The 121,896-nt window shown below is 42.3% G+C and overlaps 6 protein-coding genes and 2 long non-coding RNA genes across 11 annotated transcripts; 7 read left to right on the top strand and 1 right to left on the bottom strand.

The window, feature by feature from the left end:
- Positions 1–1,647: 1,647 nt before the first annotated feature.
- Positions 1,648–3,026, top strand: LOC121184442 (immediate early response gene 5-like protein). The gene has a single exon (XM_041042095.1). It carries the CDS (start codon positions 2,078–2,080, stop codon positions 2,954–2,956), a length of 879 nt encoding a protein of 292 aa, XP_040898029.1. The 5' UTR covers positions 1,648–2,077; the 3' UTR covers positions 2,957–3,026.
- Positions 3,027–3,830: 804 nt separating this feature from the next.
- zgc:154046 (uncharacterized protein LOC562075 homolog) lies at positions 3,831–9,436 on the top strand. The gene is made up of 14 exons (XM_041042749.1): positions 3,831–3,995; positions 5,169–5,438; positions 5,825–5,943; positions 6,508–6,561; positions 6,646–6,811; positions 6,968–7,142; positions 7,277–7,455; positions 7,549–7,649; positions 7,741–7,860; positions 7,940–8,062; positions 8,160–8,295; positions 8,382–8,444; positions 8,552–8,689; positions 8,828–9,436. Exons 1-14 carry the CDS (start codon positions 3,969–3,971, stop codon positions 9,041–9,043), a joined length of 1,887 nt encoding a protein of 628 aa, XP_040898683.1. The 5' UTR covers positions 3,831–3,968; the 3' UTR covers positions 9,044–9,436.
- A 12-nt stretch (positions 9,437–9,448) lies between these two features.
- Positions 9,449–19,768, bottom strand: adamts13 (ADAM metallopeptidase with thrombospondin type 1 motif, 13). Its single transcript, XM_041042748.1, has 29 exons — positions 19,608–19,768; positions 19,247–19,301; positions 18,925–19,058; positions 18,492–18,575; positions 18,045–18,169; positions 17,799–17,945; positions 17,530–17,664; positions 17,255–17,405; positions 17,037–17,141; positions 16,774–16,925; positions 16,595–16,658; positions 16,093–16,219; positions 15,850–15,998; positions 15,593–15,713; positions 15,119–15,199; positions 14,842–15,023; positions 14,546–14,702; positions 13,800–13,929; positions 13,521–13,700; positions 13,136–13,334; positions 12,956–13,058; positions 12,741–12,870; positions 12,438–12,614; positions 12,146–12,350; positions 10,779–11,130; positions 10,549–10,692; positions 10,280–10,459; positions 9,911–10,086; positions 9,449–9,793 (listed from the first exon to the last, which is right to left on the bottom strand). The coding sequence occupies exons 1-29, from the start codon at positions 19,683–19,685 to the stop codon at positions 9,638–9,640; spliced, it is 4,179 nt and encodes a 1,392-aa protein (XP_040898682.1). The 5' UTR covers positions 19,686–19,768; the 3' UTR covers positions 9,449–9,637.
- Positions 9,963–10,773, top strand: LOC121184849. Its single transcript, XR_005894319.1, has 3 exons — positions 9,963–10,104; positions 10,321–10,386; positions 10,560–10,773. It is a non-coding gene; the product is annotated as an uncharacterized LOC121184849 (long non-coding RNA).
- Positions 12,152–16,102, top strand: LOC121184850. The gene is made up of 3 exons (XR_005894320.1): positions 12,152–12,367; positions 14,866–14,958; positions 15,868–16,102. It is a non-coding gene; the product is annotated as an uncharacterized LOC121184850 (long non-coding RNA).
- Positions 19,769–24,588: 4,820 nt separating the features above from the next.
- On the top strand, positions 24,589–40,286 carry ncs1b (neuronal calcium sensor 1b). The gene is made up of 10 exons (XM_041042198.1): positions 24,589–24,699; positions 25,416–25,536; positions 26,602–26,744; positions 30,092–30,116; positions 34,675–34,813; positions 36,933–37,011; positions 37,509–37,597; positions 37,673–37,750; positions 38,347–38,454; positions 38,928–40,286. The coding sequence occupies exons 3-9, from the start codon at positions 26,681–26,683 to the stop codon at positions 38,443–38,445; spliced, it is 573 nt and encodes a 190-aa protein (XP_040898132.1). The 5' UTR covers positions 24,589–24,699; positions 25,416–25,536; positions 26,602–26,680; the 3' UTR covers positions 38,446–38,454; positions 38,928–40,286.
- Positions 40,287–41,734: 1,448 nt separating this feature from the next.
- On the top strand, positions 41,735–84,620 carry hmcn2 (hemicentin 2). Its single transcript, XM_041042002.1, has 81 exons — positions 41,735–41,993; positions 43,743–43,813; positions 44,143–44,301; positions 44,771–44,893; positions 48,484–48,655; positions 48,776–48,882; positions 48,996–49,116; positions 49,209–49,472; positions 49,594–49,738; positions 50,171–50,292; positions 50,521–50,793; positions 51,240–51,381; positions 51,709–51,836; positions 52,607–52,720; positions 52,801–52,959; positions 53,054–53,248; positions 54,196–54,291; positions 54,461–54,588; positions 54,689–54,833; positions 55,776–55,888; positions 57,393–57,552; positions 57,665–57,824; positions 60,338–60,465; positions 60,658–60,909; positions 62,486–62,569; positions 64,435–64,626; positions 64,712–64,842; positions 64,984–65,128; positions 65,470–65,596; positions 65,701–65,858; positions 66,350–66,628; positions 66,707–66,849; positions 67,446–67,596; positions 67,773–67,991; positions 68,100–68,213; positions 68,299–68,486; positions 68,589–68,685; positions 68,851–69,012; positions 69,139–69,252; positions 69,451–69,647; positions 70,158–70,239; positions 70,330–70,461; positions 70,551–70,694; positions 70,798–70,957; positions 71,521–71,645; positions 71,746–71,929; positions 72,035–72,132; positions 72,242–72,520; positions 72,612–72,802; positions 73,146–73,227; positions 73,671–73,807; positions 73,908–74,049; positions 74,142–74,286; positions 74,430–74,554; positions 74,740–74,896; positions 74,989–75,110; positions 75,199–75,363; positions 75,502–75,609; positions 75,720–75,854; positions 75,971–76,105; positions 76,308–76,577; positions 76,657–76,847; positions 76,941–77,154; positions 77,308–77,442; positions 77,555–77,745; positions 78,441–78,522; positions 78,664–78,834; positions 79,003–79,155; positions 79,251–79,388; positions 79,559–79,680; positions 79,785–80,025; positions 80,139–80,198; positions 80,307–80,426; positions 80,570–80,704; positions 80,878–80,997; positions 81,193–81,318; positions 82,007–82,135; positions 82,228–82,515; positions 82,624–82,743; positions 82,839–82,965; positions 83,102–84,620. Exons 1-81 carry the CDS (start codon positions 41,735–41,737, stop codon positions 83,478–83,480), a joined length of 12,597 nt encoding a protein of 4,198 aa, XP_040897936.1. The 3' UTR covers positions 83,481–84,620.
- A 23,169-nt stretch (positions 84,621–107,789) lies between these two features.
- angptl2b (angiopoietin-like 2b) lies at positions 107,790–118,584 on the top strand. 4 transcript variants are annotated; one of them, XM_041043146.1, is made up of 6 exons: positions 107,790–108,256; positions 112,806–113,710; positions 115,838–116,031; positions 117,000–117,270; positions 117,388–117,607; positions 117,710–118,584. In XM_041043146.1, exons 2-5 carry the CDS (start codon positions 112,831–112,833, stop codon positions 117,585–117,587), a joined length of 1,545 nt encoding a protein of 514 aa, XP_040899080.1. In that variant the 5' UTR covers positions 107,790–108,256; positions 112,806–112,830; the 3' UTR covers positions 117,588–117,607; positions 117,710–118,584. The 4 variants fall into 4 exon arrangements, with proteins under 4 accessions (XP_040899080.1, XP_040899077.1, XP_040899079.1 ...); XM_041043143.1 differs by having other exon boundaries at positions 117,388–118,584; XM_041043145.1 differs by lacking the exon at positions 107,790–108,256 and adding an exon at positions 109,033–109,128 and having other exon boundaries at positions 117,388–118,584.
- The last annotated feature ends 3,312 nt before the right edge of the window (positions 118,585–121,896 follow it).

Raw genomic sequence — 121,896 nt, 5'->3', positions numbered from 1 at the left:
CATCTGAGTGCAGTGACAATATTTCTATTATCAGAGGCAGTTCTTATGAAATCATTGTCAGGTTCAGACAGTGCATTCATAATTTACTGTATCTGTATATATGGGCATTAAACCTAGATGTGTGTGTGTGGGTATATTTAAGTTGGCTTTAAGGAAAATATCTAGTTAGTGAGTATAGCGTACAGTTACAGTATATTTAAAGTAATGTATTACATGAGTACAGTATAGTATAGTATAGTGTATAGTATAGTGGACTATACTACAAAACAGAGTGTTGAAATAATCCTACATGCTGTGTGTATTACTACATTATATAGAATGAACAGGTATTGAATAGCACTGAATAACACTGCATGTCTCTTCTCTTCTCTTTATTCTATTCTGTGCCGTTCTGTTCTGTTTTATTTGGGGGATTAGGTTCAGGGTTTTTGCCTCTTGAAGAGGCTGCATTCAGAAGCAATGGCCCTGCTTCATGGAACAGTCATCCAGAAGATCTGAGGAAAGTGGAAAATGTTAGCATTTTCAAATGTACAATCCAGATTTTCCTTTTTGGTGTGCCTTTACCCTGCTTTCTTGAGTCTCCATTATTTATATTCTACGTTTTCCTCTTAGGTTTACACTCTTTTTACACTCTCAATTACCAGTTTATTAGGGACAACTAATATGCAAAAACTAATGGAGTTATGGTATATAATACAACAGCCCTGCATACAGTACATCCAACCCTCGTGAAGGTTATAATGTTCTGCTTTTCGTTGAAACTGTCGTAGAGAGCTGTTGATTAAATTGTATTTTCATTTTGGAGGTTTGTGTGGCTGTTGAGTTGCATTGCGCCATGCTGGCAGGTGTTTCTAATTTTTTTTGTCAATCTCATGCATGTCAACAGAAACATCTGTATATAACAGAAACACCTCTGTATAATGCAGTACAGCAGGACTGTTGTATTAGAATGCATTAGTTTTAGCTCGGTGTACCTAATAAACTGGTGCATTGTGATGTTGACATATTTCATTTCTTATTTCTGTCGTTTATGGCTCCAGTAATCTGCTTGAATTTCTTTTTTACTTGTACCAACAATAGTAATTCTATTCTATTCTATTCTGTTCTATTCTATTCTATTCTATTCTATTCTATTCTATTCTATTCTATTCAAGTGTATTCTATTCTAATACTTTGATACTCTGTTCTGTTCTATGATACTAATCTACAACTTTTGATTCTTTTCTATTACTCTCTGGTCTATTCTATTCTATTCTGTTACTCTATGTTCTGTTATATTCTGCACTATATTCTACTTTCTCTTTTCATCTTTACATCTATTCTATTCTATTCCATTACTCTCTGTTCTATTCTGTTCTATTCTATATAATCTACGACATTCAATTCTTTTCTATTTCTCTCTGTTCTGTTCTATTCTGCACTATATTCTACTTTATTACCATCTACTCTTTTCTGTTACTCAATATTCTGTTCTTTTCTGCTGTATTACTCTATTCTACTCTTAGTCTTTACTATATTGTATTGATTCTCTCTATTAGTTTCCATTCTATTATTATTTTTATTCTTCTCTATTCTAATACTCTCTACTATCTACTACTCTTATTATATATTATCTTCCCCTGCTGTACTATATTCCGTTCTATTGTTATAACTGTTGACTATATTCTGTTGTTTTCTACTCATCTCTTTCTTTCTGTTCCTCTGCACTTTATTCTGTTCTGTTCTACATGGACAGTAAAGTCTAATGATTTTTGTCCGCACTGAGATTTAAAAAGCTCAGAACACATTTAGTGAAATGCAGCATGCCCGCTCCTACGTGCATTCTGAATGAGGCTAGTAGTGATATTTGCGTATAACAGAAGCACCGCCTCCCTCCCATTGGACAATGTCTACGTGAGGGCGTGGCAAGGAAAGATGAGAGTTGCAAATCCATGCCCTTACTGGGAAGACATGGAGCGCTATGGACACAGTCTACACGAATCAAGTAGGAATCTCAACTAAAGGCATAAATATTTCTCCAGTTAGGAAACAAACGATTTGAGAGACTGAAAGGAAAGAAAGGGTGGCCCGGTTGAGGATGGAGTGTGCATTTGACGCACAGAATCTGATTTCCATTTCTTTGAGGAAAATCCAAAGCTCCAGGACGCAGAGAGGAGGCATCAAGCTCCACAAGAACTTGCTGGTAACGTACGTACTGAGAAACGCCAGGCAGTTTTATATGAGCAAAAACTTGTCGCAAACACAGAGGACGCATCAGTATGAGGATGTAGCTGCGGTCCGTGAAAGGCAAGAATACCTTGAACTGACTGGGAGCTTTACGGAGTTGGCCGATGACTTCTACTGCAACTTTAGTGGGGTTGAGTCGGACACTTGGCACTGCGGAGCGCACCAGTCCAACGGCCAGCCTGCAGAGGTGGCGCACCAAGACGCATCTGCCTGCGCAATGGTTTCAGCAAATGACTCCGACCTCATGGTTTCTGAAGCCTGTTGGAGTTGTGTAGACAAATCCTCCTGGGAGTTACCTATCCCAAACACACAAGCCAACCAAAAGACTGTCCTGGACTTGGACACGCATGTGGTGACTACTGTCACGAATGGATACTTCCACTCAGACTGTTGCGCGCAGCCAAAACAGCCGCAGGGCGCGCAGTGCTACGCTAAAAAGCGAAAGATGGACACAAGTTATCATATTGTTGACCCAGAGTTTTATTTGCCAGACTTTGGGCCGGTGCCGTGTAAAAGAATGAGGACTGATGATGATTCATATTCAGACTCGGACCAGTTGGACAGCTCAAACATCTCTAACCTGATCTCAGTGTTGGGTTCAGGTGGACTATCTGAGTTTGTGAGTTGGCAGCAGACGGACCTTGAGCAAATATTCGCCGCTCAAACAATTTGTTTAAAACATACACTGTTGACAGGCAGCGGCTGGACCAGAGCAATCGAAGCATTTTGATTTGTATGATTGTTTTTTCTTTGTATCGCTTTATTTTATTGCTTTCAAATAAACCATGACACGACTGCAATTCTCTCTCTCCTCTGTTATTGAAAAATGTTGATGAAATGTGATGATATAGAGCAATCATGTCCATTAAGGATTACTTTTGCACATTAACGTTTCAAGTGTCGATTAATATCATTTCTCCACCCGATATAAAATTAATTGTACCTTTCATTTAAACCTTATTTTCTGGTGATTCGTTTTAGGGTACTGGAGTCTGTCTTTGGTTTGTATTTCCTGAAGAAATGAGTTAACGCTGTTCCTCTGGAAAGATGTTTGACGAGCTCCATCATGTGGCAAGTAAAGACCTGTACAGCCTCATGCACCAGACCAACGCAGAATATCATTCTGTAAATGTATTATTTATATCAGGGCCTGCTTTTATTAATCAATAAAACTAACATAAGATTAAAAAGAACACTGATGTGTTGGCTTTAAATTGGAACGTCTGCTCCTGATGCAATATATCGCTATACTCTTATTAAGAGTGCGCAAGAGTGGCTTTATCATTGATAGGCTATACACATATGGGGTTTATAGTGACCTTGTATTGTTTTTCAGTTGCTACCATTCTTTTATAATATAACATGTAATTTATGACTGCTGTGACAAAAACTAACGAATAATTATGTTTATTGTTATAAATGGTTTAATACTTTCTATATATCACTGGAGTTCATTATTTATTTTAGTAAAAATAAATAGAATCATGAAATGGATCACTTTAAACTGCTGACAGATTTTGAGTTAAATGGTTTCAAACGGCAGTCAGGGCATGTACCAAACATGTACCAAACTCCACTTGGAAAAACAGGACTTTTAGTGGGGAGCTGCTTTGCTCCGTGGGTCCGAGGGGGGGCGGACAGCTGAGAATAGACAGTGTGCTTGTCCTTGAGACATGACTGCCCGAGGGTTTCCCATCTATATTCCGGGACAGTGAAAGGCTTTAGCGCGTCCATCTGACAAGATGTTGGGTGTTTTTGTCAGAGCCGTGGTGAGTCTGTCGTTTTTTATATTTTGCATTTTAAATGCGTGATAACGGCTGCAGGGACGTTACTTACTTTGTACGGCATCAGACAGATGGAAGGGGGTGGGGCGCTGTACGGGACAACAACAATGTGACAGTATTAGGTTAAAATGTAACTTAAGTTTCACCACTGTAGGCTGTCAAAATGTTCGGTACGCTATTTCTAGTGGCAGATTATTGTTTTAGAGCGTTTTTCGGAGTCGCTCATTGTGACATTTTGCATAACGTTGGCCTAGCATAGCCGATAGCATGACGCTAGCTTAATGCGCATGCTGCAGAAAGGACATCGGAAACAGTACTGTAGTGCTAGTTTTATTCACCACAGAGTCCCCCGTCGGTGCTATATTTCTTGTTATATTCTTTATTGTGACATGTTTTTTTTTAAACATTATAATAACGCTGCAAAACACAGAGGGCACAACGTTTTTATTTTGAAAACCGGTACCGGAAGGGCTTTATTGTATTCCCAGACACTTGACACAAATGAAAATTACGCCCATTAACGTAAATGATGTTTATCAACACTTCGAAATTAATCCGTATTCCCACTGCTGTTTTATTTATAAACACGCAAGTTAAATTCGGTGGTATTCCCTCTAAATTTTTTTCCAAAATCCTATTATCATCATATCAGATAATGACTATTGATAATTAGCAGTGAGCATGAGGGCAGAGATAGATTTCTTGTTTTCATGTGTGTTTGTTTTAGCTGCCATTCCAAAGGTTCATCTGTGTCAAACTGCTATTTATAAGCTGGCAGAGCCTGTAGCAGCAGGTCCAAGCAACTAGTGTGACTGCTTCGCTCAGTTGTTTTGGTGTCAGGTTTCACAGGTGAAATCATCTTACTGTAAAGCATATGCATTTGTAAATCATTAGGTATTGACACTTGTACAGAGTCCACAACTATTTCAGGCTTTGACTTCATATGCTTAACATTTAACAACATGTTGACACCTGGATTTGTGAGGCAGCATCAGTCACCCCTGAGAGATTATCAATAAGATTAAATGTCAGCAGTTACACTTTTATATCAGTGCAATAAGCCACGTAATAGCCCATGTAGTCAGTTACAGTATTTCGTTGTCTCATATATTTTCAAAGTATAGTATAGTTTGTGCTCATCATGTTCATGTCTTCTAGCTCCGGCCAGGCGTGGTGAAGCCATGTCGCCTGGTCAGATCAGTAATACAGATCCCAGAAAGGTCTCTGGTGCACCAGGAGGGTTTACCTAAGCTGCCTGTGCCGCCCTTGAAGCAGACGTGTGAGCGTTACCTGGCCACTCTGGAGCCCATCGTCAGCACGGAGGAGCTGGAACACACCAGGCAGCTGGTGGAGGAGTTCCTGAAGGGTGGTGTCGGGGAAAGGCTGCAGAAGAGCCTGGAGCGACGGGCACGCAAGACAGAAAACTGGGTAGATACTTTGTATTTAGCATTTTTATGCAGCAGGGTGGACATGCCAAGGGTAAAGGTCATCTTTGATGTTGTCAGTGTCTTGTCTAATTAAACTAAAGCTGAAGCCTGAAATAAGCTCCTTTGTAATTAAATGCACCGACTTTTCATTTTGCAGTGAGGCCTGTGTAGCTGGCCACTGGGTGGAGATGTGTGTTTGTGATACTATTAGTCTGACTCTGCAAACTTATGCTTATTTCACAGTTTGAAACTGTTCTAAGATGTCTAAGAAGTCTTTTTAAGGAAATCATCTCAATCAGTTGCTGTATCAAACATTTATATGTTTGTATGGAGTAATATATGCAAATGTATTTTATCCTGTTATCTGACTACTTTTTTTTTATGTAGCTTTCAGAATGGTGGATGCAGTCAGCCTATCTGGACTGCCGCATGCCGGTGGCGGTCTACACCAGTCCTGGTGTTGTCCTGCCGCGCATGCACTTCCACGATCGCCAAGGACAGATGAGGTGAGAAAGCAGGATCCATATCTAGGACCAGCCACAGTTGCTAAGTTCTTGGTAAACAAATCTCTGTAATCACAAAAAAAGTTAAATGTGTGGTGTCTTTTTTGTGGCCTCACACAGTGTCAGTTATAATCTTTAAATATCTAATTATAAGCATGCTCATGAAGTTGTGTTCAAAAGTGATTTACTTTGTGTTGAAGTACAGTATAAACAAGCTCATATAAAGCAGGAATTTCAGGCCGACCTTCACATGCTGGCTTCTCTTCACATGCTGGCTATTTAAAGAGCTCTGGCTGCTCGTAGCATTGCTCAGCTGTTTTTGCCCACTGTGACCCATGGGATATGCAGTCAACATGGTGGCCCCATAGAGAAATGCTCCTGTGAAACTGGTGCTGGAGTTTTAGGTATGCAGGGTACAACAGGCTCATTGTTTGTTAGCTGACAATTGAATTTTGTGTTGTCTGTGCATACAGTAAATATCCAGTAGCTCGTGGATATTTACTGTATGCAAAATAACCAAGAGAACAACATATGGTTGACAATAACACAGTTATATGTATTGTGCAGATTTGCTGCCAAGCTGATTGCAGGAGTTTTGGACTTTAAAAAAAAGGTTGACAGGTGAGTTAGCCTGAAACTTAAACAGATATACTGATGTTCTGTTATATCAACTGCAAATGGATAACGTGAGGTGCTGTGTCACAGTGAGACCCTGCCTGTAGAGTACCTGAGCGGGAAGCCTCTGTGTATGGATCAGTATTACCAGATCTTGTCCTCCTGTCGTATCCCCGGCCCAAAGAGAGATACTGTCGTAAATTACACCATCGGAAAAACTCCTCCCACTCACATCACCGTGGTCCACAACTTCCAGGTACTCTAGATGGCGCTGCAGTTCTTCTTTAATCTTCAACATTTCAGCAAGACATTTCATCACAAACTAATTTTATATTGTCATTATTATCGGTGCAGTGGCTTAAGAATCACAGGTTCTGTGGCTAAATGATCCTGACCTGGCTTTTCCCCCCAGTTCTTCGTCTTAGATGTGTACAACAGCGATGGCACCCCGCTGACAGTAGACCAGATTTACATGCAGCTGGAGAAGATCTGGAACTCCTCTTTGCAGACTAACAAGGAGCCAATTGGCATCCTCACATCACAGCACCGCAACACCTGGGGAAAAGCCTACAACAACCTGATTAAGGGTGAGCAGAGGAGGAGAGGAGGGATAATCACTTAATAAAAACCCTCAGCATCAGCGAGATGCATTCTCTAATTAAAAAGCGTATTTGAGAGAAAATATGTTTTAGACCATTAAGGCCATTTTATTCATCCTCAGATAAGACGAATAAGGAGTCGGTCCGTGCCATCCAGAAAAGTATCTTCACAGTTTGCTTGGATGCTCCAATGCCACGCGTGTCAGATGAACTGTACCAGAGCCGCGTGGCTGCCCAGATGCTACACGGAGGAGGAGCTCGCTGGAACAGCGGCAACCGCTGGTTCGATAAGACATTACAGGTCAGTTTGAGACAGTTGACTTTACATGTTAAGCTAATAAACAGGTCGGTGGCAGCGGTTTAGAGTTTGAATGCACTTATAAATCGTCCTCAGTTCATCGTTGGTGAAGACGGTACATGTGGCCTGGTGTACGAACATGCTCCTGCTGAGGGTCCACCCATCGTGTTTCTCATTGATTACGTTGTTAAATACATGTGAGTTTCATTCCATATTTTAATTAGCGCCTTGTCTGTTTTCAGATGAACTCGAATTGACTTTTCATTTCACGTTCTCTCCCCTCATCAGGCAGAAAACTGAAGTCATCCGCTCCCCCATGGTTCCCCTGTCGATGCCTCAGAAACTGCGCTTTAACATTACACCCGAGGTCAAGAGAGACATTGAGAAAGCCAAACAAAATATGAACATGTATGTGAAGTGCAGTCGTGATTACTATTATGTTTCAGCTTTGATTTTGTGTAACTTACTCTTTTCTTTCTTTCACTAGAATGGTGCACGACTTAGATGTGAAGGTGCTCATGTTTTCTCATTTTGGGAAAAATGTGCCAAAGCAACATAAGCTGAGTCCAGATGGTTTTGTGCAAATGGCTCTTCAGCTCGCCTACTTCAGGTGAGAAATCCCTTTTCGTAGTTGAAAACTATCGTGAACATAGACATTAATTGTACTTGCATCATATTTCATGTGTGTGTGTTTTTTTTAACTCCAGGATGTATAATTTATGCTGCTCCACGTATGAGAGTGCATCTTTACGAATGTTTAAATATGGACGAACAGATGCAATCAATGCAACTACTGCAGACTCGTTGAAATTTGTCCTGGCAATGCAAGACCCAGCTAAGCAGGTACTGTTCAGCTGCTGGAGTTTCACAATAAAAGTACAATTTAAGGCATATAAGCTGTCTGACTGAACGGTAAATACTGCCGACAGAACACAGAGAGGCTGGCGCTGCTACAAAGGGCCATTCAGACACATAAGGACAACACGTACAACGTGAGAGCTGGACGTCATCAATATAAAAGTCATTGTGTTTTTTTTTTTTTTTTTCCTGAAACCATCTGATTAATCTGAGCTCTACACATCCAACTTTTCTTTTTTAGGCAATTCATGGACAAGGCATAGACAGACATCTCCTCGGGCTGAAGTTGCAGAGTATTGAAGACCTGACCTCCATGCCTGAGATATTCATGGATACTTCTTTTGCTGTGGGTCAGCATTATAATCTCTCCACCAGCCAGGTATATGAGCAGCTAAGAAAACCAACAGTTTATTATTATTATTATTATTATTATTATTATTACTGAGCAAATGATTATTTGTCATCATATTTGTTTGTTTGAGTATTTGCCCTCATCTCTCTTCGTCTCCGTGTCCAGGTTGGCTCCAAGACGGACTGTGTGATGTGCTTTGGCCCAATGGTGCCAGATGGCTATGGAGTGTGTTACAATCCCATGGATGAGCACATCAACATCGCCATCACGGCCTTCAACAGCTGTGAGGAGACCAACGCTGCCAAGTTTGCCCAGGCGGTAGAGGATGCTCTGTTGGACATGAGAGCTCTCCTGGAAGACACAGCTACAGCCAAGCAGTGATCCCACACAGGAGCCTGGCATGGTGTTTCGGTCCCAGTGGGCCGTATGGGAGCCGGAACTGAACCGGTGCAGGAGTCGCTGGCGGAGTGCCACGCTGGCAAAGACGCACAATGTATCGAGTGTGTTGGTGCTGAGGGGAAACCTCTTATCAAGGGATTGTGGGAAATGGAATGTGTAATGACTAATGCACTGCCTTTGAGATGAGAAGCAATTCTCTATGATGGAAATTCTATATTTTAATATATTGTGTTGTATATGTATGAACTTTAAATGAACATTATTTGCTAATTGTAATAGTAGAAATGTTTTTTTCTTTGTTTATAACTAACCAGCACTTGGTGCAGACCTCAGAATGACACTGTTCTGGCTTGACTTAAAGATTTTGAGTGCTTTGGTTTGTCTATTATTTATTCCAGGTCAAAATAATTTGCACATAAGTGTGAAAATCAGGGTTTAAAGCATCTTTGCTTTCTACTCAGTCTTTCTGCTCAACTGAATAGAATTTAATGGCTGTTACATAAACCTAAGATTTGTAAACCAAAGAAATGTTAGGTGTATAAACCGAAACCTCCTCAAGATAGATAACATTTAGTATCAAAGATTCATAAATGAATATTCAGCTCTGAAGCTTCCTTTGGAATGCAGGTAGTCTCCATGAAATTCAACTTCAGCCATATTTCCAGAGGAGTGCCACAGAAACAGCTGCTGGCCTTTAAATACATTGGTCTTTAAGATGTCCATGTCCCGGATCTGAACAGGAAACACAAGACAAAATATCGCAGTGGTTATTACACTGGCACCTTTTTTTTTTCCCCTATCGACCATGCAGCATACTGAAACAACACAAATTAGAAAGCTTGTCTGCACCATAATGTAGGTGGACTGGGAGTTGGTGGCGTTGAATACTAATCCTATGTGCTGGGCTTGGATTCTGATCTTCACAGAGGGAGGGGCGTTGATGAGCACTCGACAGGTGTGATTAGTGTTGGACGTTGTTGGGTTCTCAAAGTCACCGCTGGAGGAAAACAGCTGAATGTCACAATCTGTAGGGCAAAGACGAGGTATGTTTCATCTTTGGTAAATGCATGGGGTGAACAAAATACATACGAACACCTGTACAGTCAAATACAGTTCCATGCAATGTCTCATTTTTGAAGGTGAAAATGTTGAACATATGTTGAAGCTGCGTTTTTGATTTTGAGACAATATACAGAATATCTCTACAGCTCTTTATACCCTGATGGTGGCTCCTCTTCATGTTTTTCTGTGACTTGTAGGTGAAGACGATCCCGTTCCCAGGAGTGAGCAGATTTTGACGAACCAGCAGGACATTGGTTCTCGTGGTCAGTTCACTATTGGCTAACTGCGCGCACTTCCTCACAAATGCCAGCCGGTCAAAAAATGCCACATACTCTTCTGCAGGAACACATGCACACAGTTACAGACATTTAGCCATGGTAAAGGAACTAGCATCCTTTTCATTTTTTTTAATTAAAAAAACATACTTTTTCTGCAGTTCAAGGAGCTAGATTCCACTCTAATGTGAATGACCTCATCGAGGGGTCGACCTATGGACACTGTGCAGCGGCTGGTTACGTCTTTCAAGTCCACCGTGCCTGATTCCTCCAGGAGTAGCTGACCACATGCACCTGGAAGAGAGCACACACTGTTATGATAATCCTGCATCTGTTTTCAGCTCTTACTGAGAATGGGTAAGGAGTTTAAGTGTTTATGCCTTTAGGGGTTGGGGTGGTTGTTGTGGTGGTCTGTGGGATGATGACGGCCTCTGTTGGACTTGGAGGAAGATGGCCCATATGGTGCTGCAGCGTGTCTTTGTGGCTCAGACTGGGAGACAAGATGGGTCCCTCTGTGAGGTTAACCATCATGGCCCTCTGTGTTGCGGCAGTGGTTTCAGAGGCCACATCTGATGTGGGTGGCACATCTCTGCAGCTGTCCATGTAGCAGCCCTGGATCGTGATGGGTTTGGGCATGTGCATGCAAAGCAGAGGGCTGAGGGGCTCAGGCTTAGAGGGGCCCAGACACGACACAGCTCTGGACTGGATCCCGTATCCACAGGATACTGAACACTGGAGGGGAACACAACACAGGTAAGCTCAGGTCAGCCATCAATATTACACACAATAAACAGTATCCAGGCAGATTGTGAATAGGCTGACAATACCACAGTATAGGGGTGTATGTCTGGGGAGAAGTTCAGAGTAAAAACTTCTTAAAAGGCCACGCCAGTGTATCTGTATTTTCCGTAGCTTTAAAGCTTTGTCTAGTTTTACCTTTTGTCAGTGTTACATTATCATTGTGTGGTAATGGCAACTTAAATGCAGACTAGTTTAAAAAGTCTGCACTGCACAACTTCACAGCAATAATGGCAAAAAATGAACTTTAAGAGTCTGATAAATGGTTTTTGTGAAATTGTGAAAAGAAAAATCCTCCGTCTCAAATAGCACAGTAGCACATTTTACAAAATGACTGACAATGATGTAAAGCGGAAGAAAATAAGCTAAAGCACGGGTACGACTGGTATGTATTTAACACGTACTAAAGTACAGAAATTGAATAATAAGATTGTTACCTCTACCATGACTCTACCATGACTACAAATTTGAATAAATACTCTCATTTCACCTTTTCTTCTGATTTGTCCTCCAGCCTAAGTGCTCGTGTTAATTCTATATCTGATCTAGGTCAATGATTATTTTCATTGTTGATTAATCTGACCATCATTTTCTTGAGGAAATGATTAATCGTGTGGACAGTGAGATGTCTGAAAATAGTGAAGAACATCCAACACAATTTCCTGCAGCCCACTGTGCAGCCTGTCTTTTCTTGTTTTGTACGACCAATGGCCCAAAACTCAGACATATTCAATTTAGAGTGATATAAAAAGCAGTGAGTCCTCATATTTGAGAAGCTGGAACCAGAGGATGATTGGCAAGCGATTTAAATGATTAATACAAAATTTTCTGTCAATCCACTTATTAATAAATCAACTAATCGCTTCATCTTTTATCAGAACTATTTTAATCTAATCTAATCCAATATGATCTTCATATTCCAGTCCATTCTTTCCTCTGTGAAATGTACCTGGCTCCATGGCTTCACCTCCCACCTGAAGGTGCAGACTTGCACCAAGCAGGGCACCGTGGTGGCTGGTTTGACAGCTGCATGGCAGTTTTCCTCTGGCACCATGGTCTCCTTGCCATGGACAAACTGGACACAAGACACAATCCTCTGAGCTACACCCAAGTCACACGACACAGAGCAGGGTGACGTCTTGAATACCTTCCACCTGGACAAGTCACAGTGGTAAGTGAGATCATTTTTGTCTCTGCAAAAGGAGATTTCAGACATGTGTGTGTTATTGTGTGTTATTTACCTTGCTGGGCAACTGTGCGTGTTACATGAAACCACTGCTGTAGGTTTGAGAAAGTCACTGCACTCTGAATCCTCCACAACCTCCTCCTTCCCTTCTGCTTCTTGAGCACAGTACAGCACCCTGTTGGCCACCCCTCCTCCACACGTTACACTGCAGACTCCTTGCTTAGAGCGCCACCTGGTTGTTAAAAATATCTCACTGCTGTCATTTGATTTGCTCCATATTTTTAAAAACACAGCTACAAATCTCTAAGCTCACATTATACTACACTGTATAGGAAAATACAAGACTTTGGTATCTCACATGGGAGGGCAGGGAGATGTGCTGCAGATCTCAGACTGAGGAGAGGGTTTGGTGGAAGCATCGCAGTGGTAGTCAGGCACCCCCAGTCTGGTCTGGTGGTCCACACAGGAAAACCACACCTGCAGGGTTCCTACATAAGCATCAGGCTTTGGTTGACCTTATCTGATGAGAACATGTTTGTGTTTATGTGAAGGTGAGCATATTTTTTCTCTTACCATTGCCACAGGTCTTCGAGCACTGGCTGATAACAGGGCTCCACACATACACAGGGGCTTGTCTAGAGCGTGGCAACAAACCAGACTTTAGCATGGGCTGGTCCTGGTCAAGAAAAACAGTGCTTAGACCTGCTTCACATTTCAAATTAAGAGTGGGATTTTAGTCATTTTCCACTTTACCTCTCCCTTAGATTCCCATCCAATGGGACAAACATCCACTACACAGGGTACAGAATCAGGTGGTTTGATCTGCTTTGAACAAAAGTTTTGATCCACTTCAACATCCTGACCAGCTTCTGGCCGAACACATGACACGACACGTTTCGCTTCTCCTGGCCCGCACACTGCTGAACATTCCCCTGGCTCTGACACACGCCATCTGTGAACACACGTGTGTGGGTTTACACAGAAAAACTAATTTCACAAATGCTAACAGTGTTCAAACTGATTGCAAGATAACACCTGAAATAATTCATATTCTGTGGTCATAGGAAGTTATGTCACCCATGCATTTGGTATTTAGAAAATAAACCTAATGATCAACAGTATAATGTTGACGGTGTACCTTGCAGGACAGTGTTGCACGTTACATCTTTCAACAGCATTCGGAGCTGTATCAGGTGGGCATTCAAAATCTGGAACCCTCACCACATCAGCTCCATGTTTCTCAACGCAGCTTACAGGGCGTACCCTCTCTCCTCCACCACAGGAGACACTACAGGGCCCAAACTTCCCTATATCCCACCTGTAAATTACAGTAAATTACTCATGTGTACCCATTTGTTCTGACCTGTGAGTGTATGTCAGTCCAAAATGAAAAAAAAAACATGAGTATGAACCTAACCTGGGGGGACAGGGTGAGAGCTGACAGGGTGTTTGAAGTGGTTCAGGTGGTGGAGGTGTTTCACAATGATGTTCTTCCAAATGACTGTTGGTATCTTCATCTGCACAGACATATACATGCTTCTGTACACCTGCAAAAAAAAATAAATATGTGTAGTCCTGGGGCAGTTTATATATATATATATTTCAGATGTTACACAGTGTTGCATGGCTTTATTTTTTAACATTTACAGCATGGAGAAGACTTAACTAAAATGTTTTAAAAAATTCTGAAGTAGTTTTAAGTTGCGGTTAAGGAGATTTTCTAGGGAACAGCATGTATGGACAGGGGGGAAAAAATCAATACATATGTTAAACAACTGGTTTATATTATGGCATTTGCAGTGTATGTGATCCGTTCAGTTAAATTTCATGGACATTTGGTGGCATTTTCCTACTGAAAACATCTGAGATGAGAAAAATGACAAAGTTGAGTTGGCATATTCAACACTTACAACAGACGGACACTAAGCATGGGATAAAAGCTTGCTCAAAAAGGTCATTATTGTTCCACATTATTATACAAATGCCTCCTTTGTGGAAACTTTAGTGAAAACCACTAGCTCCTAAAACAAGAAAGCTTAGACTTTAATGTGCAGTCAGTCTGTGAATTTATAAGGGCATCAACCACAGAGAACATTATATTAAGCTGGGTAATTTTTTTTTTTTCATGCTTTTCAGTATGAGTCATAGATCACAGTTACGTACCTGATCCACAGGAGACAGAGCAGGGTGCTGTAAAGACAACCCATTTGCCTTTAGATGTGACGCCTGTCAGGTCACTCTTTCTGGCAGGTACATACAACTGGTAACTAATGTTTGGATTTGTTTTCTCGCCATATTCTTTTCCATATTTACGATAGACCTGCAAAGAAAAAAATCTGTGTAAAAGCTGTGCTCATGGGATTTCCCATTGTTTTAATACATGTGCATATGAAAGCTGCTGTATAACAAGTTAACGTTTCAAAAATTGTTTGTCAGTCACTCTGATCGTCTCTCCTGACCTGTATGTGTATTTCCTGTTGCAGCGGTCCAGGCAGCAGCAGCTCCTCCATCGTGGGCAGAAGGTCAGGGGTCAGGTGAAGGCGGTATTCCAGGCGGTTATCATCCAGTGGGGAGGGGTGAGTCATATTCAGTGCCATGCTGCCAGTTCCAGACACAATGTACTGACCCCCAACCATTACGGCTGCGAACACAAATACCACAAACAACTCCAAGTTTTAGTCTCGTGACATCTATTGTAGAATAAATATAAATATCTTGTAAAGGGATGACACCCACCCATGTGAGTGAAGAGAGGTGCCCTGTTTACAATATGAACCTGTGTGGCATTCACTGGCAGAGAGAGGAAGGTGGTGTACTCTGAAACAGAAAAAACTGAATGGTAACTCAGGGAAGACAATACAGGAAGTACAGCTGTAACTATCATTATTAATTAATCTATTGATTATTTTTGCCATTAACTGATTAAGGATTTTGTCTAAAAAGTGTCAGAAAATAGTGAAAAGAAGAAGAAGAAATATTAAAATTGATTGTTTTGCCTGGCAAACAGTCTAAACCCCAAAGGTATTCAATTTACAATCACATAAAACTGAGCAGAGCAGTAAATCACCACATTTGACGAGCAGGAATCAGAGAGTGTGAGATATGTTTACTTAATAAATTACTTAAATGATTAATTGATAGTCAAAATCTTTGTCAATTCATTTTCTGTCACTGAATGTTGTTCAATAATTGTATGCTGTTGTTTGCTACCTTTGGCCTGACCACCAGAGTAGGAGTCAGAGGTCAAACTGCAGGACGATCCATCTCCACCACACACCCCACACACATCCTTAATTTTCGCAGAGTGTAGCACACCATCACAGCCAAACAGCTGATCAGAGACAAACAGTAAATAAAAAAAAAAAAAAAAAAGGTGTAAGACTGAGTGTTAAAAAAAAAAAAAAAGTATGGAGGAGTAAGATTTCATCTGCTCTCTGGCATGTTTAGTCTGGGTTAGTCATCTCTACCTGGCATTTCCCTCTTAGACAAGCAGCTGTGGAGCCAAAGGGAGGCGGACTGTCTGACTCACAGCGAGTCCCGTCCACAAACTGAGAGCCACGGCTCACTATGAAGTTTTCTCCATCTGACTGGCACATATATCTGCACTGCTCATCCCCTGGTTTCGACAAGGACAGTTTACAGAAGAAAATGTTGGCAATATGTTTTCTTGTCATTTAAAAAAAAATAAAATGAGTTTTTTTTGAGCCCACCTTGTGCAAAGCCCACAGCAGGGATCCATGTGTAGAAAGAGGCACTGTTTGGTAGCAGGTAGAGGGGATGGAGGTTGGTTTGGGAGCACTGCTCGGCCATGAAATCTAGCTGGGTACGCTCACATGGCTACAGCAACACCGGTGGTAAGAAAAACAAGTTTTAACTTTTCCAGCCTGATGATCTCCAGTGTTTAACCACCCAAAATCAATGCAGATGCATTTGTAACAGTACATTTCTCTTCATCTAAAATTGATTGGAAGAACAGCTCACTTTGCCCTCAGCTCATGGTCTCATTTTTAAATGACTTCTTTGGCTCCAATTATCTGAGTCATCCCATCCATGCTTTTACTTTTGGAGGGTTCTTATGGGAGCACAGGCTGCGAACTACCAACAAAAAATAAATAAAAAAGTTGGACGATTCTTGGTACAATGATCTGCTAAGCAAACTGTGTTGACCTACTGTATGGAGGCCCACTGTAAACATAACCAGTCAGAACTTACCTTCTGGTTACAAAGTTCAGCCTTAATATCTAGGCCTTGACAGTCATTCCCTCCAAAAGCAGGTCTGAAAATGATACAATTGGTATTTTACCAAATAACAAGATGTGTTGTCCAGAATGAGGACACTTCTGAGCATCTTCAGCACTATGCGCGGCTTATGCCTGCTACACATTTGTTACCTTGGGTTGTTGCATTGCCGTGTGCGGTGAGTGACTCCCCCACCACATGTCCGTGAACAGGGGGAGAACTCAGACCAGCTAGACCAGGAGCCATGCACCACCACCGAGGAACCAAGCTCATCTGGGGACACACAACGCCCCTTCAGACACCACTGCAAGAGAGGATTGCACCTCATAAAAAAATACTTGTGCCTACTTTTGGTAAATAATTATACAAGAGAAAATGACTGCACCAAAATTACTCACTGATCACAGAGCAGTACCTGATTTGGTGCACACTCTGTCCCATCCAGTAATGGAACAAGCAGGCGTTTGCAGGAGCTGTCATCATCAAGGTTAATTTGACAGGACAGAACACGACAAGCTGGCTGATGGAATAGAAAAACAATGTTAGAAACATGAGTAGAAATGTGGTAATAATGTAAATTTTTGGTGTGAAATGCCACCTGGTGGTGCCCAGCTGCTATTACAGGTGACTTACCAGGTCAGGATTGGTGAAAGAGCAGGCTCTTGCAGTGCTACCAAACGCTATACGACACTGGTCATCAACTCCATAGTACAGACCAGGCTTCCAATCTTGTAGGGAACCTTCCATCGCAGGCAGGTCCTTTACACATTCAGCCGTCCCCTCACTGGGGAACAACAATGTGATAGCTAGGTATTACTTATAGATGAAATGCCTTTTCAACAGTGCCAGGTCTGCATGATGAATGAGCGACATTTTCATGCACAGCTGCTCTGAACAGGTTAGCCCACCTGAAGAATGTGAGCAGCTGCTGCCTGCTGCAGGGGGACCAGGTCAGATCCACACTGTTGTAGCCTCCGTCAGAGGCCATCATGAACCCGCTCCTGCTGCACATGTTTCCCACTCCATCATGGTTGATTCCAAAACTGGGTGAAATGAAATATGGAAGTACAGATGCTTAGAAGAAAGCTCAACAAGTTTTATAAGTTGTGGCATAAATTTAAAAACATACATTGGTACAGTGTGATGTATTTTGGTCACTTTTTTGAATCTGTTTTACCTGTGGCCAATCTCGTGAGCGATGGTGATCCCCAGGTCAAAGCCTGTGTCTTCTGTGATCACACAGCTCCATTCACTGGAGCAAGCCCCACCCAGCTGTGCCACTCCTCTGACCTGGTTGTTCCCATCAGGCAAAACCAGGTCATACCTGATTGTGATGGAAGATATATAGTAAAACATTGTTTGTTCGTCCATGACGTACGAAACATCTACTTATAATACAGCCAGATGCATGCAGCTAACGTACCTTGTAATGTACAACAACAGGTCAGCATGCAGAGGGTCTGTATCATTGGAGGGGTTTATCCTTCTGCCCCAGTCACACACACTTCTGAGAGATGAGGTTATGTTGGTAGACATTTGGATTTCTGGCTAGAGACAGAAAAAAAAGACGCTGGTAAGAAAACCAACAGAAGGCCCAAAGGTCTTCTCTCCCTCCATCTTGGCTCTCTAATCTTCTATTCACCACTTCCACAAAATAACTTTATATTCCATAGGATCAAGAATGTAAGCTTATTCTACTGTTGCACACATTCAAAGTCACTCTGGATAAAAGAATTAGATTAACATCAAAATTACATGTGCAGCTATTGAACTTTTGGATTACGGCACAAACATACCGCGATTAAAATCTTCTTATTTGTGAACTTCACTCCCACCTCTTTAACTTGAGCTGTAACAGGGAGCCGCTTACCTCTGGCTCCGACAGGATGATCATGCGGACCAGGTGCACCCGCATGTTGGCGCCCAGGGTCATGTCTCTCAACAGCTCTGAGGCCTGGGTGGAAATTTGTATACATGACAGTTTAATACATTTCAGCATGTCCAGAGTGCAATGGGACTATTGTATTGCAGTGCACGCTATAGAGCTGGGTATGGAAACATTTCAACACACAGCATGTGAACTTACTTATCTCTCTAACTTGAGCTGCTTTTTATTTGTCTTCATTATTTATTGCTAACGCCTTCTTTCAGCCTTACAGTGCTATACATAGTGTTCGTTTAAGTTTGTTCCCATTAGCTATTTTCATACATTAGTTTTATGTTTAGTGTATAAACAGCAATCAACAGAACATAGGCTGCTTTGGAAAAAAGTCATTCTATTTTATGTTTCAGCTCAGACTCACAATATTGAGGTTAGTGAGGATGTATCTTTCTGTATCCTGCTTGTGGACCTGCTGGACATCAGGTCCTACCACCACCAGCAGTTCAAGATGTGTGATATCAGGCATCAGGGCTGACCGACGCAGCCGCACGCTCTCTGTGAAAACATTAGAAGACACAGTAGAAACATACACAAGTAATTTGCTTATCTATATAGTTAGTTTTATTTAGTTAAACAGGTATAGGAAGACTTTTTACAAATCAGCTGACCTTACAACAGAGTGAGCATAAGATACTTATGATTGTGTAACATGTGAGCCTTCATTCTGTCATAGGAACACATACCAGAGGCATCAGGAGAGGAAACTATGTCTCTTTGACTGGAGGAGTGATGAAATAGCTTTTGGAGGGAACAGAAAATAACACCATTTTTAGCTCCTTTAAAAACAGATGCTTTCAACCTGTAACTAAATTTAGATATGTGGAACAAGCTACTGAATGAAAATATAAAAATATTGTAAGGTTTTTCTTTTCTTGTGGTCATCATGTGAATCCAGTAAAACATGGTTATGACTCTCTGCAGGTCGCAGGTTTTCACAAGATGATAAACAGTTTGGAGTTGAAGAGTTCAATGTACTTTGCAGAAGTCCCGAGCAGTGGAATCACTAACCGCTGTGCTCCTGTTCACCCACAGCTTTCCACCTACCTCGTCCAATGGAGATCTCATTAGAGCGCTGAAGCCAGGCCGCAGTAACAGAAGACAGAGCAGAGTCGTAAAAAACATGTTTCCCTTCTTCCTGTGCGTCTACCTGCTCTGCTTTAGCACTAGGACAATATGTGATCCTCCTACTCAGACAGGACAGAGCCCAGGCAGGAGGGTATGAGTAACGTGTTTGTGTAAACAGTAGGGACAAAGTTGATGAGTGACACACGTCACTTGCTGGGATTTTTTTTTCAACTGTGGAACCAAGGGGACAGCTCTCATTGGTTTGTTTGTTTTTTTTCTTTTCTTCTTTTTTTTTAATGCTATGACTAACTTCCGTGATTGCCTGTCTTTCGTCACTGAGAAATTAAGACTTCTTTAATGATGAGAGAGAATCAGTGATGGCAGCCACATGCTTTATTTGGTAACCAAAATCCACCTTTTGGATTGTACCCATATTTTTATTTAGGCCTTTTCGCAGCTGCAAACTTTGCTGAATTAATCCTTATTATCTTAAATAATCTTAAATGTTGTTGCTTGATATAGCCATTAGAGGGCAGACACAACCCTGGAAGAAACAGGGTGGGTGACACATTCATGCAAAAGACATAACATCCTCTGTAACAGACATAAAATATTATCTAATTCTAAATTGCTTATTTGGAAGACAGGAGATTCACACTGGTAATAATACAACAACAATGGTAAAGCTAGAAATGACAAGCTTATTCCTGTGGGTATTTTCCTTTACTACTAAAACTGGGTCAGATGAAAGCCTCTTCCCTCTGGTTTCACCTAATAGTAGTGATTTTTTTTTTTTTAAATATATGATTTAGTGGCAAGGAAGTAATTTGAAATATATCCCTATGCTGATAGTATAAATGCAGTAAAACGAGGGCCTACGGATTGTGTCCCACTTCTGACATTGTGCAGGTTTGCTCTGTTGATTCCCCCTTATTGCTTGATGGGGGACCCTTTCCTCCTGCTATGATAATGACACAAATGTCCAGCAGTAACAAGAATGTGTCCTGCCCTTCCGATAAACTCTAAAATGCTTCATCATACTGCAGAAAGAAAGTGTTTAACCCCACCGCCCACCCACCCTCCATCCCCTTCCCTCCTGAGGGGGTATAGTTTATCTCCATAAAGCTAGGATTCAAGCCCATCTGCCATTAGTCTGCCAGATATCTGCCCGTTGTCAGTCTGAATTAACAGCTGGGTGTCACAGGCATTACACCAGCATCGCTACTCCTCTAAAACCTCAATGCCCTGCTGGATTTACCGAGCACAACAGACTGTGATAAGTGTTGTTGGATCCCTCATACCCATGTCTGTTCAGAAGAGGGTAGGGATTGTATATTTATGATGTCCTAAATTATATATATCTAGCCATATGGGATACTCAAGTGGGCACAACAGATGATGCCTCGGGAAAATGTTGTTTGGTTGCAGTTACTGAAGAAAGAGGATGTTGTTCATGGACCAAAGTTAAACACAGAAAACTCACAATCTCTGTTATTCTGTTTGATAGATGCAGTCACATTTTTGTCGTTCTGTTTCTTCTAATTTTATTGTTAAAATCTATAATTAATACCCTACAGAACCCTCCGAGTGGTGTGTTACTTGTCACATTAATGTGACATTTGGTTAACTAGACTTTGTATTAAGAAGCCCAACCTCTCAGCGTTTCATTTTGAGATGCATTTATGTAGAGCGGCTCTGGCTTGTACATAAAAGGATTCGCGTTCATCTGCTTGTCATTCCCTCCATCTGTCACGCTACTGTAAAAGATTCATGTGTGCAAAAACTATAAACGTTCGCCTGCCTGTTTATGACAGCCAATCACCTAAAAGTCTTTATGTTTGGATACTGTATAGAGGATAAGCATCAATACAATAATGTTGTTCTATTTGTTTGACAGGATTAAGCATATTAGTTTCCGGAGCTAGCATGGGAACCTTGTTTTCTAAGCACATGCTTGACAGGCTGAGCAGTAAAATAATTTAATTTCTTGCCTTGACCATGACTTTTTTTTTTTTTATTGTGCAGCCTATCAATTGTTATTATAACCAGAGGGCCTTGGTTAAATCTAGCACACCTTTCCTGTCTGACTCATTGAAGCTGCTTTCTGTTCAAAGTTTGGTGTGTGACTATTTATAAAACTGCCAGAGTGATGGATCAGATGTTGAATCAAAGTTACAGCCAAACATAAAAATATCCCCACCAAATGGCCTCATAACATCCGATTTTCAAATATATGGATGTTTGTCTCATTCGTTATGTGCTTTGTTTACGAGCGACTCTGTCTTCAAGTTGTAATGTAAGAAAATCTGTAAACTGAAGGATAATTCCTCCTGCTGATGGAGTCTTTCTGCTAATTAAGACAAATATTTTGCTGATGGAATATTGTCAGCCCCGAGATGATGGCTTTCCAGCATGTAATGCGATACTGGTGGTGCTGAAATTCAGTGGCACTACAAAAATATACAGATATTTTCCAAGCAGTGGTTTCCTTCCAGTAGTCCCCCAGCTGTTTTAACATATGTCAGCATATCAGAGTGATGTGAAGACGCTGCAGGGGCATTTAATGATGCCCCTGCACTAATGATGATGATTTAATGATCATGGTGTATGGTTTCTGATAAATGGACAAATATCTGCAAGTAATTACACAGGATTGTTTTCAGGGTAAGTGCTTTTGTAGTGTGCGTTTGTGTGATAAGGAGGAAAAGGAGAAATGACTGTGAGCATTTTAGGCTCTGCATTACTCTGAAATGGAAATCATATACTTTTTAATGTGAATGACTATCACATGCTAAGCAAAGAAGAATGGGAGTGAGATGCAGTATGACATACTTCAGTCTAGATGTCTCTAGAAACACTGCTTTGTTATTCATAAGAGAGGGATAACCTAAAACCTATTTCCCCTGTGGCTTGTATCAGCGATGCAGCGGTAAACAAAAAGAAATAGAAATTGTGTCCAATTTAAAAAAAACACTAATGTAAAAGGAAATTGTATCAGAGAACACCTTTAATCAATGCACACTCCATTCAAAACACCCCCTTTCTTTTGTAGCACACAGTTTATTTGTTTGATGACACTGAACTAATCAGAATTTGTTGAATTACAATTTATGTTGGACTAAATGAGTGGTTGTAAACTGTGCTCTGCAAATAAAGTGTGTAGTCTGAGCTCAGGTCAGTTCACCCTCTGTCTCTGACTACAACCCACAATGCTGACGACAAATTATGTTTCTAAAAAGAATCAAGCCTTTAATCAAGATCCACCTGCTCTCAGGTCTACAGCGTACAAAGATGAGAAATCTTCCACTGATTTACCCCGTTTTACTTTGGCCATTGTGCTCTGTGCCTTGTTCCATCAATTCCTATGAGACTACTGTAACTGTAGTTGACTGCAATAAGGGACTGCAGGGAAGGGCACTGAATACTAAGCTGGCCAAGTCAGACAGCTTACATTTAGGTCCAACCCTCCTATGAATGAGCAGAAAGCTCCTATTGGACTATAGAATGATGGTGTTAGCAGTTGTTAATGGACAAATCCTATAACTGAACATCTGTTGGCGTGCTAAAGGATGGGAGCTGAATTTCAATAAGCCACACATGGAAAGCTCTGACTGAACCCAAGCTTAAGTAACATGAGTAAGATGCATGAGCAATGAATGATAAATTGAGGCTTGTGGAAAAAATGACTCGTCCTTGCATCTTTCATGTAGCTTAATAAGCAATCAATACATGTGAAGACTGCAGAACATTAATCTTTTGCTTCAGACCTCTTTGAATTTCTGTCCCTCTCCTTTAGCAAATATGGCAGTATATATATATATGAAATTATTTTTCCTCACTCCAATATTGCACAGTTTCTCAGCTGGCCTTCCTGCTCTCCAAATCAGTAATTCTAGCAGGCTATGTTTGGACAGACTTAACCTGAGTTTTGCTGGTATGCTCTCTCGGTTTGACATCCCACTCTCAAGCTTTTAGTCATATTTTCTAGTCTCAAACTTACAATATACCTGGCAATTTTTTTAATATAGCAAAACTCTGAAATAACTTTAGACTACTTGGAGGGTCACTCCAAGTAGTTTACTTGTTATGCAGAGTTCTACAAAGCCTTTGAAGACAGTTGTATAATGTCCATTGTGGTTCTGAATGAAGCTCTGAACACAAAATAACCCTAAAGGCTTGAAACTTCAAGTTCTTAACAGAAACTCTGTGTTAAGACCTTGGGGAAAGACATGAGCATCTACCAGACAGAGCCAATTGGAAAAAAAAAATGGCATTAAGTTGCATTATGGGAGTGGTAGTCTTTTTGGAGTTATGCACATTTACTAAGGACTAAAAGTCAGAATATCTCAGCTTCTGTTGCATGAATTTTAATTTTTAATTATAGATTAAACACCATGTAAACTCATTAAATATATATATATACCGTCCAATCAGGAAAGCAAAAACAGGCAAGTTTGACATTAGGCCCCTTAATACTGCCCTTGCCACATAGCCTAATAAGGATAGCCTGTTTGGAAATCAAGATAGGCTTGACATTGATAAAAACAATTAATTACACATACTGTTTCAGCTATTAGCCTATAAAAGCTAAAGTACATGATCTAAAACAGAAAGTAGCTATTTATGAGCAATTTAAACCACCCAGCACCGCCCAAGTCATTCGCTTCCTCAGTGTTGACTTAGAGCAGAAGTGGGCATACGAGCTTCCTAAAAGTGCCATATCTGCCTTTATACTCTTTCCCGAAAATGTCAGTGTGGGTCAGAAAGTGAGCCCGTGCAGACTAATCCTTCAGTTTACTCGAATTGACACGTGTAAATTCTCTTAAAGCACACAAAGAGTTAGTGTGCGGCCAATGGTGCCGCGACGTCAGTGTGTCTGGCACTGAGCGGAGTTGGTCGGGGCCAGCAGCAACGTCACTCCCTGACGGCGGCATCAGAGCAGCACAGACGGCCATCCACGCAGCAGCGAGTCGCTCGCTCCGGAACTCGGCAGAGGAAGACAACAGTGGACAGCGCCTGTCTGCGTTGGGACCGTTCGTCTGGACGGCGACTTAACGCTCCCGGAGCTCAGGTAAACACCCCCCCCCCCGAAGTCGCTTTACATGGCAAAGCTTTTATGTGTTTTTTCCTCCCTGTTTTTGTTTTTTAATTTATTTTTTCTTTTGTCAAGTAGTTACAAGAAACAGCGTGGGTACCAAGGGGTGCGAACACAATGACTAGCAAGCTTCCCGCACTGTAGCTGTTGTACTGTAGCCATAACTGTGTGTTGCTATGGTACTGCCAGGCAACATCCCACCTGCTGCTGCCGCCACTAAATGCGTTTCTCACTCCTGTCAACCAAAAATATACATATATAGATATGAGTGTATGGAAACAAAGTGCAATCCCATGTGTGTTAATTCAGCCACTCGTTTGTTATGAATTTGTGTGTGTCTGTATTAGTTGTGTTGTTATATCCCAGCCACCTGTTTTCACAATAGACTTAACGCCACAGTTGATTTGCTTGTCATTTAATTGCGCTAATTTAAAGCATGATACTTACATAAACTAGCCGCTGCACTTCCATTAGCGACACTCTGCTCGCTCCACATCGTGCCTCTCTGCCTGCTGGCTGCATTCAGCAGCTTCTGGCAGACAGCAGAAAGGTCGTTTTCTGTTTTGAGTGTTTTTCCAGTCAAGTGCTCATGCGTCTGTGGCTCTAGGTGACAACACAGTCCATCTCCGCTGAAACATAGCAAATGCCTTTCGTTCCCTTTGTAACTGCTCTCCCTCTGTTTGTTTTCATAGAGTCTAAGAAACACCCAGGACCACAAGGCTTGAGCAAACACAACATGGTGATTACCAGCGTGGCATCCCTCAGAAGGACATCACCGGCCATGGACACGAAGAACAGATGTTTGCAGTGAAGGTGCCTGGTGCATACAGCAGTTTTCTGTTTTGTGGTTCAGACAGCTTCTGTGGTTAGGCATCAATGCATGCCAACGCCAGGCCTGTGATACAAAGAAATTCCATTATTCCTCATCTCCTGTCTGCTGTGACAGAGAGGAGGAAATCACCATACCATGCTGTCGTGAGGACAGGAAGGAGGGAGCATTATGAGTCAGAATGGAGGAGAAAAGAAAACTGTCACTCTTCAAATCCGCCTATAAGCTTGGTAGACAGCGCACATGCTTATTTTAAGAGCAAGACCAGATCCCTTTTTTGCTCTTCAGCTGGCATCTAGAACTGTAGAACTATGTAGAGACCTGGCTTCCCTCTTGCTTTCCGTAAATTATTACTGAGGACTTTTTACTTTTTCTTAAACTGTTGTGTCTGTATACATACCACGGATTAGAGTTGATACTTTGAGTGAGTGCAAAGTGCAGTGAGGTGCATCCAAGGCAAGCTCTGTTCGCTGTATTTTAGTTTACACACCTCCTTATCTCAGCTGTCAAGAGGGAGGATTCTTTTCTACAGTAACTTACCCAGAGCAATAGAGATAGTGGTGGGAAAAGGAGGGGTGGGGAGGAGTGAAAAGAACGGAGAATGACTGTGAGGGAGTGAGCGTGCTTAACCCAGCCACTGAGTGACTCTTGTATCCAAGGACGAAGGTAGCAACGCATCCAAACGCCACTCCTCGCCCACGGACTGCTGTGAAGAAATGAGGTGGACACATAGGCACTCAGCAGCACTCGAACAGATCAACAACCTGCCGGCCCCTCTTCACAGGGCCCCTGGGGTTTGACTTGTCTCTCTGGAGTGCCAGGGCTGATGACTGAGCAGATCATGACCACAGCTAGAGTGAACCACACAGAGGGATAGACTCATTTAGCTTGAATGGGAGTTACTTTCTTTCTTTCTTTCTTTCTTTCTTTTTTTTTTTTTTTTTTTTTTTTTTTTAATCCAAACCAAAACAAAACACAGGCGTGTTTCTCTTACTTCACCGGTGTTATTGCACCTAAACTGGCCCATGTCTGTTGTATGTTTTTGGCAGAGGAGCAGACTGGAGAGGAGGTAGTAACAGGTGCTGCGTGCCAAGGTGGATTTGGAGGTGTGGAGGAGAGCTGAAGATCATGGGTAAATCAAACAGTAAGCTCAAGCCAGAGGTGGTGGAGGAGCTGACAAGGAAAACCTACTGTGAGTACCTATTTTTGGATTGTCATTACAAAAGGAACCCTGCACAAACTGTTTTCATCTGGTCTGTATATGAATTCAGGAATACTCTGGCCATAGGTAAAATAATATACAGTATGTGATAGGAATACCTTATATTATATTTGATAGCTGCAGTTTTAAAATCATATTTTCCACCCACTGTGTTCTATACAGGCTGTACAGTAAATCAGCCCTGCCTGTTTTGATGCATTGGGATTCTAGACCAGTTTCTCATTATTGACAGAACACAGCTACAACTAAATGATAACTGGGAATAAGCTCCCCGTTTGATTTAAATTTGCATTTAAATGTTGTGTAGCAAATTGTGATTGGTTAAGGTCTGGCAAAAGTTGTAATCAGCATCTTTAAGTCACGCTGAAGGGATTTATGAATATGGAGATGCTGAGTTTGTATCAGCTATCTAGTTGGGGGTTTTAGAGATGCGGATGTGGTTTTATATGCAGTTCACGGACGCTCTGCATGTGTAAACATTTTACAAATTTATACACAGACAGATAAATTGATAAAGTATAAAGAGATTCTACATTAATTCATTCGTTGCCGTACATGCCACAACTATAACTGGAATTCCTGCAGAGGAGACTCACAGAAATGGTGAGATCACAGGAGGGAATGACCCAAACCTGAAGCCTGTCCACACCATTGCAAGTACATGGATACTTGTTGTTTCTCTCGACTTACCAGGACATTGCAGATTGACAGCACTCTCTTTTCTCACCTTGCTCGAGTTAACTCATCTATTGATGATGTCCTGCTGAACGAAAAAAAAAAATGATTTTTTTTCCCCTCCATATTCTTCAATCAAATTTGGAGAGCGGAGATCACATTTATAATTATCACAGTGATGTTTGCTCGGAAGACTCTATTATTAATCGTGTGTGTTATTTCTGGAGCACAGTGTTATTATTATTATTGTTATTATCTGAGCAGTACAGTGTGCAGGTGTGGGTGGGAGTTGACATCCATTGGCTGCTTAATGACAGTGTTATTTGTGTGGTGAGACTCTCCACAGCAGAACCAAGGAAGGCTGTTGTGGCAGGAAATTGCTGTGGAGGAAGATTGGGCTTCTTGCTGGGCTGGGTTGCTTGCCGCTGTCCTTTACTCACTCCCCTCTCTCTCTCTCCCTCTCTCTCTCTCTCTCTCTCTCTCTCTCTCTCTCTCGCTCTCTCTGTCTTTCTCCCTCTCTCTCTTTCTCTCTTACCCTTTCACCCTGTCTCTCTTGCTTTATCCCCTAATTGCCCTCTTTGAGCAGGGAATGGAATAGTATAATTAGGATCTTATCTGGTTAGCATCGCTGAGAGGGGCATCATGCTTGCTCTCCCAGTGTGATCATTCTCCCTTGTTCTGTTGTTGCTTGACTTGAGACTCTATCATTTCTGCTTTCCTTCATCCTGTCGCCTCTTTCTCCTGCTCTCCCGTGAGAAGCTGTGTCTGCCATTTTAGTCAATGCTTTCCTTTGGTTCTTGACAGATTGGGGACTTAGTAAATTTCACTGCGCTTATGTGTCTTTTTGTTTCAGTGGTAGAAGAAGCGGGATGTTTTTTTCACTGCAAATAATGCCCTGTGTGTTGACAAGCAACCACCAAGGCCAGGCCATAAATAAAGCCTGTTTAAATTCAAAGGAATATCTGTTGATGTCTGTCTTCTGCTTTGTTGTACGTTTGTAAATGCAGGCATCTCCATAAGAAAATCATCACCTTATATTTTCAATAAAACACTTTCATGGCCAAAGACAACATTAACCTGTGTTAAGGCCCTGGCTAGCCAGTGTTTTTCCCGTTCTCAGTGAAAACTGTGGCAAATGGTTGCAAACTCACCTGTACTTTAGTGATCTTAATTTAACCCAGAAATGATTTTCCTAATGTCTGTTCCTACATTACATAGAAAGACCAGCAGTCCTATTAAAATGTCTGCAGGATGTAGGCTAGGCCCTTGTAATAACATGATGATTTTGTAAGTTGTCAAAGCCATGAAGAGGCTCACAGTGACAGACTGCAAGCTGGGTGTGTTCTAGCATACCCTGCAGGGCCAACTGGCTGAATGGGCCCTGCACTCTCCTGCAATTGGCTGATTGCATTAATGCCCACTGCCTCTGACTGAGTTATGTAATAAAAATTTTATTAAATCATAGCCATGGTAAATTGCCTCAATTTTTGACTACATTGACTTTTGAGGCCAATTTAATGGTAGCTTGGCTTGGCTGAAAGTCGTGAGATTGACCCTGACATTTATTGCCCAGGAAAGGGTCACATGATGGGTTTCTTGGTGAAACGCTGAGCAGAACAAATTGAGGCTGAGATACATTCAGACGAGGGCTACCTTTCCTGGCCTCCTTATTGATAGCCTCCGTATAATTCTGCCCCAGCACTGCACTAGTCTCATTATGGAGTAAATCTCTTGGTAAAGTGTTAACAAAAATCCCTTTTTAACCCTGTCATAACTATATTTTTTGTTAGTTGATCAGTCTCTAGTAACATGAGGCTGTTGGATAATGATAATTTGATTCTCCCAAAAACATCTTAACTGTAGCAAGTGTATGCCCAAGCTTGAAGCTCATTGCTTAATTTGTTTTCCTGGTACCTCTGTAGTAACCGTGACTATGAGTTGCTCAAGGTTAAACATTACTGTAGATGAAATTATCAATTAACTAACTAGCTATTTGTAGTCTTGCTTTGCCTCTGGCCCAACACCAGTGGTGGTAGATGGCATATACTCTCAGACTTACAGTAACATGAATTCAGAAAGTTTCTCTCAGAGGACCACCTGGTTAAAGTAATGCTATTGATTTTCAGCCCTTGTTTTCATTTGAAACCTCAGAGGCCAAGAGGCTGAAAATTGTTTAGGCTACTTGAGAGAAAGTAAAGAGACAAGAGAGAGCCATGAGGGATTGGTTGATTAGATACTGGCAGATAATGGTGCTCGTGTGGGCATGATAACACATCCCGCCTCCTAAACTGTTCTCTTTCTTAAATCTGTGGCCGACCCTCGTTCCCTCAGCCTTGTTTGTCTTTTTGTGGCTCCCTGGGGCTTACTCCCACTTGTCCTCTATGATGCTGGACAGGAGAAATGATTATTCATCTCCTCTGATAGCATGCTAGAACTGATGAGTTCTACACTCAACTAAACTTGGCTGTTTCCCAATTATTGCCTGTTGACACTTGAATATTTTTGGTCAAGCCAGAAGATGTGTGTAAGAAAGGATGGGGCCAAGATGATTAATGATGTTACGACTTGGCTCCTGTGTTGTTTTTTTCTAGGACAACCAAAGTTTTTCTCTAAACTAACACAACTCTGTGCTTCTCTTACAGTTACGGAGAAAGAGGTGCAGCAGTGGTAAGTATATGCATTCATTTTTTAATGGGAGTTTTATTATATATATATTTATTATATATATATATATATTTGCGAATGTGTCTTTACTTGCACATTTCACAGGAATCGGGGGTCCTCTCTTGACTCACTTGCAAAAGCCGCATTGATATATGTTGCCCAGTGTATTTACATTGGTTTAAAAGTTGATTTGAAGGCATCTTCCTCACGCTACCCTGAAGACAGATGCATTCTGAAAATAGAACGACTTTGAAGCTTTACTGATACTGAGTGACTTTGGAGGCTGATAACACTGATACTGACATTTCCATGATGCATTCCTGGACAACCTTTTTGCTCTATTGGCAAAAAGGGATGTCTGATAACAGAAGAATGGCGGGGGCACAAGGTTGTTTCACTCTCAGGCACTTAATGACTACATAGCCACAGAGCCTCGGCGAGGCTGCAGATTAGTAATCCTTTCTGTCAGATTCTGTACCTATTAATCAGCGTGACCCACACCAGCATCATCTTGCAGAGGTCTAGCCTTTGTCTGTTCCCAGCATGTACTCACCGTGTCGCAACATGTACTTACACACATCAAAGTGAAACATATTCCTGAAACAGAGACTCCTTGGGCCAGGATAAGTCACAGTGCTGTGGTGAGAGTGATCATTGTTTTTTCTGGAGGCACAATTTGGTAGCCGCTGGCGAACGGATAAGAGACAATGCATCTTTATTACAGAGATGATTCGAGCATGAGCGTAGTCACCGCTTTTGTTTGCTGCATCCTGCTGTTGGCCTATTGTTTGTTTGGAAATGAAAAACAAAGAGTAGTGTATGTCAGAGGAGGTAGCCCTGTAATAAAGTGATCACTCTTCCATGTTCACACTTCAGTTATCCTGCATTGGTTTTACATTTCACGATTTAATTCCGCATGCATGAAAAGAGCCCTGCCTCAAGAGCTAGCCGCTGTTCATGTCCTCTGTTAAGGAGTTTTCGAGGGGAAGGGGCCAGGGCACGTTCACAGCCACACAGCAGCAGCGGGAGCAGCAGCAGCATTAGGTATCACTGGGCACTGGCAGGTCCAGAGTCTCCAAGCCGGCCTGTCTCTGGGGCTGCCTGAGTGCACTGGGGCGGAATACCCCCCACCCCTCTTAAACCTCCACCCCCACGGCTGTGCAGCCAGCTAGCTCACCATCACTCTCACTGTCTTTCACGGGAAACTTTGCATGAGTCCTCACTTGAAGATCAGCAGCAATCAACACGGCTGAGTGTGAGGGATGAGAGGGAATTTTACCAGGGGAAATGCCAGATGGCGTGTAATTAGAGCACAGGCACAGACACAGAAGAATTAGCAGGGTTAGATAAATGCCTGTGTTGTGCATTAAATTTGTTCCCCTTTCTAATTCTCCTCTAAGGGAACATCATTAGTATGCCTGAGGCTCACCTGAAATCAATAACAAAATGCCATAGCGCAGTGATGTTCCTGCCAGCTAGGAAGGAGCAAGAGAAACATCCTGCACAACTCTTTCGCGAGCCACCGTGGTAGATGCCAAGGAGTGGGAGCCAGTGCCAGTAATAAATACTTTATCTTCATGCTGGCTCCCTAGTGGGGTCTGATGCACAATGTCACGTCTGCTATGTCCCTGCAAGTGCAGTGTGTAGTTACATTATTACACTACTTCAAGTACAGTCAGACTGTGTATGTGTCTTAGCACCAGTGTCACTAAGTCAGACCTCTGGTACATGATGTGTTCTTAGCAAATGAAGCTGATTCAGATTGTGACTGATGAATAGCTGACACTGGGCAAACATACACACACCGGTACTTTGCTTACTGCATCTACTTTACCATTGTACTGTATGTGTGTGTCCTGCTTATGTAACTGCACTGGTAATATGGTAAATGCAGTAGTCAGCCTTATACAGGCAATCCATGCCTCGTAAAGCAAATTCATGTGACTATCGACTGGCTGAAGAGGGAAAATAACATTTATACATACATAATAACATTATTATTATTTTATTATACTATGACATCATTTATCATAGGCAGGCCTGTGATAAATTCACTCAAAGTGCATAGGTAAGATTTTCACTAAAGTCTGATCAGTTTTTGAAGTCGATATTTCAGAGTTTCAGCTAATATTTGTTTTTTAACTTAAACACGTAACATTACTACATTTTTTTTTTATTAGATTCCCTTAAATTTGGTTAATAAAGAGTTGTGACTAAGAGACATTTTACATCTGAAAGATAACAAAAATACAACACTAAGAGTAAATCTAACATTAAGTTTTAAACTTCATTGGAAATTAAATTAAAGTATGCTGAACTATAGTGAATATCAGATGATACACATCAGTGTATGATGTGGTTAAGTTTTTATAATGGATATGAATTTATTTTTTAAATTAAAAAGTGTTCTTTAGAATAGCCCATCACCAATCACTAAGGGAAACTGAACTGCCCCTTACAAATCACACTCTGTTTACAGGTCTGCATACATGTGTGAAAAAAAGTTCTACAAATCCTTTTGTGGCAGGAAGCTGTGTGAAATCTGATAAACTGCCTTGAGTAATGCCAGTTGAGTCAGTGTCACTTGGTGATTGTCACAAGTTAGAAAATCTGAAAAAAAAAATCTGGGGGCTTTGAGTTAGAAAGTAGTGAGCTTACCAGATCTGTTTAACCCACTCCCAATCTCTGCTTGAAGCTTGAGGCTATATCAGCTGTTATTAACATAACACACCTGTGCCTCCAACAGAACAGTTGGTGGTTGAGTTGCATTGTGATTGAGGTAGGTAAAAGGTTTTTCACATGCCATAAGTCCAGATGTAAAAACAGAAAAAAAAAAACTGGTCAAAATCGAAACAGCGGCCGCCGAGATATCCGTTTAACCTTTTAGCACCTACATTATCCATAAGTACCCACCTCTTTCAAACTTGACATCAGTTTGATATCTTCCTCAGAGTGGCAGAAGACATGTTTCCACAGTACAGAGTATTAGTTTAAAATACATCTCAGTTACAGCCTCACAGGGTCTTCATCAGGGTGTCTGGACCACATTTTAATCCCAGCTGGTTTTGGGGCGGGAGGTGAGCTATACGCAGACAAAGGCCCCGGCCAGCCAGCAGGTTCTCTCAGAACTCAGAATCTTCTTTGCGATAAATTAAAATTGGCAGATTTTTGACTCCCATGAAATTATTGAATAAGAACATTTTATAAACTACCTAAGCATCAGATAAAGGTATTTCTTTTGGAAGGTGAGAGATTTTTTTTTTCATTTCATCACAGCTTTTTGTTGACTGTGGCTGCACCTGTGACACCAAGAATATGTGTCTACTGCCAAAACAAATCAAACTGTGGGAATGTGTGAGTGCAAATACGCTGTGTTAGGACAGATATATTCTGTCCTGTTTTTTGTAATAAATATTCCCTTAAGCTTATACTGTCATGCAACATATATAAGCTATAGAGTATGTTACAGTATCATTCAGCCTTTTATACTGTTTTCCAGATATAATATTCCATTGTAATGGATGTAATATTCCATTCCAAAAATGACTAAAGAATTCAGGTGAAATGGGTCAGCTTTGGATTATGATATGCATTGTGTGTTCTGCACTTTGAATACCAATTAGGTTGTATTCTGCATTATAGAGAGCTAGGCTTTCATTTTCCTGCATATCTCTAGATAATTCAAATGTGAGAATTACATGGTTCTGCTCTTTTCTCGCTTCTCTTCTTGCTGAACTTTTTCCCAGCTGCTCCTCAAAGCGTCTCTCCCTTTGACTATATGGCGCTGGCTTCATTATCTCCCAGGCAGATTAAAAGTAAAGAGTTTAAGAAGAGTGAGGAGCCAGAGTGTCAGTGGAAAAGATCTTTCCTGACCTTCATTCTTCATCAGAACACACTCTCTCTCTCTCTCTGGCCTTAATTACAGCCTTGCCTTATTTTGAACAGCCTTAACTGAATCAGAGGCGAACATGCAGTGCTCCCTTGTGTGAACTTGCGTCATTTTTGTTGTTGATCAAGAGCAAAAGCTTTTTGCAATGCTTTTTATAACTACAGAGGGTTATTATTTCCCTACCATTTCCTCCTTCTCCTGCTTTTCATCTAGCATTTATTTTTGTAGAGGCTAAGACTTTCTTTCTTACTCCCTGACCAGTTACAGTCTAGTTAGACGCTGCGGCTGCCGTGTTCCTTTATGAAGACATACAAGGAAACTACCTACCTTTGACTGACTGCGCTTGAAATTGCTTATGAAATGCTTCTATATTTAGGCTAATAGAGATGTTAAGTCCCTCTCCAGATATGTCATTTCCAGGGGCGAGAGGAAGCTCTCAGACTTATCTATCAGCTACGCATATTATCAAAAGAGGACTAGAGTAATTTGATTAGAGTTAACCACTCTGGGCTTGCTATTGGATTAAGGCGATCATCTTATCTGTGAATGAGACAAATAGCTTTGCTCTTTACCTTTTTGATCTGGCACAGTCTGTCAAACTGAGTCAGTAATGCCTGCTGTGGAAGTGGGGATGTGTCTTCATTTAGTCATCATCTGTTTTTTGTTTTTCAGGTACAAAGGCTTCATTAAAGATTGTCCGAGTGGTCAGCTTGATGCTGTGGGCTTTCAGAAGATATACAAGCAGTTCTTTCCTTTCGGAGATCCCACAAAGTTTGCCTCCTTCGTCTTCAATGTTTTTGATGAAAATAAGGTTTGTATTCAGATTTACGCGCCTTGTTTGTCCCATTGCAAGGCAGAACAAATATTCAGCTACCTTTGTTACCTCACAATGACAGAGAAATAGTTTTGGACCGCCTGTTTGTCCGGGGTTGCTGCAAGATAAGGGAAGTTATGTTAAAAGCAACAGCGTTTGAGGGTAGAGCTAATCTGAGGGTATTTGTTCAGGTCAAGTCAGTTTGTGAGAACAGCAGTTCCTTCTCACTGGCCTGCCAGAGGCTGCACAGGGGGCAACATGGTGTAGAAAACCTATCCATTTTACTGCTGTTATTATTCTAGAGCCCTATTTACTTTTTTATGAGAACTGCCGGCTCTCAGGTTTGGTATACAGAAGGTTATTTATCCAAACCCCTTTTGTTTGTTTTGGACAGTGAAATGTAATAAAATTCTAGGCCAAAGTGTAATCAAAGTAAAGAGTAATAAGGACGTTATTTACTCTGCAAATTATTTGATGTAAAACATGTAATGAGTGCCCTCTTTCTGTTCCTTGAATTTTTTGAGCTCTTTAATGTCGCTACAAATAGAATTCTGATGCGTTTTTGCACATATCACAGGACCTTGATAACAAAACACTACAGGCACTTTTTGAACTCATTCTGAACATTATCAGTCAATATTTCAACAGCACAAATGATTCATTCCTCAAAAATGGGTCCTTGGTAAAGGACTGAAGAGGAGTTGTAGCATCAATAGTAGCATATAATTGTAACCCGTAGCTTTGTCCCAGAAATCACTTTTTAAGCCTGAGTGCCAATTTCCATTTTCAAAAGGATACATATTTTTACTTTTGACATATTTATTTGTTTATTTTTTTGAAAGAAGTTCTTGCCCCTGTTATGTGGAGGCATCCTCTAAGGATTTGAGGACAGGATGATAAAGCAAGTTTTAATGAGGCTAAACTGTAATGAGCTACAGTTGTCTGAAGTAATCCACATCACTGCAGCTGTACAAGATTATTCAGTTTGTGTTTAGAAAGACTAACTGTGGATGAGCAGCTCCTGGGATGTTGGTGAGCCCCTGGAGGTTTATTGACTTCAGTTAAGAGGCTTTGTGTCAGGAAGATCAGAAAACCCCTGTGTCTGATGTTTATCTATGACCTTCATTAGCGTAAGGCACCCCATAGTTAGAGAATGCATTGATCTTAACAGTTTTTATGACTTATGTAATCAGCAATGCATGACTTCAGCATTGTTTGTCTGGTCAGATGTCTGGTACAGATAAAGTTAGCTGACCCCAGGGCCATGAAGAGTGCTTGGCTCTTCCTCTGAAACAAGAGCTGTGGCTGGACTCATAGCGGTTACAGGTAGGCAGCTGTTGTAGCAGGATGTGATGTAACACAAACCTTTAGTAGCTTGTGAGAATATGAATTGACCAAAGCCAGTTTATATGCATTGCCCGTTGTCCACAAGCTGTTGTTTTCGTTTAGAATGTGAATAACATTTCTTTTATGCAGCGCCACAGTTTGATTTGAGTAAGTCTCGTGCAGTTGCTCGCGGCCGGAGGTAATAACTTGATGAGCTGGTCTGAATCATTGCCATTTGAGCCACTTTGAGCTTTCGTTTTACATTTGATGACTTTCCATGTTAGCAGACGTTTCTCTCTCTGCTGCACAGTGTGTGGCCTCACAGCCGAGCGCTGAAGGCCACAGTTTTGGGAGGTTAATTGGAAATTTTGAGCTTCAGTGATAAGATTCAGTACATGGGATTCTAACAAAGCTAAGAGGAAGTGTCACAGTGGAACATTTTCTACCTTGTCGGACAGATTTATCTGCCAAGCGCATTCATGATGTGGAATCATTGGAAAAATGTGAAACATCTTCATCCCAAATATACGTTTGTGTGTCTGTGCACTGTAACTTTTAGACTGTGAGCCAGTCGCATCCATCTTACTAATGACCAGAGGTGACATATTTCTGCCTCAGGAGAGAGCCAGGTGCAGGGCAAAAAATAGCAGCTGACTTGGAGCAAACGTCTGGCCCCGTTTTCAGCAATACAGCAAGGACATCATGAAAGAACAGCAAGGAGTTCATGAAAGTACAGCTACAGCAAGTGTGAAGAAAAATCTCTGTCCCTCTCCCTTTTGTCACTCTGTAGGATGGACGCATCGAGTTCTCTGAGTTCATTCAGGCCTTGTCAGTGACTTCTCGGGGAACTCTGGATGAGAAGTTGAGATGTAAGATGATGTACCTTTCTCTTCTTTTTTTAAATTTAAATAGCAGGATTTAGGATTGACTATGAAAGAAAACTGGTGGGTTGTTTGAGAACAGCAAATAAAAGATTAGCAAGATACAGCAGGCTTCTGCAAGTTGGGGGTCATGACCAAACCTTGTCTTGAAAATAGAGCTCTTCAGAAAAACTTAGACTTTACCTTTAACCATAGTTTTTCAAATCTATAACAAAGTATCATCATTATGTATATCTGGTTACCAGTTTGGCCTTTTGAACTGAATGAAAGGCTGCTGTCTGTCTCCATTTCACCATTATCAAAGACATGAAACAATATGTGCTTTGTAATCCATGAAAATATATATTTTACTATAATCTTCTGTTTTACATTTTGAGATGAAAGTAGCTTTCTGATCTCAGTATGAGTTCATGTACCAGAAATAGCTGTGAATCTCTCCCTTGCTGCAGTAAAACCCACATATTTTAACATCTTTCTCCACACAGGGGCTTTTAAATTATATGACCTTGATAACGATGGCTACATTACCCGCGATGAGATGCTGAACATCGTAGATGCTATATATCAGATGGTGGTAAGTTTTATGAATCTTTAGAAGTTTATACCTCGATTTTTTAATTGTACAAAGTGTAATGATTGCATATCTTAGGGGAACACTGTGGAGCTGCCAGAGGAAGAAAACACACCAGAAAAACGAGTGGACCGTATTTTTGCGATGATGGACAAGGTTAGAAGTTTCATATTGAAATAACATTGTATAGTACACTACTTGTTGTACCATTTGATGCCACTTTCTACAGTTTAACATCAAACTTTGCCTGACACTGATACAAGAGCAGTAATGATTATTAGTTAACCATCAAGAGGACTGAATCTGCCCACCCTCAGGGCTTTGACATGGACACTGTTAAGTTTAGAGCTGTAAGCTGCAGCCATCACAGCGTCACTAACGCGGCCTGCAGTCTATAAACATCATATACTGTGTCCTCCACCACTAACCCTCGGTGCTATGCCCACTCCCTCAGTCCCAAGACTCTCTCATCTTCAATGTGAAAGATGAGACGCAGCCTGCATGGGCGTGTTTGTCAGCCCACTACTGCCAAGATCAGCCCATTGGCTTAGCTTTGCAGCACAGCAGCACTTAGTGATTTGTATTGGCAGAGAGTGGCTACCATCCAAGTGCACTGAACCAAAGATCAGTCCAGCAGCATAAAACGGGAGTCGCATGATTTAGCTTGAGAACCTCTTTTGCCCCCTTCTGGTAACTTTGTGATAAAGCATTAACAGGCTTCAGTTTCATTTTGTGTCATATTCTTCTTTCAGAATGCAGATGGGAAGCTGACGCTGCAGGAGTTTCAGGAGGGCTCAAAGGCAGACCCCTCTATTGTTCAGGCGCTGTCCCTCTACGATGGACTCGTGTAGGACTGTAAGGTCAGTGGGTTATTAATGAGCTAGTACGTGCATGCCTCTCAATCCCAGGTCACATTTCAGCTCCAAGATAATACTGTGTAATTCTTAATTCATCAGAGCAAAAAATAAAACAGAGGAAATTCCGTCAGTAGCCTGAAACCAAAATAAAGAAGCTGCTTTCTGCTCTCAGTTTGTTCTTATGAATTATTCAAATAGCCCACTTGTTTGCTGGCAATCAAATAGTCTTGCAGTGCTGAGTGAAGAGCGAGACAGCCGTCTCCACTCGCTGCCTATTGTAATGCACCAGCCGCTGCCAATTGTTGCTGACATCCTGCTCAGCGTTTTGTCAACTGTGAAGCGAGCTTGTGAAGACATATTTTAGTAATGCAGACGCTCTGTACAGTGGTTGTCTTGCATGCTCTGAGCACAGCCAGGTATCATGACGTCACTTCATGTCCTCTATTCAAATGGTGTTCACTCTTACAACTTCTCAGATGGACACAACTCAGCATCCTCCTGCGCGTGACACGCCAATCCAACACCATCACACCTGTAAACAGGAGGAGGCCACATTTAACTTGCTCACCCAGAAACGGACCGCAAACTTTTGTCGCACGGCCGTACGGCATCTGTGTCAAGTAGCTGTTCGTCTACATTTCCACTAAGGATTGTGAAGAAATATATCCTCTGATGTGACAGAGAATTCAAACATGTCAGCAAATCCCTCAGTCATTTATCTGTGCTTCTACAGCTATGTGGCGCCGCGTGCGCCCTTGAGTGTTGTGGACTGTGTACGAGCATTTCTGCAAGCGCAGTGTTGTGGTGTCCCCACGGACAGTCCAAGAAACTGAATTCACTCTGAGATATTAGTGTGCGTCTTGTTCACATGCTGTAAACCAGGGGATACACAAGAAGAGCTCAGAGGAACTGTGCTGCTGCTTCATCACCACACAGAGAGACTGTAAACCCGGGAAAAAATCTGGAAAAATGTATTAGAAGGTGATAACGTGAACACTAGCTTAAAGTTACAAAGCAGTATAGTGTATATTGAATATTGAATAATGTAAATATAATGGTAATTTATTTTCTGCTTTGCTGCGTTTATGGGAATTTACTCATAAATATGGAATGGAGTTTTATTTTTTATCAAAGGTGTTGAAATGTATTGCACTGTATTTTTCATTATTATTGTGGGAATGGCTTTTCTTTTCTCACATTTTGAAGTTTCCTTTTTCCTCAGAGAACAGGGTTTGTATTTGAAGAAGAGTGTTGAAGGAGCGGGGGCTTTTCTATGGGTTATTTTACTATGTTTGCAGTCTGTGCATCCTATTGTGTTCTCACTTCCCCGTTAGCAGGAGCGTCTAGTGTCTGCAGTGTTGCACTGCCACATCCTGAACGACATGACCAAGCAACACAGTGACTTCTCACAGCTTACATCTGAATTGAGGCTCATTATTTCTTTTTAGAGCATCGTTCCCCACCCTCAGCACACACAAAGACCTGGTCATTGAGAGGCACAAACAGACATCAATTCTGGTTGTAAAGCTTTTGCGAGCTCTGTGGTTGCAATTGTCCACTTTGTATTTGTCCTGTGTGAGGCCAGAGCATGTGACGATGCTGTTTTTTTTTTTTTTTTCATTCTTGGATTATTTTAGTTAGAGCATTAAGATGTTTTATCAGCTTCACTGATTTTATGCCTTATGCAAATGATAATTTACTAAATGATAAATGTCATTTACCTGTTGATTAACAGTATAAGAGCACAGAATAAAATGCATTTAAGTGGCAAACTTTTCTGTTACTGTATTCTTAGTCTGGAATGGATAGAAAATGTGTTTAATTTTGTATTTAACTGTTTTGGGGTTTGTTTTTTTTGATAATTTAAAGAGCTGCTTTGTGGAATGACTGTTGCTCAAATGTCTATTTGTAAAATGTTAAACTAAACTAAAATTATTCAAAAACGCACACTTCCTGTTGCATGGTATTTAAACTTCCAAACACTATCAATCCAATATTTCACTGAGCCACTACACTAATACAGAACAGTTTTATGTCAAGCTTTAATGCCTGTTATTGCTTAGAAACACAGAGTCGTACATGCCATCTTGCTCTGCGGTATAAGCCTGCACTGTATGGTTGTACAAGGAACAAATGAACTACATCAAACTGTGAAGTCTTGGAATTGATGGGTGGATTAATGAGGCTCAGTGGCTTTTGTGTTGAAGCTGCTGGGTCTGTCTGCTCACTGGGCCTGCTCAGACCTGTTCTCTGTTTCCTCTTTTCTTCTCATCAAGGACAGATGGAAGCGATATCAAGAGGAGGAGGTCAGAAGGGTCCGGAGTCTGCTCTGTCCTTTGGGTACAACTTTGATTCACCTAAGTATTTTACACAAGCGTCTGTAACTAAGTGCAAAAAAGGACAAGAGGATCACAATATTCAGGGTCCCAGACACTTGCTTTGGAAGAAGACACTGAATTATTTACATTCACAAGATCTGGGCTGGATTTCTTTGTGGGGTCTGATCTACTTAGACAAGACATTAAATTTGTAATAATAGTGTCTAATGATCAATAACAGATTTCTATCCACATCAGCGACCAAGTAAAAAAGGGACAGTGACATTTCTGTGTGGCACGTCAAGCTATTCTATCCATTCATATGCCAAGGGGATGTTTCTCAGGGTGGGCTACATATAAAATTAGATTGGTGTCAGCTGAATATAAACGAGCTATTTATAAAAACGAGGCTGTTACTGAGACAATGTTCTCGCCATGTCCAAAATACAGACTCCAGCCTCCGCTGGTAATGTGCGTAATGTTGCTAAAAGCCGTGTCTCTTGGGGCCCACCTCGACAGCGGAAAAAAAAAATCAAATTCATGGGGGAATGTAGGATAGGGTTAAAGCCTGGAAGTCACAGTGGGGTCGTGTTACACACACTCTGTCTCTCTCTTACACACACACACACAATCAGGTTGGGTCTCGGGAACCTTTTAATACCCATCTCCGCCCCGTTTGAAGCGTCAGAGCACCAGCTCTCCAGGGGCTCTCCAACACAGAGCCAGTCCACACGCTCCTCCAAACTTTACGCACGGATGTACTGCTGTGGAAGTATTTTACACTGGATTTTGATGTGTTTCCGCTGAGGCATATTGTTTAAAATATCTCTCATACCGACTAAAAGCAGTCCTAGACTTGTTTGAGTTTCTTTGAAAGCTAAACTTTTAAAAACTTTCTTCTACTTACTTTTTTTTTATCTGATTCGTCTCATTCCAACAGACAGATGCAGTAAATCTAACAAACAATGACCGGTGTCTTATTAAAGTGCCTAGTCTTGGCGCTCTGTATCAGCGCGCACAGGCTCTTGGCAGTACCCCGGGTTGAGGAGCATGATGGATCTGGTGACAGCGCCTCGACCCTGGCCTTTGTGTTCGATGTTACCGGCTCCATGTACGACGATCTCAAACAGGTGATAGAGGGCGCCTCACGGATCCTGGAGAAGACCCTGAGCCGGAGGACGAGACCCATCAAAAACTTCGTCCTGGTCCCCTTCCATGACCCAGGTACTGTTTTACTGAATACACTTAAAATACCAGCCACTCACCAAACACGCGTCCATGTTTGTGACAGTGGTGGTCCTGAATTCTGAACATTTTTTACGCGAATTATTGCACTTCATTACAGTTTATTGCAGCGTTTAACAATTACAAAGCCAAAGTTGGCTCTGAAAGTCCTGCCAGATCTGTGCAAAGCAGCAGACTACAACCTTAGTTTTTGCATCGTTAAAAACTCAACAGGATACTTTTCTTTTTAGGTTAAATCGCTCTCATTTGATTTGAGTTTTCTGTAGCTGTCATTTCTATATTTTAACTTGAACATATCACAGAAACAACAACTTGCAACACATTTCAGCACTTTGTAACTCATAGCTGCTTCAGTGGAAGTCCACTTACATGGAGCAACACCTTGAGCTCAAACTGATACAAGACATGAAGCAGGAATAGGTGAGCTTATAGAATGAGGAGGAGTCAGTGGGACAGGTAAGGGCTTCACCCCCTGCATCTCTTCTCCTATATGGGAAAGCTGCAGCCTGAAAATAAGAGTGCCCTAATGGGGGAGGGTGTTTGAGCACTGATGAGAAGCATATGCTGTCTGCTTGTGTGTAATTACCCCAATCACCCCCCCCCCCCCGCCAAACCCCCCCACACTCACCCCACCTCACTCCTCCCTCTCCTCCATCCAAACCTCCGGAAAAACCCTCACAGACCCCAGTTTAGCCAGCCAGGGGGGATGGTGGGCTGCACTAACACCACACATTTTGTCTTGTGTTTAATGTGCCCTGCCCTTGGGGACCTTGTAAACTTCCAAGATTGCAAAGAAGCCGTGGTGGCTGACAAAGAGGCGTGACAGTGTTGTCAGTGTTTTACAGGCGCACATGAGGAGGAGACGGGGACTTGAAAGCCTCCACTATTGGGAAATAGATTTAGGACGAGTTAGAAATGTCATCAGCTGACACATGTCTGCGAGCTGTGTCATTAGTCTCACAGAGATACTTCAAAATGATATTTGACAGTTGGAATAACAAGCACAGACACAGAAATTATGAGGCTCCACCCCACCTGATGAGGGTCTTCTCTGTAATAACTATAATGAAAAGCTTGTGTTTATGGACAGTAGGGTTCTATAGCAAAAACTCTGTGGATTGGGTAATGTTTACTGTTCCATCGATTGGAACCCAGAAGGTGTCCAAGTAAGTGTCTCTGACAGGCTCTTATCCATCATGCTGGGGTCCGCTGCTGCTTGAGACCCGAGGAAATCGCCCAGTAGAAAATGCTGACTGCAGCTGCAAGAAATGATTATTCTGTCATCATCCAAACTCTGGCCAAGTTTCAGCGATTTGTGTTAAACAAAACCATAACATTGTAATTTTGTCAGCACACCAGTCTAGCGTCTCTTGTGCTGTGTGGTGTGTATGATTGATATTCATGTCTTGCACAAAAGCTGCGGGACATCACTCTGGTCCTGATAAATTAGGCAGCGGCTTATTAGGGATTCTGATGCTATGCTGTAGATGCTTTTCTCTTTGTTCACAGAGGCTGAACTGCTGAGAGGAAACAACTAAATCTTTTGTTCTGACATAGTTGTTTTGTTGAGTTTGAAGACAGGTTGGACCTAAGCCCTCATTCGGTTTCAATGTATATTTTTAGGTATATGCAATTATATATTCTATAGCAACCAGAACACGTCTTATTAAACTGATTTGATTTGTCTCTGTTTGCGAGCTTTGATGATGTACATGTCTAAACTCGCAGATATCGGCCCTGTGTCCATCACCACTGACCCGAAGAAGTTCCAGCAGGACCTGCAAGAGCTGTTTGTCCAGGTGGGGACCAGGACACATAGGATGATTATTCTATAGGACAGGAACCACTGTATTGTTCCACATTAATTCATATTAAACAAACTGACTCAGGAATGTTAGTTACGCTGTAATATCTATAATAACTGCTGGTTGTACCAAAGCCTTGAGTGGACTTTTATTTTGTTCTTTTAAAGGTTACATAGTGAGACTTTAATCAGTATTGTTTTTCAAATGTGTCCTAAATGGGAAGCTTGTTCCAGCGTAAAATCAGCCTGAATGAAGTTTAAAATCAGATATTTAAAGTTAATTTCATCCAGCAGTATTTGAGCATGTGTGATTCTGTCACCCAGGGTGGGGGCGACTGCCCTGAGATGAGTATAGGAGCCATAAAGAAAGCCTTGGAGGTTTCCCTGCCTGGATCCTTCATCTACGTCTTCACTGACGCCAGAGCCAAAGACTACCGCCTGAAAAGAGATGTTCTGCAGCTGGTGCAGCTCCGTCAATCCCAGGTAGAGTCCTGGAAAACATACAGGGTTGTGAGAACCTCACAGATCAGGGCTAGAGACATACGATGGTCTCAATACCAAATGTCAGTATCACTCATCAGATATAAGCATAGCTAGGTTTCATTAGTCCCGTTTAACTCTGTCTTATCTGATGTTAACTGGAAAATAGTTAGATCTAAAGCTTTTAAATACGAGTCTAGGCCCGCAGAGTTTTGAGTATCTTTGCATTTATCACATGCTGTAGTTAAAGGAATACAATGGCATGCTGTGAAAGATCTACATTCCAATGAAGTTCCCCGACGCTCAGCTGAGCAGGGGAAAGTTTCTTCAAAGTTACTCAGTCTCAGCCCCTATGGTGAAGCATGACAATGAGCATTAGCGTCACTTTGGAGCCAACTGAAAGCGAGTCCGTGAAAAGCAAACACTGAACAGTAGTAATCCTCTTAACTCTCCTGCCCCCTTCTTTTCCCAGGTGGTATTTGTGTTGACCGGGGACTGTGGGGACCGCTCTCAGCCTGGTTACAGGGCCTACGAGGAGATCGCTGCCACCTCCTCTGGACAAATCTTTCACCTGGACAAGCAACAGGTCAACGAGGTGAGAGCATAACCAAGTACATTGGAATGCAACTAAGATCACACCAATGACAAAAAGTAATGTAGAATTCAGCGGTGTGCATGAATATGAAAAGGGTTATATCGCCTAATAATGGAGAACAGCAGGAGCAGGAAAGGAACAAACCCCATTTGACCGACTGATGTAATAATAGCGATTTCATTTAGTGTAATCAAATGATTCCACAGCTGATATTAAACTTCCTGGTCATATGATACGGGTGAGTGACTCTTTTATAACGGAAACAGCACGTAACAGGAGCCCTGTCTAAGAAGCCAAAGACAGCGGGGCTCACTTCCCAGGCAGACGTAAAAGAAACCAGAGTTTCCTCTGGAAGAGACACTGGTATCCTGCATGTCAACACAGGAGATGGCTGGGCAGTGCTGAGCTGGAGCCAACAGCTCTGTACACTGGTGGCCCACTGAACCTCTGAACTCAGATATGTTTGTGTGTGTGTGTGTGTGTGTCGGGGGGGTCTGTTTCCTGTCAAGTCATGCTTGCATGTAGCTAAACATACAATGCCTGTGTGTGGGGCAGCTCCTTTCATCATCACTCCATAATCCTGCCAGCTGTTTGAATGTCATTTTTGTGCTGCAATACTAAAGAAATAGGAGACTCATTTTAGCCCTCACACCTCAACCCCAGATGGCTTTCTGCTAAAGTAGCCTAAAGTATTTTGACATGTTCTTAGTGTACTGTTACATGTGCAACGTGTGCATACTTATAATTTTCTTGGATCCACACTGAATTACTGTACGTCAGTCGTTTCTAGACCAGTGTGATTATAGCTCTTGGGTGGCGTGCTTTTACCAAATTAATGCAAATCCTTTAATCCTTAAAAAACCTCAGAAGTACTACAAATCTAACCAAAATATTCCCCCTTAATAGCAGTTTAATAAAGTGCGGCCAAATCAAATATACAAAGTCTTTTTGTGGTCTCCAGGGGGAGAGTGGAGAGAAAACAGACTGCTTATTTTACTCTCTAATCCCAGGATATGATCTGTCATGGCTTCCCTTCTTCCAACACAGCTGCCCAGTGGAGCTGGCTCCGAGGCCTCACACAACAGCTCATTGTCAGCTCCACGTATCGCACTCTTTACACTCCGTAAATTTGACTGGTTATGATTGACCAGAGAGTCTGCTAACAAGAGTGTGAACAAGAAAACCACGCTGATGTGCTGTCAAACTTGGACCCCGTTCCTTGCTCGTCACGGTGATGATGCCGTCCTTAGTCATCAGTAGCCTGAAGCGCTGATCAAAAATAAGAGCTGTGGTGTTTTAGCCTCCAGATAATGTGTGCTGTGATGTCTGTTTTCCCACTGCAACATGTTTTTAAGGAAGCATGTAGAAACAGTTTTTACATTGTAGACTCTGGCCAGTTGTGTGTTTCTACCAAGCAAGCTGCACATACACTCAACTCAAGTGCCTTGAAGAGTCATTTATAACATCGGCCTTATGGTTTCCTCATTACGTGGATACAGTAGTGACTTAAGAGGCTGGTAATGGTTGTCATACATAAAATGAAACGCAGGTAACATTTATCTTCGCTCGCCTTCCTGAGCACGTTAAACAAAGGCACCATGCACCGTGCAGCTGCCTCTTTCAAACACAGGCTAAATGTGACAGGTAAAGCTTCGTCAGGTGCGTCCAAACTCCCACTGAGAAGGCGCAGGGGGTCCATCTGTGACTGATTTGCTCTAACAACCTTGATTTTTAGTGGGACATCTTCCTGCAAATGCCAGCGGTTGCAGTGTTTAAATCCGGGCAAGGACCAAGCTGACCCCTGCCCACCGGGTGGTCTGGAGTCAAGCTGTTCTGCTTAACCACAGCACGGCCACGTATTTCACGTCCAGGTAATCTACCTGGACGAGTGAGGGGAATGCAGCATCACCCCAGCCTCAGATAACCCTTTTTTTCTGGTCCATCTGTCATGCTTCTATGAATAGCAGAGGGGGGGTCCTTCCTGTAACAGCCCTGTAAGCCTGTTCAACTGCGACACGCCGGATGAGGTTTCATAGGGCTTAAGATCCTCTGCATTCCCTGTGGTTGAGACAGGGAGTGGCTGCAGAACTCAGTTTGCTTCTTGAGGCCTTCTTGAGGCCGGGACAGCTAGTCGTCCCATCTCTGCGCCCCACTTCCTTTTATCTGAGGTCTGAGTGCAGGGCAATGCCTACTCCTTTCTGCTCGCTTGCATAAGAAGTAGACTCTATCCTGGGGCAGATGTAGGTCACTTCTTAGCAGTTCCCTGCTCTGCTGGTGATGGCTGCACATGTGGCAGACATTACAGCTGTTTCCAGTTGTAAAATGGCGAGAGGAACCAGCTGCTGTCAGCACCCAGCAGACCTGATAGATACAAAAAAAAAGCAGAGGCCTGATAATTAAATTATCAAAGGCTTTCCTTGTTTCATTTTTTCGTAAATGTCTTAAATGTGTTGCCTTTGGTTACATCTCCAAGGGTCTGCCGAAGAAATGTTTTCAGTTTGTTTCATGGCAGACGCAGCTCAGCCATGATGCCTCTCCATACGAGGTCAAAACAAATACTAGACATCAGTTGCTTGTTAAGCATTTGGAGGTGGAACACATTTGGTCCATTGTGGCCACTGAAATGAGACAGTGAAATGTCAATGGTTTTTGCTGCTTCTGTTTTCATTTTAGAGAAAACAAAAGGAAAACTGTACTCTCAGTCAATACCATGATAATGATAATACCCAGAGGGTCAAGTACCTGTCAAAAATGAAATTAGCATCAGACTAGCATCTATAACTAGCATCAGATATTTCTCTGAAGAGCCACCAAGGTACACTACAGTCAAAGTTTGGATTGTTTTTGCTATTATACATAATCAGACTGTCTACCGTTATGTCAGACTTTGGGTAATCTTCTCTCTGAGTGGTGAAATGACTCATTTAAAAGTACCGTAAGCTTCCTGCAGTCCTAATGTGTCACTATTTGACCTCATCTGGCTTCTTAAGCTTAACCGATTGTGCAGAAAAGTGGGAAACATTCAGCTGTTTCTGTCCATAACTGATCCTGCGATTAGTCATGTTGATGCTGTGGAATATAAAGTTTAAGTGTATTTCTAAAACAAAGGCGCATTCCCCCACATTCACCCCTGCTTTCTGTTCTGAGGAATAAAACTTATGATTCATGAAAGCTGCGTGGCAGGAGGGGGACTGCTGCCTGACAGACTTTTACTGTGAGAGACACTCTTCTGGGAATACATGCTTGAGAGTGCAGAAAACTGTATGTTATCAGTTTGACAGTCGAGCTGTTTCACTTTTCCTTTGTTTAAGCAAAATCCCTCTGAGGAATACGTTTGCGATGAAAGGATAGTCCAAAGACAAAGAGCAGCCTGATGTTGAGGCAGGGAAAGGGGTGGCGGAGGCTTTCAGGGAAAGGCCACAACTGTGTCCTTCCTGTCCTCGTCCTATTCTCGTCCTGTCTTCCAAAGTTGAGAGGGGACCCCTAAAAGTTTGCTTTTGACAGGTCCCAGCCTCATCCACAGACAAATGTGTTTCCGCCGGCACGGCAGGGCACTCTGTCACGGTTCTGTATTTTTTTCTTCCTGCCAGGTTTTAAAGTGGGTTGAGGAGACAGTCCAGGCCATGAAGGTCCACCTGCTGTCCTCCAACCACGACAGTGCCCAGGAGAACAAGTGGGAAGTGCCCTTTGACCCCAGCCTCAGAGAGGTCACGGTGTCACTAAGTGGACCAGCACCACAAATTGAGCTCAGCGATCCTTTTGGTACGTTTACATGCTTTTCTTTTTTCCACACTAACTTACAGTATTATCAGTGCCTTCAAACCAGTGAGGACACATTATATTTCACACTGAAATGTCCCTGTTCTTGTGTTCTTTTCTTAGGTCGTGTAGTTGGTGTGGAGCAAGGCCTTAAAGAGCTGTTGAACATTCCCAACTCTGCTCGTGTTGTCAACCTGAAGTTTCCCAGACCTGGAGCTTGGAAACTGAAGGTATTGTTCTGGTGAATAATTCATGTCTTTCTATGATTATTTTAGACAGTTGACTAATTGACTGCTATTGTTATTTTATTTTATTTTATTTTATTTTTTTTTTTTTTCTTAAGGTGAGCTGCAGTGGACGCCATACTCTGAGAGTCACAGGAGTCAGCAATCTTGACTTCCGGGCTGGTTTTTCCAGTGTACCTGTTTCTGAATTCAACCACACCAGGGAAAGGCCAATAAAAGGTGACACACGTGTTTCTGTTTGCTCTGTCTTATTTGACTGAGAACATGCGCAGAACATGACTTAACAGCAATCTTTCTTTGTCTTCCTCCAGGACTTCCAGCCCATGTTTTGCTGAAATGTACAGGCCTGAAGCCTCCAGGTCAGCTGAGCCACGTGGAGCTGATGTCAGGCTCAGGTCGCTCCTTGCGCACGATCCCTGTACCTCTGCCCGCCGACCTCGGCCAGCAAGGACTGTGGAGTCTCCCGGAGTTCCGCACCCCCTCCCAGAGCTTCTTCATCAAGGTGACGGGCAAAGATGAGGAGGGCTACCGCTTCCAGAGGCTGTCCAGTGTCTCCTACACCAACATCGTTCCAGGCAAGACAAGCCCCCCACCCCCCCGCTTGCATACACATCTCACCAAAGCCACTCCACAGCGTCTCTCACACCTCATCAATCTCTCAGATGACCTTTAACCTTTGTTTCCTCCCTTGTGTAGATCCCCCAGCTGTGAGCATGCCTGATGTGGTGAAAGGCTTCTACATGCAGCCCGCTGTGATTGGCTGCTCTGTGGAGAGTGACATTCCCTACAGGCTAAGATTTAGCAGAAGCGGGATTACACTGGGAGAGGAGAAGTTCTTTCAGTGAGTCTGTCGTCTGTTTGCTCAGCACTCTGTAACATTTGGCTTGTCTTCCTTTGGATTCCTTCAGATGCTGCAGCTTCATGCCCATTACCTGCTGTAAAAAAATGCTAATTAGGTCACTCGTGAGCACGTCTGCAGAGCATTAGTGCTGCTTGACTCTTAAGCTTTATTAGCTCATCTGTCAAGAAACCGGTATACACAGACCATTATGGGGTCATTACATGTTTCATCCTGAAAAATTAACAAAGCACCTATTCTTTCTTGGTGTTGATGCTCTGCTTTGAATTACATTCATAAAATGAAACTGACTTGTGGAGAAAACAATCCCTTGTGTGTGTGTGTACCAGAGATCCTAATTGAATGTGACGTAAAATGGGATTTCATTGCCATTGTCAAACTTCAGCCAACGAACCAAGCATGTCTTTGTATCAGGAATTCTGCCATAGCATCATGGGAGATTGCCCATGCGTCAGCTGAGGACGAAGGCCTGTATGAGTGCATAGCGCAGAGCAGTGCAGGACAGGGACGTGCCTTAACGCAGTTGACTGTTAGAGGTATGTCACACACGTATTCAATAATACAAACACACACGTGCGCGCGCACACACACACACACTTCCTCACAAATGCATCACAGTCACAGCAAGGCTTTGAAATATGTTCCAGCTATGATACAAAGCATGCCAGCGTAAACATTTGTATTAAAAGTAAATGATCTCTGGATTGTTTGTTCACCGCTGATAACGCCAGTTTGATGTCTTGCTTGTGTTTCCATTAAAACAGAGCCTCCTCCGCTCCTGAAGCCGGCAGTGAATGTAACATCCGCTGTGGGAGGCGTTGCTGTGCTGTCCTGCCAGGTAGAAGGCTCTATGCGCCACAACTTGACCTGGCATCAAGCGGGCCGTACCATCCGGGCTCGCGTGGGGAGAGTGAAACTGCTGTCCGACTCGTCCCTGCAGATCAGTGGGGTGCGGACTCAGGATGCTGGGGAGTACCACTGTGTGGCCACCAATGCCCACGGAGACAGCAGAATCACAGTGTGGCTTCTCGTCCCAGGTACGGTAGGACGATACCCTGTAGGCCATCTGCTTAAACACTTAACACACAGGGGCCTCATGGCTGCTCTCAGGCCCCTGTCATCTGTTTTCCATTATTGGCTTAACCTCCTCGCAGCCAGATTGAGCCACTTCCTTGTCAGAAAATGTTTCTCATCATCCAGAAGTGATGCATGTTGGAAAGTGTGGCTTCTATTGTGGACATGTCCTCAGATGTTTGTAACAAACTTCAAAACCAGCCATATAAATGCAAAACTTGTCCTCACTAAGATCCACCGGTCATGATGTCACACATGGAGTGCTTGGTAATTGCACTGTAGCACACATTATTAGGATTTTACTGCTGTTAAATGCTTGACGGGGAAGTTATAAATGACATCATTCAGCAGTGACGAGGCCCTGAGTCATCGTCGGCTTTTTTTTCCCTGTGTTTGACTCCAATTGCAGAGGCTCCTTCTGTGGTAGTTCACCCACAGAGCCAAGCTTTCACCCGAGGGGACGAGATCCGCCTCGTCTGCTCAGCGTCCGGCTCCCCCCCTCCCCAGCTCTTCTGGAGCCATGGAAACATGTTCCTCACTAATCGGCCAAGGTAGGGGAACTCTCAGCCCACTCAACACCTCCGGCACAGAGGACTCAGAGAGTCATTACGTTCCACTTCAACTACATGTGCGATTGCCACATCTTGTTTGCATCACTTTGGAGATTTACATCCACTGATCTGAAATCCTTTTTCTTTTTTTTTTTTTTACAAACCACAAATCTGTTGAATGCCTGTTTAAAATACATATTCGAAGAAAAATGTCTCTCATGATACCCAAGAATAGCAGGAAGGTTTAGAGATGAATTTCTGTTTTATGTCTGCACATGTAATCACGAAGAGTCAACAAACATGAATTCTGTCAATGGTTTGATGCAGGTTGAGTCTAAACCAGAATGGAGCTCTGACCATTAGAGGGGCCCTGCCAGAGGATGCTGGGAACTACACCTGTCTGGCAACCAATGAGGCTGGGACTGCCTCTCAATCTGTGTCACTTACTTTTGCAGGCAAGTCAACATATCACTGAGGAAGTTAGGGTGAGGATGCCAGTGTGAAGACAAGCTTTTTCTGGAGTGATCCTTTTTACCAGTTGGAGTCTCGTTCATTCTGTTCCGAATAATAATTTGTGTTGGCATTCATTTTCAAACTTCAAATAAGGCAAGAGATTTATGTCTGTGTTGGTGACTGTTCCTCAGCATCATTTGATTTGAATTAATCTGTAATAATAATAATATCCAGTGTCAGTTGTGCACTGTCTTTGAATAGAGCACAACCGAGCGTGGCCACATGCCACCCTGTCACACACAATAGGATATTTCCCTCCTTGTCTTGTGAGCGCTGGCAGTTGTAGGTTTGAAGTTTCAGTCATGGCTGTCAGTTAGTGGTTGACAAAAACTTAAATGCTGATGGACTGTGGCAGCCACCTTCCTGGGGCATGCTGGTATTATACACATTTTGTCTCTGAATGTCATTTTTAACAACATTGATCTGTCACGGCTGTGAGAGACTTGTGAGATAGATCATCTCCTCCTTACAGCTCAGCTGTCTGCCTGTTCCGAAAGCCTCTATCCCTGTTCTGTTGACACATAATGTGTGTGTAATGTAAGCGTAGTTTTTATATTTTTCTTTTTTTTTGCAGCCTTTACTGGTTTAAGCCAAAATGACATTACTATTATTTCTATATACAGTAGCACTGCATAAACACTGGTACATTGCTATAGAATAAGAACTCTTACTGAGTTGAACTGCATATTAAGCTTCCCATTTTTCCCTCCAGAGGTGCCCAGGATAACAGTGGCACAGACGGTTGTACTTGTGTCTGTTGGTGGTGATGCAACTCTTGAGTGTCAAGTCACAGGCGTTCCCTCTCCCCTGGTCCACTGGTTCAAAGGTAAGTTAAGGTCAAAGACAGTGTGTACATTAAAAATGTCCATTTTAGAGACCAACAGGTTATTCTGTTTTTGTTTCCAGGTGAACTTGAGGTGGGCTCTGCTCCTTTCGTCGAGCAGGACGTCCACCGCGGGACCCTGCACATTCGAGGGGTGCAGGAGGTCGACGCTGGTCAGTACAGCTGTGTGGCCAGCAACTCTGCTGGAACCTCTGCTGGCACTGTCACTCTGGAGGTTGGAGGTAAGACCACACTTTAGTGTTCCTCATAAAGCTTATTTTTCCTCTCAAATTTACACAAAGGAAAATTCATCTTCTACCACTCTTCCCTCCACAGCGGGACCATTGTTCTCTGAGGCACCGGTTGACGTAGCAGCTAACGTAGGGGAGAATATCACCCTCCCCTGCGTTGCCCGAGGTTTCCCGCAACCGACAGTGACCTGGCACAGGCAGGACGGCAGACAGATTCTTACAAGAACAGACAGCCACAGTAGAACAGTGCAGCTGGATAACGGACATCTTCTAATCCAGAGTGAGTTATCCTTGTAAAACTGACACAGCAAAGATCTTTGGTCTGCAGTGCAGCCTTTTCAGCTAACATTTTCTTAATCTTAAAGGGGTGGGGGGGTGGGGGGGGTAGCAGGATGTCATTGCCACTGGTAAAGTTACAGTGTACACTGTAGACGGCTCTGTACACTGAATATCCATCCTACTGAAAGGACTACTTCTGCTCTGTGCTATGTGCCTAAAAACTGTCACATCACTCTAATGATATTATCATTCTGCAAGAGTGAGTATGTGTCCCTTTGTCCATTCATTTGTCCTTCATTGTGAGACTGTAATCTCATCAGGGCAATATGACTAATCTTGGTCACTGAAGGTGATCCTTTGTGCTCCCGAGACTAAATGTTTATAGTGTGTGTTATATTGAAGAGGAACGGACATATTTGCATGGGCTGCTTCTGTCACTGTTTCCATTTCTGGCTGCCGTCTGACCTAATTAGCTAAATCTGTTGCAGATGGCTTTATTTTTTTTACCTGTCATTGTTTTAGAAAACGTCTCTATCCATCTCTTATCATGCCGCTCCTCCCTTTTTGCTTTCATGCTTTCTGTTCTTGTCATCACCGATTTAAACATCAGCCTATCTAAACACAAGAACTGGATCATGTGTAGCTCTTCCAACATGTGATCTCCAGGGAATTTACTGAGTGGGACATGTGTGTCAGCAGCCTGGCAGCTGAGCCAAACCCATTAATCCCGTTATTTTCTATTTTTAACTCTTAATTACAGTTCAGTCAAACCAATAATACCACTTATTATTGAGTACAGGACTTAGCTGCTATTAGAATGGATTTTTCAAGATAAACAGTTTTCTTTCTCAGTGAGTGTAGAGATGCTGCCTGTTTCAGATGTGTGGAGTGTGATGTGTGTCTAAAGATGTGGAAATAAGGGCTGTTTCACTGTGCGTTTGACCACAGGTGTCTGGCTGGATGATGAAGGGCTGTACATCTGTGAGGTCAAGAACCAGTTTGGAACCAGCAAAGCTGAAGCCAGAGTTAGTGTCACTGGACTGGGTACGCTTGTCTAGGCTTTCTTATGTTTATTTTTTTTTTTTGCTTCCATAAATATCATGTATTTTAGAAACAATGGCAGCAGCAACCAAGCCAGTGGTCGCCTTAAAATACTTTCACAGTTTCCTGCTCTTGTTCACTATTTATATCTTTACACTTCCTTTTCCTGCAGAGCCCCCTCTCCTGGCCCAAGGTGCCCCAGTCATCACCACTGGCATTGGTCAGTCCCTGGGTATTCCTTGCATGTTGTTGGATGGAATACCTCTTCCAGAAAGACACTGGTCCCAGAATGGGAAACCTGTAAGACTTGGCTAGTGTTTAACTTTCAAATGCACACAGCACATCACACAGATAGTCTCCTATGTTCCTGTATGGCAACAGTCCTTCTCCCTCTACACAGGTTCAGTTGAATGGGAGAATGTTTTTGAGGAGTGATGGCAGTTTGTACATTGATAGAGCCATCCCAGAGGATTCTGGGACATATGTCTGCACTGCGGTGAACGTGGCAGGATCCATGAACATCACAGTCAGCCTGGAGGTCCAAGGTAAGACAGTATGTTAAAGGAATAGTCAGACATTTTGAAAGCTTATTTGTTTTCTTCCTGAGACAGTTAGCTGACAAGAACAGTATCTCACCGATTCTAACTATGAAGCTGGAGGCAGCAGACTGTTACCTTAGCTTAGGTCTTAAGTCTCCTCAGTATTTACTGCTCCAGAACTACTGAGCTATAATGCTAATGCTGCTGGAAGTAGATTGGTATATTTCAGAGACTCAGTATTTCTGTAACAAATCGGGTAGCTGCATTTGCTTATTGATATATCACCAAGCAAATACATATATTTTTATAGTCTGAATATGTGGCTAATTTATTATTATATAGTTGTGGAAAGTCAGAAACATAAGTAATTTTCATCCATCTTTTAGTACAAGCAGTGGCACACCCCTTTTCTACTCAGCAGACCACAAGCATCTGCTCACAGCTGTCGCAACACACCACATACACAATAATGACAAGACACATGCCAAAACTGTTTTTGTATTTAGTGTACCAACTTAAAAGTGGTATCAATCTTCTCATCTCAATCTTAGCAATAAAGTATATAACACTATTTCCCAAAATATCAAACAGTTCCTTTAAGATCCCATTCCTGAATACAGTCTCTTCATGTTAGAGACTCTGGCAGGTTTGGACAGTCAGGCCAGCTATGTGCTGACTCAGCATGGAAAACAACAATATGTCAATGAGTTGACCACCTGCTGTCATCATAGTGAGAGGGTTCATTTACTGCACGCTATGATGAAAGGGTCATTTTGTTCATAGGCACGTAATGACAGACGAGCCAGATTACGGTTCATCATCAGTTTGTAATGAAGAAATGCCTCAAGCGCTGATACTGCTGGCTGGCTAAGGCCAGTGATAATGCTGTGGGCCTGCTTCTTCATGGCCAGTCAGACAGCTGTGTTTTGTGACCTACTTCTTCCACAGTGCCCCCTGAGATCAGCGCTGGTCCGTACCACTACATAGCCAACGAGGGTGTAGACATCACACTATCATGCGAGGCCAGTGGTGTTCCCAAGCCAACTGTTGTCTGGTCCAAGGTAGGATGTCACACTTTAGGCCCAAATCTAGTTTTTGTTTTTTTGTTTTTTTTTTTTGAATGATTGCTTTTGGCTGCATCCCATAAACTCATGCATGACTAATTGGCTAGTTCTGATTCCCACAACATTATCTAGAGAGGGCCACATTTGGCATCCATTCAGCTTTAAATGAATCATCATTAAGACATTGTGAATTGTTAAAATAATAGCTGTGTCAAGCATGTTATAATCAAAGAAAAGCAAAGATCAGTATCCTCAATATCCAGTCCTGCACTGCTGATGGGATGTAGATTTTATGTGTGCTGAGTGTTCCATTCATCAGTGGGCTATTAATGTAATCAGCATGAGCATAATGATAATGATGATAATAGTAGTCATCTTCATCTAATAATGCATTCTCGTAACATTGACTATTTTAACTTAAGTCATGTCCCTAAGAAATGTCTATTATTGCAAAGGATGTTCAGTTTTAGGTGCATTTTGAGGCTCTAATGACTCACTTAGGATTCCATTTTTATTTTGCACAAACATCCTTAGTACTTAACACTACCTTCAGAGGTCATTTATGTTTGATTAAATTTACATAAATACAATTTCTTTCATTATTTTTCATATTTTTCCTATTGGCATATTAATCAAATGACACACTTTCTCTTCTCTTGCCTTATTTTTCCTCTCTTTTTCCTCTTTTAGCTCTCTAAGAACACCACCAACAATAACAGTTTGCATTTCAATCAAGACTTGATTAACCTGAAAAGGAAGGCTGTAACCATGGCAACTTTACCATATTGCTGCTTGACTGTGAGAAATCACACAGTATTTTATTGTACCTTAGAAATCTATTTAAGGCCTTTCTTGCAGCACCTACCTTGAGTAAAAAAAAAAAGTGTCATATCATGGGAAGAAAATCTCAAAAGTTAAATGCAACCAGGCTACCAGACTACAATATGATCATATAAGGGCACAATCAAATGATTTCTCTACAAGCAGTTGTTACCTCAGATGGTCATTTATAGAACACTGTAATAAATTTAGGCTCCGCAATCATTAAAGGCTGTGATTTGACGTTTCCTGTGAAGAAATAAACAGATGAAAATCATGGCAGAGTAACCACCCGACACCATTACATAGTCTGAATTACTGAGTGAAGTCATTGTACTGTTGTTTCTTCCATGTTGTTGAACCAAGCCAGATATTTCTATCTTTCTTTTTCCCAAACATTTTCAGACTTGTACTCTTGAGTCAAGTGAATTTCTCTTCTTGTCAGATAAAAGTGGATCTGTAAAAGCTATTTTATGTTCAAAGCAAGTGCATGTGTAGCAGACTGTGTTCTCGTGTGCACGTAATGGGGATGCGGAACGAGTTAAAGGGGTGCTCAGTAAAAATGTTAAACATCAAAGGTTAGGCTGTAAACCTTAAACTAAACTCGGCGTACCTGCACCGTCGTGCGGACAGCTTTTATCTGCAGTTATTCTTTATGGTCTTGTGCCTGCGGTTCTTCCAGGGGAGGCAGCCTCTGCTCAGGGACCGCTCCACTCTTCAGTCTGATCCTGATGGATACCTCCTCATCCCCCACCCCACCGCTGACGACGCAGGTATCTACATCTGCACTGCCACCAGTCCTGTGGGCTACGCCAGCCGAGAGATCCAGCTCAGTGTCAACAGTAAGGCGAACAGTCACCCGAACATAGCCGAGTTTGATGTAACAATGTCTGACCTCAGTCTTGAAGAAAGAGCCTACATGGTTTTATAACAACTTCTCTCCCTCTTCTCCAGCCATGCCAAAGATAATGGGTGTGAGTGGCCATGACAACACAGTGAAGATGGCTGCAGAGGTGGGAACAGAGGTTGTTCTCCCATGTGAGGCCCAGGGGAGTCCATCTCCACTAGTCACATGGAGCAGAAATGGGCATCCCATCCCCCCGGTTACAGCTGGGTAAGAGGAAGTCTTACCTCACTCTGGCAACGAAGCACTGAAATTAATTAAAACATCATCTAACAATAGACAAAAGCTCTCGCCATACCTTCCCTCTGACTTAGCTAACATCTGACTCAGCATTTATTAGAGACTCTAACTAAAGCTTGCTGCCAGTCAGAGCTGCTTCTAATGCTTGGAGTTCACTTGGTGATGCCTTTTCGAAGGGTGGTTAGGCAGAGGCAGCAACAGTCTGCTGGAGAGCTGTGTGCGGGCTTCACTTGTTGGCTAAACTGAGGAGCAACATCTGGTCCCTCGTGGTTCAGTGACTCCCAGCTTTCATGTGTGGTCACTTTGGGTGCAGACAGGCTGGCTGAGTCGGGACACAGACTGGATAGATGACAGACACACTCTCTGGGCCAGACACCAGACCGAATGGTTTCTGGTAGATAGAGGAATGACAGAGGGGGTTGAAAGCTGTGGTGACTCTCATACAGTATTACTTGTGTGGGGCCAGCGAGAAGGAAAAGGTGGGGGTGGAGTGGGGGGTGCCAGGAAGAGGGGAGGAAAACGAACTGACAGAGGAAGAGATACAAGCCCTGTCTGCCTGATGTTCAGGTTCCCTGGGGTGCTCCAGCAGTAAAACAACATGCTGACTCTTTACTAGCCCCGTCTGATGAGAATAACACATCTCTGTGAACAACCCCCACATCAGGGCCCATGCTTTGCATATGCAGGACTAACGGAAACAGGCAAGCTGTGTAAAGGGAGATTCATTCTCTCCAGTTCCACATTGTGGGTCAGAGGAAATGACCAGGGGGGGTGCTGATTGTTGAAATAACTTAAATCAGTGGGCGGTTAGATTTCTGCCATCGTCAAGCATTTTAGCCCATTGGTAGCAAAAAGGCAGCAGGGGGTTTGGTGAAGACACAGAGCAATTCAGCACTGGGTCAGTGGATTTGTTCACTCTAGACCTAATCCTGATGAGGCCAATTTGTCCCAGTTAGTCTTTGTGTCAGACTGTGTACACAGATGACTTGACACCAGTGCAGGGAGTGATGGATGGGCGAGAGGGGTGGTTCACGTCTCGTGTGCTCAAGCTTGTGTCAGTGGTACTGCAGAGTAGAGGCGCTGCAGTCTGAGCACAGACTGACCGCTGCAGAGGCAGTCATTTGGTTCCAATGTTGAATGTTGCTGCCTCTCCTATGACTGATTGAGGAAGTGGGGGAGCAACATTACACCATATGTGCAGCTGAAATAGAGAGCTCTTTGTGCGTCCACATCATTTCCACTTACACGAACATGTTATTGTTATAATTCAGTTGCTTAGCAGACACACTTATCTAAGATAAATCATAGAGGTGTGTTAACATTTGTGTATATAATGCATTTATACAGCTGGATAGCTTCTGGTGCAATTCAGGTTACCACACAGCCCTTTCAAGTTGCTGACCTACATTTAACTGCTTTAACCTACATTTAACTGCTGCTGTTGTTTTTGCTACAATGATTTTTTTTGGGAGATGAGGGTAGTTTATATTCCCTTGTTTGTCTGTAACAAATATCTAAAAAGCAGTTTCTGCCAAGCCAGATGTTTGGCAGAAACTGCTTTCAAGAGCGCCACCATCAGGCCAACCTTTTGATTTTTAAATTATCTGTATTTCCTCACCCCCTGGTGATAAACACACAGTAGTTGCCACAAACATTATTGTTCCCAGAAGGAAGAAATACATTGATTTTCATAAGCCTATGACCTTTTCCATGGGGACATCTCGAGGTCAAACTCTGGCTACCCTCTTACACTGTAATTACCCTCGACAATGGTAAATGTGAAAGTAACAACTCACTGGGGAGATTACAAGGCTCTGGCTGAGGTCCAGACTCCACTTAGTGCTCTCCTGTTAACATAACTTTCATTCATCACAGATCCATTTTTCTTTGTTGTAATCAAACAATGCAAATGGAAAGACGCCATCACCGGCTTCGTAGTATATTTCAACTCATGTATTCCTTTCACGTTTCTCTCATGCTCGTTTTGTATTTGGAGCTCAGCAAGCCACTTTTAAAGGGAAGAAAATACAACACAATAGACAGTGTAGCATTGTGCCTAATTCTTTGGACAAATTGCTCAAAATTTGTGCAAATTATCTGATTATTTTACATATAAATGAACCACTTCATCAGTGAGCCTCAGGAAATGTTCTCATCAACTCATCTTCTACTAAAAATAGCAACGGAGGCAAATCTGCATCTTGAAAAAGACACAGCTATCAAGGTTGATATCAAAATGTACGTTAGTAACATAAATGCAGTAGCTGTCGAATATTATAAACACTGGGCAGCCTTTGTAAATATTTTTTACTATCTATGTCCTCCTGTAGATTTATGCATGGTTCATAATGTAAGTAGGACACCGGAGTAAAATATCGCTTCAAAACAGGAACACTTCTCCCAAAACACAGCAGCTGCAGATCTTCAGTGACTCATTAAGTGTTGTGTTTTCTCTTTGCCCTTGCCCCCTAACCACTCCCCAGGTTCACTGTTTTGCCTTCAGGCTCTCTGAAGATCACTGATGTGCGCCTGATTGATAGTAAACTGTACACCTGCACTGCAGAAAACCCAGCAGGCAACGTGTCCGTAAGCTACAATTTACACATTCAAGGTAATTCCGTGGGGCTTCATTAGAAAGTTGAACTTAGAAACCTTAAAACTTGAGTTTTTAAAATGTTGTTGTGTTGCTAAATTCCACATGAATACATCTAACAAATGTACAATTATGTGAGATATGTAAATAAGTAGTTGTGTAACAGACATGGTGAGAAATGTATTTAGGATATTTGTGTTTTGTCCTCAGCTAAGCCCAGGATTCAGCCAGCACCCTCCCTCCTGAAAGCACTGATTGGCCAGACGGTGACTCTGCCATGTGTGGTCCAGGGAGAGCCGAGCCCTGAGGTCAGCTGGTTTCATAATGGACTTCCTGTTGGGGTCAAGAACACTACGCCCTTCAGGATCCAGCAGGTCAACCTCGCTCATCAGGGCACCTACCAGTGTGTGGCCAGGAACAGCGCTGGACAGGAGACCTTGGAGATCAAGCTGGAAGTCCTTGGTGAATATCAGCAGTTCAGTTCTTCAAACCCTGTATACTTTGAGAATAAGCATAACAATGTGTAGTATATACAGTACATTGTGAATCATGATTGCTTTGTAAGATCTGTCTAAATAACCATTTCCTAGCACTTCTCATATGAACGTTTATATACACTGACAGTGTCCCAGTTTTAGGCTCTCCCAGTCTTTAGAGGCTTGTTCTCTTGAGATACAGTGGCTCCATGCTGCAAGGGGATAAGGGATAAGTGGTTCGTATGATGTGTTGTCCAAAGACGTCAGAAATCCAAAGTGTTTATATATATATATAGTTTATCATTTTCAGACAGTCTCTTCTGGAAGACATCCATAGCGTTGCACTCATAAATGTTCACATAAATAGTGTCAGAAATACTGTTGTCAAGAATGAAAAAAGAGAGCTAGGGAGTGAAGTTCAAACCCTGGCTCCTTTCTCACCTCTGCAAAGCTAAGCCAATCACAGTGTAAATGGTTGGTTCCGTCAGATCGTTGTTTCAGAAAGTTAAAAAATGGTCAGCCGCAGCCATCCCCAATCCAACTTTGGAAAGCTCTGGGAGGAGGGGGTATACGTTCACCTCCCACAGTAGGTCTTAAGGTCTTCTAAGTTGTGTGTTGTTTCTTGCCATCAGTAATGGGGTGCTCCATGTGTCTGCTCTTGGTCCAGTACTATTTACGTTATACATAAATAACATTATTCTTTCTCATCAGCACTTCAATGCCTAGTTTTATGCAAATGATTTATATGCCCCAGGTCCCACTCCAACCAAGGCTACCACTCTTCTTCAGTCTGCCTTTGATACTTTCCTGATATTCCTACTTAAACAAAGACCTGTTTTAAATCTGGATAAGACCAAGTACATGTGCACTCGAATGAACTGAAAACAGCTCTCGTGCTAGATTTTTTTATTTCCCTTGGAGATTTTAAATCTTTACCATCTGATGTTTTTTTTTTATGACCCTTGTAATTACTTTTATTAATTCTATTTGCCTCGTAATTGTTGCTTGTTTTCGTCTGCTGATTATGCGGTTAACTATAAATGTTCTTTGCTGAAAGAAAGATCTTGATCTCAATGAGACTAACTGATTAAATATAGTTACTAATGAGACATCAGCCTGGCTGTGGGTGTTAGAGGTTGACTTAGGTACTCGCTGGCAGTCGGAGGTTAGACTCCTGGTCAAGGAATTAGTTATAGCAAGTCTGAGTGTCAGGTTAATCAGAGATTTGGGGCACAGAAGTGAGAAGAGAGTTTTTTTTTTTTTTTTAGCACAATAAGAATAGTTTCTCCTACTCCCAAAGATGATTTGTTTTTCTAATGCTTAGCCTAAGGTTTGTATTTGCTGATTTCTAAGTGTACCTGTGAGACATCTTAAATCTTACACCCACAACAGACCCTCAGATGCCCTAAAGGCTTCTCTTCACTTACCTACAGAATATACCTACACTGGAAATTTCATAAATAACTCTGGCAAATACTCCTTGCTCTTTCAATTTACTGCTCCCTGAATCAACTTCCCTTGCGTTTTGAACCAGCATTTAACATGTTTTTCTGTCCTCGCAGAGGCCCCATCCTTTGCAGAACCTGGAGATGCCATCATGGAGAAAGTAGCGAACAGCAAGGTCATCATCCCATGCCCTGCTGAAGGTATGAAATGATTCACAGATGAGTCAGCATTAGACAGACTGAGAAGAATCGGGCAATGAAAAATCTGGTGTTCAGGAAAGGTGCAATTTACAGACTGTGACTAGTTTTTAGAGCCTAAAATGGATGCGTCCTTTTTAGGTCTGTTTTTATGACACAGCAAGAGAAAATTCCACTTTAAATGTAGGACAGATACGTGTATTTGTGCACCATCAAAGGAATGTTTTGCTGTCATCGTAGACTTTAAGTGGTAAAAAGGGGAAAAAAAAACATCCTTGCCGTCTTAAAAGGTGCAGCTTCTTTTTATCGTAGCACTCAGAGACACTCGGTTGTCTATATATTTTAATATCTCTGTGCGAACGAGGTGGCATCCTGGAGGGATGTGGAAAACCTGCTATTCTATGAAGACACAGCGAATGTTGCTGTATGTCTGCAGATGCACTGACGGATATTTACCCTCTGACAGCCCCATGCAAACAGGTATTGTTTGTGTAGAGCTGTGCCATGGTAACAAGCTCGGTGAGAGAAGGTGAGGACTGTGTCTAATGTGGAGCAACAGCTGGAACATCAGTCTGCCTGCTGCCTCAGTGAGCCACATCTGCTTTCCTGTGCGTCGGGGCCTGCTGGGAGAGGAATCCTAATTACAGGCTGCTGCTGGCAGATAAAGGACAGAGATGTCTGAGGTGCATGGTGAAGCACAGGAAGAGGAAGATGAAGCCACACGAGCCCTCCTTCCATCGAAGTCGTACCGGCAAGCAGGCAGACTGTACCAGGCCTCAGAGGTGCTCACACAGAAATGCTTGATGCTCTTGACACCCTAGAGAGGCAGCTGGCAGCGGGAAACAAGGATCCCCTCATTGTTCTCTTGAGATCCATCTGTATGAGGGAGATAAAGCACAGTCTCTGCCAGAAGGATATTATTAATTCACCAACAAGCGCATTGCATTTGATAGAGGTAATTATTTGAGAAACACATGGAAGAGATAATCTCCGACTTCATCAGCCCCAGCAAATAAATTCAAAGTCTACTAATGAGATCTGTTAACATCTAAAACAGAACATCTGTACGAATTTCCTCCCAGCAATGAGATAATGAATTTGCTTCAGAGCTTCTTAACTGTAAACATGTGTTCAGAGAGCCAGCGGACGATAACATCACCTTTGGTTTTGCTGCATCTCCTGTGGTTAGTATTTTTTTGGACTGGAGAAGGGTGCTGTGTTTGATTTCCCTACTTCGCCTTTGGTGTTTGTATATGTAACACCTCTGTAAATAGACAGAGTCGTGGCATTTGGATCACTCTACAGCACTGATCTTTCATTGCAGCTTGCTGCTCTGTCTTTGTCCTGGGAGCCTGTTGTCTTAGGGACAAAATCCTCCACCTTTTCCCCATTCCACCTTTTTCTTCTTGACCATTTCCATCTCTTTTCCACCCAGTAATTCACAGAACACATCTGTTTCAGGCTCCTGAGTGTATGCACGAATGCCTTTGAACTGCTTATTCAACCACTCCTATTCTTACTGTTTAGGACTCTCACCTCAGTGTTTGGTAATAAATCTCGATGCTAGTATTTTAAATCTTACATCTCTCCGGTATACTGTGTATTACTGTTTTTTTATGTGACTTTGACCTTGAAATCTTTAGCTTGCAGGCTACAAGGACTCTAACCATTTTGGCATGGACTCCCCTGCTGTCCCGCTGTCCAACAGATAAATGTAGAGCTGGCTTTTTCTAGTCTGGGCCGCCTGCCCATTAAGTTCTCCTGTAGGGAAGCAGAGAGATGGAAGTAACTTTTCTTTCTGTCAGACGTGATCAATAAAGCTCCTTCTACTCTCACTCAGAATCCTTTTCTTGTCCCCGCACCTGCAGGTTCACCACGTCCCAAGGTACGCTGGTTCAAGAATGGCCTGGAGATACACCCCGAACAATCAGAGTTTTCTGTGGCGAGGGATGGAGCGCTCGTAATTAGCACAGCATCTGCCAGCCACAGTGGGGACTTCAAGTGTATGGCAACCAACGAGGCAGGCTCTGTGGAGAGAAAGACTCGGCTAAAAGTAAATGGTGAGAATTTAGATATTTTCTCCTAAGGAAAGACATATTTCATAGTGACAACACCAATCACACATTTCTTTCTGTACTATTTTAGTTCCCCCAGAAATCCAAGATGATAACCAGCCACTGAACCTCACTGTCACCTTGAAGCAGCCTCTCACTCTGGGCTGTGACGCCTTTGGGATCCCCTCCCCAACAATCACCTGGACTAAAGATGGTCATCCTGTGAGTCTGTCATTCCAAATTCCCATTTACAGTAATACTGTATATCTAGTTGATATCTAGCCATACAATGCCACCAAGTGGCTATAATTTTAATTACAGTTTGACACCAAGGATGCACTAAACTGATTTCTGTGTGTCCAGGTGAACAGTCCTGGGGTGTATCTGCAGAATGGGAATAGGCTGCTCAGAATCTACAGAGTTCAGTCTGACCACGCTGGACAGTTTGCCTGCACAGCTCAAAACTCAGCCGGAGAGGCCAGGAGAGAATATAACATAGTGGTGCAAGGTGAGCTCACAAAATAGTTTTCAGACTGGTATTTAAGCGATGTAAAAATAGAGTGGGGAGAGAGACAGAGGTAAGAATACCTACCATATTAAGTAGGGAATTAAAAGGGATAATTTTCTTTTCTTTTCATCAGCTGACTTAAAACCTCCTGGACTGGCAGCCTAAAGCTCCCAAAGAACTTTAACTCCTTAATAGTTAAACTGATGCCACTCTCTAATCTAGATGATTTTTCTCTCAACAGTGATGCTCAATTTGAATTTATCATAATCTCATTCAGCATTTCGAGTAATGTCATTAATGTCTTGATGTGACCTCGTCTGTTTATCTGGTGTGTTTACCAGCTCCACCAGTGATTTCAGGAACATCCCGACTGCAGGAGTTAACTGTGGTACTGGGACAGGAGGTGGAGTTTCAGTGCAGAGTTAGCGGACAGCCGCCACCCAGAGTGGAATGGAGTCGCGATGGAGAGTAAGCCTCACTCGAACAGTTTATTGATTTGGCATTCAGCAGCACACACACAGGATGCTCTACCCACAGTATTGATTTGAACTTCCATTCCTTCCTCTCCCCAGGGTTCTGTCCCGTGACGGAGATCCCCACGTCGAGTTTCTGGAAGATGGCCAGGTGTTGAAGGTGAAGTCAGTAAGACTGAGGGACCAGGGGCTTTACCAGTGTCTGGCCAGTAACAACGCAGGAACTCAGATGCGCCAGTTCAGACTCACAGTGCAAGGTCTCTTTGTTTCTTCTGACTGCATCTAAGACACATGTTGTACACTCACAGCCACACTGGCCTGAATTCAGCTCATATGTTGTGTTATTTTCGTTCAACACACAAAATCAAAGAAAAGAAATTCCCAAGTTATCAGCCGATTAAGTTGATTTCCAAAAGTGCTATGGTAGCAGTGTTATTCTAAGGAAGAAATTCCTGAGCACAATATTTAATCCCTGTAGAGACCTAGCCTCTACAGCATGGTGATTGGACTTACACCACACTGCCTGGTCTATGAGCACATGCCCTTTCTGCAGGCCTGTGGGGATTTCTGTGTCGCCTAAAGAGCATGTGTTCTAATTTCCCAAACTATTGAACACTGCATTTCTGTTTTAGAGGGTCTCCCTCACAAAACAGGTCAGTCCCCTGTGGATCTATTAATTGTGTGCAACAGACCAGTAAAAATCTTACTGGCTGTTAAACCTAAATGTGCTGTTGGTGTTTCTCACCAGCTCCACCGACCATCAAGGGCCCCAGTGAGACCTCAGAGGTGTCAGTGGTGCTGGGTTTCCCTACAGTCCTCCCCTGTGATGTTGAAGGCTCACCCACACCCAGCATCACCTGGCTGAAGGACAACCAGCCCATAGTGTCCAGTTCCCAGCTCACATACACCCGAGGTGGGCAGGCCCTGCGACTGGGTTCAGCACGGGGAGACAGCACCGGCTTCTACACCTGCAGGGCCACGAATCCGGCCGGCACTGCCATCAAACACTATTCTCTCAGCGTTCTGGGTAAGAGACATCTACACCACTCACTGATTATAAAGGGGCTGAGACATAACTTTTAATCTTCTTCTTCCTTCTCACAAGTCCCACCACAGATAGAGGGTGACTCTACATCTGTGATGCTTGGTGGTCAGGAGGAGAAAGTACGGATCAACGGGAGTTTAACTCTTTCCTGCCTGGCCAAAGGTTTCCCTGAGCCCAAGGTTAACTGGTTCAAAGATGGACAGGTTGGTGTGTCATCCTAACAGGCTCTGCATCTCTCCAAACCACATATATCTATTTTTAAAGGGATTTTAATGGAGCAAGTTCTACCCTCTGTCAGCCTCTACTGGCAGCTAGTGCAAATTACAACAAGCTCAAAAGAATTTACGTCCTCTTGCAGAAGCCACCTCCACTCTCCAGATTTTGTGCGATGACTAAGCTGGTTAATTATAGCAGACATGTAGAAGAAGAATCCAGTGATTAAATATCATGGCATAAAATAACACTGCGTGGTCCTGTTTGTTTTATGTGCTTGAGCTACAGTGTCAGCCTGGGCACCTTCATATTTTTCTGTTCAGTGTGCGTTTGTGTTTGTCTGCATGTTCTACAGGGAGCAAAAGAAAATGTACAAGGATTAGGTGGATTCATGTAAGATTAGATGTTTTTTTTTACTTTTTGAAGACACAATACAGGCTGAAAACCAATCAATCCCATCACTGATACCTGTACTCATTTTTGAAGTAAGGCAGGAAAATCTTAATGTCTCTTGAAGAAATAAGAGTTTGCTAAGAGCAATATTTCACCTACACATTATCATCTGAGGTATTTTCTCTGTCTTTAGTCGCTGACTGGAAACATCCATGCTGGCATTCAGGAGAGTGGCCATTTCCTCCACATAGAGAACGCCATGCTGTCCCATGAGGGGCAGTACACCTGTGTGGTCACCAACTCTGCAGGAGAGGACAAGAGAGACTTTCACGTCACCATTCAGGGTGTGTTTGGTGAAATCTGTGTATTCATCTTCATTATCAAGGTTGAGGAATTTGTACTTGCAAATGTCATCTTGATTTTCAACTTAAACCTTTTGATTTGCTTTTAAAATGAAAAAATGTGAGTCTTGTGAATTAATAGAAAGTGACCTGATTCAAACATGCCATTGTTTTTCCAGTTCCTCCGGTCTTCCACCGGGTGACTAACAGAGAAGCAGCCTGGGGTCTGGGACACGAGGATGACACGAACAACGAGGACATGGTAGAGAAGCGGGAGGTGGTCCTAGGCCATCCAATCAGCCTGTCCTGCGAGAGTAATGCCATCCCCCCACCAAAGCTCAGCTGGTACAAAGATGGAAGAAAACTCAGCTCTGTAGATGGGGTGGTGCTACTTCCAGGTCAGGGGAAAATCTTTCCTGTGTTAAAAACCTGTGGCTGTTATGAATAACTGAGGCTTCAGATTCATGGATACATCTGCTGCTGTGTGTGTGGGTTTGTCCTCTCAGGTGGACAAGTACTACAGATCACCCGAGTGCGGAAAGAAGACGCTGGAAAGTATACATGTCAGGCTGTCAATGAGGCAGGAGAAGACCACATGCACTTTGAACTGGAGATTCTGGGTAAGCAGTGTACATTTTCTTTGTATTTAAAATGCACGCATGTGGAAATGAAGGTAATTTCTGAAGACGTCTTTCTCCTCCTCAGTCCCTCCTGTGATCATGGGAGCGTCGGAGGAGTTTATGGAGGAAATGGGAGCAGTGGTCAACAGCACCGTGGTCCTCCACTGTGACGTGGCCGGACACCCTGCTCCAGTCATCTCCTGGCTCAGAGATGGACAGCCAGTGCAAACAGACGCCCAGCACCACATCAGCGAGGATGGTACTCAACTCCAGGTAAGTCACTGTTGACTTGAAGACAAATACAAGAGTGTAAACAGATCCAACTGTCACCTCATATGTCATATTGAAGAATGACACTTCAATCCCATCTTTCAGCTCCTCAGCGTCCAGGTTTCTGACATGGCTGGGTATTTGTGTGTAGCTGAGAACAAGGTTGGGACGGTTGAGAAGCTGTTCAGCCTGACAGTGCAAGGTCAGAAAAGTGCTTTACCACTTCTTCTGTGTATGATTTCCCATGAAATCAGAAGGACCAATATACAAAATGTCCTTTTGTTCTTTTATTAAGGATGTTATTAGATGTTCAACTGCTGACTCATGCCCTCTGTGTGTACAATACAACTGTTGTATTGTCTTCCAGTGCCTCCACGAATTATTGGCAGCAAGGAAGAGGAGGTTAGTGTGATCGAGGGCCACATGGTGTCCTTGCTGTGTGACGTCCAAGCGTACCCTCCTCCAGAGATCACCTGGACCAGAGACGGGCAGGTCCACTTGTTCGGCACTGGGATCCACATTTTGCCAGGTCAGCCCTTGGCCACCTGTAAAAATCCAAATAATTCTGTCGGCAGCTTTTCCTTTGTTTGAATCAAATTCTGGCACAGATATTACATTTCATCTAATTTTTTTCATTTTTTATACGTACATCTAGGCGGCCAGATGCTACAGCTGACCCGGGCAAGACTGGAAGATGCAGGGCAGTATGTATGCACAGCCACCAACTTAGCAGGCCAGGACCAGAAGACTATTCTCCTCAGTGTTTATGGTGAGCAAACACATGGTGACCCATCTGCACAAACTGAGCTACATCAGTATACAGATGACCAAATCTCAAAACACTGTCTAAGCAAAAGATCTGTTTACCTCAGGCCAGCTGTGACCAAAGATAGTTCAGGAGTGAGTCATACCAATTGTGAATGAATCAAACTGAGGTCATGCCCTCTTTGTATGTGCAAACCAACAGCCCGGCCCACCCTGAAGCCCCGTCTGGATTCTGAGTCAGACCTGGTTACCCCTCAGGTTGGCTCTTCGGTCACCCTGAGATGCGAAGCCCATGGTGTTCCTGAGCCTGAGGTCACATGGTATAAGAATGGCCTGCAGTTGGCTGCAGGGAATGGACTGAAGATGGATCGTCACCAGCTGGAGATCATAGGAGTTCAGGTCAGGAAAAAATGTTTTATGACGTACGTGTTTGAGGCTGCAAACAAAACAATAAAAAATGGTTCTTTAAGGGGTGGCTTTTGACAGAGGACACACTTGATTTCCAGCTAACATAACAAATGTTTAGAAGAATTAATACAGTTTGTCCTGTTTCCAAAAAATCAAATTTTGTCAAATCAAAAAGACTGAAAATAATGTAACCAACATAGGGTTAGGGTCATGCATAGAGAGATACCAAACCACAGCTTTGGGATATAAGGCCTGCAGTCGTACCTTAGGTGTGGAGAACACTTTGGAGCTGTTACAGCAAGGCTGAACCAATTCTGTGTGCACTGAATGTACACTGCCCTAAAGGAGGGGCAGTGTACATTTATACCCTGGTCTAAGTTAATTTACCTGATTCAGAATGCATGCACCAGCAAGCATAGCAGGAAGGAGCTATGTCCCTTCTTTGCCTGTGCTCAAAGTGCTGCCTCCCTCACCACAGTGACCTTGTGCTCTGGTTCCTAGATGGCAGATGGTGGCACCTACACTTGCAAAGTGTCCAATGTGGCTGGACAGGTGGACAGGGCATTCAGACTGACAGTTCATGGTGAGAATACCTCTGGTTATGTTCTCAAATTTTCTTTAAAGAATTGTCTCCAGAAAGGAGTGGTTTTATTCTACAAATGTATTTTCACAGTTCCACCTGTCCTTGCTGGACCTCTCCGGGAGTCCCTAAACTACACCCTGGGCTCCCATGTGAGCCTTCTATGTGAGGCCACAGGGGTCCCTGTCCCCAGCATCACCTGGCTCAAAGATGGAACCCCTATTGGTAAGAGGAAGGCAATGATAGGGGAAATTGGATTAATATGAACTTGCCATGCGCTACGTCTTGTGTACATGAATGTGTTTGCTGTCCAGAGAGCAGTCTGCAGTGGCAATGGTCCGTTCGAGGGAACCGACTGGAGCTGGGGCCTCTCACTCTGTCTCATGCTGGAACATACACCTGTGTGGCCAAGAACAGTGAAGGCCAAACACAGAAAGACTACACACTCTCAGTGCAGGGTAAAGACTTGTCTGCAATTTGAGCAAAATGAAATACACTTATCCATGAAAATTGCATGTATCATTTAGGGAAGCATTTAAGAATAATCCTTGTCCTACTCAGTATCGCCCACCATCCTGGACTCTGACCACCCGTCTGATGTGAGTGCACCCATGGGGGAGGAGCTGACCCTGGAGTGCAGAGCAACTGGAATCCCCACACCCCGACTCAGCTGGCTGAAAGACGGAGTGACTTTAGAGGGATCAGGCACCCGTCACATTGCGTACGTCATTCACAGTTACTGCCAGCACACTAAACGGTGTGAATTACGAGTAATGTTTGTCTACAGCACCTTTTGCTTATTCAAAGTGGTTTAATTTGTTTTATAAGCAGTATAAGAATCAATCAAGATCGTTCCCTAAAGGTTTGGGAAATTACAATATTAATGATCATTGTCAAAGATAATGTGCATGACAGAGGGTTGTGTGGACAGACAAATGGAGTAGTTTATAGTCTCTTGCCTAATTTCATCATCATGGGGAACAGTAAGAGCAGCTGTTTTACAGCTGTTGAGCAGCTTATATGGTCATTATAAGTGCATCAGCCAGAGAAAATGTCTTTGTGTGTGTGTGTTGTGTGTGTGTGTGTGTGTGTGTGTGTGTGTGTGTGTGTGTGTGTGTGTGTGAGACTGTGAGAAAATCGTGGGACGACGATGATAACAATGATGGGAAAGTAATTCAGACTTTCAGAGGTGGGGTGGAAAAATGATTGATGCTAGTTGAGACAAGAAAAAAAGTAATACATAGTGTTAATGTGAAAACATAACATGTCTTTATAACCTGGCAGCGTGACCCCTGATGGCAGCACGTTAACATTACTGAGGCTGAGTCCTGAGGATTCTGGGATGTACACCTGTCTGGCTGTCAGCCCGGCTGGACAGGAGAGCAAAATCTACACCCTCTTTGTACTAGGTCAGTTTGAACAGTTTATTTGTGCATCTGTATTAGTGCTCAACATTCTGAGTGACTTACCTTAATTCAATTAAATTTATTCATTTTTGACTTGTCACAGTCCCACCATCCATCTCTGGTGAGACCACTGTCCCCAGGGAGGTGCAGGTCACACAGGACAGCGCTGTGACTCTGGAGTGTCAGGCAGCAGGAAACCCTCCACCTCAGATCAGCTGGCTGAAGAATGGACGTCCCCTGCTGCTCTCCCCCCGTGCGCGCCTCCTCTCTGGCGACTCTGTGCTGAGGTCAGTTTAGATGGACAAAGCTGAATACAAACATGGTTATTTTGTAAAGAGATTACATGTTTATGGGTGAGGTAATGCCAAATGTCTCCTTTCTTTATGAAAAAGGATTTCTCCTGTGCAGCTGTCTGATTCTGGGGTTTACACATGTGTGGCACGCAGTCGAGCTGGTCTCGCAGAGCTCAGCTATGATGTCCAGGTCCAAGGTACAGTCATAACATACCACCTACTGATTTTCCCTAGAGCTGATACTGTGTGTAGTATTTTGGATATGAGGGTTTTATACAGATGTGCGCGTGTTTGTATGGTCCACAGTGCCCCCAGGTGTGGACCATGTTGAACCAGTGGAGCCAGTAACAGTAGTCCAGGGATCCTTGGTAACGTTAACCTGTGAGGCACGTGGTGTCCCCCCTCCCACACTAACATGGATGAAGGACAGCCAGCCGCTATCCCTCCACCGCAACCTGCTGCTTGATGGACAGGAGACACGGCTGCAGCTGCCTGACGTGGCTCCTTCAGATGCAGGCCTCTACAGCTGTGTGGCCAGCAACCAGGCTGGAAGCAGCACAAAGAGCTTTAACCTCACCGTGCTTGGTAATCCCAAAAAGATCTATATTTAATAGATGTCTTTGTTCTAAGTCATAGTGTAAACAACTGATCCAAAACATTCTGCTTTCTAATCCAGAGCCTCCAAAGATATCCAGCTCCAGTACTCCAGCAGAGCTGACCATAGCAGTGGACAGTCCACTGGAGCTGGAGTGCTCTGCTGTAGGAGTCCCACCTCCCACCATCAGCTGGCTCAAAGATGGCCGCCCCTTAGAAGGGACTGACATTGTTCAGCAGGATGGACAATTTGTCAGGATCAGCAAAGTTCAGGTAAATTACAAACTGACAATATCTGATAAAGTTAAAGCTACAGTGGGTAAGACGGTAGCTGTGAGCACATGCACTATTTAGCATGAGTGATAATGGTGTAACTTTCTGCTTTGAAGATAAAAATGACATCCAAGGAGAATGCAGTATGCTGTGATTTAACAAAATCCAACTAATTCAAAGGAAAAAATGTGTAAATGTGTATAGAAATAGTATTATTATCTGTATACCCAAAATTTAGATGGTCAAACAAATGAAACACAGAAGATTTAACAGCATCAGTCCAGACAAATACAGCATTGTCATGCAAGACCCACTCAAACTGATTAATGCTGTCTCTTTAAAGGTCGAGGATGCAGGTCTGTACACCTGCTTGGCCAGCAGCCTAGCTGGAGAGGATGGAAAAAACCACTGGGTCCGAGTCCAAGGTGACAGAAGCTTTTCTTGTGTGTTGTTGTTTTACACAGAAGAAACAGATCACGCCAACCCCAGTGATTCATAATACATTGTGCAGCATCCTTATCCCACTTCACCATTTGTTCTACATATTTGTTCAAGCTAGAATAAAATGCTTCTATAAATATGATTATATGCAATGCTGTTGAGACCTATTAATCTGCTGGGTTTAATGCTCCATGTAAAATTCCCAAATTCATGATGTTATCCTCTTTTGCATTATTGTGACATATCCAGCTCAGCTGACTCATAAAACTGTGTGAACTGTGTGACGAAACACATTTTTACAGCACGACCCTCTTTTAAAATTTTGTGCACTGTGTGAAAAGCTAAGCATGTGCTTAGTCACAACAAATGTGTGTGTGTGTGTCAGCTCTGGAAAGCTTCACCACCATAATCAGTGGTTGTGTTTCAGTCCCTCCGACCCTCCTTGGCTCTGGTGATGTGAGGACATTGACAGTGCCAGTTAATGGACATCTGACCTTGGAGTGCTTGGCTGACAGTGACCCCCCTCCCAATATAGAGTGGTACAAGGATGAGGCTAAACTACAGGTACACAGTTGTGAAAAAAAAAAACAGGTACTGAACTAAAAGCTGTCTCATCTGACTCACACAGTTTCTCTGCTTTCCGATCCTCCTCTTGTTGTATCAGCTGGGCGGTCGTATCCAGCGGCTGGCAGGGGGTCAGTACCTGGAGATACAGGAAGTCAGGCCTGAGGACAGCGGCCAGTACAGCTGTGCGGTCACCAACATGGCTGGAAGCACCAGTCTCTTTTTCACAGTGGAGATTCTCTGTAAGTCTATCAATCAGTAATCAGTTTGAAATAGTTTTACGTGCTAAACTCAGGTAAAAACTACATGGATATGTCACTTTTTTCTTCTCTAGTACCACCAGTAATAAAGGAGAGCAGTTCAGTGGTGACCACACATGTGGGCCAGGATGCAGTTTTACCTTGTGAAGTTGAAGGTGACTCTTCGCCTACGGTCATGTGGAGAAAAGATGGCTTCCCTGTGTCTCAGGATAACAAGAAGTAGGTCCTAAGATAACAATTGGGCAACCTTCCATCTGTATTACCATACTTAATACTAGATTGAATCTATCAAACACAGATAGAGCTACACACTTTGGCGAGTCTATCTATTCATTCATCTTTTAATTGTGTATTTGTTTCAGGTACACGTTATCAGAGGGTTCTCTGCATATACATGGGGTTCAGTTGAGTGATGCTGGTCACTACTACTGCACTGTGTCCAACCAGGCGGGCTCAGCTCACCGGGGAACAGAGCTACGCGTGTTTGGTAAATATAGCAAATGACAATAGTTAAGTTTGTTATGTCTATGTCATGTTTTCTCTGTAATTTTACAGTATACAGAACAGGCAGAGTGATGGCAGTTCTGTCTCTATTTTGATTTGAGAACAATTTATTATGTTTAAACATGGAGATACAATGACTGTGGCTGAAGCTGTCCTGTCTCTTATTAGTGGGTCCTTCAATCAGTCCGGGTCCATTCAATGTAACGGTAACCACAGGGATTAGAGCTGTGCTGAGCTGTGAGTCTACAGGTATACCCCCGCCTAAAGTGTCCTGGAAGAGGAATGGCACTCCACTTGACATCAGTCAGCTGCCTGGAACATACAGGTAAGGGCTGGACTCCTTTTGAATACACAACATGTCTGAATCACAGCTGAGCGCAGCTGTAAACACGTAAAAACTTTTGCTTCTTTGTCCAGGGTACTGTCCTCTGGGTCCCTCGTTCTTTTGTCCCCGTCCAGTGAGGATGAAGGTTACTTTGAGTGCACTGCTGTCAATGATGTGGGAGAGGAGCGCAGGGTCATTGAGGTCATTGTACAAGGTATTGATTTTGATTTTTGTACATTAAGCAGCCTGTAGAAAGGCATTTCAGATGGTTGAACTGATACATTGTCTGCTTTCTCTTTTAGTCCCACCCTCTATTGAAGACGATGCCACGTCAGTTACGGCTGTGAAAATGTCTCCTGTGGTCTTGCCTTGTCACGTACAAGGACGTCCTCAGCCCACCATCACCTGGACGAAGGGTGGCGCCAAACTGGGCTCCAGAGGAGGAAGTTATCGTGTCCTTCCCACAGGTAAGACAACCTGTCCAAGGAGCAGTAGTGATTTTATGGCTCTTTATATTATTATACATGATGGTCTAATGGAATAATAATGCAACAGGGCAAGGATGATCGTTTAACTATGTATCTCTGTACTCATTTTCTATGCAGGAATGTTGGAGATAACTGCTGCTGTGCCAAGTCATGCTGGCAGATACACATGCTCTGCCCGTAACCCAGCTGGAGTGACTCATAAACACATCTCTCTCACAGTGCAAGGTGAGCTCTCAGAGACTGGCTGCAGGTCACTGCAAATGTTATGTGTTAGGATGCCTATGATAAAACATATGAACCCATATGGCAATGTGTTTGCTCTTCCACACACTTAGAGCCTCCAGAGATCAGGCCAATGGCAGAGGAAGTACAGGTGGTGTTGCATCATGGGACCGTTCTACCATGTGAGGTTCAAGGCTTCCCCAGACCATCCATCACCTGGCAAAGAGAGGGAGTTCCCATCGCAGCAGGTAGGGATATATAAAATATTAGAACAACTTTGAACTCTCACGGTGAATACTGCATCAAATGAATTAGTGTAGACACATCCAGACTCATGTGAGTGTGACTTTATATTTAATCACAGGTCACAGACTGGCTGTGCTCTCAAATGGAGCCCTGAAGTTCTCTCGTGTCACGCTTGGCGATGCGGGGACCTACCAGTGCCTGGCAAAGAATGAAGCTGGTGTAGCTGTGGGCAGGACCAAACTAGTCCTTCAAGGTAAATTTTGATCTGAAAGATGGGAAGAAAGTGGTTGTTTCTCCATGTTTATTTCTCATAGCGAAATTGTATGTCACAGTGGCATATGCTAAGAAACAAATCCCCCAATTCAATGGCGTATTGCAGCAGGTCCCCAAGTCCCCAGAAGCCGTTTTTGACATTTATGAATAAATGAATAACTGCTCCCCCCATGTTCCTGCAGTTCCACCGGTGCTGAGCGTGCCTCGTGTGGACTACACTGCAGTGCTAGGCCAGTCAGTCAGTCTGGAGTGTGTAGCTGATGGGCAGCCTCAACCTGAAGTTACCTGGCACAAAGACAGGAGGCCTGTGGTTGACGGCGCTCATATACGTATCTTTGCCAATGGAACTTTGGCAATAGCTTCAACCCAGCGCAGTGACGCAGGCTTTTACACATGTACTGCCAAAAACCTCGCCGGCAGAGCCAGCCAGGACATGAGGCTGGTTATTCAAGGTGAGTTAAGGCTCTTTGATTCTTTATGAAACATGTTTAAAAGTTATTTGGATAAACTAATGATGTTATTGCATTTCAGTCCCGCCCATGATTCCTCCTGCGCAGACAGAACTGTCAGTCATTCAGGGATTTCAGGCGCTGCTGCCATGTGCTGCTCAGGGGTCGCCTGAACCCAGGGTGTCATGGGAGAAGGATGGCGCCATTGTGGTCAACCTTCCTGGCAAATTCACTGTCCTTCGATCAGGAGAGCTGATAATTGAGAGAGCGGAGGTACATATTCTCCATGTTTTTCACTGCATTATAAACTACATCTCTGTACAAATCAGGGTAAAACAACCTGTACCTATTGCTTTCATCAAACAGCCAGGGGATGCTGGTGTGTTCACATGTGTGGCCACCAACGCAGCAGGCTCTGTGAGACAAGACATTCGCCTGTCCATCAACATGAGGCCTGCCTTCAAGGAGCTGCCCGGTGATGTCACCTTGAACAAAGGACAGAGTCTGGCCTTGTCCTGCCATGCTCAGGGAACCCCTTCTCCTGTCATCTCTTGGACTGTCAACAACAGTCCCTATGCAGGTATTGTTTTTCATACTCATACAGCTGGGTTGTGACGCTTAATCTAATTCAGTACTCTGTGGTAAAATTGTACTATTTTCGATGCATTCAAATGTCACAATGAGCCACATTATGCTCACATCCATCTGACAGTACTAATTTAAAACGTTCCAGGTGCCACTGTAGATGAAGCTGGCAGGAGCTCCATCATCATCGAGAATGTGACTACGAGCGATGCTGGGACTTACGTGTGCATAGCAGAAAACAGCGTAGGCTCCATCCGAGCTCTCTCCTTTGTCCGCATTAGAGGTGAGCTTTTTTGTCAAGGATTAGTCAGGCCTACTCACTTGACTTTCAACAGATGTTGGTATTATTTAATATACTGTATGTCAGGCCATAAATATATGCTGCGTGTCTGCAGAACCTCCAGTGTTGAAGGGTGAAGCCCACATGTCACAGACTGTCGTCCAGGGTGGCTCGGCTATGCTCGATTGTCCAGTCAAAGGAGACCCCAGCCCTGTCCTCCGCTGGCTCCGGGACGGAAAACCCTTGCTCCGCTCCCTCCGAATGCAAGCTCTTCATAACGGATCCTTGGTCATTTACAGCATCACTGTAAATACAAAGTTTACTTTGCTCCTTTCCTTTCTGCATTTTACAGCTGACCTCTTTAGACAAGTTTTGTTAAACAAAGTCACTGAAGTTTGAATGATTAAGCTGCCCTGAGCACACTACTTACATCAATAAACGTTTCACGTCTTGGAGAACAATGGGGCAGTGTTCATCCTATCCAGGCTTCATCTGCAGTCCCCTTGGGAGGAGGAACAGTGTGTGACTGTCCTGCAGCGTCCTGCTTCCACCTAAATCAGATTCAGTTCAGTCAGAGAGGCTAACAGCATTAGCAACAGAGGGAGGAGATGCACAGAAAGCTGGATGTTCCCAGACTCTGCCCCTCTTTCCTTAGCCTGTAACCTTGTTAGGTCTCTAACTGCTGCTGTAATTGCACAGCCTGCAGCTGAGACTTTCTCACAGACAGATGACTGCCCTTCCAACAGAGCACTCTAATGTGAAATTTCCTCTCCCTGGTCCAATAATATCTATTATGACAAACAATTCAATGGAATCAAGTCTCAACTGGCCTGGTGAAAATGCCAGTTTTTTTTTGCTATATTGTCAACTTCCCTTTACCATAAAACTATAGGTGATCTAAGACAGTTTTATCCTGAAGGTTTGTGGCTCTGTGAGAGGATAATTGTTCCTCAGAGCGCCAATTAAGCCAAACTCTCCTCCTTTACTCTTCTGATCTACAGGCTGCAGATGAAGGGGAGTATCAGTGTGTGGCTGAGAGTGAAGCTGGAACAGCTGAGAGGACCATTACTCTCAAGGTTCAGAGTGAGTTCTGTGCTTTTAATTACAAACACTGTAACGGGACATGAAATGAATTAAAAAAAATACACACACACAAGCCACAGAGTGAGGTCTTCACCTTCTAAGTGTTATTACTCTACTGTCTTCTCCTCTTCTCTTACACAGTCAATGGAGGCTATTCTAACTGGCAGGAGTGGAGTCCATGTAGTGCCACTTGTGGACAAGGCTTCCAAGAACGAACTAGATTATGCAACAACCCAGAACCAGCAAATGGTGGCCGTTCATGCAGCGGGCCCAGTATTGATTCCAGGAAATGTCATGCTGGTCTCTGTCCAGGTGCTAATTCATTTCTGTTTAGTTTACTTCACTTTATTAAAAGAGATGTGCTATTTATTACACATGTATCACTCAAAATCAAAAATCAGAGAACATTTAAATAACACCAAATTACTCAAGTGCATGTAAACTCACTACTTTTCTGCTTGGTGTGTTTGATGATGACAGGAGAGACTCCTCGCAAGACCAGAGGCAGCCTGATAGGCCTGGTGAACGAAAGGGAGTTTGGTGTGTCCTTCCTGGAGGCCAATATTACAGACAACATGGAGGAGGGGAGCAGCACTCTGCAGGCGCACCTGGACAACATCCCTCCCAGTGTGGGTGAGTGATCGCACATTATGTCCCCTGGGTTGATATCTTTCATTCTGCAGTTTTTCACTGTAAAAGGCCCAGAGTTGATTGTTGTTTTACTGTAGGTCCCTTGCTGCGGGTGCTGGTGTCTGTGTTTGCCCCCATTTACTGGACCACTGTGCTGCAAAGTGGAGCGGCCAGAAACGGCTACGCCTTCACTCAGGGCCAGTTCAGACAGGAGTCTCAGCTGGAGTTCGAGACTGGTGAGTTTTGAGCCATCTGAGGTTTACAAAACAACCAGCAGATGGCACCACTCACTACCACTGACATGCATGAGTTACACATGAAGGCCATTAATTCAGTTTCAACAGTTTCTTTCTTCTGCTTGTAAATGAGGGATGTTGTTACTGTTTTTTTTAATCTCTTCAAACAGGTGAGATCCTACGTTTGACCCATGTGGCCAGGGGTGTGGATTCTGAGGGAGTCTTACTAATTGACATTCTAGTTAACGGATTTGTTCCTCCTTCATTATCGTCGTCTCATCTGAGCCTACAGGCGTGTACACTGCAATTACAACTTGTATTTAAAGACCTCAAACATATCTCACTAGAGAATTTCTTGACATACTTAAACTCATCTAAACTCTTTGTGTCCGGCAGGAGTTTGATGAGTCATACTTGCAGACAGGCCAAGGGCAGCTGTACTCGTGGTCATCACAGACCCACCAGAGAGGAGGAAACCCCATGGTGCTACGCTGCAATCATACCATTATTTACGAGGGCGAGGAGAAGCGCCAGGGTCCTCTACTCCAGCTGCTCAAGGTCTCTGGGATGAACAGCGTTTACAACATGTTCACTCTCACTTTGGACTTCCACATCACTGCCAGCCTCCTCATACCAGGTCTGGGTTTTAAAAAATGACAGTGATTTAAAACTTCACGATCACTACATCACATGAAATACTGGATCTAAACTGTTGAAACAGCACACACTGACTGAACTCTCCGTTTGCAGACGGTTATGGAGACACATGCCCTAAAGGTTTCATTCTTGACACAGCCTCCTACTGTGCTGGTATGCTGCTTTGCTTTTTTATGCCTCATTTATCTTTTGGCAACATTTATCTTTGAACATTTGTCAATGCACCAGTTTAATTATCATGATTAAATGTGTTCTTATTAGACGAAGATGAGTGTGCGCTCCAGTCTCCCTGCTCTCATTCCTGTAACAACATCATGGGAGGCTTCTCCTGTGCCTGTCCATCTGGCTTCACCATCTCTACAGAGACCAACACATGCCAAGGTGAGATAAATTACCTGGTATACAATGATAATGTCCTAGTTAAGTGAAGAAAGAAACAATCACCTGTTTAAACCTTCATCTTCATCTAATCCACTGCCTCAATATTTGGCTTTACACGTCTGTTTCTTCTTAATACCATGCAGATATTGATGAGTGTTCCCAGGGCTCACACATGTGCCACTACAACCAGCAGTGTGTCAACACAGTGGGCACATATCGCTGCCAAGCCAAGTGCGGACCAGGGTTTAAACCCAGCATTACAGGAACCAGCTGTGAAGGCAAGTCACTGTTAATCCGCCTGCTCAACACTTCATATGGAGGCATAACAACTTTTGTGCTGCTACCATTTCTCATCTGTTGTCCAATAATATTTGAACCAGCACAAATAATTTCTTACCACACCGTACCACAGTAGATTTATTAAACCAGATGGGTCAATTGTATGTTTCAGATGTGGATGAGTGCCAGGAGTCTGCTCTCTCCCCATGCCAGCATCAGTGCCTCAATACCCTGGGCTCGTACCGCTGTATATGCCACCCTGGATACCAGCTGTCAGGACATCGCTGCCTTGGTCAGTCAGCTAACTACTTAGACTTCCACAGGTTATAGCAGAACTTACAAAAGCCATGGAAAATTAATCTAAACTTTCAAATCAACTCTTGTGAGATCGAGGAGATGATTGAGTATTTTTAATTAAAAGACTTTTATAAGCAGGTGAGAACTGACAATCAATAACAGCTCTATTGTAATGGTTGCACTTTTATAGACATCAACGAGTGCATGAGAAATGTATGCCCGGCTCACCAGCAGTGCCGTAACACAGAGGGAGGATACCAGTGTTTCGACAGCTGTCCAGCTGGCATGACCAAAGCAGAGAATGGAGCCTGTGTGGGTTAGTGGCTGTCATACTTCATTCCTCATCCACTTTATTTTCCTCAATGGTGCTAAATGTACTGTTTTACCATACATAAACCATTACTGCATTCATTTTGAGACATTAGCATCAGCCTCTGAGCTGTGAAGGGCTCACAGATTTGGTTCCCACCTCCAAGATGATACCTTGTTTTGTCTGCATTGGTATAATCAATTAAAGCCAAATGGACCACTCCTGACAAGACTTGCGTGCTTCTACCAAAGAACTGCATTTTAAGTTATGCAACACCAGGTCAGATTTCACAGGATTGCTTTAGGGCACAAAACAGCAAGAGGTCAGTGCTTAACCTTCACAAGGACAGAAAGAGAGCTTTTTAAAAAGTCTGTTAATTGTTACTGAGAGAAAACCGAAGAAACATACATCCCATTTATAACAGGATACTATAAAGTTAGGAAACTCTGTAGTTCTAACAGCAGCACTGAGATTAGATAGAGCCTACCAGTCACCTCAGCAATGGCCTCAATTGCTGTTTTATTTTTCCTTAGTTTTTATTAATTATAATTATAATTACACCTTGATTTTATAAAACATTCAGCTTTTTCAACATTTGATTAAGTTGAGCAGAACATTTGCAAGAAATGCAAATATAATCCTGTGTTTTGTGCAAGATTTGCTGATATATTGTCTTTAACTGAATATTTTTCAGATATTGACGAGTGCCAGGATGGAAGTCACATGTGTCGCTACACTCAGATCTGTCAGAACACAATCGGGGGTTATGGCTGTGTATGTCCCAGAGGTTACCGAACCCAGGGAGTAGGCCTCCCATGTCTGGGTACAATATCTGCTGCGTCTGTTTCATTATTCCACTCACTTTTAATGGGGAGCACAGATTAGAACCAACATGAGTCTTGTTTTGCCTTTCAGACATTGATGAATGCCTGCAGACACCAAATCCATGTGCCTACCAGTGCCGCAATGTGCCCGGCAGCTTCAGGTGCCTGTGCCCTCCTGGTACTGTGCTGCTTGGGGACGGGCGCTCCTGTGCAGGGCTGGAGAGAGGGCAGACCTTTACCAACGGGACCAGAGTCAGAGTCCGCCCACAGCTAGTGTCATCCCTAGGCAGGCCAGTCCTGTCCCGATCTCAGGGAGTATCTCGCATTACCAGGCAGAGCTGTCCTGCAGGGTACACTAACAGAGACGGTACATGTGTTGGTGAGTGTGCAACATCAAAACTCATTCACGCATACAGAATCCAAAAACACCTCATGCCCGTCTTGTCGGTCTTTCGAGTCTCACTCTCAGACATTATTCTCTGTACAGATGTGGATGAGTGTCTGCTCAGGAAACCATGCCAACATGAGTGCCGAAACACCATTGGCAGCTTCCAGTGCCTGTGTCCCCCGGGTTACCAGCTCTTACCCAATGGCAGGAGCTGTAAAGGTAAGGGCCTCCTTTAACTGTTTCCTCACTACATGACTTTCATCCTTCCTTTAAATGATAAGAGCTAACTTCGTAGCCCCTTTCTTTACCATTAGACATTGATGAGTGTGTAGAACAAGGCATCCAGTGCGGACACAATCAGATGTGTTTTAATACCAGAGGAGGATACCAGTGCCTGGACACACCCTGTCCTGCATCCTATCAGAGTGGAAGAAGCCCTGGGTAAATTGCATGAATACAAAGTATTGTACAGTGTTTAAATACAATAATTAGGCTGTAGATGTGATTTATTATAGCTGTGAGATGATTTAATGCTAAGTCTCAGTGGCACTTTGCTCTTTCCTGTTGCCTTTTAAAGGACCTGCTACAGGCCCTGCTCTCTGGACTGTGCCAAAGGAGGCTCTCCTCTGCTACTGCAGTACAAGCTGCTCACTCTCCCCTCTGGTATTCCAGCCAATCACAATGTGGTACGGCTGTCGGCTTTCTCAGAGTCAGGCGTCCTGCAAGAGCGCACGTCTTTTACCATACTTGAGCAAGAATCAGAGACAGGTGTTATCGGCCGGGTGTTTGGCATTAGGGATGAGGCCGGCAGGGGGATCATCTTCACCCTGCGGCCTCTGGACAGACCAGGATTAGTGCGGCTCAAGGTGCAGGCCACCACCATCTCATTGCAGGGTCGCATTACCTACCAGAGCATCTTCATCATCTACATCTCCATCTCGACATACCCCTACTGAGCCTCTGTGCTGCTTTACAGATGACTCTACCCCTGTATGCCCTGTGTCCCCTTGGATACCTCTCACCCACAAAGCAGTTCCCCCCCCAAAAAAAAACCTGTGCCTTGGACACATTTGGCCATGCAAAGAAACAAAGAAAAATACAAGATAAGGTGGACATGGTTAGTAAGTGGATTTCATGAAGATGTGTACCCCCTCAGTCTGTGACTGAAATGTCACAATGGGAAAAAAAAAAAAGTTTTGTAAGAGAAAAGACCTTCCTTATTTTTTTAAATGTTGCCTTCCGTGGGATCTGTTGAATGAATTATAGAGCAGATCATACTCAGCTGAAGACAGAACAAAATATTTTGTTCACTTATTGACCATAGGCTCTATTTGGGGAAAATACCAAGAGTGCATCTTTGTAATCAATATCTGAAAATGCACAATGCAAAGAAAAAAACAACCAAGCACTGAAGTTATTTAGTATCCATCAGGATTTTGCTATCTATCATTCTGAATGTTAGTGTCAAATGTTAAATATCTAGTTCTGGGACGAGACTTATTCTCATGTGAAAATAAGTCTGTTGCCCGCACTTGGAAACATAAGCCTATTACAAGTCTTTCCACAACTATGAAATTGTACAATGTTTCCCCTATTATTTTAATTTATTGAAGTCATTTGAACACATCACTGGTTCAAACTAAACTCCTGACACAGAGAGTTTGAGTTCGTAAGGATCTACTGGCATTGTAACGACAAACCTTCAGTGGCACATTGTAACAGTGGCTTGTAGCTATGTAGCTAGCGACAGTGCTTCATCTATCGTATGTGTTTTTGTACTCTTTTATAACATTTTTTTTTATTATGTGAAAAAGTTTTAAGGTGCTATTCTGAATGTACTCAAGTGTTTTGAGTGGTGCTGGTGTTACAAAGGAAACAGGCTGTTATTAACAAATACCACAGAGTTGAACTGCACTTACAGTTTCTGCAGTGTGGCATTAGCTACGAAATGGCACGTCTTCTCGGCACCCATGATGCTAAACACAGCATCTGGAATAGTTGCTGGAGTGACCTGAAAACAAACAAATGCTCACAACTGCAGTAAAATGTTTGCCTTACTCTTGCAGATTGAACACATATTTCTCTGTTGCTGTAAATGAGTGTCTAATATTTGTGGAAATAAACAACACTTTTGTTGTTGTCTATGTTATTATACACAATAGTGTCAGTCAGTCTCGGTGATATACTAGTGTAAAACATAGACTTTCATTTTACAAACATCATTAGCGGCTGATACACGCAGCTACTCAAGCAGAGCCATTTGGCAGCGACACTGGTGAATGACGTATTAACCCCATGCAGATGCCAATCTGGCTTTTAGATCATTTCCCGGCTTACTTTGACTCAAACCTGCATTAATCCTGAAATAATCTCTGTCTGGTTCTGTTTAGACTCTTGTCTTCCTGTTACACATCCAGTTTACTGTAAAATATCCAACACAGCTTCTCTGCTATTTACAGAGAATGCAGTAAACTGGCTGGTGGTGATCGCTCTCTGACTTGAATCCTGTTAACCTGTGGACTTTGTAGCAAAATGTATAAAATGTTCAGTGATGAATATAGTTTTTTTTTTTTTTTTTCAAATTTGTCTACTTTAGGATCTTAAACTTGGTGCAGAGTACAAGCTTTACGTTGACACGTTTCTTATTTCATATCCACGTTCATATAGAAACATGTCAATGTTTCTATATTATATCCACAAAGCTCACACTGACTTCTCTGGTAGATGAAAGCAGTATAAAGGTTTATTTATGCACTTCCCTCATATAAAATAAACGTGCACGAAAATATTCCAACATAAAATGCCGCTGTTTATTTCAGGGTGTTCCCAAAGGTGCACAAAAAATTATCCACAAAATCCAGTATAATATAATTCCAACATGGTTCACAGCACAGTGGAAAAACTGTGCCTCTCCACTCTGCCCCAATGGCCATTGACTGACTTAAGTTTTCTTATAAGCGTCAGCAGAGGCTCTGTAGGGACAAGCATGCAGCTCTACATGTAATACAGATAACAGAGAAAATTATTATGCACAGGAGACCTCGACCAAATGTAATATACTAAGTAAGAGCGATCTGAGAAAATCTAAAAATGGTAATCACAAGAAATAATAAGAAGCTCCAAAAGCTATGGCTGCTACATTTAAGAACTTCCATTCATTTTTACTCTTTATCATCATTTCTTAGGTACAAAGTGAAAATGTGTTCCAACACTAATCCTGTTAGAAGAAATCAAATTTCTGGTCTTGGCCATGTGTCCCTTAAATCAACAATATTTTAAACTGAAACTCAAAGCCAAAAATTCAGTCCTTGGCTTTTGTTCACTGCAGTAAAACTATGGCAGTGCCCTCAGGTAATACCTCAGCTGCTCAGTAGATGGAGCAGGGTTCAGGTTGTTTTCTCAATGTTCACACCGACTGTTAGATCAAATCTTGTGCCTTCAGCGCTGTCATCACTGCCATGTGTTTCACTGCTGGTTGTAATAGCTGTTGGACTTAAGGAAAGCTTAATCTCTACAGGAGGGAATTCCAGCACTCCCCTGTTTCTGAAGAGACACGTGTCTGTTGGAAAAGAGTTGTATCAGCGACTACCTGACAAAACTAATCTCTATACTTAATACCATTTTATAGAATTAGTTCATTTTTGACAAAAGTGGAAGAAGGTGAAGAGATTAAAAAGTTTGGCATCTGTAATATGGAACTTTTCTTTTTGCTGTGCATTTCTCTGAAATGAGTAATAGAGACGGTCAAAGCAAGATGACATGAGCTGTACTGAGAAAATGTGTTTTGTGTGTGTGTGTGTGTGTGTGTGTGTGTGTGTGTGTGTGTGTGTGTGTGTGTGTGTGTGTGTGTGCCTGGACTTGTTTATCTTTTTGCTGTTTATGTGATGTGGTCATTTGTTCAGCCTGGATGTTAAGAATTACTAGAGATTGTGAAAGAACAGTTGACATTAGTGAGTGTTGTTAGTTACTTATCAATACTGGTCAGCTGACCTCTCCACACTCTCTCCAAAATATGAAACTCTCCAACATACAACTATACTGTCACCATTATTATCATGACAAGATTCATTTCCAAAATTGCACATTTACACTTATAGATATAGAAAGTGTCCCATCATGTTTTCCATGTAAGTAACAAACACAGAGGATTTCAAAGTCACTTCCTGATAATTGTGTGTCTAAACACACAGCCATTAAACTTAATTCTTTTTCACTACGGTACATGTGAAGTTAATTAAAACAATCTGTGCTACGTCTTTAATATCTCTCCACCATGGGCAATAACTAAAGCAGCAGAACCATTAGGACTTTAACAGACAGATGTAAATAGAGAAAAGCAGTGGTAACAAATAATTAAAAATAGCATTAACAATAATTAAAAAAAGGAAAAATAAACAAGCATTACATTCTGAGAAAAACAGCAGGACTGCTCACCAAACTGGAAGCTGGTCATTCATTAAGGTTTCATAAAGCTTCACAATTTCCCTGCAACACGTGTAATATACTGTAAGGCAGACTGGAGGCCTTCTCCCCTTTTCTATAAAACACAAAGTATTAGTGGGAATGAATGCTTAAGGCTGAGCGATGGCTACCAGTACCATCTCCCCTACTGCTTTACACAGTCAGGATGTCAGGAGAAATGGGGACTCGCTGTGCTCCACTCACTAATGAGCACAACACTGCTGCCTATTAGTAAGTATGACCAATGGAGCTCAGAGCATAACAATCATTAACAAATTAAACCGGCAAACAAAAGAATTCTTCAAGTCAAAGTCTTGTCAAACAACACTTTGTTCTGGATTCTGCCTGAGATCTAACGCCCCCTTATTGGTCAAATCTGTCACTGTTTGACTGTACATATGCTTAGAAAGTAAAAACTTAAAGCTGCACTAATCAACATTTTTTTATATGAACAATGGATCAACAACGGATCAATGTACAGGTTGAAAGGTGCTGCTCCTGGTGATGAACCCACAGATAACTATTGCCAGATGTGAGGTTTCCGTCAGCTCTGTGTAGCATTGTAAAGTAATTCATCGCGCTGTTTTTGTTTGTTCTTTCAGTTATAAGTCACGGTGGTAATCTTGCTTGGGTGGACCTGGTAACATTTCCAAATCACTTTCAACATGGATCAAGTCTGAGCGACTGCTGACGGACAGGTGAGCACAAGATGACAGTGTATTGATGTAAGACGTTTTTATGCAAGAGTTACTCATGTCTGAGTCACACAAAGCTGCTACTTTAACAGCTTGATGATGTGGCATACTCTGTGTCTGAAAAAGGTTTTAAATTTGTCAGGTGGTGTGAAACGTTACTCAGCATCTGCTGCATGTGAAAATAGGCAACAGTTTGCTAACACTTTAATCCTAACAACTTTTTAAGGTGATAACATGTCAATATTGTGTTTTTACAACTTGCTCTGCTAGTTGTAAATGGATGAATGCAGCTTTTGCATTTTGTTTTCTAGTGTTGGTCACTGTATTAGAAGACAAGCCAATCAGTTTGCTGTAGCATGTTTGTTTTGAACTTTACTTATCTGTCGACCAGTGAAACAGCAGATTCACTGATTTGCCCAGTTACAACACCAACATACGATACACGTGATCAGTTTTTGCTCAACCAAGAAGTTGGCTGAAATTTCCCAGACAATGTTCATTGACAGTGCACAAAGGGGTGTCATTGAAAAGGAACAACACAAACTTTTTTTTTCATCTGGAATCCAAACCAGAAATGAACATGAGTAATTCCCCAGCTTCAGACGGTCATAACTCTGCTGTCTGTAACTAAGTGTGGGGAGATTGAGTAATACTATGATGTGGTCACTGAGAACTAATGGTAAAAGTGTAGTGGAGGATGTGGAGGGCCTGTCACGACTCCATGAGCAAGGTAATAAGTATAGTTTTGGAAACTGTGTTGCACAAACTAGTGAGTAAAACTGTGTTTGCATCAGAAAATTTGTTATTGCCAGATTGTTAGAAATGTCTGTGTCGAGTTCAGAATGGATTTTCTGGCACAGAAACAATAACTGAAGTTAAAGTAAGCTTTGAGTAATGGTTAGACTGGTCCAATCCCTTCAACAGTCCGATTCCCCCTCTGTGTGTGCTTGAGCAGGCCTGAGCCCTGGCTCCTTATTAATTCACGCAGAATGAGGGTCGCCCAATGCCAAAAATGCAAATGTAATCAGGCTGCACACTGCAGTGACTGTGCATGAATCTAAAGATGTTGGCAACATGCTTTAAAACCATCACACACTTTGTCAGCATCACACTCAAGTGCGGAGACAAATTTATGAAACTGAAGTGTATTTTCCAGATGACATATTAAGTTTCTCTCTTCATATGGTTGCACTGCCAATAAATGTGATAATCAACACACGCATGCAGTATAGTCTTACCCAGAGCATTACCCTATGCCCTGCTGGAAATTACTTGTGCACAGATGAAAAGGATGCAGTGGTAATATTTACTTGTTGCCATAGTAGCAGTGAAATGTACATATGTAAAAATCTTTTTAAAAGTAGGCCAGTGGGAAAAAACCAGGTAAGTGTGGAATAATGCAGACACAGCACATAAACAATAATTTTGAGTAATTTGTGTGTTAAAAGGCTGGGATGTTGTTTATACTGCATGTGCACTGACTTTTTACCTTTGTGCTTTGTGTTACACTATTGTGTTTGCTTTTGTTAAAGATGAAATCTTTGGTCTTTTTCGATAACAAAAAGGCCCAAACATCGATGGAGGCTGATAACTGTTGCACAAATGCCAGAGCATGCATGCGCTCATAGAGATATGTACTACACACATCTATACCAACATGAAATACTGCTTTAATGAAGCTCTGCCCTCAAAGCTATTGCCCCTCTCAGTGGGGCAATAAAAAACAAGCTGTGTGGTACACTCCTTGACATCACTCTTTTCAGCCAGCTTGACAATATTTCCTGCACACGTAAGGGGACAGCTTGCCAAAAACATCAGTGAGCATTGGAACAGTGTTTACCTTTTACAGCCTTGTATAAGACTTCATATGGCTGTCTGTAGAGTATGCAGCCAGTGATGATATCACTGGGACGATCACGCTCCGCCAACCACCCACAATGCTCCTTCATTCTAATATTTACAGGAAACACAGAAAGGAGCCTGTTGATATCGAGGATAACACTTTCAAGTGTTCTAAACATGTTGGCTGAAATGTAGCTGTTGTGTGAGTGCATGCGCCTGTGCTTGAGTTTTTATGTGGGTCAGACGCTGACTTCATCTCCACAACGCTTACCACAGTAGTTCCATCCATCCTGCTTCTCAATCCTCCAGCCAAGCGCTGCTTCCTACCATTACTCCTTGGGAGTGCAGATGAGGGGAAAAAGGAGACTTGTATCAAATCCTAACATTTTCTAGCTACGGATGGAAAGAGGTAAAAAGACCACCACATGCTTAAAAAGAAATAAATAAAAGTAGGAACCCACACACTTCTTTGGTTGCATTCCATACAAAGTCTCAAAGCTACTGTTTTGGGTTCAATTCTAAACTTAATATCATTCACATCAGCTCAGGCATTACAGCAGAACTACAGACGCCAGACTTTCTTGTTCCTCATGTTTTTTTCCCCAAGCAAAATGACTTTCCTGGCTCAAATGAATAAGAGCTATTATATATGCATTCTCAGAAAAGGTCCAAGTAAATTAAAATAAAATGATCATAGCATACTGGTAACTGGTAGTAGTTAGCCGTATCTTGAATTAAGCATGCATCAAACTCAGAATTACATTCAGAATTGATTATAAATAGAACTTTAAATGATCTATAACCTGTTTTTAATGCCTTAAATGAAAAGTGTAATATGAAAGGTGTTACTCATAGTGATGAACCTACAGTTAATTATCAGAACTCTGATTCGACTGTATGCACCCTGCTAAGCACCAAACAGCACACACATACAGACAGTGGCACAGCTGTCCCCCACGTGACCAAACAAAATCAGGTTTAAGTAAATTAATAAGCTCTTGATAATACAACTGTTGCATCAGCCGCTCCACCACCGTGCTAAACATTTGGCAGAGCAAGCAAGTTCACTGCCCCCTCAGGATATTTTGCATCTGCTCCATTAACGCAGCCAAAGCCTCCTTTTTCCAGACTCACAGTTGTTCACTAATCAGTCTGCTGAGATTTACTGCCCTGTTGGACAGGTAATTGTCAATCCCTCTCCAGTGATTACTCTCAGACACAACCCATGCTGTGCAAGACTAGTGATAAAGAAGTACTTTCTCACGCCAAAGCTACTGTAGAGGCAGTAACAGCAAGGTAAGAACCTGAGGGCATCTACAAAAATACCACTGCACCAACTGGCTACCTGCTATTCCACAAGTTAAAATAAGACCATGTTCAGGAGCAGATAAGCTGTTGCTTCTACACATATATATAATATTCAAGTAGAAATCAAGGATAACTTGCTAGGTAACAGGGCAAAAAACAAATACTTAGAATACATTTACAAATATAATTCAGATTTTTCTATATACACTGCTTTAAAAGAACAGTCTTAGACCATGTGTGTGGAAAGCTGGAGACCATGAGACCATGACCAGACCGAGAATTCTGAACTTGAAAACAGGGACACCAAACCACACTTGTGTTCCCTGTTTTCAACCAGATGCCCCACTAGCTCACGTCTGTAATCACACAGTTGTAAAATAACTTTTTAAAGTTCAAGTTGTTCGTTTTAAGTGTTTTCGACAGCTGTTCTCCAATCTGCAGACGTTTGCCACACCAGTGTTTCTCCATCCCAAGATAAGCTTTAATACGCAAATACCTTTGATATGTCAATACCAGCAAGTCGCAACTGGCTGAGTACAGCAATACTAACACTTCATCCACAGACCTGGAATGGGATGAGATGGAAATATAATAGTCATAAATAGCTCTGCAGCACAGAGGTAAAGGGAAAGCCAAAATCAGCCCTGCAACTGTCTTGGTCCTCCCAGACACTGGCTATGGAGGAACTGTGGTCATGGCTTTGAATTATCTGTTGCGTAACGATTTGACTCGACAGACGAAAGAAAATATTCAACGCTCATTATCAGGAGGCTACTACATTTTTAATAATATAAACAAAGCTTTAAAATCACTTATGGCAGGAATTCTTATTTCCAAAAGTAATAACTGATGTAGCAGTAATTATGCCTTAAAAAAAAATGAAAGGAGACTCAGATCCAAGAAACCTTCAAGAACTCTGCTTTGGTAGAAAACAGTTGGAGCTGTAACCAGTTATTTCCAGCCTCTGATAAGAAGTCAGACATTACACAGATCGTCAACAAATCTGTGAAGTGAACATAGAGTAAATGGCAGGGTGACATCACTGCATACCCCCCTCCCCCTCCCCACGCCCACCCCCATATAACTGCAAACACAGAATTACCTCAGAAGAAAAGAATGGGCCTTTATAGTGAAGCAAAAGACAGTCCAATAAAGGCACGTTGTACCACTTCTAAGACTCAGTCACTGTAGTATATTTTTTAGCAGAGGCCTCAGAGGAAACCAAAAGACACCATCCCACGCTATGAGCACTGTTTGTTTTGGCAGAATAATCGTTTAGTTATCGCCAGTCCAACATTCACATTTTCTGCCTTGGCTGCGTTTGACAGTTTATGAGTGTCTAGGATGTATTGGATCAGGATTTTTCTTCCTGGAACTGAGAGTGCTGCTGGTGGACTTCCAGAAAGATGTGACCTCCAGCAGTGTGACCCCAGGAAATGGGGTGGTACTGGAGGGGCTGACAGCCATCCATCACAGCCAGTGCCTTGGGACACGCTGTGGAGCACGGCTACACTCCCTGGCTTTCTCTCAGCACTGACCATTTCATGCTTCTTGAAATCCAATACACACTTATATTTAGCTTGTCCTCTCTACATTTTACAACGTGGACAGAGCCAACAAATGCCCATGATTTTAGTATGAGCCCTAACAGTGTGTGGCTGTTGTATGACATGCTACGGCCCACGGCAACAAACTGTAACTGCTGTGCTCTTTCTTTGATGCCGCAAATAACACATAATGACAAGTGACCACACAGATGAACAACTAAAAAAGAATGATACATGAGGGTCAGCTGTGGATGATAAATCAGGACACTCGGGTAATGATGCTGGAATTTTATACTTTTAAAGAACTGGTTAATATAGCTCGTGTTTACAACCCTTCATCAACTATCATATTTCAAGGTCTCAACAGCTGTAAGCACAAGAATATCTCAAGAATACCAGAATATTTCAAGAGTGTGTGTGTGTGTGTGTGTGTGTGTGTGTGTGTGTGTGTGTGTGTGTGTGTGTGTGTGTGTGTGTGTGTGTGTGTGTGCGCGTGCGTGCGTGTGTGTGTGTGTGTGCGTGTGCATGTTCACGTAAAGCATTTCCCCTCTTACACATATCATGACTGATGATCACTGTGAGCACTTCAGTGAATTACTCTTAGAACAATAGTGGAACATTTAGCACAAGCAGTGTTTAATCTACTAGAGTATTCACATGTTTTCATCAGATCTGAACTTTATTATTTGACTTTAGTGGCATCGCTCCAAAACAGCAATTAACACAAATGAGTTGCATGTAAGTTAAGGACATAAAGTCAGTCACTGAGTGTGATACAGCAGTAGGATCAGGGAAACTTTAAACCAACACAGTCAAATGAGCACCACATTAAAACAAGGAGGCACATAAAAGACACAGGTTAAGTCACATGACTTCCTGTGCATAAATGCCACTGGGCCGTGTTTTCATGTAGTTCCCAAAGATTCTTCCTCTCTTCAGAAAGAGATGATTTTTAGACACTAATCTCCCTGAAGACCTAACAGTAGATGACCCCGTGACTCCCACGAGATCACCTACTGTCACGTGTTCTTGTACCAAAACAAACATGGATGGAAACAAGCAGCTTGCACTGTTTATAGAGACATCTACACTGAAAAGGACAAATAATGAGGAAATACGTATGAAATCCAGGACGTAGTTGAAAACTGTCACCGCTGTAAAAAAAAAAAAAAAAACTTTCAATAGAAAGCAGCTAAAGCCTGCTCGAAAAGTTGCCAATTAAGTCTTTAGATGATGTAACATGTTAATTAGTATACTCATGATATAACTGTGTTGGATTTGCATTCTGCCTTGTGTCAGCCGGTTTCAGCCTTTTATGTTTGCTTCTCTCCCGCTCTCAGTCCTCACATATACAGTCATTTAATACAGCTTAACTCCCCATAAAGCTCTTCTCATTTCCATGTGTTTCCATTTCTGTTGTCAGACAATGGTGCAAGTATGAACTACTTACTGAAATGTGGCCCGTTAAGATATATGCTAACCAAGAGTCACCTCCAAGCCATTTCTAAGCTGGTGCTCTTCCCTGCTGATTTTATTTTTGGAGTGAAATATTGGCAACTCTCCTCTACCGAAAGTAGCTTAGGTTTGTCCAAAAAGCTGCTAGATTTGTGCAGAGTTTGTGAGGATGTTGGGCAACACAGGTAACTTAGGGCTTCCCCTAACAGACTGTAAGACAAAGATAACGTCAGGTAAAGCTGTTTATTTACTGGTATATCTCCCTTGGGCGACACAGAAGTGACCTCACTGATTGGCGATGTCAGTAGCAAATTATCAAACACGTTTAAAAAAATCTTTACATATCACACACTACATTGTTACACATTATAATTTTATCTGCCGACTGTCAACACCAGCTGACCCTGACCCAGACCCAGTCCATCTTGGTCCCATTAGTCATCACAGCCAAATCATATTTATAATTGGTTCAACAGGGTCAGATTTCGCTCCTTTTCACTATCCTCTGGTCTACAACAGAATGATCACTTATGTAACAAATGTAATGTGTTTCTGAATTTATAACAAATGATCTAATGGTCTGAGTTAAACCTAAAAAACTTTCAAACTAAAAAAAAAAAAAAAACACCTCACCTTGCTCAACCAGTTCAGCAAATACAATCATGCATCTCGACACTTTTAAGGCCCCAGAGAAATGATGTTTTCCCCATTTCACTCATTACTGAGAACAAAACAAAACTGTAAATTGAATGGCATCAGAAGCCAAGCAGATTAGCACCAAGCCAAACTGTTAAATTTCACAGAGAATCATCAAACTTGGCAGACTTAGAAAAGTCTGTAAAACCTGATATAGAACTTTTTCAGCCAAGGCTCATGGTAACATCCCCCACAAGCCAATGACTGCACTTTACCACCCTAATGGCTTTTCACTTTTGCAAATTAAGGCTTCCCCTGAGCTGGGTCTTCTACAGTCATTTCATATACACCAAGGGTGCTGACACAGGCCTTGTTCTTTTACAAGCTCCATGCTGGTTAGTATGAGTCTCAGCTCCAGGCTCTAAGGCTGAGATTGAAGAAATTCAAGCTGCTTTTCTGTATGTTTAAAGGAACGGAAAGTTTTTGGTGTTAGACTCAAAACAAACAGGTCAAGTACTCTGACCTGACTTTTACTTTACTCTGTGGGACATTCCTGCAAAATGACCTCATAGGGGGACAGCAGGCCTGGAAAGCAATAAAATCTGTCTAAGTGGAGATGGCTTTTCCATCAGCTCTCCAGCTTCATTGTTCAGGGCCGAGGTTCAAACCCCCGGACCCCCTGTGGCAGCTCCAAGGATAGAGGGAATAGGTTGTAAGAGCTTAAACTATTCAGGTATAAGCTCTCATTCCTTATAACGTTACAATTACTACGGGCCAGCTTTATAGGTCTTGGTAGCGAAAAGGTTAGCTACTGCAGGCCAATCATTTTGGTGCAAAGCAAAAGTGAGCAGATAAGCAGATTGATGCTATTAGCCACAATGGTCCTGAGCTTCAAAATACAAAAACATTGTGCAAAACACAACAACATTTCATATTTAGAGTATGGAAAAATTCTGCTACATGGGTGAAATCACAAATCACAGAAAAACTTGGCTCAAAGGCCATTCAAAAAGCTCTCTCAGCAACTTCCTCTGACTCCAACTCAACATGATAGAGGCCATCTAAAGCCAACAGTGCTGGACACATTGCAAAAACTACAAATGATGGTCTGCAAAATGGAGCCTGTCTATTAGCTTGGTGTGTAAAGGAAACAAACGGAAACTGGGTGTAAGAACATTTAATAAATCAGGTTCCTGCAAAAAGCTGGAAATAACATTTAATTTAAGAGCCTGTAAATACACGGACAGCAGTTTTGTGTGGCAGTTATAATACATACTGTGGATTATAATTCATTTATGTCACAATCAAGATATTCAGTCAGTGTAGAGCCTAGGGTAAAATGGCACGTGTCCAACATTATCTGTGCAAAATACAGACATAAGCAGAGAGGATACAGACTTTGGATTTCATCCAGAGTAAGCACATTAACAAAACTAGCCTTGAGCCGGATCACATCTGATGATAAAATTGATGTAAACATTCAAGGTTGTACTGTTGACATAACGCTCAGCACTGTAACACACAGAGTTTACATCATCTGGGCACGTTGACTGGACAGACAGACTAGTGTAATAATGTCTGTCTGGGGCTCTGGCCTTTTAATGGCAATGCCTCGCCTGGCCAGTGGAAACAGCTCACTAAATATTGGCAAAACTGTCAAGACTAAATATTGGCTCAAAGCACATGGAAGCTATGACTGACAAACATTAGGTAACTGTGGTTCTTCTCTTTCAATTTAAGGTATTTAGACAGAGAGGTAACATAATACCAGAATAATGCCCAGCATTTAAAAGGATCTTTAAGGCAACGGGTCACTAGCTGAGTAACCCAGTAATTAATACACTTTATTCTTCTTTTCCACAAATAGGGCTTTAATCAAGTATGGCATCTACCATAAATAGCCGTGCAAATGAGAGCTTAGGTTTGATTAAGTGTCTGACTAGAGCAATACTCTAAACTTGTGCAGAACAATAAGGCTTTTGAGTGAACATTCAGCAAATTGCTACCTTAAGATCATCCAGGCAGGGATACAAGAACAGGGCTCTTGGAGAAGAAATCTGCTGCATTGCTCTGGAGAAACAGCTAATGTTATAAAGTTTTACTTCTGAGACAGTTCAATCGACAGGCACCCTATTGTTCCAAAGAGAAACTGGCTGCCAGTTTTGCAAAGGGAAACCAATAAAATGTTACTTTTGATTGCCGTTTGCCTGATGACTGTAACTTTTGAGTAGTTTCAGCAAAAACTTTATGTCCCAGCGTCAGGTCCTCAGCAATGATATGTGACATTTACAACGATCTGTCAAATGGACGATAATTACGACTACGTGCTCTGCCACTTGGAGGAAATTAAACACTTGACACTCTAAAGTGTCGCTGCTCACATTAATCTGCAGGGAGCCTGTGGCATAGTGGTAGAATTTCACCAGTGAACAGAGCACGCTTCAGTATTGGCCTCAGTTTCACATTATGTCTCTGATGAATAGCCTTGGGCCTCCGTAGGGAAGGGCGGTGTGAGGATAAGTTTCCCAGGCCACGGTTCAAGTGACCCGATGATACTGTTGTAGTAAAATACAGAAATGACACAATGTTTTGTCCGTGCATCCTGCCTGTTCAGTTGCCAAAGCTCTAACCAAAATAAAACCTCAGGGTCATCTCTTTCATACTCATTGCTGCATCCGAAGAAGTGGAAGAACTAATAGACTTGAGCTTACATGTTCACAAACGTTTCCAAGGTAAATTTCCAAACTAAACACACAACGATTGTTGATGTCCTAAGTAGGAGCGCGGGACTGGCTTTCTGTTGTAGTCTGACCATACAGTACAGAGAGCCTGCAGACGCTCAGCCAAATAATGAGCTCAACACTGGTCTCTGAAAGCAGTCTGCGCCGCAAGGATACTAAGTGTATGCATGTGTTTGTTCAGAAGTGTGGGGTTATTAAGCCTGTCTCTTTTCTGATGTGGTGCAGGAAATGCCTCACTACTCCAGTTAACCCATGTTTAGGTTACAGCCGTAAACATTTTGTAGCCAGATTTCTCGAAGCTATAAGACTCATGGTATAAGATGCTTATAAAATCTTTCCAAAGGCACGTACTCATTATTAACTATAAAACTAGAAAATCACATTACATCACTGCAGGCTGTTGAATGCTATAAACTATAGGAGAGATAACACCATTTCTCCATTAATTGCATGTTTCTGAGAGCGTGATGATGTGAAGCTATCATTTAACTCTCAGCCTCACGTTGATTCTTTTAAAAACCGACCTGTGAAAACAATGCTCCAGTTTGGCAGCTGAACCCAGGCACAGCATGATTCGCCACACATTATCTCAACGCATTATCTCACTGGAAAAAGCAATTCCCTCTCTGTGGTGCCTTTGGTTTTCTCCTGTGAAATTGGGGTCTGTCTTCAGAGTAAGGGCAAAGAGCATATTTTAATCTGGAAAATATTACTGGGGGTGGAAGAACATGGGAAACAATAACATAAGGAGGATTCCTCTTCCATCCTCTGGGCTCTGTGATTTGGAAATATGCTTTAGTCTGCAATTTTAGCTCACCACAACTACCCGCTTGGCCCCTGTCCTTTGCTACTCTTTTTCCACCTCCCTCTAAAGTGGGCTTTTGTCTTGGCCGGCTGGAGAGCAGCTCACAAATCCCTCAGGTAACAGCTTGGGTAGAGTAAATCTGCAACACAATAAGTTGTTCTTGCTCCAGATCATTTAAAAGATGTTCACTTCAGCTTTGAGCTTTCAGGTACCATCATCCCTCATGTCAGCAGAGTTGTAATAGATGAGACTGGTGTGTTACGAGGTCTTGCTAACCTGCGCAGAAAGCTTCCCGTGCTCAGTCAAGGACTTCCTCCTCACACATGGAGAAGCAATCAAAACATGGAGGCAAATGGAGCAAGTAGGTTCCTTCAAAGTAGAATGATTCCCTTCTGTTTTTGACATTGAGACAGCCAAAGCCTTCCGGCAACTGATTAACTACTGTTTTCACAGAGGAAACCATAACATAAGATTTGTAAGCTGTTGTCTAACAAAAATCACCACAGGGACAGTAAACGGAAAATCTAATCTGCATTTGCTTCCTGCTGGGATGGATTGCTGAAAAATACCTCATAAAAAAGGTAAAAGCTACTGAATGAAGGAAAGATGTAGTGCAAAAAAATTCAAACACTCTTCTGTTTGATGTCTTAAGATAAATGACTGAACAGTTTGAAAGTTTGTGGATGTGCTACAGATCCACTCGCCTGAGGTTATTTGTGATGTAAATCTGCACGAGGGATGTGCTAATACTCTGCACAGTTTGGTTTTCGCAGCCCCTATTTTCACAAGCTACTGTACACTGAAAGGTGGCGGCAAAGTCCTCAAACACAGCTTCATTTGCTTATTTGATCTAGAATGATCCAAGACAAACAGTCTGCAGCTTCAAAGTATAGCTTTACTGACTGTGTGGTCCATTTTCATCTATAAGGGCTCACATACAAGCTTCTAACATTCACTGAGCACAAAGGCCAACAAGTCAACTACAGTATGGAGATCATAATGTCGTCCCACTATATTAGAAATAGCCGTTGTGGAGTGTGGAGGTAAATGAACCTTTTCTAACTTGTTGCAGGCTACTGGAGAGTGGAGCACTGTACCTAAAGAGTGATATTATGGGCATTACTGAAGTCATAGAAACACACATACTCGGTTACAGGGTCTCATATTAACCACTCAAACTGAGTAAGCGTTAAACTGGAGAATGGCCAACAGCCAGATTACACTGGCAAATTTCATCAGGAAGATGTTTGTTATTGCACATGCAGTGCTTGTACTGCGTAAAAGTAAGGAAATACACTTATTTACATTCTGGCAAAGGCTTAGATGAGAAAACCGGTACCACTCTTATGTCTGTATGGCAAATATGAAGCTACAGCCAGCAGCTGGTTAAATTAGCTTAACATAAAAACTGGAAACAGGAGAAAATAGCCTGGCTCTGTCCAAAGGGAACAGCGCTCTAATTAGTTGTATCTCATTTGTTTAACCTGTACAAAAACCAGTAAGTCAGACTACAATACATGGACTAAACTGTGCAGACATGGCCAGTGTATCTTGTGCAGCCCTTACACAAAATCCACTGCGTGCCTGTCACGTTTTTTTCCAACATGTCAAATCTGGAAATATCAAGTGACCATGTTATGTTTGCCAGGGGTTTGCATTCAGGTAGTCAGCAAACCCTGGTAAATAGATGAGATGAAACAGACATCACACTACTGCAGCAAGGTGTAAATGATGGACAACAGACATAAAATCCACTGCTTGTTTTTGTTGGCAGTCAAGACATGTTGCTAATGTACATGCTGTTAAATCATTTAAAACAAATTCTAAGTTGTAAGTTACGCTTTTGCTTTCATAATATTATTTTACAATAATTTATTTCTGTGTAATGCATTATTTTTCTTGTGTAATTATTATCATAGTATTATATTAAGTCGGGTATCATGGAATTTGCCCACATTTACCACTGGTGTTTAGCATTTTGCCAGCTGTTCGAGGTCAACTATCCAGTTGTCAGCATGGCAATTTCTGATTTCATGAGTTGTCACGCCCCACAAAATGCAACATTAGTCCTGGTCTCTGAGGTGGTAGGAACCCACAATGATGGTAAATTCTGTGTAGACCTTCGTATTTGGGGATGAGGTGATGGTTCAGCCCACTCTGAAGGCTTTGCATATGTAGTTTGCAAAATGTAACAGCTGTTCTGGAGGCTTGTGGTGGCCCAACACCTTACTAAAACACATGCTGATTTTTCCCTTAATTTGTCACCTGATGTCAACGCACTAAAAGGCCTGGGAATAAAAAGTATGTTGTAACTTTTAATTGCAAATGGTTTAGGGCTCATTTGCAAAGTAACTTTTTAGCCAAAATGGAAAAGAATTTAAAATACACAGCAGGTTCCATGTTTATAGTAGGGTCAAGCAAACACACATGCTTTGTTGAAACACAGGGATGGAAAAGGCCACACTTGACTGAATTTGGTCACATAAACTGGAGCGAGTACTCCCTGGGAGTTTCAGGTCAATGGCTTTCACTTGGAAACCTGCTCATTAAGTGAAAATGCTCTTAATAAAATGCAAAGATGGATAAAATTGAGAACAAAAGACAGAATTTATGAATCACTTTTAATTTGTGTTTCGCTTGTTAGCTACATAAAATGCGCTAAAATGTCTGCAATCCGATTTTGGTTAAGGTAAAACAAAAGAGTCATCACACCATGCATAATGACTGGGGCGCTAAAATTTAAAGTAAAAACAGGGCGATGTGTAATATGTGGAATTTTTCCACATTTTCCACATAGCCTGATCCACTTATCATGCCAACATCTGTAGAGTGTGCACAAGGCCTGGACAGAGGAATTTTGTGGGTCACCAGTGAGGTTGAGTTTGAAAACAGATTCTATGCGTTTACCCCAAATTTGCTCTAAGAGATGATTTGTCTTTGGACGTACTACACTTTTACATTTATGCACTGGTTACACATGATAGTGCACACATACAGTATTTTCAGAAAGGTAAAGCTGATCAAGTCTGTATAATAACTTCAAAAAAGACAGTAGTTATACGAGAAAATGTAAAAGCTGCACAAAAATAGTTTCAAAAAATGATACCAAACACTAGTCCAACACAGTCCTTGGCATAAGGATATTATTGTAAGAGGTATTTATTTTAGTACTGCTGTACTTCCTGTCAGTTTCCTCACACAGGAAATTATCAAACAGAACTTCTCTGACAGGCCGGAGGCTTTAGATGAAGAACAAACACATATTCTATTGATTAAACTATTTAGGATACCCCACAAACACCATGAACTCGTGATTTCTTCCACTGAGTTCTTCTCTAACGCTGTTTAGTTCAGTGTTAGGCAGTATATTACAGCTGTATAGTAAAAGCATTTAAAGTCAGACTGAGCCAGGGGCTCGGGGGTGTCCCTGCCACCATCAGTAATTCCATAAACAGGAGGGAAATGAGCTATGGTTTACCTTGAGCCTGGGTGCCGTTCCAGTCATTCCCCAGGCTGTTCTTTACCCAGGACATCAGTGATTAAAGCTAGCAGACCTGAACCTACATACACAGCTACAGAATACACCTTGTTCTCTGTGGTCCAGAGGCTGAAACCAGAGAGAAACAGACTACGATTCCTGCGTTAACATGTCACACCTGGCTGGGAGGCTGGCTTGTTGAAAAATGATATTGTTGCCTAATAAATGTCCAATAAGATTTGAGAGAGCCAAGAAGATGACATTTAAACAGTCATCACTCCTGCTGTAAAACAAACCTGTCACATAAATGTGTGGGATGACCATGATGACATAACCAAGATCCAAGATTCATAATTTTCTCCAAGTGTGACTTGAAGATGCTAATTATCACCGCTAAGCAGGTCCTGTCTGCTATACACACCTGCAGAATACACATTGACTTACATGTTCTTGATACATAATATGTATCAAGAACAGTACGCACTTAGCAGAGACTGCATACATATTGTGTTGAATGTGTGATATGAGGTAGGACAGTTTTGAAGGGAATTCTTTGTATTTGTACAAGCAGTGATCATTGGGCCAAAAGAAGTAGGTCAAATATGCTGCTGACATAATCCACACAGAGAGTCACAAACTCCGCTGAGAGCTGAGCTTTCTGAAACCTGAACTCTACTTCTGACAGCCTCCCCTGATGATAGACCTGTATGTGTTTACCGTGAAAACTTCAGCCCTCTCCCACATTACAACTCCTTCCTCCTGAGTCTGTGATGTGCCATCAGGCTGCCAGTGCACAATACCCAAAAAGAGCAACTGCTGCTGCCTTTCACTCACACATTAGGTCACACATCCTTATTTTTACAAGTCGATCTTATATGGCACAGGCATTTATTTGTTGATCTCTGCTGCTTCCATGGATTTCAGAAATCTCAGCACCTGTTTAAAAAGCCTTTACCTATTGAGCTTGTTCCTTTGGATTCTTTCCAAATGATGTAAAGACAGCCCTCTTGTAAAACATGTCTGGAGACCATACGGTAAATCTTTAGCTCTCGTGACAAATAGGTATTGTAACCTTGATCTTTAAATTCCATGCTACAAAGCACAATGTCAAAAGTAATGTATGTCAGATACCGAGCTGGTTTAGGGTTTAACGCTCATTAAGAAACAGACTGCAAACAGGGAAATACAATAACTTCTGAATTGTTTGAATCCACACAAATAAGTTAGTCACATGCTGCCTAATGTTATTTACAGCTCCAGCTTTGTTAGTGATATATTGTTAAACCACCGCATGAGTTATGTTGAGTGAATTTCAGACAAGGCCACACAGGTTGCTCATGCTTTCAACATCAGACTAATGAAGTCTGAATGAAATCCTGTCCCTCTGAATTCTCACACGTTCCATATTTACTGGTCTCATTTGGTGGTTTCTGCAACAGTTGGGGTGAGCTTGACAAAATCCTGAGCCAGTCCCATTCTTTCCACTCAGATCATAAAACTCTAAATTTTCCTCCCAACAGAACGGGCCCTTGTAGGTCCAGCCACCAGGCACACTGAGCGCTACACAGCAAAGCCATGGAATAATTAAGCAGACTCTTTCCACGCCACATCACAGAGGAAAATATTCATATTTCTACTCTGATAAATTTGTAACAGTACCAGTCGATTCATAATATAACCACACAGAATAAACAAAGCAAGAAAAAAAAGGCCCATTACCACAACAGTTTAGAAAAGTGAATTCACAGTTGTAATAAGCTTGTCAATCAAACATGGACGGCAAACATCGAGCAACAGTAGGCCAGGGGTGACGAGGTCGATACAGGTCACCAGAGAACCATCCATCATGGCTGGCAGACGGGGGAGACATGCTGGCCTTGTACATACCCGTTTTAAACAACTATGGTCACTATGGTGGCTGCACACAGCAAGCCACTCATATTAGGCACATACACTGACAGCCAAGACACAACCTTATAACATCTGATCCCACTCACAAAAACATATAACATGGATATAAAGTAAAAATTTTGTGGAATGGATAGTGCAGACACAAATTTAAGTTTGTATTTAACTATGGACAAATGGGGACTGTGGTGTTTGACTTTCAGTTGCACAACTAACGTGTTTATGTCAGTGTCAGTCAGGGCTGGAAGCAACTAACTGCATTTGTGTCTTTTAACTGAGTAGCTTTTTGGTGTATCTGTGGCTTTTTAAGAAATGCTGCCACACTGCAAACATTTGAGTGAAAATAAAATAAAATACAATAAAATTTTCTTATGAAAACAATCAAATCTGTACACTGTCCAAACTTCAGTGCAATGAGATTTGAAATGAAATATAATTATAGCACAGTAGATAGCCATACCCTTTCATCCCAGCTTAGCCCTATACAGTGGTAGGAGCATTTAACCTTTGGTTTTTAACTTTACTGATTGCATGCTCTTGTATTTCTGATGAAGGCATGATAAGGGTCTGAGAAGGTAAATTTCAAACTGGATTTCCAACCAAGCAGAGTGAGGCCCAGGATAATATGACTACTAGCAAATTTGTTTGGGAATTTGCAGTAAAGTACAATATTGGTTCCTGCATTTAGGAACTCTTGTGGCCCTGTCTTCTAGAGGGGCATTATTGTGCTTTATATATTTTGCTTACATGGTGCATTTTCCTAAATAAAGTTCATCACCACAAACTTACTGACAAAAACATAAGGCCATGTAGTGCAGTATATGCCAGTATAGGAGTACTCATTGGCTAATAATAAAGCAGCTGTCTATGATTTACTAAATATTTCATATAAATATTGTTTAATATTGCTTTTCTTCAAGGATTCGTTTATTTTAATACAGAAGGTTTCCTACACCCAGTTGCCTCGAAAGCGATAAAAACTATGATGTCATGCTTTTCCTTTCAGCTCTAAAAGGGGGCACGTTGTTGCTGAAACATTAGCTCATGGAAAAAAGTCTGTGCTGTGTATTTGTCATTCTGAAGTGTCCCTACTTTCTTTGCAAACACTTGTTTTCTACCTAACATTTCTTCTTGACTGCAGTGCTTTTTGACCACAGCTGTCATAATGAACAACATCAACGTGGGGACAGATCATGAATTGCAGGTTACACTGTTATTTTTACATAATTTTTATGTAATTATTTTCACATTTTAATATTTGAAAGACTTGACCACTAATTTAAAAATGCTGTGCTGATCTAAAAAAGCTGTGTTCGATGTACAAAAGTGCTGCAGGCTCACTGCTCTTTCTTCACTTCCTCATATCTGCATGAGCTTGTCTTGTTTAAACTCCCATGCAAGTTGTTCTAAGAGGATGAATAATGCAGTTCACTAATTTAGCATCTGCATTTTTATAACTGGCACATGACTATTATTTTGTTGAAAAGATTTTTTTTTTTAATTAAATCTGACATTTACTTGATATTTTGGCCTGTTTGTGAGTATCAGAATTAATACAATTAATAAGCAATTATCCCCTTAAACTCTACCTTTTTACACAACTGGGCACAAATCCACAAACTGTATTCATAACAGGAGCTTTCCTCCTGCTAATCTCAATGAACTGGTAAACAACCACACAACTCTCTCAACATGCTCTTTCGTTCGCCAACATAGAACCGCATCTGTGAAACATTTCCAACGCGAAGCCACTTTCCATGATCTCTCCCATGTGGTGCAAGCAGCTTTAAAATGCACTGATTGGTTACCATTTCAATATGGTAGTTACATTTCCACCCCCCCCCGGCATTTTTATGATCCCATGTTCCTCCACCTGCCGCAGATTAGAGATTTTCCATCTCTAACTAATCACTGCACCAACACGGTGGTTTTGGATGAGACCCAATGAGTCACTCAAAGAGAGCGTCATTCACCAATTCGCCGCAAAGTCAGCTGCAGTTGTCATTTAGGAGATGAAAAAGAAAGAGGCTATAAACAAATGAATAACACCAGTTCTGTAAAACATGTGAGGCAGGACAGCTAACATTTAGTCACATTTTCTTTGATCAAAAAATCTCTTTAAGGGATTAAACTGTCAAATGTGTGACTGGACCTTCAGTCTGGCTTAATCTCGGATGTTACGAAATGAATTTGTCCACGTTGTGGTGGTTCAGTGTCTTCTGCCAGGAACTTTGTCTCATAAAGCCAGTAGTACATACTCGCTGTGTCAGTAGTGGAACCATTCAGACGGTTCCATTCACTTAAGGTCTGAATCATCTGAATCAGTCGGGGGAAGAAATCAAAGCATGTCTGCATTTAAATGCTGAACGACACATGACCTGAACAAAGAAATCATTCACAAATGTGAAACTAATATGATCCTTTATGTAATATGCACAAGGAATATGTTTATTGTGGTGATGAGGTTCTTAACTGTGAATAGTAGATTGTAGTTTAAAGTATTTTCTTTCACTTACTGTTAAATTATGTCCTGAGGATGTTACAGCAACTGATGTCAGAAAGGCTAAATGCTACCTATTGTAAATAGCTTTTCCAGTCTTGCTACTATTTCATTAATAGCGCATGGGAACATTTCCCCAAAGTCGAAGTATGACTGTTTTATGACTAGAGGATTCCTTGATAAAAAACACATGAATGCACACTGTGCAAGAGCCTGGATTTCAGTGATGCAGTGAGGTCAGTATTTAAATCTACAGGCTTAAAGGGAATTGTACACAGAAATTTAAAACAACACAATGGAAAACACTGATTGTACAACATACAATAAGTAGGAACATTTGAATAGTTGCATACATAGTGGAAAACAAAGAATGTAGCCCAAACTCTGGGTTTTGAGAGAGAGAGAGACATGCATTAGAGACATGCTTTTTTTAAATTCACTGTTAATTTTTTGTTCCTTCCTGTCCTATTTTATGAACATCGCAACACTTAAAGAGTTTATAGTTAACACACATAAAAGTTAGTCAACATCTGTAACATATTTAATGTTTACACTCCGGAGAGGAGAATCACACATCCTGTGCATTGTAAAACAAACTCTACAGCCAAACTTAGAAATTTTATTAAACACAAAGCTACAATAAAACACTTAAGTGCATGTTTGCAACATCTTTTGGCATTTGCTCTATGATAAACTGGAGCTTGACAAGATGACTACTGTTACGTGCAGGAATGGTGCCTAATTTTTATTTGCTCAAGGCTTAAATCCAGGTAAAACTGGCAAAGTTGCCCATCTGGTGTTACAAGTTAGGTCCAGGCAGTTTAATTTTTTGGGGTGAAACAGCAGTTCACACCAAATGCAGAAATTATATTTTAATAGCTGCTAGAAATGTGTAACTTCTTCTCTAATTATGCGTTTAGAAAAAATGCAGTTCTGAAGTGGAGAGAGGAAATCCAGTCACACCATTAGTGGCTGGACAATTTAACTCTTATTGAAAACAGGAAGGCAACACAAAAACAGCAGACAGCAGCCAAGTCAACAGAGTCCAAAAGCCAAGTCTTTTCTTGAGAAATTCACAGATCACTGGCAGGATGGTCCGCACTCCGACAGGACTACGTGTCTCATATCCTATTGTCCACCAACACACATGGACACATGTAAGTACACCTCTGTTTTAGAAGTAATTATGTAATTATCCCCCAGCAAGATGTAGTTCAAGTGTGCCGCACTATACAGAGATCCAGTCTGCTTCAGACATCTCACCTCCAGGCTATAAACCAGGGTCAACAGTCACTCACCCAGACCTGGTCTAAGTCAAACACCTGGATCTGCTTCCTATCTGTCAGCGTCTCTCCGTCTCTCTCTCTCTCTCTCAGGGCAAGTGCTCATTCACGCCCAATTAGGATCTGATCAGTGTAACATCACTGCTGTCCACCACCAGAGGAACCATGCAGTCCAAGCCAGAAATAGTGGTGGTGGTGGTGAACCAGTGGCCAGGGGGCAGGGGGTTGGAAATTTGAGAAGTGTGTGTGTGTGTGTGTGTGTGTGTGTGTGTGTGTGTGTGTGTGTGTGTGTGTGTGTGTGTGTGTGTGTATGGCTTGTGTTGTGCATGCTTGTGAATCTCTTTTGTGCCATGGGGAGGAGGGGTGGAGAAAGAAGGCTGTTGCTTTAAACAAGAATGTGTTCATTTTAAGGGAGAGGGGGAGGCTCTGAGCTCAATTTGTCTGCCTACTGAAACACTGCTAAAGGATTTCTCATCATTTAAAAGCACCATGGAGGGGGAGAGAGAGAGAGAGAGAGAGAGAGAGGGAGGGAGAGAGAGAGGGAGGGAAAGAGAGGTGCAGTTGAGAGAGACAGCCTCTTAGAGCTGTGAGGCAGAAGTGATGGATTCAACCCACAGAAAAGTGACAGTCTTCTCCTAACAGGGCCACAGGCAGAACAGGACCTGCCCCGGACTCTCACCATTTATCAGGAAACTACCTCCACCATCCAACTAAAGTTACCAGTTGTCTCTCGAATTGTCTCTTGAATGTTCCAACTTTTTCAAGTGGATTTTGGAACAATCTGCTCCATGTTTGCTGAAGAGTTTCTGGCGTGTTGAGCTTCTGCTGGGCTAATGACGGTCTTTTAATAATAGCCTTTAAAACACAGCTACCTCTTCACTGGTGGAATGGACTGAGGTGACAAAGAGTGAGTAACCACCGGTAGACAGGCAGAGCACAGAGCAGAGGAGGAAGAGGACGCAGTGGTGAGGTTCTCACACTTGGGATGACTCTCAACCAGGAGAAACTTCAATCAGTGCTGGCAGGAGGGCAAGGCAACTGAGGGAGCTTCATCAATACGCTACAGTTATCTTGTAAGCATTGTGTAAACTTTGACTTATTTTAATATTTGTCTCATTTACTGGTTTATTTAACAGGCACCGCACATGTACAAAAATTATTTCAGTTCTCCGCTTTGATAAATCGTCCACGTTTGCAACAAATAATCTCGCCCACAAAGTTCATCTCACAGTGTGCAAACAATGAACTTTGTGGGTGAGACACATGTTCTCAGTGAGCTCAGAATCTGTCAGCTCAGAGACATGTCTAACATGATGATGAAGAAATTACTTTGTCATTTTATTTAAATGACTGAAGTCAGACTTTGGCTGTTCCCTCTCAGACTGCGGCACTTTACATAATGATTTAGTTAGATCTTGAATTCAGCGGTCGCCATGCAGCATCTGTTATCTGACTCACTGTTTGGCGCCAAAGGGTAATTCTACTTTCTGATGACTAACTGGACAGATGACTGTGATAGACTTGGTTGAGGAGAGTTAATTCAGTGCACGGGGATGCTGGAGAGCAGGCTCTCTGGGCTAAGTGGTTCTTCACTACTGATAAAACACAAGACTCTATAGGTATCTATAGGAGGAGGGTCTTTATGAGATGATATACAGCAACAGCCTTGAGCTATACGTGCTGACAGAGATTTAGTTTAATATCTAAAAAGTACTACTCACTTCTTAAAAAGAAAAAAAAAAGATAACCTTATTATGTCAAGCAGTGTGGATGCAGGATGTTCCCCTGGGCTCAAGAGGACAGGGAAGCAGGCTGTTCAATCCAGTCTTTGTTTCTGTTGCCAGGGTAGTGTTTGGATAAGGGGGCTTTGAGGTACAATGCTGGAACTCATCGAAACAATTCCTGAGACCCCCTGCCTCCCTGTCTGACTCAGATCACAACTGAGGTACGGAAGAAGGCATCGAGCCGCAAGAGGCACAGAGCGAAGCCTGAATTTGAGCAAAAACTTTAACTGTCCTGTAGCTTCAAACTGCAGGTAGTTGAGATTAATCATGTTCCAAATGTCGTGTTACACGCTTACAAGGATTATATGCTTGAGGAAAGAATGAGGTCACCCTCAAGGAAAAGTAATAGTGCAGATTACCATGTGCAAATTGAATTTGACTCTGATCCAACACATATTGGGTGTCATGCAGGAGACTCTGCCAGTTCTCAGCAGAGTTGGCGCTAATTTGAACATGCAGCACAGAACTGTCCTGCAAAGTGTCCGCTCCTTTTTGGCTACTGACAAATTAGGTGCTTTGTACCGGGTGTTGTGATCTCCTGCTGTGGATGATGATGATGTGATTATGAAGCATTCACACAGAAAGTAGGACACTGGGAATGAATCGGGTCAGTAGATACAGTATGTCTTATAGGTGCAAGCGGGGATATGGGGAGCAGTGGTCCTGCGTCTAGAGGGTCTAGCTCTCTCCGTCTGCCACCACCACTGACTCTCCATGTGGGTATGGCAGCTCACTCTAATGAGGTGACGAAGAATGTAAGGAATGCCACGCTCACGCTGAAATGAGAGGGGCTGGGGAGTGAGACATCAGCCAGTCTGAGCGAGGCTGCCCACCTTCTAATTAATATGTGCTGAGCATGACCGAAAAGGCTGGAGTGCAACACTGGTCAGAGTCACACTGACCTACCCGCTGCACCTGCCTATCACACTTGATTTAACGTTGAGTGAAATCCAGAAGGAGGAGTCGTGTAAACACAGACTTACCACCTGAAGACAGTAAAACCAAAACATTCTGGTGTGAAGCAGACTTGAAGAAATTACCCGAGAGGAGCTGCCAATCAAATTACAATGACTGTGGTTATTCACTGCACTTCCGTCATTCGTCTTCAGGCCCCCGAGAAGAGTAGGCGTATATGACACTTCTCAACACCAGTTAATCATTGCAGCTATTGGCCGGTCAATAGCAGCTTGTTAAAGTGAACTGATGTTGGGACAATAATGAGCTGTAGGGGCTGTTAACAGCGAAGACGGAGGAGATGGCTTTGTGTTGTTCCCTCTGGCAGACTGCGGATGGGTTAATAACAGGCTGTCTCTGTCAGGGCAGATGGGACTCTCTCCGGTCCCTGGGAGACTGAGCCCAGCAAGTGCTGTTATTTGAAAACACACATTAACTGAAAAACACTCACAGACACGCACATACCGCATACACTCACACACAAAAACACATTTCATCACAAGCTGCAAACATTTTCCCTTCAGCTTTGAAGTGTAGTGGAGCCTAGAGCAGGAGATTCCGGGCTAACGACGTCCAACATGGGACTCCACGGCAGCAGGGGCAAATCACACAGCATTTCTCAGAGACAGAGCTCATGTTCCAGGGGGAGAAACCGCAGGGGCCACTGGCCAAATACAGTCATCAGCACATTACAAGGGACAGGCTCTGGGCTACTCTATTATTTTGGGACAAGCTTTACTTTTAAGTTGTTATTAGTGATCTCTTTAGGGCCTGTTCTATAAAACTGTAAGATAATTTCAGTGTCAGCTGATATAGATATATCTTTGCATGGTGTGAAAAATATTTATGACATTAAAGTCTCTGCATCAATCAGCATTTGCTGAGATGACATCATACACCCAGGCTTTGTTAGCTGGATTAGTACGATGAAAGATCTGTTACTGTGATGAAAGAAGACAGTTTGTGGTAAATGGTAAATTTGAAACAGAGACTACACTCTTCTCTAAGTTTTTCTAAATTCATATCCCAGCTGAGGACTTGCTACTTTTAGATACTGTTTTAAGTAAAGGCACTGAAGAATCAGACCTTACATTCTTCTGAACTGCATGTGATTTTTTTTCCCCTTGGCCTGGTAAACTATAACAATATCAAAAATGCCAACAGGTTACACAAGAGTACAGTGTGCAAAAGCCCCCTTTGAATACAAATTTTTTCCAGTAAGAAAAAGTGTTTACACATTCTATTCTAGACAGATAAAGCCAGAAGGGTCGAATGTGCCAGGGGTCATGTTCTTGGAGAGCGCTGCATTTCTCTTCTCCATGTCTCCAACCTAATGTGCTGGCAGCACGCCCGGATTAACAAGACAAAAACATTTCTGCTCTCTTCCCAATTTTGTGCTGACCATAACATGGTAGATAATCTCTTGCACAGATATAAGCTGTTAGTGTGAGGGAAACCCTTGTAAGATTAGCAATCCTTATACAGCTCTCCAGAACCAAGCCAATATAGGCCTCTCTATAATGCTTTCTGATTAGACAGGCCCCTCCTGACTCTGGGGAGGTGTTACACAGGACCCCTCTGTAATCCAATATGCAGCAGCTTTCAATTAAGGTGCCCCAGGAGTTCAAGGCCTTGTTATCCTTACACAGGAGTTACATTCTCCTCAGCACTGAGTGGCATCCCCTCCACTTCTAATAACACCACATCATCTTCAAAAACTGCCTGCACTTATTTTTCTTCAAAAAAAAAAAAAAAAAGTCCACACTATGTATTCATCTAAGCATCTATTCCTGAGGAAAGTTGTGGGTTGTGCTACAAGGTCCAGTCAGGGAGGAAAGAGAATTTAAGAGAGGCCGTAATCAGAAACAGACGTGTTCAAAGTGGATGCATAAATTTTGATTAATTGCCTCACAGCATCTGAATGCAGCTTATTTCCCCTCTTTTGGTAAGGGTTATGGACATAAATGATGCAACACAATCAATATTTAAAGCAGTTCCATGAATAGCATCATCTGGTAGTGCCTCAAATTTTCCATAAGCAAAGATGTCCAGGCCTGCAGAAGGGAGCAGATAGGAGTGTTTCTTTGTGTCAAGGACTAACAGTGGCAGTCGCCCAAAGAGAACCTGAGCCAGCACAGCAAACTAAGCTAAACATACTCCCCAAACAGCAATGTAACTGACTGAAGAGATCAGCACATCATTAGACAAAAGAAATATTTTTCTTAGGGCCGGTGAGGGGATTAGTGACTTTCAAACAGCATGTACTGCATACATTCGATAGTGGCAAGCTGATTTAAACAAAGCAGGATCAAGACCAAATGAATTCAATAAACTGCAATTAAAACCCATTGGGAAAATTGCAGTGTCTGCTCATGCCAGTAGTTATAAATCCAGTGCAGCAACCATGAGATTTATGTATTACACATGAATATGTGCTTTTCGTATCATGGAAACTTACAGCTTCTACAGAGGCACTCTGCGGGGCATGTGGGTGATTTCCTTTCAGATCTAATCTTTATCAGTAGCCTGTATTTCTGGGAGCTGTAATGACCTCCAGCTCTGCTTAGGTTGAGATGTGTATGCACAGGACATCTGTGCCTGCCTGCTCCTGGAAGGTAATGAAGGATAGGACCGGTATATCCTGATTGGCAGTTTTCTCCTGGTCTCAATCAACCTAGCCGTGAAGGAGTCCATTGATGCCCTGTCAAAATGCCTGCAGCCCAGTCCTGAGGGCTTTGAATTACATAGGTAGAATGGGTATTGCATAGGGACTGAATGCTTATATAATCTTCTCTTTAGCAACTACAAAAGTAAGTCAGTTATGAAAGTTTTTTTTTCACCACAACATAATCATGTTCTCCATTTTCTTACTCATTCTCCCCAGCCTTTGGTGAGTTGGACACAAACTCATGGAGCCCCCTTCAATAGTCCTGCTGGGGCTCCTTCTTGTTTATGGACTAGCCTGTGGTGTCCAAGAGACTCAAGGGAGTCCATCGGACGGCAGCCATGGTGGGGACAGGACCCAAGAATTTGAGAACAGTGAAGATGGTTTAGAGAGAGAGTTTCTCTATGCTGGAAGGAGCAAGCGTGCTCCAGCTGATGAGCCGCAGGACAAGTGCTCCTACACTTTCATTGTGCCTCAACAAAAAGTGACTGGAGCCATCTGTGTCAACTCCAAGGAGCCGGAGGCCATGCTGGAGAATCGGGTCAACAAACAGGAGTTAGAGCTGCTAAATGTGGAGCTGCAGAAACAAAAGAGGCAGATCGAGACCCTGCAGCAACTGGTAGAGGTGGACGGAGGTATCGTCAACGAGGTCAAGCTTCTGAGGAAGGAGAGCCGAAACATGAACTCCAGAGTCACTCAGCTGTACATGCAGCTGCTCCATGAGATCATCAGGAAGCGAGACAATGCCTTAGAATTGGCTCAGATGGAGAACAAGATCCTGAACCAAACCTCTGAGATGCAACAGCTCACCAGTCGATACAAAGATCTCGAGCACAAGTACCAGCACTTGGCTTCTTTGGCCACTAATCAATCAGCTCTTATTGCCCTGTTGGAGGAGCAGTGCCAGAGTCGCCCACCCCCTCGTCATGTGCCCATCCCCCAGCCACGGCCTCAGCCACCCCCACCATCACCACCTCTTAACAAGCCTTACCAGCCACCTGTCCTTCCACGAAATAACAACCCAATCAGCAACGAGATCCAAAGTGACCAGAAGTCCATGCCGCCTCTTCTTCCAACGATGCCCACTGGCACACACAGCCCCTCCACCACTGACAAACCCTCTGGTGAGTCTAACAAAGCCTGATACACACTTTTAGTTCTATGCATTTACTTATTTGTATTTCATTTTTCTTGCCACCTTTTATTTTTCTAGTTGCCATCACAGTGGTCATCAACAAAGGATTGTGTGTCTGAGCTGACTATCTCATGAACCTCTTAATCATTAATCACCAAGTATCCATTCTTCCAGTCATAGCCAATTTAAATAAGTCCCACAAAGTCCCAGAGCAAAGGGCTCTTAGTGAGAACAGAAATTCTGTTGTCTACCGCCTTCTGAGATGCATATCATCTAATTGCTATGATTCAACCCACACAAAAACACAAAGAATATTAGGCAAATAGATTGCCAGATCCAAGCTCACGGGGCTTTTAAACACATGTTAGGGCATGATAAAGCTTTAAAATTGATGTGAAGGGTGTTTTGCCGTATCTGCTGCAGTGAATAGTCAATTGCTTTTCCCTTTCATTAGAAGGCTTCAGTTTTAAAATGGTGGAAAAAAAAGAACAGACCATTCCCAACATGACTACTGGGAGCTTTTTCCATTGACATGTTGTGCTATTGCTTGCCATTTTCACTGGGCTGCATGTGAACGGTAGCCTTTGTATGGAATGTTTGAAAGGAGGCAAGTAATTTCCTGCCCACTGCCATGCAACTAACACCCCAAAATGTTACATAAACCCTTAACACGAACAGAGCGCTCCACACAATGAAGGAATAGAGGGAGGAAGAGAGAGACCTGAGAGAGCGACAGAGAGAAACAGAGGGATGGAGTCTATGAAGGAAGGGAGGGGGTAAAGCAGGAACAGAAAGTGATACTGGGAGTCAGTGATGTCATTTGTTCCACCAGGCAAGAATCAGTCATATGTTCCACCAAGGCAGAAGACTTTATCAGGCAGAACAGAGCAGGGCAGGGCAGGGCAGCTCTCTGGCTTGTATCTGCTCAACAGAGACATTCCTGAGAGTAAATGGATAGCAGCGGTTTGGGCCAAGAGACAGATATCATCCGCAGCGATTTCATAAAACCAAACGGAACCTTGTTATTGAGACTTACGGCTCAATGTCAGCTGAGCAGGACCTCACGACATATGTTTTATAACTGAAGTGCTTTGTTTTTTCTTTCTAGTACCTCTCCTCTGTACTGATATGTCTTGCAAATTGTCCATGCCCTCCTTCCCTCACCTCTATCCCTTTGTGTGACCCCCATTCTCTTTTTTATTTGTTTCCATCGTATTTAAACACTTTATAATCCGGGCCAGTTGGCAAACCAGGAGAGTGTGAAATCTTGAGAACTTAAACGCTTTCACAGCCAATTGAAGCAGGGGAGCCAGTTGCCCCATTAGCGTGTTCCCATATCTGCCGGGTTTGAAATCTGGGGTAAAATGGTAATGAAACACATGCAAATTAGGTTACACTGATTTGTACCATAAAATCCAGAAAAACAATCCTGATCTTGCACAAAATCTACAAAACTTCTCTAGCATGAATTCTGAAGGGTTAATGATGCATAAATATTATCAACATTATTCTTCCTAGACAAGCTGTTGCGTCCAGTTAAATACATCTTCATAACGTATTGTGGGGGCTATCCGGTTACTCCACAGAGCTTATTGTAATATTGGAAAAAAACTTCAGCAGACGTATTGGCAGAAAAGTGCAGCTGAAGGCACAGATTTACAATCTGTTCTTAAATTAATTTAGTGCCGGAAACCTTCTCTTCAAAACATCATGTGAAGCCTTACCAGATTCCACTGGAAATGATGTGTTTATATATTATAAAATACAAAAACTGAAGTGAAATTAAGTAAAATAACAATCCTGCACTGTAAAGCATCACAGATGATCGAAAGACTTTGCTCCTGTTTCATCATTCAGTAGTCAGGATTCCCTTTGCCCTCATGCCAGTGTTTCTTTTGGCCGTGTAGCCGGCAGCCATTTCCCTTATGAGAGGAGCAGCCAAAGTCAATTCTACTGTCAGAATGAAAGCCTCTGCTGAAAAATGGGATTCCCTATGGCAGAGTATAACAACTCTTTTTGTCACTATGGCTTTTTCTCTATTTCCTTTTCCTAACTTTTGAGATACTGTAGCAGCTGCTACGTGCTATTCATGCAGTGTTGTCATTTCTCTGTCAAGGCCCATTCAGGGATTGTCTGCAGGCTCTGGAAGACGGCCACACTGCCAGCGGCATGTACCTGGTGAAGCCAGAGAATGCCAACCGGCTTATGCAGGTGTGGTGTGACCAGAGACATGACCCAGGTGGCTGGACTGTGATCCAGAGGAGGGTGGATGGCTCTGTCAACTTTTTCCGGAACTGGGAGACATACAAGGTGCGACAACTTCACACCAAATCAAGGACCTCATAGTTTGGAGGGAAGCTGGTGGCTTATGTAGGCTGGCTTGACACTAACCAGATGTGAAGCTGTAATGAATAAGTAAAGCTTTCAAAGTGTCTGAGTGTAGTACCTGCCTCAGTCACTGCCACAGCTTTATGACTCACTGATTCCAGCAACATCAGTTGGTTGTGTTAAATGACTTCACACTAAAATAAAAGTGTGGGTACATTGGACTTAAATGTCACATTAGTTTGTTCTCTAAGCTTTCTTAATGTTTATGCATGTCTGAGGACTGCATCAGTAGGTATCTGATAAGGTATCTGAGTGCTGTGGTGAACATTATTTTTACAAAGGGGATTTCATTTTCTTAATCTCTGGAAAGGGAACCCCCTGTAACAGGGAAAAGTGGTTCATTGGTAAACATTTATTTGCAGGCCAACAATTCACAAGGGTCCTGATTAAATCTTAGCTAAGGGCAACAATGGATATATTTCCATAACTTTTTCGAAAACCTTGAAACCACATGGGATCTGAAATTGCATTTGTAAACTCATCAGAAGGGGTGTTTCCATGATTCAAAGCATGTGCAGGGAAGGGGATACCACAAACCAACTTTCACTATGACTGGAGCCAGAACAAAGCTATAAGACAGCATCCAGCATGTCGGATTTCATAGTATTTGCACTCTATCCTGCTGTGTTTTCAATGACAAAATAATAGTGGAAATCTGGGCACCCGATGCAAGCTGCAAACCTGACTCAGAGGGTCCATTTATAATAATGTTCCTTGACAATAAACAAGCCCAGAGAAGAGCTAAACTCATAATTACCTCCAGAGCACGAGCAACGACCCTGAATCATCCCCCAGACATCCAATCTAACTGTTCAAAGCTTTTCAAAGAGCATTCACAAAGGATTTCTTAATCGTACTGATAATGTTTTTCTTATCACTGCACTTCACAGCAAGGTTTTGGCAATATTGACGGTGAGTACTGGCTGGGTCTGGAGAACATCTACTGGCTGACTAACCAGGGCAACTACAAACTGCTGGTCACGCTGGAGGACTGGTCTGGCAGGAAGGTGTTTGCAGAGTATGCCAGCTTCAGAGTGGAGCCCGAGGCCGACTTCTACAAGCTAAGGGTGGGCCGTTACCATGGCAATGCTGGAGACTCCCTTACCTGGCATAACGGCAAACAGTTCACAACACTGGACAGAGACCATGATGCATATACAGGTAAAAACCTCAATGATACAAAATGTTAAACGGGATAAATTTAGACTCCTTAAAACCAACAATTCAAGTGTAATCGCACACAGTCTGACTGTTATATTTATCTTCCAAACTTTCAAGGCAACTGTGCCCACTACCAGAAGGGAGGCTGGTGGTACAACTCTTGTGCCCATTCAAATTTGAATGGAGTGTGGTACAGAGGAGGGCACTACCGCAGCCGCTACCAAGACGGAGTCTACTGGGCTGAGTTCAGAGGAGGAGCCTATTCACTGAAAAAAGTGGTCATGATGATCCGTCCGAACCCAAACACCTTCCACTAAGCATCTGAGGAACACATACTGTACTGTATCTCTCACTAAACAAAAACCATTACAGCTCCTAACATCCACGCAAACTTTATCTCTCTCTCTTTTTTCTTTTTCTTTCTTTTTTTTTTAAATAGAGTGGCACCAGACCGAGCCAGATCACAAAGAGAAAGATGATGCTGAAAGTGCAATATCAAAACACGAGGCTGACATACTGGTACCTTCTGACAATTCAACACATACTGTACCGTTCACCCCCTTTCACATATGACTCAGTAAAGAAAGGTGCTTGTTGCTCAGGAGTTTTAAATACACTGTCTATGATACAACACAAACCTGCTTAGCTGACAGTGCTCTCATTTGATCTGAGTGAGAAATACAATGTGAACCTAATTTGACATTGGCATGAAAAGAACAGGTAAGAATAATTCAGTTAAGTAGCTTTGATAGGAACCCTACAACATATATTTAGTAAGTATGTAAAGGTTTTTATTCTTTTTTTTGCAGTAAGAAACAAATGAGGCTGACACAGGAAACATATCCAGTGACTTTTAATTTCAAACACATTCTTCAAATGTGTAATTTATAGGAACAGTAACATTTATTGTATAATGGAGGCTTGATATTCGGGCCAGTTTTGTCAGTTACAATAAAAAGTATACTGGGGCCATTTTCTTTTTCTAACATAAAGCCAAAACTGTTAATACCAGTAACTGAAGTTATTAATGGTCGGTTTATGTTGCATTTAATAGATCTGAGAATCAACTCACTATCAAAATTTGAGGAGGTACATTCTCTTCAAAGTCCTGCTTTTTTAAAATACTTGTTTTGAAATCTTGAATTGCTTGAACAGGTATCCACCAATTTGCTTGTATGAACCAAGCACTGTATTTACTGTATATTATTAGTAGTTTGTTGATATCATTAGAGCCAACACCTTGCGTTTGTACATAAGATATTTGTAATATAATGTATTAAAACCTGTTACGTCGCTAATAAGTTGCAATAAAACATGTACAGCTTGTGTCTCTTGGTATAAAGCATACTTAGCAAAGACACTAAGATATTAAATGTTAATGCTTTAAATTTCTGTTTGGGTGGATTTAACACCCTTTCATAACACAGATCACGCTTCTGCTCTTAGGTGTCTCTCTCCTGAGAACAAGAGACAGATTATGAGCCACTATTATTATGACTCTTATACACTTAATTATCCCCATAGGGAAACTGCCCTGGATTAATTAGCTGATAATATTTGCACCTAAAGGGCTAACCACTTGCTTCCCTATCATTTATTTTTATGTCTTCAATGAAATATACATGGAGGTCATTTCCTCATTTTTAATGCACAACTTGTGCCTATTCATCCCCTCACTGAATCATACCATATATTAAAGCATGCAAGATAAAAAAAAAAAAAACTTATGGGATATAAATAATGATAATAATTATGTTGACAATAACATACGGATATAATTGCTAAATGTTTATTATTCATGAGAATCTTAATCAAGTTAAAGAAGGATATAATGAGAGAAATGAAAAATACACAGTGTTTGTTATGAGAATAAATTAGCTAATCACCATTTAGACCATGCTTTTAACAAATTAATATGAGAACTGGCTGCATAAAAACATATCTCAAACACTATCAGCACTGTCAACCACAGTGCTTATGTACAAAGTCAGCACACCAAGGAAAGACAAATGAAATGTGACAGGCTTGTAAAACTAATGCATCCAGCAGTCCTCTCCACTGACAGCAGAAACCACCTTTACTTCTCTATGTGTCAATGACATTTCCAAAGACAGCTGGAAAATTAAGCAAAAATGAATTTTCACTGCACTGAACCAAGCTCTATTAATGTCATACTTTGTGACCAGGCTTGAGTTGCAGAAGGTTTCGACAGTTTACAGAGCATTTGAAATCAATTTAGTTCGAATTCCTATGACTGACAACCCTGAAGACAATGTGCGATTGTCTAAAGAGAGCAATTATCAACAGAGCAAAACCTGACATGTACTATTTAAATTCCCTCACTCCTAATAAAACCTAACATACAATGTTAGCAATTTGTACTGCCAAAGTGAAGATGGATGCTTATGTGACAGTAGCCAAAACACTTGTCTTACATCAAACCAACAAACATTGGCTGCTAAAAACTGGCTCGTGAGTCAAAGGCTAAAAAGCTTTCTATCTCGTGACAAAGAGGCTTTGGATGGGACAAAAGAAGACATTCATCCCAGTGACTGTCACTCTTGTCAGCTGTTTTTTTTTTTACTGAAGATGGATGGGATAGTAAATTGCACTTTGTACCAAATCCATCTGTCTTCCTGGATAGGTTAACACTATTTTTTGTATTACATCTTAAAACCAGTTTGAGTCTGCTTTGTCAATTAACCTAATCGTGGTAAAACAGAGGACGATGTTTCATCGTCTCCATAAACAGAGACGACAGACTCTTTGGATGCCGTGTACGTCTGAGGACTCACCACGATGGAAAACCTTCAGTAAGGGTGGCCTGTGCGGCCCCAACTCCTCAACCAACATGGAAAACCATGAGCTGACACAGTGCTCACTCAGCACAAAGAGAACCGCATTTCCTGAGCCTTCAAACCTGAACCTTCAAACTTGCCTGTATTGTTGTTTCACATCTGCAAAAGTCCATGTCCTTGTACTTTTAATAGAACCACTTTTAACTTCCCTGTGCTCCCTCGGATCCTTTTCACTCCACCTTTTGAGTAAATGTAGTCATGCCATGAGAAACCACTACACAGATTTTTCAATGGGGGATTTAGCCCCTCACATTTCATTCTTTCACTGTGAGCAAAATGTAGGCATCCACCAAGGGACTAAGCATGTCACATAACATACATGAAGTGGGGTGGACATTATAGGCTTAAATACAATTAAATTGCATTTCAAACCAATTTGTGTCCCTTGGATTGATCCTATACCTTCCATCTGAAAATCATACAGAGCTCATAACATCCTCAAAACGAAGATGTCTGCAGTTGTGTTCAGGATATGTTGAATATTTTTGATGTCTTGCACTGTGAAAGGACTGATTTAAGGGAGGTGACTTTTCTACTGTATCCTTTCTTGCATTTTCCAGTGCTTCCAGGGTCATGCTAAAATCTTTTCATGCAATTATCCAGCACAGCTACAAAGTAGAATTAAATAGTATCATTAAGCTGGATTACAATACAGTAACACTAACTTTCAAACAGAATCCTTCCTCTTGAAAAGAAAGAGTAATCAAAGCACATTTTATGCTGACAGTAACCATGAAGTGTCTGCAACATGAAATCAGATCCATCTTTCTGTCATCTCCTTTTCCTTTCTCTGTTTTCTTCTTGTGATCACTCCATCTATTCTGTCATAGCTCATAACTACAGACTGTCAAGACACACTGAGGTAACAGAGCTATGCTATCAGTGTCTGGATCCCTTCTGTCTCTCTCTGCCACTTGTCTGAAATGGAGCAGGCCGCTGAGGTAACACAACAGTGACTTGGTCACAAGCCATCAGTGTCATTGTCACATTGCAAGTCAGCAAAAACACATCTTGGGGAAACCAAAGAGTGCGATCCAACAAAATGCTGTGCAATAAAAGGTAACCAACATCTTTTTCCAAGTCATTTATTCAAACCACTCTCCACTGCTGCTGTAAAATTATTGTGATACATATGGTTGTTATTAAGAACTGCTTCAAAATAGAAACACGTAATAATGTGGTGAAGCTTCTCTTTGGGAGAATAGTCACTACATTGTTTATTACTTACATAGTGGAACTATTGATTTTTTTTTTCACTTTTTTTCACTTTTTTTCCAGGAGCTCAGCATTTGAACTGATTTCCAACTGTGGAGATGTGCAGATTTGCTTATAGCTTTACAGCCACATGCCATGACCACTGTTTCATGTTCTTCCAAAACGTCTGTGAGTCCTCTGCTGGGAACTTACAGGAAACCTTTTAGAGGTGGACGGGAGGAATTTTCCTTAACACAATGGAAATTTTTATTTTGTAAGGTATTACTGCAGCTTTTCCAGTGTATTTCACAGCTTCAAGAAAACTGTTAGCGAGCATCTTTACTGTTACACCAGCACAAATCTTTCACAGTCCATGTAACACATTGTTTTGTTGGGAACTGGACAATGGTTCTTCAGTTGGGTACATATTGCATTTTTTTTCCATGTGGAGCCTGTGACCTTTCAAACCCTGTTCACTCTGCATTTTCATCTCTTAATTGCTCACAGATGCAGGACTCAAAGACACACATGCAAACTTCATTCTTATCTGGCATTAGTTTGATAAGTCCATTAG

Source organism: Toxotes jaculatrix, chromosome 7, assembly GCF_017976425.1.
Source record: "Toxotes jaculatrix isolate fToxJac2 chromosome 7, fToxJac2.pri, whole genome shotgun sequence".
Classification (NCBI taxonomy): Eukaryota; Metazoa; Chordata; class Actinopteri; family Toxotidae; genus Toxotes; species Toxotes jaculatrix.
This window is presented reverse-complemented; position numbering and strand designations above follow the sequence as displayed.

Coding starts and splice junctions, on each gene's coding strand:
- LOC121184442 (XM_041042095.1), top strand. CDS start 2,078: ATGGAGTGTGCATTTGACGCACAGAATCTGATTTCCATTTCTTTGAGG.
- zgc:154046 (XM_041042749.1), top strand. CDS start 3,969: ATGTTGGGTGTTTTTGTCAGAGCCGTG. Junction 5,439..5,824: donor CACGCAAGACAGAAAACTGG/GTAGATACTTTG, acceptor TTTTTTATGTAG/CTTTCAGAATGGTGGATGCA. Junction 7,650..7,740: donor GATTACGTTGTTAAATACAT/GTGAGTTTCATT, acceptor TCCCCTCATCAG/GCAGAAAACTGAAGTCATCC.
- adamts13 (XM_041042748.1), bottom strand. CDS start 19,685: ATGTTTTTTACGACTCTGCTCTGTCTTCTGTTACTGCGGCCTGGCTTC. Junction 10,460..10,548: donor CTCCTTGAACTGCAGAAAAA/GTATGTTTTTTT, acceptor GTGTTCCTGCAG/AAGAGTATGTGGCATTTTTT. Junction 10,087..10,279: donor GAAGAGGAGCCACCATCAGG/GTATAAAGAGCT, acceptor TTTGCCCTACAG/ATTGTGACATTCAGCTGTTT.
- ncs1b (XM_041042198.1), top strand. CDS start 26,681: ATGGGTAAATCAAACAGTAAGCTCAAGCCAGAGGTGGTGGAGGAGCTG. Junction 30,117..34,674: donor GAGAAAGAGGTGCAGCAGTG/GTAAGTATATGC, acceptor TTTGTTTTTCAG/GTACAAAGGCTTCATTAAAG. Junction 37,598..37,672: donor ATGCTATATATCAGATGGTG/GTAAGTTTTATG, acceptor TGCATATCTTAG/GGGAACACTGTGGAGCTGCC.
- hmcn2 (XM_041042002.1), top strand. CDS start 41,735: ATGACCGGTGTCTTATTAAAGTGCCTAGTCTTGGCGCTCTGTATCAGC. Junction 67,992..68,099: donor TGGGGTGGTGCTACTTCCAG/GTCAGGGGAAAA, acceptor TTGTCCTCTCAG/GTGGACAAGTACTACAGATC. Junction 82,136..82,227: donor AGTAGGCCTCCCATGTCTGG/GTACAATATCTG, acceptor TTTGCCTTTCAG/ACATTGATGAATGCCTGCAG.
- angptl2b (XM_041043146.1), top strand. CDS start 112,831: ATGGAGCCCCCTTCAATAGTCCTGCTGGGGCTCCTTCTTGTTTATGGA. Junction 113,711..115,837: donor CACCACTGACAAACCCTCTG/GTGAGTCTAACA, acceptor TTCTCTGTCAAG/GCCCATTCAGGGATTGTCTG. Junction 116,032..116,999: donor GGAACTGGGAGACATACAAG/GTGCGACAACTT, acceptor TGCACTTCACAG/CAAGGTTTTGGCAATATTGA.